This window comes from Vipera ursinii (genome assembly GCF_947247035.1).
Source record: "Vipera ursinii genome assembly, chromosome: Z".
In the NCBI taxonomy this organism is placed as follows: domain Eukaryota; kingdom Metazoa; phylum Chordata; class Lepidosauria; order Squamata; family Viperidae; genus Vipera; species Vipera ursinii.
This window is the reverse complement of record NC_139517.1, coordinates 18,710,313-18,834,470: the sequence shown is the minus strand read 5'-3', so window position 1 is coordinate 18,834,470 and position 124,158 is coordinate 18,710,313. Positions and strand designations below refer to the sequence as shown.

Sequence of the window (124,158 nt, the reverse complement as noted above, 5' to 3'; positions counted from 1 at the left end):
TCAGGTACTTTGGAGAATAGTCTGACCCCCTGCATCTTTGTGGCAGCCCCTCAAATACTGGAACAGTACTATCATGTCACCCCCTAGTCCTTGTTTTCATTAGACTAGACATAGCCAAATTCTGCAACTGTTCTTCATATATTATAGCCTCCAGTCTCCTAATTTTATTGCTCTTCTCTGCGTTCTTTCTAGAATCTCAACATCTTTTTTTATATGGTGGTGACCAAAACTGGATGCAATATTCCAAGTATGGTCCTACCAAGACATTATAATAATAATAATAATAATTTAATTTGTATACCGCCCTTCTCCCGAAGGACTCAGGGCGGTGAACAGGGCAATACACAATAAAAATAGAATACAAAAATTAAAAAGCCATTAAACATTATGCCCATAAAATTAATACATATTAAAATTAAAACTATTTATAAAAAACCCAATCCCATCCCGTCAGACCAGGCCAGCTTGTTCGAAAAAGAAAGTTTTGAGATCGCGCCGGAAGGAGCGAAGGTCAGGGGCCATCCGGAGCTCAACTGGTAAGCGGTTCCAAAGGTCTGGCGCGCCCACAGAGAACGCTCTCCCCCTGGGGGTCACCAATCGGCATTCTTTGATCGGCGGCACCCTGAGGAGGCCCTCTCTGTGGGAGCGCACTGGACGGAGGGAAGTTGACGCCGGCCGCAGGTGTTGCCGTAGGTAATTATGAATCACATTGGGACACTATTAATTCACAGATTTTCAGAGCGATAGAAGGATGGCGCCCGGATGTCTCTTAGCTCTCTCTTATAGAAACCTTTCTATTTTATTTTATTTTATTTTATTTTATTTATTTTATTTTATTTTATTTTATTATTTTATTTTATTTTATTTTATTTTATTTTATTTTATTATTTTATTTTATTTTATTTATTTTATTTTTTATTTATTTTATTTTATTTTATTTTATTTTTTATTTATTTTATTTTATTTTATTTATTATTTTATTTTATTTTATTTATTTTATTTTATTTTATTTATTTTATTTTATTATTTTATTTTATTTTATTTTATTTATTATTTTATTTTATTTTATTTTATTTTATTTTATTTTATTTATTATTTTATTTTATTTTATTTTATTTTATTTATTTTATTTTATTATTTTATTTTATTTTATTATTTTATTTTATTTATTTTATTTTATTTTATTTTATTTATTTTATTATTTTATTTTATTTTTTATTTTATTTTATTTTATTTTATTATTTTATTTTATTTTATTTTATTTTATTTTATTTTATTTTATTTTATTTTATTTTATTATTTTATTTTATTTTATTTTATTTTATTTATTTTATTTTATTTTATTTTATTATTTTATTTTATTTTATTTTATTTTATTTTATTTTATTTTATTTTATTTTATTTTATTTTAATCCCATTTATAGCCCGCCCTTCTCCGAAGACTCAGGGCGGCTTACAATTTAAGCACAAATCAATGTGCTTAGCAATAGCCTTCATTCTATGTATATGCCTGCTTATTAGGGCTTTCCCCACCACCACACGGCATTTTAGCAATTACAGATGTACATAACATAAACTATAGGGGAGAACCATTGACTAATATGTTCTTTGCATTCCCTTCTTGATTAGTTGGAAACCGATGTGGGTGTTTTGAAATCACCAGCAACAATTTGACTCCAAGCCATTTTTGAGGGACTGGAGAGCAGAAACATGACAGTATGAAAATGTTCCCAAGAAATTTAGCCATAAATTAGTTCTCTGGGATCAGAAAACCAGGATCTAAGAAAGTTAATACTACAGGTAGTCCTCAGCTTACAAATGGTCACCTACTGATTGAAATTACAACTGACCTCCCCAGAACTACTTACAACCCAGAGTCAAAGTTTCTATGGCGGCCCGCTCCCTGCAGGGGGCCACAGTCATGTGATCATATTTTGGCTGCTCTGCAACCAGCCTGCATTTATGGATGATTGCAATATCCCACAGTCACATGACTGTGCTTTGTGATTTATTAATCTTTTTTTTTTTTTGCTTCCAGTTTCTGGCAAAAATACCCATTAAGGAAAATGGGTACGCTTAATGACCATCACAAAAAAGGTCGTAAAATCAGGCACATGGTGACCAGCTTAACAAAAAGCACAATTTATGACTATAATTCCTGACTCAATTAGAGCTGTAAGTCGAGGATTATCTATACAGAAGAGAATGGGGCATGAACTTAACTGGCCTTAAGTTCAAGAAAGACTTGCAAAATGAAAAAGTGAGTCCTTCTTGAGTCGTTTTTGGTTAGCTGTTTCACTCTGCCTAACATAATCAGCAACTGCAGCCATCTCAATGCTGTTCTCATAGGCAAGCAGTTCACAATTCGTTGTCTCCAAAAGCCTTTCAGTGTTTCCTCAAGCCCTTCCTTAGTGGCCATAAATATTTTAAAGTGAGATTGAGATAAAATAATAAACACACTGGGGATCGTTGCAGTAACTTCATTTTAATGAAGTGTAGTTTTTGTTCTCACCTGAACAAAAGGTTTGCAACATCTGGGACAACAGGAAAAAAGAGGGTGGATTAGTAAAGCCTCTTCAATTGCTACAATATAAAAAAAATTTACAAAGTTAAATTAAGGAGACATCAGAGCTAAGAGCTACAATTTTATCAAACTTGGATGGATTTTATGGTTTATCTGAATGGCTAGATTGTAGTCTGGTGAGTGAGAGAGAGAACTTTACTATGTCCAGTTGTACCTGTCTCTTTATTCCTACTGCAGTAGATTTCCTTGGTATTTTTATATTTTTTTCTTTTTCTTTTCTTCTTTATGTATCTTGTAGTTACCTAATTTTGTTTTTTGTTGTTTTTTTTAAATTAAAACAGTCTTCTCTGACTCGTAAAATATTTTCTGCTGAGAAATTAATCTCTCTGTCTTGATGGCAAGAGAGATATTACCCCACCCACAGTGGCTCTACCTGTTTAAGGTCTTCAAGGAAAATCATTTTGTTTCTGAATCCTAAGGTTTTGCACACCACAAACATGGAACCCCCACAAGTGCTAGCCAAACATTAAGGCGATCCACTGACTGAGCTCACCCGATGAGCAATGAGATGCAGGGCTATCAAAGTACACGGATCATTAATCAGAGTAGCAAAGCAATTTTTGCTCAGGTGCTCTTAGCCAGTTGAAATATGAACCCCAATAATTACATAGAATAGAGGCGGTAAACCCCAGCAGTCCTAACCAGTCAGGATCTACAACCCACATTCCTGGGCCTTATGGGCGAGGCAATAACACTACTCCCCAGCCAGTGCAAATATACTTCTCCATCCCCAAGAAAAATAATCCGAGTACAGTCAGGACACACGGAAGGAATTCCTGCTGGAAACTGCAGAAGGACTGAACCGACGAAAGATGGGAGGCAGAATCTGGATCATACTTCTGCTGGCAATCGGGATTGAAGGGCAAATCCGGTGAGATAATGGAACTCTGGGTTGCAGAGGAGTACCTAGGAATTCTAGATCCTCATAGAAGATAGGAGAGCCTACTTTAGTTTCAGATACTCCAGGTAGGCTGGACCAGTACAGTAGTTCCCAACTTCCTAGCTACTGTGGCTGTGAATTCTGTGAGCAGTAGTCCTCATCTTCGTGGAGGTTATCAGTTTGAGGGAGATTTAGAAGCTTGTGGCTTGAGGGAGTGGGGATCCTTGATCGAGAAAGAAGAATATGATTGCAGAGAATTTGAACAATCAAGCTATAGGGGCACACAGCTAGCATTTCAAGAAAGAAGTGTGTGGAAGCCACCAACTGTGGACAGAGAATATGGGATCTAGGATAACCAGAAGTAATTTGAAAAAGAAAGTGGCCTAGTGATTAGAAAGGAGGTCTCTGAAGTTAATGTACTGATCTTCCCAATTAATTAATTAACCTCAATTAATCAGAATAGAGCTGGAAGGGACCTTGGAGGTCCTCTAGTCCAGCCCCCTGCTCAAGCAGGAGTCCCTATATCATTTCAGACAAGTGGCTGTCCAGTCTCATCTTTAAAACCTCGAGTGATGAAGCACCCACTACTCCTGAAGGCCAGCTGTTCCACTGGTTAATTGTCCTCATTGTTAGGAAGTTTCTCTTTAATTCCACGTTGCTTCTCTCCTTGATTAGTTTCCATCTGTTGTTCCTTGTCTTGTGTTCTGGTGGTAGTTCTACTTTTTCCTTTTCTTTGTGCTGGGATACAAAGGGGGATCCTGGCTGGAAATTCTGGAACTTGTAGTTTTGATAAATCTGGAGATCATCAAATTGTGGAAACTTAGATTAAAACAATAGTTGTCAGTCAAAAAGACTGATAATATTATGGTCAGGACTCTTCTCTCTCTTGAAGGGTGCTGATAGCTTAACGTGGGAATCTGTGGCTGTCCATATGTGGTTGGACTCTTAACTCCCAACAGCTTTAACCAGCATGTTGAGATATATCTTAGTGATATCTGGAGAAGCAGAAGTTCCGCCATGCCTCTGTTAATGGCTACATGACAGGCTGTATTTCCATTGCCTGTTGAACTTCTTGCTAGGCAGGCTTTTTAACAAACAAGAATGGACATTTCAGATGTGAGACAGGAAAAAAAGGGACCGTCCATCATATGCAAGAAAATGTCCTGAAAGGAGGTAGGAGAAATAAAAAGGCAGAGACTCCAGATAAAAGTAAAAAGTATACTTTGAATAACCAGTAGTTGATGGTAAAAGCACACCCTGCCTTAATAAAGATTTAAGAATTTGGGATATCTCAAATACTCGGAAAGAAATGGAATTAAACAGTTCAGAAGAGAAAGAGTTGAGTATAGAATTGGGGTTTTTAAAAATATAAATAAGTTCTTTACATTTCTGAAGTCTGTAAGAGGAACAAAAATTGTAAGAAACAGAATTCTTGGGTTCTTTAAAAGAACAGGAAAGGATTATATTGAATTTTAGGCTTCCAGTTGTTCAGAAAACAAATTGCTAGATTAGGGTGCTACTGTACCCCAACTGAAAGGATGAATTTGGGGTACATTTAGGCTTGCAGTTGTTCAGCAAACAAATTGCTAGATTAAGGTGCTAATATACCCCAACTTGAGAGTACCCTCTTAGTTGAAAATCCCTCCAGCATGTGTCCAGTTTCAAGATAAAACTATGGCCTTGAAATTACCCATCCATACTAAGCAGCTGGGTAGCCAAGCAGAACAATACACAGAAACATCTAGTTATTCTCTTCCAAATTCAACTGAGATGGATTATATTTTTTGCTTAAATTATTGTACAGACCAATTTGCAAGTCCAAATTTACACAAATATATATTTGTCCTCTTTCAGTTTTCTCCACCTCTTTTGATGATAGGTAAGAGGTTTCATTAGGCTTAATGTAGATTTCTCCCACTTTTAATAGAGGTATGAAATTGCAGAAGCCATAGGTAAAAATAGCCAAGAAGAACTGCGTATATTCTAGGGACCCATTCAGCAGTTCGAAATACTCACTGGGAGGGAACCCAAGTATTACAAGGTCATTTGGTGATTTTTCCCCCCAGCATTATTGACTTTAATGGCATGACAACACCATCCTAGCTGAACTCAAAAAGCTAAGCAGGGTTGGACCTGCTCAATACTTGGATGGGACTTCTCCAGAACATCCTATGGTTGTAATTTAGATGAAGAAGTTGAAAAGAATGCTTTGGAAGCATGGCCGGCCTCTTCTGTATTACTGACAAGAACATTACATTACTGCAGTGTTTCTCAATCTTGGCAGCTGTAAGTTGCGTGAACCATGGAGGCTGAGGATTTCTGGGAACTGAAGTCCATACAGTTTAAAATTGGCAAGGATGAGAAACACTGCAGTAGCGAGATTGCAAAATAAACAAGAGTTGATCTTGACTCAAAAGAGGTGTTGCAACTTTTAATAGCATGTAAATAAATGTGATCTTTACATTTTGTTGCTATTATAAGGTTGTTGAAAAGCCTCATTATCCCATTTAGGACAGGCATGGAGCCTCTTGGATATCAATAATAAAGTACTCTGCTGGAGATTGGGAATAAAAAGATAAATACTAGTAGGGTTTATTTTTAATTTTTTTTGGAATCTGGTGAAAATTGTGCACTTTTTAGACCAATTAAGAAAAAAAGCTCTGTGAGTAGTAACAATTAACAGAAATCCACTGTAGCATCAACTTGGGGGGGGGGGCAGAATGGTTAAATATATTTTGTTCTTTAGCCTAAATAAAAACAAAGAAACTGTCTAGAATGAAACAAATACATAGGATACCCAAAGACAAGTTGACAGATAAAGTGTTTCTGGTGGATAGAAGCTAGAATATCAGGATTAGCTGGAGATCTCTGCAATTTGCAAATGTTATGCAGAATTTTGATGTTGTTGTGAGCATGAAACCAATACATCCAGGAATAGCTCCCTTAAAATGAAAAAGAACCAAACCCAATCATTTCTCTATAAAATAATAATAATAATAATAAAAGAAACCCAGAAATTTCTGCCCCCCTAAGGATATTTAAAAAGGGACGCGGTGGCTCAGTGGTTTAGGACGCTGAGGTTGTCAATCAGAAGGTCGGCAGTTTGGTGGGTCGAATCCCGAGTGCCGTGTAACAGAGTGAGCGCCTGTTACTCGTCCCAGCTTCTGCCAACCTAGCAGTTCGAAAGCATGTAAAAATGCAAGTTGAAAAATAGGGACCACTACGGTGGGAAGGTAACAGCGTTCCGTGCACCTTTGGTGTCTAGTCATGCCGGCCACATGACCACGGAGACGTCCTCGGACAAGCGCTGGCTCTTCGGCTTTGAAACGGAGCACCGGCTCCTAGAGTCGGAAACGACTAGCACGCATGTGCGGGGGAAGCTTTACCTTTTTTTAAGGACATTTAAGGAATACCAGGAACAGAGCTTGGTTTTTACGATGATTACCCCAAGGCTAAGGATGTGCTTGTCCTCATTTGCAAGATAGAAATGCCTGCCATATCTGGTTCATACGTGGGACCTAATCAAAAACATTAGATCCAACCGGCAGTATTTGAAATCTACTCACCATTATACTAAAACAGAAGTTGAAAATGATTTTCCCTCCTAATGGCCACTGAGTTAGAGGAGGAAAACAAAGATGCACAGCTATTAACCAGTTCATGGTGTAATTATATTAGTTACTTGTAAGGTAGGTGTTATTTGTTGGAAAAACTGAAGGACCAAGTTGAGCACAGATTCTCCTATGTAGTCACTAAGATTGATACCAACTCCATGGCACATAATCAAATCAATCAAGTCACATGGTTAGGTGAGAGACAAGAGAAGAGGTTGCCAAGCATTCAACTTTTGATCCTATGTCTGTCTGTAAGGATGCTATGACAGTCAGAAGTGTGAGGACCAGGTGTAAGTCACTTTTTCCAGTGTCACTGTAACTTTGAATGGTCACTATGAAATTCAATGGTGAAAACAGTAAGGTTCTACATTTAGGCAGGAAAAGCCAAATGCACAGGTATAGTATAGGTCAGGGGTAGGCAACCTTGGCTCTTTTGTGACTCATGGACTTCAGCTCCCAGAATTCCTGAGCCAGCTATGCTGAGGAGAAAGGGAGAGGTTTCCAAACTGAGCCATGCTGGCTCAGGAATTCTGGGAGTTGAAGTCCATGAGTCATAAAAGAGCCAAGGTTGCCTACCCCTGGTGTAGGTGGTACCTTGCTCAGTACTAGTAACTGTGAGAAGGATCTTGGAGTCCTAGTGGACAATCACTTCAATATGAGCCAGCAGTGTGCTGCAGCTGCCAAAAAAGCCAACACAGTGCTACGCTGCATTAACAGAGGGATAGAATCAAGATCACATGAAGTGTTAATACCACTTTACAATGCCATGGTAAGGCCAGTGGTGGGATTCAGCCAGTTCGCACCAGTTCGGCAGAACCAGTAGCTAATTTTTTGTTGCCCAGGAACAGAATAGGCTTCCAGAAGTGGCATCTACATAGAGAACCAGTTGTTCACATATTTGAATCCCAACACTGGGTAAGGCCACACTTGGAATACTGCATCCAGTTTTGGTCACCACGATGTAAAAAAGATGTTGAGACTCTAGAAAGAGTACAGAGAAGAGCAATGTTGTGTAGCGGGTTCTTTGGCGCGGGAATGAAGACAAGGTAAATGAGTACAGAAAAACTCATAGTTTATTTCTTGCAGAATCTGTACTGAGGAAATGGCTGCAACTATCCGCCATATATAGTCTAGCCCCTAGGCGGCAGCCAATAGGTTTGAAGCAAACATTGCTGCCTAGGGATAGCCAATAGTAGCACTGGAGACTTGTACTCTGGGTTTCTGGAGAGCCATTAGCTGCTCCAGCAACCCACCTGGTATTAGTAATGAGCCCAGTACATAACACCTCTCCCCTCTTAGATTAGACAATATTAACACAAGTTAGTTTTAATGCAATTATCAAGACTCAATATCAAAACAACTTAAATAATAGTAATAGGAAAAAAAACCATATACCATAGGTTACAATGTTATTAAACAACGTCTGAATGAATAGGCTTCATTGACAGCACACTAGACAGTTACATCATAGCATCTGAATGAATATGCCTTCACTGACAGTACGGTAGATAGTTAACATCATAACGCAAGTTTCTGTAGTACAGTGGCAAGCTGCAATACAACAATATTATAGCTCTTTATTTTACAACATAATCAGCAAGATATGAAGGAGGCTTGTGTGCCCTAGTGGAACGTCTCGGAGTTCCAGTCACTTTGTGGTCTACCAGCTTACCCAGTGGGCTGGGTAGACCTGTGTCCCTGGGTGCTCCTGAGTCAAGGGGATTAGATGCTCTCTGGCTGGCCTCTCCAGGCTGGCCCACCCCAGAGTCAGACTGATCAGCAGAGTAGGCACAGCGGTTGCTGAAGTCCAGTTGGCTTGCTCCTTTAGGGGATCCAAGTTGCATTCCTGGACTCCCCACTTCTCCCTCTGGTTCCTCCTCAGTTATGAAGGAAAAGTCTTGAAAGTCCATGTGAGGGCTGGCTTGGCCGCAGGTTTGAGGACCTTGGGAGGGACTTATGATGCAGTCCTCACTTAGTGGCCATTCTGGAAACCGTTTTCTGAGTTGATCAATATGGCGTCTGACAACTCACCCTCCCTCCAACCCCACTTCATAAGACAGGGGCCCGGATGCTTTGGTAATTTGACCAGGAACCCACAGATTCCCATGACCATAGTTCCTGGTCCAAACCCAATCGCCCATTTGCAGCCCCCTAGGGGGTTTTGGTGAGAGGCTTCTGCTGCCACTGTATCTGGATGCAACCTGTCCAGTTTAGTGATCAAGCACCTCCCCCAACATAGTTCTGCAGGACTTTTGCCTGTAGCAGTGCAGGGCATAGAATGCTGGCATAGAAGAAAATCTGCCAATCTGTGATGCCAGTCACCTGTGACAATGCGCTTGAGTGATTCCTTCGTTGTCCTCACCATGAGTTCAGCTTGACCATTAGAAGACAGATGAAAAGGCGCAGATGTTGCATGTCTGATGAGATTAGCTCTAAGGAAGGCCTGAAATTCAGCAGCAGTGAATTGGGCCCCATTGTCTGAAACTAAGACATCTGGCAGCCCATGTGTGGCAAAGAGTTTTCTCAGCACCTGGATGGTCCTAGCAGTAGTCATGTTAGGAACTGGAATTCCAGCCATTTTGAGTGGCTATCCACTACTATAAGGAAGAGCTGTCCCTGAAAAGGCTCAGTGTAGTCTATGTAAATCCTAAACCAGGGAGTGTGTGTTTCCTCCCACCTGTGAACTGGAGCCTGTGGCATTTCAGGCCTCGATTGCTGGCATGTATAACAATCATGGACTTGTGCCTCAATGTCCTTATCAAGGCCAGGCCACCAAAGGTAGCTTCTAGCTAAAGCTTTCATTCTGACAATGCCTGGATGGCCTTCATGTAATGACTGTAAAACCCTGTCTCTTAGGGAGGATGGAATTATGACTGTTTCCCCATAAAATGCACCCCTTGTGGGCAGATCACTCATGCCTTCTGACAAAATAGTTCTGAAATTCAGAACCTGGGCTTTTATCCAACAGCCTGTGTATACCCATGACAATACTCTACTAAGTGTTCTATCTGTGGCAGTTTCAGCAGCAATGTCCCCCGCATGAAGGGGGAATTCAGGTAGGTCCTGTATGGACAGAATTCTAGCAGCTGGAGCTGGATCTGGTTCCATTAGTGGCAGTGGTAGTCTGCTGAGGCCATCAGCATGGCCCATTTCTTTAACCGGTTTGTGAATCAATTTAAAAATGTATGCAAATAGAAAAATAGACCATCTCAGCATTCTTGGTGACAGTATGTGGGGGGTTTGTTTGTCTGTTGTGAAAAGTCCCAACAGAGGTTTGTGGTCTGTAAAGACCATGAAGTCCCTGCCATATAAATAGTCATGGAATTTTTTTTATTCCAGCAACAATGGCTAGGGCCTCTTTGTCAATCTGAGCATAGTTGTGCTCAGCAGAGGACAATGTCCTTCAGCAAATGCTATAGGAACCTGTGTTCCATTCCTTTCTATGTGACTTAAAACTACCCCCACATGCAAGACATACTGGTTAGACTCTTTGTAGTGAGTTACAGTGGAATTTTCTGACAAAAGTGCTTTTAAGTCCTGGAAACTTTTTTCATGTAATTTAGTCCATTTCCATGGAGCTTTCTTATCTAAAAGCCTGTGGAGGGACTCTGCTAGTGCGGCCTTATGAGGTAGAAATGTGTGATAGAAGTTTAGAGGCCCAAGAATGCTTGTAGCTCTCCTTTGGATCTGGGACTAGGAGCCATTTTAACAGCCTTCACTTTAGAATCAGCAGGGTGAATGCCGTTAGCATCAATTCGGAAACCCAGGAATTCTGTTGAAGGAACCCCAATACTACACTTGCTCTTTTTTAATTTGAGGCCTGCTTCACGAAGCCTCTGCAAAACAGCTCTGAGCCTACTGGCTAGTACTTCTGGGGATTCCCCGGCAATAAGAACATCATCAAAATAAGGGCAGACGCCCTGAATACCCTTAAGTGTATGCTCCATGATTCCCTGGAAAATGCCAGGTGCAACACTGACTCCAAATTGTAAGTGTTTAACTTTGAAAGCCTCCCTGTGAGTCACGATCGTCTGAGCCGCTGCTGTGGCCTCATCAACCGGCAATTGTTGATAGGCCTGTGCTAAATCAAGTTTAGCAAAGATAGTACCCCCTTGCAAGGAGGCTAAAATGTGGTTGACCACAGGTACCATGTAAGCGTGTTGCTTGAGGGCTTTATTTAGAGTGCATTTATAGTCAGCGCAAATGCGAATTTCCCCGTTGGCTTTAAGTGGAGTGACTATAGGAGTTTTCCACTCCCCACCATCAACAGGCTGTAAAACACCCTGTTCTACAAGCTTATCAATTTCTGAATCAATTTTATGTTTTAAGGCAAAGGGGACCCTTCAAGGCTTAACCCTGATTGGAACTACATTGGGATCTACCTTAAATGAGATAGGTGGGCCTGTGTATGTTCCTAGGGCTGAATCAAAAACATCTGCATAATCCTCACATACTGATGCAAGGTCTACAGTTTGTGTCCGGTTGATACCAGTAATCTGAATACCTAAGGCATCAAACCAATCAAGTCCAATGAGACTCGTTCTCTGGCCCCCTACTACTATGACATCCAGGTGCCCATAAAACCCCTTAAATTTTACCGTCAAAGTGGCTCGTCCCTTAACTTTAAATTGAGCATTTTGAAAGTCAGTTAGGATTATGTCTGAGGGCCTTAGTTTGGCCCAATTGTTACTGTGCCTACACACGAAGTTAAAAGTGTCTTGAGAAATAATTGAAACTGCAGAGCCAGAGTCCAATTCCATCTTACATGGAACTCCTTATAGCTCTACCAAGAGTCTGAGTTTAGGTTTGAGGGGGCGTCGGGCCCCGGTGTGGCACACGCTTCTTCGGCTTCTGAAAAACCCCACACTAACCAGACCCTGGGCCCTAGTACCTCTCCTAGTTGGTCCTTCCAACTGGTGTTTGGGTGGCCGGTCTCTCTGGCGGGCTCTGCAAACCGCTGCGATGTGGCCTATCCTTCCGCAAGTGGCTGATCGGAATCTGCAATCGGCGTGAAAATGGTTGCCACCGCACCCTTTACATCTAGGAAAGAGAACTGCCTTGTAAGTGTTCTCTTGCTGCTGGCTGTTGCGCTGTTGCGTGTTGGGTTGCTTTTGGAGTCTGTTGATTCCAGGCTCTTCTTCCTCGGAAGATTCTTTGGTGCATTTGGTGTCCTTGTTGTGGACCGTTTCTTCATGCTTTGTCGTTTGGGCAGGCTGTACTGTTTGAACTGCGCTTCCAGCGGCTTCGTTGGCCATTACTTCATCTTGTGCTTCTGAAAACATTAAGTTCTGTCTGGCAAAGAGTCTCTGTTGAAGCATTCGGTTCTGTAGGCCTCAGACAAGCCAGTCTCAAAGTCTCTCCTCTAAGTTTGAGAATTTGCATAGGCGAGCGGCCTGCCTCAGGCCCGCGATGAATTCTGAAGCTGATTCACCAGGTTGCTGCACTCTCTGGTCAAACTCCAAGCCGTTTCAGACATCTTGGGCTGGAAATGTTCAGTTAGCTTCTTTCTGAGGTCTGCATAGGAGACCGATTCTATCGGTGTCGGAGCAAAAAAGTTCTTGGCCAAATCAAAGGTTGCTGGGCCGCATAAGCAGAGTAGCATTGCGGCCTTCAGTCCTTCTTCTGTGATCTGATTTGCCCAGAGGTAGTTTTCTACCTGGGACACATATGATGGCCATTCCTCTGGGTGCTTCACATCGAATTCTTGAATTCTCTCCCGACCTTCAGCATTCTGTCTTTGCTGGTTCCTGCATTTTCTTCCGAATCCTGCTTCCCAGGCTCTGGGAATGAGTCCACTGAGCACAAGGTCGCTAGTGTAGCTTGTTAGCCGACCTTGGGGGGGGGGGGAGAAATGCCTTTTTCCTCCGGCGTGCACTGCCTTCCCCTTTTTCCTCCGGCGTGCACTGCCTTCAGCTCTTTTTCAGGGAAGCAGGATCCCACCTTCGTCGCCAGTGTTATGTAGCGGGTTCTTTGGCACAGGAATGAAGACAAGGTAAATGAGTACAGGAAAACTCATAGCTTATTTCTTGCAGAATCTGTACTGAGGAAATGGCTGCAACTAGCCGCAATATATAGTCTAGCCCCTACGTGGCAGCCAATAGGTTTGAAGCAACCATTGCCGCCTAGGGATAGTGGCACTGGAGACTTGTAGTCTGGGTTGCTGGAGAGCCGTTAGCTGCTCCAGCAACCCACGTGGTATTACTAATGAGCCCAGTACATAACAAGCAACAAAGATGATCAAGGGACTGGAGGCTAAAACACATAAGGAACAGTTGCTGGAATTGGGTATGTCTACTTTAATCAAGAGAAGCACGAAGGGGAACATGATAGCAGTGTTCTGATATCTCAGGGGCTGCCACATAGAAGAGGGAGCCAAGCTATTTTCCAAAGCACCTGAAGGCAGGACAAGAAACAACGGATGGAAACTAACCAAAGAGAGAAGCAACCTAGAACTAAGGAGAAATTTCCTGACAGAACAATTAATCAGTGGAACAACCTGCCTCCAGAAGCTGTGAATACTCCAACACTGGAGGTTTTTAAGAAGAGACTGGACAGCCATTTGTCTCAAATGGTATACTATAGGGTTTCCTGCCTGAGCAGGGGGTTGGACTAGATGGCCTCCAAGGTGCCTTCCAACATTATTAATATTGTTGTTGTTGTTGTTGGCGTTATCGTTGTCATTGTCATTGTTGTTGTTGTTATATTTGTAAGTTGAAGATTACCTTTATTGCTATATGCTTAAACAATGATTAACTGAGTACCCATTAGAGTGGATTTACCTATCGACAAGGAATGGGAAATCCACTTTGCTCCATGGGGAAAAAAACCTAAGTAGGATCAGAACAAGTTAATATTTAGATGGGGGAGTCACTAAAAAAAAAATCTCTAAATAAGGCAATACCATTTTTGAACTGTTGTCAAGAAAAGTTCGCAGACAGGTCCATGAAGATGTGCTCAATTCAAGAAAGACTTTTTAAGTTTAATTTTAAATTTTAGGGTTTACAATATTTGTCCTGTGAATTTCCCACCCCAAAAAGCCAGTCACTGTAAAACAACTTTTTATTGTTGTAGTATTCAGATCAGGACCAGGAGCTGACTGTGGCTCAGACCATGAGCTTCTCCTTGCAAAGTTTAGTCTTAAACTGAAGAAAGTAGGGAAAAGCACTTGGCCACTCAGGTATGAATTAAATCATATCCCTGTTGAATATACAGTAGAGGTGACAAATAGATTTAAGGAATTAGATCTGATAGACAGAGTGCCTGAAGAACTATGGACAGAGGTTCGCGACATTGTACAACAGGTAGCAACCAAAACCATCCCAAAGAAAAAGAAATGCAAGAAAGCAAAATGGCTGTCTGAGGAAGCTTTGCAAATAGCTGAGGAAAGGAGGGAAGCGAAAGGCAAGGGAGAAAAACATAGATATGCCCAATTGAATGCAGAATTCCAGAGAATAGCTAGAAGAGATAAGAATGCCTTCTTAAATGAACAATGCAAAGAAATAGAAGAAAACAATAGAATAGGGAGGACCAGAGATCTTTTCAAGAAAATTGGAGAGATGAAGGGAACGTTTCATGCCAAAATGGGCATGATAAAGGACCAAAATGGCAGGGACCTAACAGAGGCAGAAGAGATTAAGAAGAGGTGGCAAAATTACACAGAAGAACTATACAAGAATGAGCTTAATGTCCCAGATAATCACAATGAGGTGGTCACTGACCTCGAGCCAGACATCCTAGAATGTGAGGTGAAGGGGGCCTTAGAAAAGCTGAGCAACAACAAAGCTAGTGGAGGTGACAGTATTCCAGCTGAGCTATTCAAAATCTTAAAAGACAGTGCAGTAAAAGTGCTACACTCAATTTGCCAGCAAATTTGGAAAACTCAACAGTGGCCACAGGATTGTAAAAGATCAGTTTACATTCCAATTCCAAAGAAAGGCAGTGCCAAAAAATGTTCAAACTATCGCACCATTGCACTCATTTCTCATGCTAGTAAAGTCATGCTTAAAATCCTACAAGCTAGACTTCAGCAGTATGTGGATCGAGAACTACCAGAAGTACAGGCAGGATTTCGAAGAGGCAGAGGAACTAGAGATCAAATTGCCAACATACGCTGGATCATGGAGAAAGCTAGGGAGTTCCAGAAAAACATCTACTTCTGCTTCATTGACTATGCTAAAGCCTTTGATTGTGTGGATCATAACAAACTGTGGCAAGTTCTTAAAGAGATGGGAGTACCAGACCATCTTATTTGTCTCTTGAGAAACCTATATGCGGGTCAAGAAGCAACAGTGAGAACTGGACACGGAACCACTGATTGGTTCAAAATTGGGAAAGGAGTCCGGCAAGGCTGTATACTGTCGCCCTGCCTATTTAACTTATATGCAGAGCACATCATGAGAAAGGCAGGGCTAGATGAATCAAAAGTTGGAATTAAGATTGCCGGAAGAAATATCAACAACCTAAGATACGCAGATGATACCACTCTAATGGCAGAAAGTGAAGAAGAACTAAAGAGCCTCTTGTTGCGGGTGAAGAAGGAGAGTGCAAAACTTGGGTTGAAACTTAACATTAAGAAAACCAAGATCATGGCATCTGGCCCTCTCAATTCTTGGCAAATAGATGGGGAAGAAATGGAGGTAGTGACAGATTTTATTTTCCTGGGCTCCAAGATCACTGCAGATGGGGACTGTAGCCAAGAAATTAAAAGACGCTTGCTCCTGGGGAGGAAAGCCATGGCAAATCTAGACAGCACACTAAAAAGCAGAGACATCACCCTGTCAACAAAAGTACGTATAGTCAAGGCTATGGTCTCCCCAGTTGCAATGTATGGCAGTGAAAGTTGGACCATAAGAAAGGCTGAGCGCCAAAGAATTGAGGCCTTTGAACTCTGGTGCTGGAGAAGACTCCTGCGAGTCCCTTGGACTGCAAGACGATCAAACCGGTCAGTCCTAGAGGAGATCAATCCTGACTGCTCTTTAGAAGGCCAGATCCTGAAGCTAAAACTCAAATACTTTGGCCACCTAATGAGAAGGAAGGACTCACTGGAGAAGAGCCTAATGCTGGGAAAGATCGAGAGCAATAGAAGAAGGGGACGACAGAGAATGAGGTGGCTGGATGGAGTCACTGAAGCAGTAGGTGTGAGCTTAAATGGACTCCAGAAGATGGTAGAAGACAGGAAGGCCTGGAGGAATGTTGTCCATAGGGTCGCGATGGGTCGGACACGACTTCGCAGCTAACAACAACAACATTCAGATCTTTGGAAGTTGCAATCAGATCTGGTAGTTTCATGTAGTGCTGGAGGCCTTAAGATACCTATAACTGCATAAATAGTAGTTTGTCTTATCCATGGTTTAGCCACTATGACAGAGTTCACACAACATACTAAACCAAAAAAGTCATCTTTTGGCTTAGTGCAGTGTGTGAAGCCAACCTACAGCTAACCCTGGAATGTGAGGAAGCTAAAGAAACGCACCTGCTCTTTCAGGGAACAGGAAAGTTATGCTGCTTGGATACAGCAACTAAACCAGAGGTCTTCAAACTTGGCCCTCTTATGACTTGTGGACTTCAACTCCCAGAATTCCTCAGCCAGCATGCCTGGCTGAGGAATTCTGGGAGTTGAAGTCCACAAGTCATAAAAGGGCCAAGTTGGAAGACCCCTGAACTGAACAATACAGGCAATCCTTGTTTAGTGATCTTTCAACAATGGCAATGAAGAAGTAACTTATGACATGGTTCTCCCACTTATGACCTTCACAGCATTCCCACGGTTGTGTGATCAAAATTTGGGTGTTTGACAACCTGGGTGTATTTAGGATGGTTTTAGCATCCTGGGCTCATGTGATCGCCATTTGCAACTTTCCCAATTGGTTTCTGACAAGCAAAGTCAAAGGGGGGGGGGGCGAAGCTCCACTCACATAACAACTGCAAGGCTCATTTAACAACTGCAGTGATTTGCTTAGTAACTGTGGCAAGAAAAGACTGTAAAATCCCATGTGACTCTTGTTTAATAACAGATATTCTGGGGCCAATTGTTGTCGTACATCAAGGACTTGTACTTGGAACTGGAATACTTTCAGTGCTCTACCTCTTTTTTTTGGGGGGGGTGAGCATTCTCTTTTGGAAAACAAGCACCATGAACTTGCCTGAGCTGGATGGCATTAAAGATGGGATGTATCTGACTCACTGATTCAAGATTCCCCCTCCTGCTTTAAAATACGAGGGCAATTCGGAAATAAACCTCCGTTTGGTTGTCAATGACAGACACTCACAGATACAGAACCTTTATTATACCCATTAGAAAACTACAACATTACATTACTTTTTGACATAATTGCCATTCAAATTGAGGCACTTGTCATAACATCTTACAAGGTTTGAAATTCCTTAATAGTAGTCGCTCAGTGCCAAATCTGGGCTATGGGGGTGTGTGATCAAAAACATCCCAACGGAACTGCTTCAAACATTCTTGGGTGCGTCTAGCGGTGTGCAGGCGAGCATTATTGTGAACCAACACCACACCGGAAGTCAGCATGCCCCGACGCTTGTTATATGGATGGCTCGTCTGTGTTTTCAGAACGTTTCACAGTAGGCATCTGAACTGATGGTCGAACCAGGCTCCATGAACTTCACTAGCAGTACTCCTTTGCCATCTTCACATTTGGTGGGATTTTCTATGGCACCACTTCCGGTGTGGTGTTGGTTCAAAATAATGCTTCCCAACCCCCATAGCCCAGATTTGGTGCCGAGCGACTATTACTAAGGAGTTTCAAACCTTGTAAGATGTTATGATGAGTGCCTCATTTTGAATGGTGATTCTGTCGCAAAGTAATGTAATGTTGTAGTTTTCTAATGTGTACAATAAAAGTTCTGCATCTGCGAGTGTCTGTCATCGATAACCAAATGGTGGTTTATTTCCGAATTGCCCTCGTAAGAAGAATCAATTATTTATGAGATCTGCAATTCCTGAGTGTTGTAGACATACGGGGAGGCAGCATTCTAGATCTGCCAACCAGTTCTTGGTAACACATATGAGCAGAGCGGAGGGTACCAGTTTAACACACTTTCCTGTGTGCTGAAGAGATAAGTACTATCCAGTTGATAACACAACCCCGTTGTTCCAGAATAGCCCCATTTGCACCCACTAGTTCTGTCTCACTTTCCTCCCTAAAATTCAAATATGTCTGATACAAAATAAGAGATTGGCTAGTGTTTGGTTCCTCCCATGAAGTTATGGAGAAGACACCACAGTGTCTTTCCTCAAAGGTGCCACCCCCAGTTTCAACCTGGTGTTAGCACATACCAGTCTATGACTAACTCAGCACTGATTAGGGGTGCTAGGTAGCTGCAATCACCTGCCAGGCCTTGTTGCTGCCTACAGGTGGGTGATGCCCAAGTATCAGTGTTAATTAAACAAATCTCTCACTACATGTGTAAGGATTTATTTCTCAACCTTAATGGGTAATATTCTCTTATGTGGGTAGGTGAGAGAGGATTGAGGAATGTTGGATGAAAAATGCCAAGCTAATCATACAGAGTTCTGAGCACAGTAATGCCAAATGGACAAGAAATCTATAACTGAAATTCAGTGATTTAAAATCCCAATCCAAGAAAACAATAAACTCTGCGGACTGATTTGTATTCTTGTATCTTTAACATCTGTCAGAACAGCATACACTACAACAAAGCATATCTTGCTTGAATTTACTTCATCCCAAACCAGAACGTTGTTTCATTTTTCATAGCTGTAAGAGTGTAAATCTGACTAATTATGGGTTTTTCAATAAATCCCACCCTGTAGGACCATTTGAATGAATAAAATAATTTCAGTTTGTAGATTGTATGCCCTCGACCAGGTCTGTACACTTTTCATCATCCAGAGGACTGAATTTGGGGGGGGGGAGAGAGAGAGACTGCAAATAATCTAATTTTAAGTGAGGAAGGGGTAAAGGGGGTGCCTTAAATCCCACCTCCATGTGGAAAAATACCCATAACTTTGGGTGTGCCTAATCTTGAGGGCTCTGGGAAGTCATCTGAACCTACTAGGATCTGTATTTTTGATTTCTGTCCTAGATTTCTGGCCCACTGACTCATTATAACGGTGGTGACTGATGGCAAGGATATTACACCCTCCATTACTTTTAACTCCGCTCCTATCTGCTTTCTCTTCCCTGGCAGGATCCCTCTGCAGAAATTCCCATCTGTCCGAAACCGGTTTGGCCAGTCAGGGCTTCCCATTGCCGAAGTATTAAGGCGAGGTGGATTAAGGTCTGGAAAGCCGCCAGCTACTGCTTCTGTCACCCGCCAGCGTCTCCACAACTACATGGATGTATGTTTTCTTAACAGAGGGCATAAGCTTATGGTTAAAGTTCAGAGTGTTGCAGTGGTAAATGAAGGGCCTCTGTACCCAAGTATGATAATGCCAAAATGCCGAAACCTGGGGGTCAAATCATTGAATAAGTTTGAGGAGATTCAAGTGCATCCTCAACTATGGAAAGTTAATCTCTTTCAGCCCAACCTACTCTATGGGGCTATTGTTGTGGGATAAATTTAAGAAAGACCCTATGGAAAGTACCATGAGCTTCTGGAGGAAAAGCAAAGTTACAAATCCACCAAATAAATAGATGGGTCTATGAGCGATGGAAACTTAGCTGCTGGATAGAGTCTCAAGGACTGTGCCTTTGTTCAAGCCATAGAGATAACCACAAAGTGATTTGTTTGATTTTGGTTAGGTGTGTTGTGTGAATTCAGTCGCTGTTGTTTAGTGAATCGCAGTTCATGGCTTAGCTTGTTCTTGCCCCTTATAATAATTCAGTAGACGACACTTCAACAAATAGTAATGTTGTGTGATGTACTGTATAAACCAGCTCGTTGACCAAATCTAAGTGTTGCTGGGTTAAACAAAGGCATCTTACAGGTAGAGCCAGTCATAAGTCATTGCACCCACGCGACCAGACCCATTTTTTTGACATCATCTGTGGTGGTCTTCAAGCAAATCACCACAGCTAAGTGAAGTGAAGTGAGCCCTGGCAAAAAAAAAGTGGCAAAAATGGTCATGTGACCATGGGGTGCTGCAGTTGGTTGCAAAGGTGAGTCATTTGCTAAGCACTCAAAATCCAGGACCACGATAGGGAGGAGATATTTTACAATGGCTGGAAGTGCTTTACTGCCCATTAGGTATCCATTCTGAACCCTCATTCTTAACCACTACATAGATAGATCTGCTAATGGTGTACCTAGTCGCGTTGTAATTTAGACTATCCTCCTTGTTCCTGGTCACCCTTTGTCTTTTTTCTTCCACTCCTCATGAAAGGCTCCTCATGAGAACTAGGTCTTTGCGTAATGTGTCCAAAATATAACTTGAGCCCCAATCATTTGTGCCTTGGGTGAAAAATTTGGATTCCTTGTTTTCTTCCTGTTTATGGTATTCTCAGATATCTTCTCCAATACCAAAGTTCCAAAGAATTAATAATATTTACATCCCACATCTTGCAAGTCCAACTTTAATTTCCATGCCATGTCACAGAGAAAATCCTTGCCAGCACCATTCTGATTAGGCAACCTTGGCTCTTTTATGACTCGTGGACTTCAACTCCCAGAATTCCTGAGCCAGCTCAGGAATTTTGGGAATTGAAGTCCACGAGTCATAAAAGAGCCAAGGTTGGCTACCCCTGCATACAGAATGAATATTTTTTCCAAGCCTTCATTGAGACCCTAACAAATGCTAGTCTGTGAAATATTTCTTGGCGGTTACTTTTCTATTGCTAACTCCATGGTGAAAAGCAGAAACCATTCACCATATCAATAGCAACATTGCCATTCGTACAACTGGCATTCATTAGCTTGACTGTTTTATATTTAGTTTAGTCCCATTTTTTCACTGCATTCCTTGACTTCTATTATTAGACCTTTTAGATCCTTTCCTCTTTTATCCAAGTGTACCCTTGTTAACACAGCACAGTTATTAATGTTTCTTCCTCTCATTTTAAATACAGGCAGTCCACGACTTACAACAGCTCATTAGCTTGAAATTATAATAGCACTGAAAAACGTGACGTAGGACCATTTTGCATACTTATGATTGTTCCAGCATCCCCAGGGTCACATGATCAAAATTCAGATGCTTAGCAACTGAGTCATATTTATGACGGTTGCTGTGTCCCACGATCACATGATCATCTTTTGTGACCTTCTGACAAGCAAAGTCAACGGGGAACCCAGAGTCACTTAACAACCGTGTTACCAACTGCAGTGATTCACTTAACAGCTGTGGCAAGAAAGTTTGCTAAACGGGGCAAAGCTCACGTAATAAATGTTTCACTTAGCAACAGAAATGTTGGGCTCAATATTGGTCATACGTCAAGGACTACCTGTAGGCACTCATGTTCTTCCAAGCCAGCTTCGCTCAATATATACTGCTCAAAAAAAAATAAAGGGAACACAAGATAAGACATCCTACTATTAAATACAGTACATTGTGTTGTTTAAGTGTTCCCTTTATTTTTTTGAGCAGTATATAATCACCGTAGGTCCAGTTCCTTTTGCTGTCTTCTCTGCAGACTGTGGCTTCCAGTCCTATATATAAATTTTGCTGGAGGGCAGTAAGTTGTTCTTGGATTTCTGGTTTTCTCAGGAAATACACAGCTGGACATGGTTGACCTAATCAAAAGGTCTTTTTATAATCAATTAAGCACATACTGACTTTTTTGTTTTGTTTTAATCCTTTGCCTTTCTCAGTTTTCTAGTGAGCATCACCAATAATCTTTCTTGGTCCTTGGATTTTTGTAAAGCTAGACTAATGTCCATGCAGGGCTCAAATCTGAATGATCTGGATGATCCTAAATATTATTTTGCTAACACGTGTAATCAAGGATACTGTACAATACTTTGCATGCCCTGTTAAGTCTCCTTTCTTTGTTATTGGTAATAGATGAATCTTTTCCAGTCTCTTTGCCATTGTGTCTTTCTCCAGATCTGTTGTGTTCGGATCGACGACACATAGCGAGGCAGTTGTAACAGTGATGTTTATTGATACACGTGGAGCGAACTGGCGTCCCCGGTCCGGGTAGCTAAATATATATGTCCAGCAGCCGCTGGACGCTAGCCAACCCCCGGCCCGGAATCTCCCGCCAAGGAAACAACACCCAACCCGGGGTCGTGGATTTCCCGCCGGTGGAAAACCACTCCCCTACTAATCTACATATACAACAAGATCGGCTGGCATCATTTGGTTAGAACCTTTACAGATTCTTCTCCTGTAGCTTGCCGCTTTTGTGTGGAGATTCTATCAACTCTTTTAGCCTTCCCGCTTGATAATATTCAAAGTGTTCATTTAACTTCATACTTTAGACCTAGAGAGTCTTGGAAATATCTTGAAGAATTTCTTCGTTGCCGAGGTCCCTAAATTCGTCCCTTCTTTGTTTGATCTTCTCTGAATCAATTGTTATATGTACATTGACATCCTTTACCATGTTAATTTAAACCTCCTTTGGAGTTTGGAAATATTTTGAAAGACTTTCCTTGGGTTTCTGTGTCAGTTTCTGTCTTCAGTGTCTTTGCAGATATAATGACAAATACTGTTTCTGGTCTCTTTAACAGTTCTCTGAAAATCTTGGTTAAGTTTCTTCCTCAGATATTTGTCTTTCTTTGCTTTGCTTCTCTTTGCTTCTTAAGGTAAATTGCACTCTTTGTTCTGAAATCTAGCTTGTTTTCTGCTGTTCCTTCATCTTTGGCCATCTCTTGTTCCATAATCCTTAATAACCTCTTTAAGTTTATTCCACTAGTTTCTCTAGCTACTTGATCAATGAGGTTCAGGATTTCAAATGTTCTCCTTAAAGGTAAGGGACGCAGTGGCTCAGTGGGTTAGGATGCTGAGCTTGTCGATCAGAAGGTTGGCAGTTTGGCAGGTCGAATCCCAAGTGCCACGTAGCAGAGTGAGCGCCTGTTACTCGTCCCAGCTTCTGCCCACCTAGCAGTTCGAAAGCACGTAAAAATGCAAGTTGAAAAATAGGGACCACTACGGTGGGAAGGTAACAGCGTTCCGTGCGCCTTTGGCGTCTAGTCATGCCGGCCACATGACCACGGAGACGTCCTCGGACAAGCGCTGGCTCTTCGGCTTTGAAACGGAGATGAGCACCGGCCCCTAGAGTCGGAAACGACTAGCACGTATGTGTGGGGGAACCTTTACCTTTCCCTTTTAATATGTTATTTATATGCAATTAATTTCATATCACTGTATTAAGCTTTTCCGTCTTCATGATTCTCGCATGCCGTGTTCCCACTGTCAGTTCTTCTTTGCAGCTTCAGATTTTCTTTTCCTGCATGACAACATCAGCAACTAAACATCTGGAAGGCCACTTCTAATCTAACCCCATTGTAAACATAATTACTGCTCAGAAACATCCTCACTAGTATGTCAGGTACAATTTGACCCGGGGTGTTCATCATCCAGGCATTATGTCATCAGTCACTTTATCTTATTTATCCATGTGTTTTTTTTCCCTATTAAAATGCAGAAGTGGCTGACCATTGCCTTCTCCAACACAGCTTAAAATGATACCTTTCCTGTTGTGGTTAAGGTGATCAGTCATCTCCAGCATCTTCCTGTATCATTGTTGCTGAATTTAGGTGTCTGCTCTCTTTAACTGCTGGGCAGTCAGAGTGACCTTAATAGAAAAATACACTTGGCATACATTCCCTCCAAGGAAAACCACTTCCCCTGCTATAATGAGGCTGGATTCAAGGATGTCTACTGTTAGAAGGAGGGTAAAGCCTTGGTTCCAGATAACCTACATAACCTTAATATTCCGCCCTCTCAATCAAGCAAACTCAGATAAAAACCTTTAATTCCCATTTTGGATGCCACCTGACAAACAAAAGACCAATATCTGAAAATCTGTCAATTAAATGTTGCAGTACGGGAGAATCGTCTCTGCTCTGTCCTCTTCAAGAATTCCGTATTTATTTCTTCTTCTCCTCCTCCTCCTCATGCTGATGGATTTTTTTTTCAGTTGACCTTGTCGTGTAATTACTGAGTGTGCTTGTTCCTCATTTGCTGTTCTCCTTTTCCTTTTCTTTAGGATTAATGTTTCTGAAGTATTTGAATTCTTTTGCAAATGTCAGTTTTTCTGTGTCTGGTGAGATCTCTCTTTTGCCTTTGGCGAGTGCCATGTTGTACACAAAAAGATTGGCACTCCGAATGAGTTGGTTATCGGTGTATTTATTTAATTTCCAATTACATTTTTATTTGTTTCCCCCCCCCACCCCTTTAGACCAGTGTTTCTCACCCTTGACAATTTTAAGATGTGTGGACTTCAACTCCCAGAATGCCTCAACTAGCACATATGGACTTCATCCAGTTAAAAGTCCACACATCTGAAAGTTGCCGAGATTGAGTGATGCTACATTAGACAATCAAGGTAGCCTCCATGGCAATGGTGGGGGAGGGAACAACCCTGTGAGATAGGTTGGGCTCGGAGAGAATGTCAACTCCAAAGTCACCAAACAAGGATCTGAACTTGGATCCCCCAATCGCGTTTTGACACCGTATGGATCATCTCTATTTTAAAAAATGATAAACAAATAGATAAAGACGTTGATTCAAGTCATTACAAAAGGCTGACCTTTTCTTCTTCTTCTTCTTTTCTTGCTATACCCCAGGCACAATACTATGGGCAAATCTGTCTTGGAACTCCTAAACAATGCTTCAACGTCGTCTTTGATACTGGCTCATCCAACCTGTGGGTGCCTTCTTCCAAATGTTGCCTGTTACATTTGGCATGCTGTAAGACATCAAACCCTCAACTGATTCTCGAGAATAGAGTGGAGATGCACGGGGAGGGGTTGGTCAAGAGAAACGTGCACGCTAATGCCTCCAAAATGTTAGGCAGGCTTCTCTTAACATCACAAGCCGACATGACAGTAGGATGAACCAGTAGAGAACATTAGAGAGATATAACCATTGTTACAGTAATCCATTCCTCTCTCGGAGAAGCAGAAGGGTTACTTGGTCAGACAAATTCTCCCCAGTTGCCAACTTAGTGGTAAGAGAGCAGTTTCATCATGGGAAACTTTGGCTTGGCTCACATGCAACATTGAACCAAAGAAGCCAAAGTAATGCATGAACCCAACACCAGACACAAGATTTGGAGTGGAACGCGTTTCTCTCCTGCAAAGATAGGTCAGCTTAAAATCAGAGCAGAACCGTCCATGATTTGATTTGATCATGGATGGGCCTGACCTTGTGTCCAAACTGAGACCCAGGGAAGAAAACTAGCATCACTGTGTGGGCTTCATTTCTCCCATCAGGTTTCTCCCTGGTTAGGTATGAATGGCCTGGTTGTGGCCCATAATGATTACAACCTTCATGAAGATCCCTATGAAAAAAATGTAATTGTACTGAATGTATAATTTTGGGAGCCCTCCGGTTGGTAGGAGTTAGCATACTATCCTCACTATGTAACTGCTTGCCCAGTTCAGTACTACAGGTAGCTGCGGTACGGTCACAAATTTTCCCCCCCTCAAAAAATAACCCAGTTAGGGGAAAGTTCTGTGCAAATAAAATCTTTTGCATCCAAGTTGACTGGGTTATTTTTTTGGGGGGAAAATGTGACCCTACCACAACTACCTGTAGTACTCTTAACATTTTGCCAGTATATTATACATTGTACGTTGGGAAACATCAGTGGCATGAGCCATAAAATAGGCTTAACAGGGAGGGAAAGGAAGCCTTGGCCCAATCTGTTCTCTGTATACAATTAACTGGTTTTTTTTCCATCAGGGGTACACAAACATTACTATTCCCTGTTTTCCCGCACCTACAAGGCCGATAAAAACAAATTTGAAATTCATTATGGAAGCGGTAGTCTTAAGGGATTCGTAAGCCAGGATGTTCTCAGGGTGAGTACAGAATCTGGTTCTCAGAAAGAAGTTAGTTTAATGTTGGAGGGGAGGGGTTGAGAAGAAAATACAAGGGCATTTTTGTTCTTTTCCTCAGGATAAAATTCAGTTTTCTTCTGAAGGAGATTTCTATACCATTTCTCTTATGTTCTCTTTCCCGCACCCCTACTCTCACATCTGTAATATGCGATTTAAGATAGAAAGAAGTGGTTTCTCTTCAATTCTTAGACAACCTTTAACTTTTACTGAAGGTGTATGAAGCTTGTGATCAGGACAAAGAAGCAGCTTTGAAATATTTGCAGGGTTTTTTTTCATTACGCTAAATAAAAATCATCCGGCTACAGATTCACGCATCCTTAAGATATCAGCTATTGCGAGACACTGGTGTTTGGCCAAAATGTGGACTCCAGCATCATTTTGGGGGACCATAAGAAGGTGTGGTCAAAAAATCAAGATGGCAGCCACAATAGCAGCACCTGTTTTTCAATCTCACATCATCACTGCCATCTTGACCTTTTGACTACCCCCTTTGGATATCCTAAGGGACGTGGTGGCTCAGTGGGTTAGGACGCTGAGCTTGTCGATCAGATGGTCGGCAGTTTGGCGGGTCGAATCCTGAGTGCCGCGTAACAGAGTGAGCGCCTGTTACTCGTCCCAGCTTCTGCCAACCTAGCAGTTCGAAAGCACGTAAAAATGCAAGTCGAAAAACAGGGACCACTACGGTGGGAAGGTAACAGCGTTCCGTGCGCCTTTGGCGTCTAGTCATGCCAGCCACATGACCCCAGAGATGTCCTCGGACAAGCGCTGGCTCTTCGGCTTTGAAACGGAGATGAGCACCGGCCCCTAGAGTTAGAAACAACTAGCACACATGTGCGGGGGAACCTTTACCTTTACCTTTTGGATATCCTTGCTCATTTTTTAAAGCACTGAAAACCATAACTCCTGATTAGTGAAGGATCAGATTGGTTATACAACTAATAATAAAATTATTTGTATGTAAAAAAAGGTTAGGATGTCTACCAGCTGTGATAAAAAAAAGTCAAGATGGTAGATATGAAGGCTTGATTGAGACTTTGCCCATTTTTATACTGTATGCATTGCAGGAAACTTTGATAAATCATATAGATGGATGAACTGATCACAGGATGCACATAAAAATCAGGCGGTTTTCATTGCACTTGTCCATACCTTAGAGACACCCATTGAAAGCTGAAACAGAAGACAAAATGCTGTGTATTTTCTTTCTCTTCAGATTGGCAACATCACCGTTAAGAACCAGACCTTTGCTGAGGCTACTGATTTGCCAGGCTTGGTTTTTGTGGCTGCCAAATTTGACGGTATCATGGGACTGGGTTATCCCTCCATCTCAGTCAACAACATCACCCCACCCTTTGATAACATGATGAAGGCGAAACTTCTGAAAGACAATGTCTTCTCATTCCATCTTTGCAAGTATGGACCTCTCTGCTATCGACATCACCTCCTCGCTGATATTGGCCAAAGCAGACGACTTCCCAAGCCCCATCCCCTGGGATTCATTTTTTTATGAAAGTTGGGGAGAGCGGGAGTGGTGGTGGTGGTCCCTTCCTTATCCTCAGCAATTGGCATCCAACTTATATAGTCTCGTGCTACAGGAAAGATTCTCCGCTCTTTCTGAACAATCTCAGCCTTAGTTCAGTAGGGTGTAAAATGACTGATTGAAAACGTAGATTTAAAGTCAAACTAGTAGCTCAGAAGTGGTTCTGTCTCCCTCTCCCCCTCTCATCTTCCTTCCTTTCTTCCTTCCTTCCTCCCTTCCCTTCCCTTCCCTTCCCTTCCCTTCCCTCCCACCCACCTTCCCCTCCTCTACCCTTCCCTCACATCTCCCTTCTCCCTCTCCCATCTTCCTTCTTTCCTTTTTCCTTCTTTCCTTTCTTTCTTTCCTTTCTTCCTTCCTCCCTCCCTTCCCTGCCACCTTACCCTCCTCTCCCCTTCCCCTTCCCCTCCTCTCCCTTCCCTCCCTCCCTCCCTCCCTCCTCCCTTCCTGCATAAAGATAAAGATCAAGCTTCTGACTTAGTGCCTTCCAGATGTGTGGGAATACACCACCTATTCCGACTACCAGGAGGACAGAGTTTGTTTTGTAATTGATTTAATAGCCCACTTCCAAATGACTCACCAAGAGCAATTCAAGATTTCAAAACATCTTACAGTACACAATTATCAGTTGTTGAATACAGTGTAAGCGTTATCATATTATTATATAGGTGGCAGATAACTTCTTTTACATACGTGTGGGATGTGGAGAATCTCCATTCATTCGTAACCCTCTCTCTTCACATGTTGGGTGATTCCTTTAGTCTCTCAGCCTCGCCTCATCATGTCTTCTGCCACCTGTTTGCAGGGGACTATCACAGTTATCAGATTGTTCCCCAGGCAAGGACCAGGCTGAATGTGAGTACAGGTAGTCCTCAACTTATGACAATAATGGAGGCTGCCCATTACAATTGTAAGTCATAATGGTTGTAAAACAGGCCCATTTTTAATGATCTTTTTTTTTAAGTGGTCACTAAGCAAATGTGGTGGTGGTAAAGTAAATGCTGTGGTCATAAAGCGAACATATTAGTTATAAAGTGAACCCATTGTTCATTATGGGCCATTTGTGCAGAAAACCAGAAGCCGGTTTTCAGCAAAAATGTCGTAAAATGCAGGATGTTGCAAGTGGCCATCAATGCTGGCCAGTTGCTGAGCACCTAACGTACAGCCATGTGACTTGGGGGGGCAGGTCTCAGCCATTGGAGCTTCAGAGCCAGGTTGTAAATACCTTTTTTTTGCGGGGGTGGAGGAAATCTCTCGTATAACTTTGGATAGTCGCTAAGCAACTGGTCATACATTAAGGACTATCTATAGTGGGAATTGTAGTCCAGGCAAGAAAATGTTGTTCCAGCAGACACTGTCTCAGCCATCTGTTCTGGAGGATGGCTCCTCATGTCTCTCGGCCTGAGTCCTCTCTCTCCCTCTCTCTCCACCTGACCCATCAGGTTGATATCCTCCCTGATCCACCTCCCTGGCGGCGGATCCCCAGCAGAGATGAACTCTGGTGCTTTCTTAGGGGCATCCAGGATCAGGGGTCAAAAACATCAAGATGGAGGCTGCCACTACGGTCAAAGCTCTCCCCATTTTATTACCTGTTGTTTGGGCAATGCAGTTTTGAGGTCATGGAGACCATCTTGACTTTTTTTTTTGACTCTTCTGGCAGAACAGAGAGTAATCTTTCTGATTACAGGTGGACTTTCAAGCATTCATTTAGCAACCTTTCCAAATTACAATAGCACTGAGAAAAGCGACTTACGGCCAGTCCTTCAATTTACAACCGTTGCAGCAACTGGCGTGTATTTATAACAGTTGCAGCATCCCGGGCTCATGTGATCACCCACTGCAGCTTTCCCAGCTGGATTTTGATGAGCAAAGACAATGGGGTCGCTGGATTCACTTAATGACTGCATGATCCACTTAACGACTGTAGTGATTCACTTAATCATGGCAAAAAAGGTCGTAAAATTCAGGTGCGATTCATTTAACAATTGCAATGGAAATTCTGGTCCCAATTGCGGTCATAAGTCAAGGACTACACATACTTGATTTTTTTCTTTTTCTTTCAATTGTTTTCCCACAAATTCAGGGCCCACTCATTTTCTGCTCAAGCAAGTATTGATCTGATTACTAATTACTCGATCTCTGATTCCTTTTTATTGACTCAGGTTGTTTCACTACCTAACCATTTCCTTTGCATTTTCTTTTGCCATCTCTTCCAGACTCCGTTTGTCCAGCCCAGGTTTTAGATTCACAGGCCAAGGTGCTCTCTTTGCACTCCCAACTCCACACTTTTTATAAGTTTTTCAAACTCTGCATTTCCATTTATTCCTGTGACTTTCCCCCCGTCCTGTTGGATTGTCCTTGCAGACTACACTTTGTTTGCTGAGAACCTCTTTTTCTCCTCTTGTGACCCGGTTGACTCCTCCCTTGTATGATTCCTGTACTGCTTTTCGCCCCCAGATATCACACTGAAATGAAGATAAGTGCTCTCACTCTTATCAGGATTCAGTAAGCCCCTTATTGGGAGCACTTAGTAACAGTGTTTCTAAATCTTGGCTGTTTTAAGATACCTGGACTTCAAGTCCCAGAATTCCCTGGCCAGCATGCTCGCTGGGGAATTCTGGGACTTGAAGTCGACACATCTTAAAGTAGCTAAAGGTTCAATGCTGGGAGTTGAAGTCCACACATTTCCAAGATTGAGAAACACTGCCCTAGAACTTGAAGTTTATGATGTGAAAAAAGGGTAGGGTAAAAAATGGACACAAAGAAAGAAAGCAAACTTCCTTTGTAGTACAACAAAACCAAGCTTTCTCAGAAAAAGGAAGAATGCCAGTTCAACAGGCACCTGTCTTGGCTTGTTATGCAGCCTGGTCCTTATTCTTCTTGTCATCACACATGATGGTATTGATCCAGGGCTGTGTGCAACATCTGGACTTAATCTTGAAATCTATCAAATAAGAATCAACAATGTTGTCCTGAATAGTGTGGGAATAATTTATAAATGCTACAATGCGTTAGAAATATTGCATAGGGAATATATGTTAACTTACTCAGTTCTCCACAAAGTAACTGATTTATTGCCTCCAAAACTCTTTAAACTTTGTTGTTGTTGTTGTTAGCTGCGAAGTTGTGTCCGACCCATCGCGACCCCATGGACAACGTTCCTCCAGGCCTTCCTGTCCTCTACCATCTTCTGGAGTCCCTTTAAGCTCACACCTACTGCTTCAGTGACTCCATCCAGCCACCTCATTCTCTGTCGTCCCCTTCTTCACTTGCCCTCAACCTTTCCCAGCATTAGGCTCTTCTCCAGTGAGTCCTTCCTTCTCATTAGGTGGCCAAAGTATTTGAGTTTACTGTCCATAGGATTTTCATGGCAAAGATACTGGAGTGGGTTGCCATTTCTTTCTCCAGTGGATCACGTTTTGTCAGAACTCTCTGCTATGACCTTTCCGTCTTGGGTGGCCCTGCATGGCATAGCTCATAGCTTCGTTGAATTATGCAAGCCCCTTCGCCACAACAAGGCAGTAATCCATGAAGGGGCCTTTAAACTTAGGCAAACATAAGAATTAAACACTTATTTCACACTGTAAACACATACAAGCGAACACACAAACTCTATTAACACAATGTAAACCTACAGTAATTATAATGCTCAAGTTCAAACGAAGAGACCCAATCCACATAATTTGATTTAGTCAACCCCTTCTCTGGGGGTCAGCACCCACAAATGCCCACGCCCCTCAAGAGTTACCCTAGAATCAGCACGCACACACTTCCACACCCAGGAAAAAGCTCCTTTATAAGACAACGTCTCTGCAGCTACCCCTAAAGGCAAACTTTTTGCTTTGGGGAATAAATATTTCTCCTTTCCTCACAGCTCTTTGGATTTCACTTTTATTTATTCTTGCGCAACCCCAGCCCCACTTGAAACCCCAAATTATTCTTCTGACAATAGCCACGGAGGATATTCCTCTGCCAAAATAACAGTAGTGTGTATATATGTTTTGTTTTTTGTTTTTTATGGAAAAAAGAGTGTTCAAGACAGGGACAAATCTTTGTGAACTCCTGTTACTTTTCTGATTTCTGGTGGCAAAATTAGGTTTTAGGTTTAGGTTTTATTTAATTTGTATACCGCCCTTCTCCCTGGTAGGGACTCAGGGCGGTTCACAGGGCATATATAAATAACAATACAAAAATTAAAAAAGATTAAACCAATGCCCAGTTAAAAACAATAATACAATTCTAAAACAACAATTTAAAACCCATAATCCCCCGTCAGGCCAGACCAGCTAATTCAAATAAGTGGGTCTTCAGGCCACGACGGAAAGTTCGGAGGTCTGATGCCATCCGGAGCTCCACCGGCAGTTGGTTCCATAATGCCGGAGCGCCCACAGAGAAGGCCCTCCCCCTGGGGGCCACCAGTCGGCATTCCCTGACTGGAGGCACCCTGAGGAGGCCCTCTCTGTGGGAACGCACAGGGCGGAGGGGAGTTGACGCCGGCAGCAGGTGGTCCCCGAGGTAACCCGGACCCATGCCATGTAAGGACTTAAAGATCATAACCAAATTAAAATTAAGCATGCTACCAACCTTTGCTAAAGGTTACCTTGATTAAATAATTTGATCAAATGGTTAGTACTTTTTTGCCTGTTTTTAAACTTTATTTTTTTAAGCTGGAAGGCAATTTCCTTTGGAACTGTCAAAGAATGCAGGGAGGGTAGGATTAATGCTTCCCTTCCCTCTCTTCAGCTAATGCAGGGGTAGGCAACCTTGGCTCTTTTATGACTCATGGACTTCAACTCCCAGAATTCCTGAGCCAGCTATGCTGGCTCAGGAATTCTGGGAGTTGAAGTCCATGAGTCATAAAAGAGCCAAGGTTGCCTACCCCTGAGCTAATGGGACAATTGACTTTATGGAGAAAGAAATGACACTCCCACTGGATTATTTTTTTTTTCTTCACTATGCTCAAGTAAAGAATTGCCTCTTTACCACCATCTAGTAGCAGTGTGAATTTGTGCAGCTCAGGCACAGTAGTTCTAACTAGAATATTGATGGAGAAGAGCAGTGTTTTTCAAACTGAAGTCACTTGATGTGCGGTCCCCAGAATTCCTCAGGCTTAAAATGCCCAACTTAGAAAAACATTGGAATAGAGGAATGGAATATTAGAGGTGGGGTGGGTGGCTGGATAGCCATAATAGAACTAGGACAGGCACGTAAAGCAGAGGTGTCCAGCTTTGCTGGCTTGTGGGCCGGATGTGTCATAGTGAAACTGTGCCCACCCTATTGCTGGCAAAGGAAAAAAAAGTCGTGATACATTGCAACACATCACGTGACGTTGCGAGTTTGACACCCCTGACGTAAAGCTTTAGTAAGGGTAAACTAAAAAAAAACAGGAAAGGAAATTGATGAATTGGGCTTTTAATTTTCCAAAATGTTTCAATATGGCCCTGATTTCTATTCCTATCCCCTAGGCACTAGACACACTTAAAATTGATCCTGGGTGCAGCTTATCATACAATCAGGAAAAGAGTTGAGATAAGTTAACAAGCTTCGTGTACCATAATTGCTCTTTTCTTTCTCAAGACCTTTGGCCATCTTGGAAAAGAGAACTTTCTTGCAGTAAATGACACTGGGGCTTAAGGCAGCTTTTTAAACTTTTGCCAACCTTTCTCTTAGCAACAACCAGACCTCACCACAAGAGAATGGAGGTGAAGTTATTTTCGGAGGCATCAACCACAATGCCTATGTGGGAAAGCTTCACTACATCCCAGTGTCCCGCAAAGCCTACTGGCAGATCAAGATGGACAAGTAAGTACATCTTTAGATTCCCCCTACTGCAGGGGTCTTCAAACTTGGCCCTTTTATGCTTGTGGACTTCAACTCCCAGAATTCCTCAGCCAGGACTACCTGTAAAGACATAATTATTGGTGCCAGCTGAGTTTAGCTGCTTGCAATGACACTCCTCAACGCTAGAGGGCAATGCTGTAGTACTTTAAAAAAAAGACATTCTGGTCTGCTATCCTTTTTATTATGCTCTTTTCTTCATTTTTTTTCCTTTTCTTTGTCCTACCTGATATTCCTGCAAGAAGCATCAGAAAGAAGCAATCAGTACCTCCAGCTGTGTTCTCTGATCACTAAGCACAGTTTTCTCCAACCTAGTGTTCTCACCCGATCTGGTGGACTGCATGGCCAATCTGGGGCGATGGGTATTGTAGTCCAAAAGCACCAGACTGATAATGGAAGCATAGAAAAAGGCAGACTAGGCAGAGCAGCTTTCCCCAGCCTAACCGCCCTCAAATGTACAGACTGAGTTCCATAAATCCTGTACTAGCATAGCCGCCGCTTAGAATTCTGGGTAACCTTTCACCTTCCTGAAGGACACCAAGGTTGGGTGAAAGTGTCAAGATGATGGATGAAAGAGAAAATTTTAGCCAGGATTCTACATCCTGCCTTCGCACAAGCCCTATTTCACCTGGAGCAGATATACAAGAGATTCATTAGGAACTCTGTGTAGAAACCATTATTTATTAGATTTGCATCCCACTTTTATTACTTTAAAAGTAACTCAAGGCAACAGACATGCAGAATGCTCTTTCCTCCTCCAATTTTTCCCCACAACAACAATCCTGTGAGGTCGGTTGGGCAGAGAGGGAGGGAGAGTCACTGGCACTGTCACTCAGCCAGTTTTCTTGCCTAAGATGAGGTTAGAACTCACAGTCTCCCAGTTTTTAACTTGGTGCCTTAACCACTGGATCAAACTGACTCTTTTATAGCCCAATATGTAGAAAAGTCAGGGTCTCTTTCACTTTCTCTGTTACGCCTCACCTGATATACTGTTTTCTTCTAAAATGCTTTGGTCACCCTTACTAACAGAGGCCAGGGTTGTCAATCATCTGACCAACACTGTGCAGAGTTATTTTTGTCTCCCCAACCACCAGTCCTGTCCTCTGTTCCTTCTCCCCAAATATTAATGATGTTAATGAAAGGAAGCCCCACATTTATGCTAATCGCTTAATTTGAACAATCCCATTTTAAATTTTAAAAAAAGGTCAGTTTGCAATGACCCAGCTCTATGCTCTAAAAGCTCTTTGATTCTATGAGCTCCAAATAATACGGCCAATTTCCATTTGGATTTAGCCGAGGGCTAATCCGATGTGATTCCAGGGCATGAAAATTTACCACATCAACAAGAAGATGAGGCTACATCCTCTTCCCTAACACAGTGATCTATGCAGGGTGAAAGTAACGCTTGGTTTTGGAATAAAACAGCAGACAGTCAGATAAAGGTTCCCAGCAGACTCTGAAAGTGACACAGTCCAGATACAGCAGACATGTCAAACACAAGGCCCGGGGGCCAGATCCGGCCCGTGAAGTGGTTTCATGTGGCCCGCAAAGCCATCCTGGAAACAGTGAGGGAACGGCCCCCACTGCCTTGGCCCTGGCCCAGAGACCCTCCTTCTGCCAGAGACCCTCAGATCTGTCCCACTCCTGCCCAGGCCCCCATAGGCACCCTTGATGCCAACGATGTAGAGTTGGCCACGCCCACCCAGTAGGCCATACACACTCTAGCCACGCCCGCCCAGTAGGCCACGCCCACCCTGGCCATACCCACCCGGCGCCCTGAGGGCAACCGCAATGCTGATGTGGCCCTCAATGAAATTGAGTTTGACACCCCTCAGATACAGAGCACTATGACCATTCATTTAACAACCGTTTAAGGTTATAATGATACTGGAAAAAGTGATGTGCAACTGGTCCTCACAATTACAACCATTGCATTGTCTCCAGACTTGCATGATCAAACTAAGGGCACTTTGCAACCCTCATGTATTTACAAAGATTGTAACATCCCGGAGTCATATGATTGCCATTTAGCCTAGCCTAGCCTAGCCTAGCCTAGCCTAGCCTAGCCTAGCCTAGCCTAGCCTAGCCTAGACTAGACTAGACTAGACTAGACTAGACTAGAATAGAATAGAATAGAATAGAATAGAATAGAATAGAATAGAATAGAATAGAATAGAATAGAATAGAATAGAATAGAATAGAATAGAATAGAATAGAATAGAATAGAATAGAATAGAATAGAATAGAATAACAGAGTTGGAAGGGACCTTGGAGGTCTTCTAGTCCAACCCCCTGCTCAGGCAGGAAACCCTATACCATTTCAGACAAATGGCTGTCCAGTCTCTTCTTAAAAACTTCCAGTGTTGGAGCATTCACAACTTCTGGAGGCAAGTTGTTCCACTGATTAATTGTTCTAACTGTCAGGAAATTTCTCCTTATTTCTAGGTTGCTTCTCTCTTTGGTTAGTCTCCATCCGTTGCTTCTTGTCCTGCCTTCAGGCGCTTTGGAGAACAGCTTGACTCCCTCTTCTTTGTGGCAGTCCCTGAGATATTGGAACACTGCTATCATGTCCCCCCTCGTCCTTCTCTTCATTAAATTAGACATACCCAATTCCAGCAACCGTTCCTTATGTGTTTTAGCCCCCAGTCCCGTAATCATCTTTGTTGCTCTTCTGTGTACTCTTTCTAGAGTCTCAACATCTTTTTTACATCGTGGTAACTAAAACTGGATGCAGTATTCCAAGTGTGGCCTTACCAAGGTGTTAAAAAAAGTGGTATTAACACTTCACATGATCTTGATTTTAGCCAGTGGTGGGATTCAGCCGGTTCACACCAGTTCAGCACAACCGGTAGCTAATTTTTGTTGTCCAGGCCCAGAATGGACTTCCAGAAGCGGCATCCACACAGAGAACCGGTTGTTCACATATTTGAATTCCACCACTGATTCTATCCCTCTGTTAATGCAGCCTAGAACTATGTTGGCTTTTTTTGGCAGCTGCAGCACACTGCTGGCTCATATACAGTATGTGACCTTTCCAAAGGGCTTCCAACAAACTCAGTATTGCTTAACAACCAGTGATTTGCTTAACGACTGTAGCAAAAAGGCTGTAAAATGAGGTACAATTCACATAACGACTAAAATCCCAATTGAGGCTGTAAGTCAAAGATTATCTGTACAGATTCGGTCCCCCCACTTCCTCTGCTATGGCAAGAGAACTGGACCTTGGTCTGTAAGAAATTGCTGACTGCAAACTCTCCAAATTGTGTACCCCCACCCCCCGGCTTCTAATGTTCTGACACTTTCTCTTGTCTCCCACTGAGGCTTGTCCTCCGATCTTAACCAAGTTTCAAATCCCTGTCCTTTCCCAAACACACTGTTTAGGATAACCATAGAGAAAAAGCCCAAGGAGAAATCATGTTGGCCATGGAACCTGCTTGAAAAAACCAATTCATCCACCATCTGCAAGGACGGTTGCCAAGGCATTGTGGACACTGGGACCTCTCTCATTACGGGGCCAAGCGCAGACATAAAGGCTCTGAACGAAGCTATTGGTGCTCAAGAAGCTTTTGGTGGACAGGTAAGAAAGAGATGCTCCTGGAACAACCAAATCTGGGCTGCAAAATCCCAGATGACCACTAGACAGCAGCAAGTGAGTGTCCCAATCACCAACACTTTGCTGTCGCCTGGTGGTCTTTCAAGTATTTGCAACCCAGATCTGATAACCTAGCCTTGATTTCATTATTTTACTACCATAGGGAGCTTTTGGGAACCAATAAGTACCTATGGACAATGTCTCAAAATAGTTGCTGCATCTTGTCTATTCCCTAAATGGCATATTGCAGAGAGCTCCACTCTGGCCACCCTTTTTTAGAGTTCCAAAGCTCTATTTCCCGGCTCATTTTGGAACAACATGCTGGCAAACGATGCCCCAACTATTGCCCAAAAGGTTTCTTGGAAATAATGATGATGTGTTCCTCAGCCTTGGCAACTATACGTTGTGTGGACTTCAGCTCCCAGAATTCCCCCGCCAGCCATGGTGGCTGGGGAATTCTGGGAGATGAAGTCCACACCTCTTAAAGTTGCCATGATTGAGAAACACGGTTCTAGAGGCAGGCGTTTTGCTTCACAGTATGTCTGCTCCTGATTTATATAATTTCATTAAAAGAATATTTTAAAAAATGAAAGTCGGATGGATGGAAAGCTCCCCCACTGAGGCCCAAGAGTAGCACATTTGCCCATCGCAGACTTGGCATTTTTGCTCTGCAGCTGACCTGCCAATGGCAGACTGACATTCCTCCTCATTCTAGAAAAGTCCAGAAGCATGACACAGAACAGAACAGAACAATCACAATCACAGGGGCTGAGGCCAAACTCAGCTTTTATTCAAACTTAATGGGTCTGCATATGCATCTGTGTAGTCTAATATTAATCAAATGCTACTCCTTAAAGTGGTGCTGTTAGGAATCCTGGAGGGGGGAATGTGGGGTGTGCGTGTTCACTGTCTCTTTCCTTCTACAGTGGTACCTTGGTACTCATCAGTAATTAGTTCTGGGAGTACCAAAAACAATAAGTATCAAATAAATTTATCCCATAAGGAATAATGCAGTGGGTCACAAGGCAGCTGTTACTGACAAGTTCTAGTTTGTGCATTGAGTACCAAACAAACAATGAGTACCAGGATAAAATACTTTGAGTACCATTTCAATTCAATTCAATTTAGAACAGTGCTGGAGACCCTATACCATTGCAGACAAATGGCTATCCGGTCTCTTCTTAAAAACCTCCACCCACAACTTTTGAAGGCAAGCTGTTCCACTGGTTAATTGTTCTCACTGTTAGGATGTTTCTCCTTAATTCCAGGTTGCTTCTCTCCTTGATTAGCTTCCATCCGTTGTTTCTTGTCTTGCCTTCTGGTGCTTTGGAAAATAAGTTGACCACCTCCTCTTTGTGGCAGCCCCTCAAATACTGGAATACTGCTATCATGTCCCCCTTAGTCCTTCTTTTCTCTAGACTGGCCATACCCAAATCCTACAACCGTTCTTCATATTTTTTTAATCTCCAGGCCTTCAATCATCTCAGTTGGTCTTCTCTGCACTTTTTCCAAAGTCTCAACATCTTTTTTGTAATGTGGTGACCAAAACTGGATGTAGTATTCCAGGTGTGGTGGTACTAATACTTCATGTGATTTTGATTCTATGCCTCTGTTTATACAACCAAGGATTGTATTAGGTTTTTTTTTTTGCTGCTGTCACACACTGCTGGCTCATAATTAAGCGATTCTCCAATTCGATTGTCCAAGTTGATGAGTTTCAAAGCAGTTGAGTACCAAGGTACACCTGTATGGGTCTTCCTTCCTCTCCTCCATGAAGCTCCAATACCATCAATATAGTATTGCTTGTCTCTATTTTCAGTACTCAAGCTTGAGTACAAGGTTTGCAAAGGTAAAACTTTGCACTCTTCAAGATGAAATGATGGAGGATGTTTGTGATTGCAGACATAGAAAAAAATATGGGGAAAAATGTTGAAATGGGATTTCATAGACTCTACACAGGTAGTCCTCGTCTTATGAATGGTTGTTTAGCGACCGTTCATAGTTACGACGGTACAAGATACTTTTGACCTGGATTCGAAATTTGGATGGCCACCCACCTCTCCCACAGTCATTTGATTGCATTTCGGGTGCCTGGCAACCAGCCTGCATTTGCAGCAGCCCAAGGACACGTGACTGCGATTTATGACTTTTTTTTTTTTTGCTGGAAACCGGCCGTGTACTTCCAATTTCCGACAAGCACGCTCCTTGTGGACAAGTCACCCTGCATGGAGGATTCCCTTTCCTAAGAATTTCTTTGAGGTCTGCAAGGGCCATTGAAATGGACTCAGTGGCCTGAAGGCATTGCTTTTTGATGTTCCTTCTCCTGCCGGCAGCAAAGTCGCTGCACGATGGCACATCGTGTCACATGCTGCATTTTGCCGGACTCGACAGGGAAGAAGACGTCTAAGAAACTAAGGTTGTCATGTTCAAAAGCAGCTCAGGCTGCACTGGGACAGTTTTCCCCCCACCCGTCTTAGGCAGCGCCTGTGGTGGGAATCAGCAGGCAATTGGCCCAGGAGAGACAGGAAGAAAAAAAGACACAACCCTAGCACTTTTGTGAGAGTGATATCAAACATTTTCTTTTTCTTCACGCCAATCTCCCTTTCCTTCTCCCAGTACATAATAGATTGCCATAAATTACCTCAGATGCCCAGCATCACCTTTCATCTTGATGGCAGACCTTACACCCTGACCCCCGAGGAATATACTCTTCAGGTGAGCTGAGCCAATGAGATGCACATGGGAAAATGGGGGTGGGGGTGGGTGGGTGTCTTAATAGAGACAGTCGGAAAACCACATTTTCTTGTGCTTGTTTTTCTTCTCCCAATGCGAGGTTTAATTCCATTTACCCTGAAAAGTTATTATTTATTTATTTAGCATATAGCATAGCATACATAGATTAGAAATATATATTAACATTACACCTAGATCAGGGGTAGGCAACCTTGACTACGCTGACTCAGGAGTTCTGGGAGTTGAAGTCCATGAGTCATAAAAGAGCTGAGGTTGGCTACCCCTGACCTAGATTAATAAATCACAATAAAATACAAATGTTAAAAGGTCTATGTTCAAATATCACTGTCTCCAGGCCATCTAACCATTGAAGTTCAGCACTGTTTATATTTTTTTTTAAAAAAAGTCAGATACTGGACCGGTATACAGGCAGTCCTTGACTTATGACCACTATTGAGCTCCAAAATTTAAGTTGTTAAATGAGACGTTTGTTGAGTTTTGCTCCATTTTACGACTTTTCTTGCCACAGTTGTTAAATGAATCACTGCGGTTGTCAAGTAAATCTGGTTTCCTCATTGACATTGCTTGTCAAAAGATCACCAAAGGTGATCCCATGGCTTTGGGACACAGTAACTATCATAAATAGGAACCAGTTTGTCAGGACCCACCTCAATCCACATCTTAGGAAATAAGAACTCTTGGATGCAAGTTTAGTCCAAAAGGAAAATGTTTACTAGGAAGGAATCGATTGTGGGAATACAAGACGGAATCTGACAAAGGTTACATTTCAATCCTATATAAACCATTCCCATTTCAGCCCCTCCCCTCATCCATTTGGTCAGGCTGTCGTCAGTTGCTAGGTGTCAGGTCCTTCCATGGGAAAGGGAACTCTCCTTGGTTTTATGGTTATTGCTTTCCTTTTCAGTTGTAAATGAAGATACAAACCAGATCTGTCTGTCCCCCTCCCTTCCCCCGTTAAAACATCCCCTGTTGTTTGAAAATCGCTTTAGTAACCATCCTCTCCCCCCCCCCTCGGAGAGATGGCAGAATCCCCAGTAATAGCATGTTGTTCTACCTATACAATTATGAAATGTGATATAAATGGATTCTGACACAGTTGCCAAATATCTGAATTTTGATCACATGATCATAGGGATGCTGCAAAGGTTGTAACTATGAAAAACAGTCATAAGTCACATTTTTTCAGTGCCGTTGTAACTTTGAACGTTCACTAGGCGAACTGTTGTAAGTCAAGGATTACCTGTATGCCCTCAACTTATAGCCAGTCACAATAGATAACCTTTATTGTCATTTTTTTACTGTGGGCACACTGGCACACATTACAAATGAAATTCTGTTGCCTGCTTTCAAAAGTGTACACATACATAACACAGATATAGACTATGTGTTTGTGTGTGTGTACATCCTTAGATATAAAATATTAATCAACGTGATGTACAGTTTGACGTGGTACCCCACAGTCCCACTGAGGGGAAGATACTGTGCCCCATTTATACAGAGAGTCCCAGCAGACCCCATGTGAGGTGAGAATCCTATTCAGGATTGTCCATTGCAGACATGCTAGTTCAAAGCCTGCCCCTTTTTTTGTGGGGTCATTTATATGCTTTCCTAGGTCTGGGCGTTCAGTGGCCCACTTAGCTTTCCATTGGGAATTGATGTTAAAGTTGTTGGGCAGATGTTGCACAAGTGCCAGTGGGGGCTTCCTGGATTTGAATTTTCTGGCTGGTAAATGAGAAAGGTCACCATGCACTATTGACAGGAATGAGTCGCTCATTATTTTGTCTGTATTCTCTCACTAGTGCATTTTGCCTTCGTAAAGCTGGTGGGGCTATATCACTTAGACCAGGATGCTAGCGATTTGATTTTAATACATCCACTTATAATCCTCGTGGTGGTGTTGAGTCTGGCATCTAATTTATTAGCATGGCAGCTGTTAGCAATAGCAATAGCACATAGACTTCGATACTGCTTCACAGCGCTTCACAGCCCTCTCTAAGTGGTTTACAGAGTCGGCATTTTGTCCCCAACAATCTGGGGCCTCATTGACCGACCTTGGAAGGATGGAAGGCCGAGTCAACCTTGAGTTGGTCAGAATCGAACTGCCGAACTGCAGGCAGCCAGCAGTCAGCAGAAGCAGCCTGCAGTACTTCATTCTAACCACTGCGCCACCAAGGCTCTTAAGTAGTATTAAGTGGCTGTTAAGTAGTATTCAGCTGCAGAGTATACCAACCTTAGTGCTGGATGTCCTGAGGGTGGCAGCTGAAACTCCCCATTTAGTTCCACATAATTTCTGGATTATGTTATTCCTCCTACTATTGATTTTTGCCACTGTATTCTCCAGGTGTATGTTATAGGAGAGAGTTTGGACCAACTTGGAGTAACATTGGATTATAGGATTATAGGGGATGGGGATTATGGGGGAGTAAATTGTTGTTTAAGTAGACCTTTGAGGCTTTGTATGCTACTTTGTTGTTAAGGTGAAAGTACATAGTTACCATTTTGTTGGTACTACCTAGGAGTGAGTCTCCAGACAGTGAAGAATTTTCCCAATATTTTAAGATTGAAATTGGGATGCAGTCCCCAGGATTAGAATGTCTTGATGATGGAACCAGATCATGACCAGGGCAGAAGATTAAGATCCTACTCAACTGGAGGTCCCCAAATACAACAGTCTTGGCTGAGCATATTTTGAAGCAAAGGTGTCCACAAAATATGAAGAAAAATGTCAAGATAGTGGCCCAACACACATAAAATCAATCCCACTGTCACAGACACCATCTTGATATTTTTTTTACTGCATTCCGTGGAAATCTGGAGCCAGTGGACTCCTGATCTCCTCATAATATCATGAATACTGAAAGGAAGTTTCTATAAGATCTAGGGCAGATAATTTGTTCCTCCAGAGACCATATTTCATTTTACAAATTAAAAATAAATAAATAAATGAAACCAGAAAATACAACATGATGTCATTAGGGATTCTCCCCACCCAACCTGGCCCTTTTAAAAAAAATATTGGGGAGGTTTAATATATAAAATATAAGACGAAGTGGAAAACCATTCCATCAAATTTTAGTGACAACATTTGAAGTTACTGTGAAGGCTTCATAACAGGGACACGTGCTCATAAGCCGTTCACATTTCCTGCAAATCCTTCCAATCCAAACTCTAAATTAAAATAATAAAATATCACTGGATCATCCTGGGGAAACTTTATTTATCTATTTTGGGGGGTGGGTAGGCAAGGGAGATTTTCAGTTGTATGCAGTTTTGTTGTTGTTCTCAAGCAACATATAAATGAACAGCTGGGAATCAAGACAAATACATGTTTCCAAGAAATAATTACCCCAGCATACCCCAGTCTGGCAGCCTCCAGTAGAATTGGACCCCAATCATATTTAAGGGTTCAAAGGTTGTCATTGGGGCCTCACTGGCCATCTCCCCAAAAAGTTGAACGTTCAGCTGATGATGAATTTGATGATGAATTGTGCAAGAAGTTGAGGAGAGGAAAAATCTATGAGTTCCTGTCAGACAGAATAACCCATATTATGGTAGGAGGGGGGGGGAATGGTTTTTCTCTTCTTCAGCTGTCATGGATCAGCAAAGGCCCTTGTTATGCTCAGGGGAAAGATCTGCAGTGATGAAAATGTGAAACCTTGAAGTTCACAAGCCCATCATCCAGGTGTCTCCTTTCTTCCACAGGTGACCCAAGCAAAAGTGACTGCTTGCATCAGTGGATTCATGATCCTCGACATCCCCAAACCCACAGGACCACTCTGGATCCTGGGAGATGTTTTCCTCCGACGATACTACTCAGTCTTTGACCGAGATCATGACCGAGTTGGCTTAGCTGTTTCTAATCAGTCTTCGTGTGGTGCTGGTTCTGATGGAAAAGATTAAACACCACAGCTGCAAGCAGAAAATTCCACTGCCCGCAGAGTGGTCAGACAATAGTAGCTATCATTTGTTTCATGGTATTAAGAATTTAAGAACCTCTTCAAGTATTTATTTTCCTACCAGTATAAGCATGGTGTCTGCATTCACCATACTTCGTGGAATAATTCCATTTATAAATACAAGAACAAATTTCCAGTCATGAAGGAGGAGGAGGAGGAAGAGAAGAAAGGAAGGAAGGAAGGAAGGAAGGAAGGAAGGAAGAAAGAAAGAAAGAAAGAAAGAAAGAAAGAAAGAAAGAAAGAAAGAAAGAAAGAAAGAAAGAAAGACTGTTTCCAGACTGCAACCTGAAAATTCTCCTAATAATTCCTAATGTATTCCTGAATCCAGAAATTAGCTGCCACTGACTTCACCTGTCATCTTCTCCTCAACTTCTTTCTTCCTGACCTCCTGCTTTTTGCTTCATGGACAACCTGATGTTACGCCTGACAGTTCAGAAGTCATTCTGCACAGTCTTAACTCCAACAAAGCGATCATAGGATTTCAGCCTAGCGAGTCCTTCTCCCTATAGCAAATACCAGACAATTCAAGCATGATAAAGAAAGAAAGAGGGATGGGGTTAGATAGGAGGGAGAGAAGAAGCCAGGGTTGCCTCATTTCTTGAAATCTAGATTTCTGGGTAACAGCCCTAATCTCAAAAAAGCCAGATAACTCACAGCTATGTATAAGATGCTACAGATAGTCCTCAACTTACAACCACAATTGAGACCAAAAGTTCAGTTGCTAGGCAAAACATTTGCTAAGTGGTTTGTGCCCCATCTTAAGACCTTTCAAAACCACAGTGGTTAAGTAAATCGCTGCAGCTATTAAGTTAACAATGCAGTTGTTAATTGAAACTGGCTTCCCCATTGACTTTGGTTGTCAGAGGGTTGCCAGATGGGAATCACATGACCCCGAGACACTGCAACCGTCATAAATATGAACCAGTTGCCAAGCATCTGGATTTTGATCACTTGACCGTGGGGATGCGGCAATGGCTGTTAAGTGTGGGAAACGGTCCTAAGTCAACTTTTTGAAGTGGTAACTCCGGATGCTTATTGAAAGTACTGTTGTAAGCCGAGGACGCCTGCCTTGGGCAGGGGTTTAAACTAAACTAGAAGCTCTCCCACGTCCCTTCCAGCCTTACGATTCTGTGTGTTTGAAATGATGCAACTCCTCTGAGCTATAAGTTTAGAGAAAACTTGTTTTGCATACGGGCGTGCATTTGTTTCAGTCCTAGCCCTCCCTTTAAGGAACGTTTCTTTAGAGGAACAGGAGGAAGTCCCTTTTTGCCCCTGAGAAAAGTCAATAATGAAGTAGATGGTTCATTAGGCAGCTGTGTTCATTAAGCTGGGAGCATAGCTCAGTGGAAGGGTTGTGATCTTGGCATGCAAAAGCTTCCAGGTACAACCTCCTCCTTATATCTTCAGAGCGGGTTGGAAGACCCAGGCCTGGACCTCAGAGACCCTCTCCCACTCTGCTGCTGAGCTACAAAACCAATATTTGAGGGCAGCTTCCTAAGATATTAAGATGATGATATTGTCAAGTCAACTTTCTTTAGCTTCCTTCCTATTTGGCCACCAGGACAGTAGCTAGAAACAGCCGCCCAGAGTCGCTTTGGATAGTGAGATGGGTGGCATATAAATTTAATAAATAAAACAATATAAACAGTGCTGTGAGGCAGGCTGGAAGAGTAATGAGAGAAGATCAACCAAAGTCAACTTTAGTAGCCTCATATGCTTGCGCCTAATACGTCTGATGTTTGCTTGAATGTCTTGAATGTGAATACTACGTCAATTTGATCAGCCGTCAGTTGTTATTCCAATGGTTCAGGGCCCATTGGCCAAACGATTAAAAGACAGAGTTCATTTGTTTCTGGGGAAGTAACTCAAGCTGAATTTCATCTTCATAATTTTACTTACATTTACTTAAGTTAAAAGACTTTGAGATATGTCTTTTTTAAAAAAAACAAAACAAAACAAGAACAACAATAAATCAATAACCAGCTGAGCATTTGAAGGAAAAGGCCAGATATTTTCACAACAGGGTCAATCCGCTTTCCTCTGTCATAGATTTTTCTCTATTCTGATTGACAATCAAAGATTTTTTTTCTTACTTGATGCTTTCCTATTGAAACAGAGTTTTCTGTTGATGACCCCTCCAGCAATGGGAATGGGTTTGATGGCCTTTCGGTCACACCTGACTCTCGTTCTATTTTACTTAAAGAGGCATATTTTCTACTACTACTGTACTAGTAATATACTGTTCTACATTCTGCATTGATTTATGCAAATAAATGTGCCTCTAATGCTTCGTTTTTTCCCCTGATTCCATTAGCTACATCAAAAGATAAGGAGTTAAATAAGCCCACAAGATCATTTTCCCCTTCCTAATTCTAATTTCTAATTCCATGCCAAATTTCTAATATTTCCTTGGGGAATCACATGTATGATTTGTTTTTGCACCCATGAGAGACAGAAATATGCTTGCTTTAAAATGAAATAACACGCAGTCACAGGAAACGGAATTACTCACCCAACCCAGGTGCATTTGAATGAAGTCCTTGGATATGTACTGTCCCGATATTCACTTTTATGTCTTCTGTCATGTGGAATAAAACACTTAATGCTTTTACTGGTGTCTTGTAGAGTTTGCAATCACAGAGTGTAATAAAACTGATCAGGGGTGTATAATCGATTTCTCGGTTCAATAACTTGAACAAATGGCGACTTCTGTTGCCTCTATGATTTGCTTACTATCTATTAATATTAATAGATATTAATATAGCTAATAAAGAAACTTGCAATGTTTAAAGCAGTGATTCTCAACTTTGGCAAGATGTACTTCAGCTCTCAGAATTCCTTAGCATATTGGCAAGAGAATTTTGGGAGTTGAAGTCCAGATCGCTTAAAGTTCCTTTGTTGTTGTTGTTAGTTGCGAAGTCGTGTCCGACCCATCGCGACCCTATGGACAATGTTCCTCCAGGCCTTCCTGTCCTCTACCATCTTCTGGAGTCCATTTAAGCTCACGCCTACTGCTTCAGTGACTCCATCCAGCCACCTCATTCTCTGTCGTCCCATTCTTCTCTTGCCCTCAATCTTTCCCAGCGTTAGGCTCTTCTCCAGTGAGTCCTTCCTTCTCAATAGGTGGCCAAAGTCTTTGAGTTTTAGCTTCAGGATCTGGCCTTCTAAAGAGCAGTCAGGGTTGATCTCCTCTAGGACTGACCGGTTTGATCGCCTTGCAGTCCAAGGGACTCGCAGGAGTCTTCTCCAGCACCAGAGTTCAAAGGCCTCAATTCCTTGGCGCTCAGCCTTTCTTATGGTCCAACTTCCACAGCCATACATTGCAACTGGGGAGACCATAGCCTTGACTATACGCACTTTTGTTGACAGGGTGATGTCTCTGCTTTTTAGTATGCAGACTAGATTTGCTATGGCTTTCCTCCCCAGGAGCGTCTTTTAATTTCTTGGCTGCAGTCCCCATCTGCAATGATCTTGGAGCCCTGGAAAATAAAATCTGTCACTAGCTCCATTTCTTCCGCATCTATTTGCCAGGAATTGAGAGGGCCAGATGCCATGATCTTAAAGTTCCTAAGGCTGCGAAACATTGATTTAAAGGATTCCTACCTTAGATGAATTCCACAACTCAGATTCCCACAGACCTTCACAATTGTCATTGGGACATGACAGAGCTGCTGTGTTGTTTGTATGGAGGTGAAATTGATGTGATGCTATTAGATGATATTGTTGCTATTTATTCAATACTTTATTTTGTTTTTTTGTTTTTTTAAAAAAACTAACTTTATTCATTTTCAAAGAAAATTAAAATACAAAAAAGAAAGAAGAAAGGGATCAAAGGGAAAAACTTCAAAAGTGACAAGAAGAAAAGAGGGGAAGAGATACAAAAAATTGACTTCTGGCTTCAATACAGATACAAATATATAACAAAATAACCTCTTACTCTAAATTCAAATAAAAACACTGTATAAACAATATACAAACCAAACAATTCCCAAAACACAAAAATTACATATATAAAAATAACTTACTCTGCTGATACATAAACCTTAAAAAATATACACATTTAGCAAGAGCCTTGGTGGAGCAGTGGGCTAATGCCTCCTTAAGTAACACCAGCTGCCTGCAATTAGTGCAGGTTTGAGTCCCACCAGGCTCAAGGATGACTCAGCCTTCCATCCTTCCAAGGTAGGTAAAATGAGGACCCAGATTGTTGGGGGCAATAAGCTGACTTTGTAATAATACCGCTTTGGGGGGGGAAGCCCTAATAAGCAGGCATATAGATAGAATGAAGGCTATTGCTAAGCACATTGATTTGTGCTTTAGATTGTAAGCCGCCCTGAGTCTTCAGAGAAGGGCGGGATATAAATGGGATTTAAAAATATATATATCTAGTCATAAAAATGCCCAATTAGTTATAACAAAATCTAGTCATCAAATTCTAAAACCAAATCTTCATTTTTATCTCACTCAAACAGGTTCAACATAGTCTCCCAGTAAAGATAAACCTAGAAAAACTGTTGTCTTTCATCCAAGTACTCAATTTTGCCATCTCTGCCAATTCCATTAGTTTCATGACCCACTCTTCAGTTGTGAGGATTTGTGTATCTTTCCAACACTGTGCATATAAAACTCTTGCTGCCATTGTCACATATAAAAACAAACTCTCATGTTTTCTTTTAGTTGGCTTACTCATGATACCCAGGTTTAAAAGAAAAAAAATGTCTGGTTTCAGTTTAAATGTTTTATTTTTGGTATCAAATATTCTAAATGAAAATTAGCTGAAGTCATAAGTCCAAGTTTTTATTCTTCAGAAAAAGGGCTTGTAGATTTCCAAAAATTTGATGGATGATAGAAATGTAGAACTTCTTTTTTTCCTTACTCCAGTAGTGTTATGCTAAAAAAACACACCAAAAAACAAAATAGTATCTGGTTGAATACAAACTTTGCAGTGGCTTCATCCCACTATTGTTTGCGGATGAGGGGAATGTTCCTTTACCTTTATCTGTGCATTTTTCTAATTATTTTATTTCTGATTATCTGCTGCAGGTTTATTGATGGCAATGTGGTAGATATATATTCTCTTCAGTAATTAATTTGGATACCAGTTTTAAACTATTATGCAGCGTGCACATTTGAGTGGAAATTACGCATGCCAAAATACACTGTGTTATTTCCAAATGATTTGGACATACACGTGTGTAGATTTCATTTCGGTTTAAAACTTGTAACGGTATGTGGGAATGATCTGGGGATGGGGGGAGAGATAGCTAGGAAATGATCAGATAAAGGAAATGGGAGCCCACACCTGCATAACAGGCAGAGGAATAAACTCAGAAAGGATCCTTCCTAACTTTCAAATGGTAAAGATTCCCCCGCACATGCGTGCTAGTCGTTTCTAACTCTAGGGGCTGGTGCTCATCTCCGTTTCAAAGCCGAAGAAGCCAGCGCTTGTCCGAGGACGTCTCCGTGGTCATGTGGCCGGCATGACTAGATGCTAAAAGCGCACGGAACGCTGTTACCTTCCCACCGTAGTGGTCCCTATTTTTCTACTTGCATTTTTACGTGCTTTCGAACTGCTAGGTTGGCAGAAGCTGGGACGAGTAACAGGCGCTCACTCTGTTACGCGGCACTCGGGATTCGACCCGCCAAACTGCCGACCTTCTGATCAACAAGCTCAGCGTCCTAACCCACTGAGCCACCGCGTCCCTTTCCTAACTTTACAGGACACAAAAAGAAATAGTAAGAGATAAGAGTGAGAGCCGAAGAGGCTTCTCAGATGAGAAGTGAAACATCTTCAAAGAAAAACAAGACAGTGCCGTTGCCTCCTGAAAAAGCATCTTTGGGATAAGAGATTTGTACCTTCAGACTTACAAGATTCTGTTAATGTAGCCTTGCAATAAAGTAGAATTAACTCAACTGGTCACCTTTCTTGTCTGGACTACTTGGGAAGGATGACAACACTGCTTTAGGTCATGAGTTCAATTCTGAAGGCTGCACTTTCTGTAAGGTTTACTTCCTTCAGCTGCATGCCCTTCAAATTTATTGGTGACTGAGGTAATTGGGGGGGTCCCCCAAACATTCAGATTGTGTTAGGTGAGGGGAGCATTGAAATGGGTATGGTCCATAGGGTCCTCCTGAGGGTGCAGAACTACCTTTCCCAGGATTCCTCACTGTTCTCTATGCTGTTGGATCTGCTAGGAATCATGGTTCAGCACTTGGAGGACCATCAGTTACACATTTTATGTTGGATTGGTACTTTCCTCCCACCCCCCCACCCCCGGACCTTTCCTGATGACTCATCCCTGAGTTCAGCTCCACACAGCTCAAACCATTCAGTTGCTTTCAGTAAGACGTCATCTCTGAATCAGAGGAACTGGATGCTGAAAGACAGAGTAGTTTGTATTCTCTGAAACTGGAAGCCTGTTGTCCTAACCACCGGATTTCCCCCCTGAACAACGGCCTGTGACCCTCACCCTTATCCTGGCCACAAAATCCAGACACATTTCCCTCAGAAAGCACGGTGCCGACACCGTAGCTCTCTCTGCCTGCCTCCGCAGCCATGAGAAATGTGGAGTAGATGCATCAGAGCAGAGCACTTTGGAGACAAACCCTCCTGAAGCCTTTTTGACATGGCAGGAACGGCAGGAAAGTTTAGCAGCTTCTTTTCAGCAAGGAGCAGACAAGCTTGTGGGTCCCTGAGTGATCAGCTGCAGTTCCCACCAGAGGGAGAAAGCTTTGGGTAACTTCTAAGCCAGGGGTAGGCAACCTTGGCTCTTTTATGACTCGTGGACTTCAACTCTGGCTGGCTCAGGAATTCTGGGAGTTGAAGTTCACGAGTCATAAAAGAGCCAAGGTTGCCTACCTCTGTTCTAAGCCTCTTACCTTGGTGTAAGCTTCTTGTATTGACAGCATTAGGGTGCTGGCTTTAAGCTTTGTTTTCTACACGTTGTTCATGCATTCTGTTCGGCTTTTCCACAATAAATATGTTGCTTATTTTACTTAAGATTCCTTTACGCCTTTATTGTTCTTAATAAATGTGCCCCCATCCTGTGCACCTATTGGGCTGTGAGATCACCTAAACATGATCCCTGTTCTGGTAGCTTTTTTTTATTCTTTAGATTTTTATCCTGCCTTTCTCCCCCACCCACCCCCCGTATACAATTCAAGGCAGCAAACATGCCTCATATTCTTCCTCCTCCTCCTCCTCTTTTCCCTGCAACGACCCTGTGAGGTAGATTGGGCTGAAAGGATGTGAATGGCCCAGAGTCATCCAGCTGATTTTCATGCCTAACACAGGGCTAGAATTCACAGCCTCCTGGTTTTGAGCCTTAACCACTAGTCCAATGTGCTTTGCAGGTACTCCTTGATTTACAACCGTTCATTTAACGATGGTTCGAAGTTAGAACAACACGGAAAAAAATGACCTCACATTTACCACCATTGCTGCATCCCCATGGTCACATGATCAAAATTTGGCCAGTTGGCAACCAGTGTGTATGTGTGAAGGTTGCAGTGTCCCAGGGTCACGTGATTATCATTTGCAACTTTCTCAAGACAGCTTTCCACAAGCAAAGTCCATCGGAGAAGCCAAATCCACCTAATGACCGAGTCACTTAACTGCACTGATTCACTTAACAAATCCTAAAGTCGGGCGTGACTTAAAAAACAAGCAGTTCATGTGATTGGAAGGGGGGGGAACAATGTCAGAACTTCAATATTGGGTCCTAAGTAGCTTTTTTGGGGGGGGGGGTTTCCATCATAACGTCAAACAGTTGCTAAGTGACCGTTGTAAGTCAAGGACTACCTGTATGCTACTCTATTTGCATATAGTCTGAAGGAAGATGAATACAGATATGTCAAAGTCATTCTGGCAATCTAAATAATAGTTGGAGGAGACATCTTTATTTTTATTCCCTTTAATGTCTCAGGATGTCTTCCTTACAATGCAATCCTTGCTTGGTAATAGTGGTTCAGGTGTTGGCCTAGAACAGGGGTAGGCAACCTTGGCTCTTTTATGACTCGTGGACTTCAACTCCCAGAATTCCTGAGCCATCATGGCTCAGCTTGGAAACCTCTCCCTTTTCCCTCAGCATGGCTGGCTCAGGAATTCTGGGAGCTGAAGTCCACGAGTCATGAAAGAGCCACGGTTGCCTACCCCTGGCCTAGAAACTAGGAGACTGTGAGTTCTAATCCCACCTTAGGCATGAAAACTGGTAAGGTGACCCCCTGGCCAGTTACTCTCTTTCAGCCCAACGCACCTCACAGGTTGGTTGCTGTGGGGAAAATAGGAGGAGGAAGAAATATTAGATATGTCTGTGGAGATTCTCAGTCATCTGGGTCATGGCTGTCCCAAAGGTGTGTTTTCAGGAGGCAACTGGACTTTCTTGTTTTTCTTTGAAGACATTTTGCTTCTCATTCAAGAAACCGCTTCAGTTCTTCAGAACTGAAATGTCACCAAGGAAAAACAAAGTCCAGTCATCTTTTGAAAAATCACCTTCAGGACGAGTATTAAATATGTTTACTGCCTTAAGTTGTATATGAAAAATATATATATATGTGGTGTGTGTGTGTGTGTGTGTGTGTGTGTGTGTGTGTGTGTGACAAAAAGAGCTTCATTCAAAAGGTGACAGGGAAAGAGGCAATGGAAAACTAGAAAGCCAAACTGGGTTGCTCAGATTTCCACGCACGACAATATTTCTGTAAGTACAGTAGCTTTGTTTGTTCCATGAATTCCTGTTTGATCATCAGAAAACATTTCTTTGCTGCTGTCTTGTAACCGTAGGTGGGTCTTTGCAACGGCTGTCAGCAGTACGTGACACGTTCTCCACAGAACTTCACCAAACCTTTTACCCACAATGCTCGGGGGCTATCAGTTTAAATTAGAGCAGTTGACACTTCTTTGAGAAACCAGCTAAATAATTGCTGAGTTCATGGGATTTCAAAGGAGACCGGCTGGTGGGGAAGGGGGAGAGGAGGACTGGTGGGTTCCTTGCCTATTTATTTATTTATTTATTTATTTATTTATTTATTTATTTATTTATTTATTTATTTATTTATTTATTTATGAAAAGTGATGATGGAAGGGCATAGTCAATGCCACTTGGAGAAATGCCTTGTAAGAACAAAACCAGAGCAGATGTTTTTCATCTGACCGCTGTTTTCTGAAGCATAAAGTGAAATGAAGCTGTCTGTTGCACAGAAGATTGGGGAGAGATTAAGGGCAGGACGTCTCCTAAAGGAAGTTGGATGCGTTACTGTGTGCCAAGCTTCAGCAGGGAGCACAAAAAAAAAAGGCAGGAGAAAGGGGAAAGAAAGGAAAGGGGGAAAAAGGGATGAGAAAGGAGGGGAGGGGAGGGGAGGGGAGGGGAGGGGAGAGGAGAGGAGAGGAGAGGAGAGGAGGGGAGGGAAGAGAAGAGAAGAGAAGAGAAGAGAAGAGAAGAGAAGAGAAGAGAAGAGAAGAGGATGAGATTGCACTCATGTTTCCATGTTTGTGTGGGCGTGAATGCTGACAGAAGGATAAAACTGGACAAAAATGGGCAGTGGCTCGGGGCGCATCAGCCACTAACATGAAGTCCTAAGGAAGAGAGATTTAAAGGGAACCACGCTGGGCAAAGTTTTTCTCCCCTTCCTCAGTTGTTCCTCTTCCATTTCACTTTAGACTGTAAGCACATGAGACGGAGACTTTTCCTCTGCAAAAACTATGGAGACTCATGGCTGCCTGCCTCATTGCCCTCCATCTTTCTGCAAATGTGAATACGCTATTTTAAATGTTCAAACAGCAGCGTTTTGTTTTGTTTTGTTTTTGTTTTAAAAAGTGCGCTATCTGGAAAGCAATAATAACTTCTGGCATTTTGGTTCCAATTGGCCACAGCCTGAGTAGATCCTAACATTGATTCTTACCTTTTTACCCCACGTTTCTTCCAATGCTTGGTTGTTGGTTATGTATTGCTCTGATCTACCAGCAGGTGGCAGCCCTTAGCCAATCTTGAAAGTTAAGCAGGACCTGATATTCCCAATATCCCAGGGGAATATCAGGAGTGAAGCCTACATACACTGGGGAAGTCCAAATCATCTTTTGGAAGAAGGCAATTGTTTTTAAATTGTTGCTATTAGAACCTCATGGTTGTTTTTTTTTTCATAAAGTCATCAGGAATCAAGGAGAGCTTTACCCTAATTACTGCCTTTCCTTCAAGGAACATAAGGAAACTCATCTTCCCTTTTTTTCTGCTGAGGTTGATTAGGCTAATAAATAGCAGTTGGCTAAAATTCACCCACTGAGAATCATAATTAAATGTGGATTTCAGCCTCCATCTCCTGGGGTTGGTCTAGTCCCCTAATCAATACCCCAATACCTCTCGTTGCCTTGAAGCTACTGTGTCATGTTCAGTTCTGGGAATAAGGAACCAATTTCAGCCTTGTGTCCAATAGTTTACCTGCTAAATTGCTGAAGTCCTGGGCTGGGAGAGCCTGTGACACACTGGGCAAAATTCCCACAACTGCTTGTTTTGCATGTTCAGCAGTTAGTGGCAATGGATTTTTAGAAGAGACTTTAGTTATGATGACAGAAATTGGATGTAAGCCTGAAGGGTGGCCTTCTAATGCCCCATAGATTAATACCATCTTTTCTCAACGACTCTGGATGATTGGAATTGATTTTTTTAAATATATATATATATATATATATCCTCTCAATATTGTCTGGACTGAGATGTGGGCAGAAGAAAAGAGAGCAATTGATCTTCGCACATCTGAGTGGAACCTAGCCCACCAGAGGGAAAGTTGAGTTTTCGGATCATATGTTATGCCTGGGATGTAAGACAAATGTCTCAGTTTCCAAAGAGCAACATCCCTCTTAGGAGTAGCAGGTAGGGAGGGAGTATTAATGTAGTCCCCTTCACATTAGCATCTTTTGTGTTTCCTGCAAGGGAGTGTACGCCTCAAATGAAAGGCAGCCTCTTCCTATAGCAAACCCTATCATATCCTGGTCTGTGGGTGTCCCCACAACCATCAGCTCAGCAGTTTGGGAACAATCTCCTCAACTCACCCCAGTATTTAAGCCCTCTTTCTCTTTAAGGTGGCTACCTTCACCATCTGTACCTTTACTCTCCCAGAAGATTCTAATGTTTTCTAGACTAGGTTACCTTCTAAGCACCGTACCTTTAGATATCCTGGTTCAGAAGAAGCCTGGATGGATAAGTGGACGGATGGGTGGGAATGAGGATTATGTGGCAGCTCCAGGGAACATAGCTCTTCAGGCCGTAGTCCCAAATTTATGCCCCGTCCTATAACCACTTGTTTATCTCTGGTGGCAGCCACAAGTGGAAGAACTGTGTCCGTGTGGGGGGGGGGGGAATGTTTGTTTCTTTTGCAATTCCCTGTGAGCAAAATTGTGTCGTGCTTCTCTGAACCTCAGCACTCCTCAATCACAGAAAACAAAACATTCCCCCACCTCCAAAGCCAAAACCAAGCCAAGCCAAAAAAAAAAAAGACAGCCTAGGAGATGCCCCAAAATTCCACCTTAAGAGGTAGTGATGTCATCACAGGGTCTGCAGTACCAGAAGGCGCAGCCCTGCATCCGGAGACTAGGGGTGGAGGGGGGTTGGTGTAGGAAGCAGAAACACACAAGGTGTGTGTGTGGGGGGAAGAGGCAGACAGAGTGACTCTATTCAGCAACATCCTGCGTCTCCTTCTCTCCCCCCCCCTTCCTCCACCTCACCATCAATTATCGACTCCATCCTTCTGCGCTGCTACAGAGATATCTCAGTCCCCAGAAGGGGGTGGTGGGGAAGCACTCCATAACCTCTCCCCTGCTCCCCTATTTTTATTCTTTTTATTATTATTTATTTATTTTGGCGGAGAGGCAGGGGCAATTCCCTCCATCACAAGGCTCTCCTTCTGTCTCTGTCTTCCTCTCTCAAAAATAACCCTGAGCCAAAAGGGTTGGCTTAGCAGGTAAGTATGGGCCTTTAGTGGCTCTATTGGTGTGTGTCAGTGTATGTTTGTTTTTTCTGTTGGATGGCAGAGGGAGGGGGTGAATATGGTCAAAAAGCTTGGGTGGGGGGGAAACAAAAATATGGGCTGGTTGTTTCCCCCCCCCCAAAAGGGAGCTCATAGAGAGCATATGGGGCCAGAGAGGGGGGGAGGGGGGAGTGAGAGTTTCAGCACCTGTGACTGGACAGCAGCATGTTAAAAATAGACAGACGGCAAGGATAGGTTGTGCTCTACTGATTTACCATCTTTTAATCTAGAGGATACAGGTCTGGTTTTCAGTTTGGTAGCTATTTGACTGCTCATATATTGTGTGTGTGTGTGTGTGTGTGTGTGTGTGTGTGTGAGAGAGAGAGAGAGAGAGAGAGAGAGAGAGAGAGAGAGAGAGAGAGAGAGAGAGAGAGAGAGAGAGAGATCTTGATTTGTGTACATCTGTGCATTGCAGTGTGAATGCATGGGCCATGGCTTCAAGGATACCTCAATGTCCCCCAACTTCAGGCTCTCCAGACATGCTGGACTACAAGTCCCATAAGCCTAGGGGAACCTTTGCTGTCTAGAAAGTGTGGTGCATGGAAGTCACAGTCATAGTCCATTAGGAAGGAAGGAAGGAAGGAAGGAAGGAAGGAAGGAAGGAAGGAAGGAAGGAAGGAAGGAAGGAAGGAAGGTTGGTTTAGAGGGATATGAAAGCAGAGGAGGAATCAACTCAAGTGTGTGCAGAAAGACAGCTATTAATATGATTGAGTGGTCAGTGTGTATGAAAGTGTGTCTCTGGGATTATGACTCCAAAGGGAAGTAAGTTATATTTGATTGGGATTGGCACATGAGGGAAACTACCATGCTAAAATATGGTCAGCAATTGAGAAATAATGTGTGCATGCCTAGCTGCACATGAAAAATAGGCAACAATTGGTGTGTCATTGCATTCCTGTATGGCGATTGCATTGGTGATGTCCTCGGCTTTTGTATGCTATCCATTGCTCTGCTGTAGTGAAAGGACAGAAAACGTGGGGAGAGAAAAGAAAAAGAGAGAGGGGAAGTTAGAGTGAGATTATTTCTCTAAGAAAAAGCCAAACACAGTCACATACTTCCTCACAGGAAAGCATAAAAAGAAAGTTGTAAGAACCAGATGGCCCCAGAAATATTAGGGCATGCAAGGCTTCAAAAATAACAGATTGGCTCCTGCCCTTGAAAACAGCCACGCACCATTGCTAGATACATGTGCTCTATTAATAATAGTATTATTTCAATGTATAGCCTATCTTTCTGCTTGGGAACACTCATTCCAAATTCACATGAGGTTGTTGGCAACTTCCTTGCATTTTGCCTTCACGTGTAATTACAAAAATTTAAATTGCATCCAGAAACATAATTTTTTTTTGCCTTTGAATACTGTATAGATACAGAAAAGTGATTCAGGATATTACTAATGTATTTATTAACTAGATTTTAAGATAATAATAAATACATTTTCAGCCAGTCCTTCCCCGTAAAGCTTATGATGAAGGCAAATTGTAAGAATTTGCCATGAAATAAATTGGCAATCTTATCTGGATGGACTCAGAAGGAATCCCAGCTAGATTCCTCAGGAATTGCCGTCTACATAAGGCTGAACAGGTTGCAGACCTCAATAATAAAATTCTGAAGGTGTTTCTGGGTGGAGGGGTTTAGAAGCTGGCTCCTCCCATTCCCACATCCTTCAAGCCAGCTTTATCCCAATGGAATACTTGCAACCCCTTGCAAAGCTCCAATGACCATGATGGTTGGAAATGATGAGCATAACTGGAAGGGCAATTACTCTAAATGTTTCACCTTTATGCCTTTCCTCTTTCTCTGTTATCCTTCCTAAAACATTTATATATTTTGTTTTTGGAAATATACTAGGGAGCAGATTATAGCTTTCCCTGTATTTGGAGTGGCAAATATATTTCAAACATATGCACACTGTGAAAAAAAATGCTAACTGTGAAATGGAAAGTGCAGGGTTTGGGATTTTAAAAGTCTAAATCCAAAGTCTAAAACTCAGACTCTTGGTGAGAATAGCTCATTAGGAATTTAGTTGGGCCAATTATCCTAAGTGACAGACTCAAAATTTGGATGGCCGTTTACTTTCCTGCATGTTGTTTGTATAGATCTGTTTCCACAACCGGTGCATTTTTATTCCCTGCACAACCTTATGTGGACATGTTAATTTAGGAACATATGTAACACTGAGGCTTGAGCCTTAATTCACACTCACAAGCCTACATTCCCTTTACAAATACCCAAGCTTCCTTTCAGGTACATGAGGATGCATTTGAGTGTACATGGATAATTATACACTCCACGAGTAAAGGAACAGCAATTAGTGAAACTCCAGGCTTCCCCCCCCCCTTTGGTATACTCACACAACCAATATTCCCCATCTGGTTCTTGAACAAAAATAATCTCAGCACAAACATTTTTGACAATGTACATCCACCCATTTAATTGCATGGCCATGCTTTCTCTTATTGTCACTGGTCAGGCTGGTTCTTCTGTAAGTGTAGGTCACTTGATAAGAGAGAAACTTGATGCTTAGCAGCTGAATGTGTGAACTGTTCATGGGGTGAAATTGCATTTCAAATATATAGAAACTTCATCTGTGGTGGTTATATTTGTTATGGCTTATTCACACATTGAGGTTACTGCCTTGCTGATGCTGAGACATCAAGCAATACATAAGCATACATTAAAATAAACCACTCCTAAAGGTAGCATGATCCTTTGGTTGCAAGCCTCTCTTAGAAAACCTTTTCCCTAATTCTCAAAACAACAGAGCTGCAACCTTATGAACTGATATGGAGCAACTCCATTAAACACAGTGGAATTTACTTCTGAGCAGATAAATGCAGGATCATGTCTGAGAGACATTTTACAAATGCCTAATTGCTGAGGTCTTGTAGATACAAGTTTAATACAGTCAGGTTAAGCATGCATTGGCTAAAATTCCTCATTTCCTCCCAACTGATCTTCAAAGACCCCAAAATCCAAACATTGGTCTTCAGGTGAATATGGACCTGATTTCTAGGCATTTTCCCTTCTAGGTAATGAGCAGGTCCAGATGTGCCCAGCTTCACTGCAGGGGTTGCATTATGTGCGTTTAGACCAGGGGTCTTCAAACTTGGCCCTTTTATGACTTGTGGACTTCAACTCCCAGAATTCCTCAGCTAGCGTGCCTGGCTGAGGAATTCTGGGAGTTGGAGTCCACAAGTCATAATAAGGCCAAGTTTGAAGACCCCTGCTTTAGACCAATGCTTTTCAACCTTGATAACTTTAAGATGCGTGGACTTCAACTCCCAGAATTCCCCCGCTAATATGTTGAGGTTGATAAGCACTACTTTAGACTCAGGATAGAGAATGATATAAAATAAAAGGAAAGGTTATATAAAGCTGGGGGAAAACAGAAGCCAATTTAGGCCAAGAGAAATTGTCCAAGAATATAGCTTACATTCAAAGTGATAAATCTCCCTTATACATTCATACAAACTTTCCGATGTTCTTCCTCCCTTTTCACCGCATCTTGTTATCCTGACTGTTTTAATCCAGTAAGTATAACAAATCCTCATTCCTAGCCAGGCCAACACTCTTCTGGTCCTGAGGGACCAGAAAATACAAAATACTCAAACAGATAAAGGAAGAAAAGTAGGGAGAAAATGTTTTTCCCAGCCGGGCAGTTCTGAGATGTGTTGGAATGCAAGGATGGCTGCACACTGAAGCTTGCAGGGCTGTGTCTTGAAGATTGTTGAGGTAGATATAGAAGGGAATCTTTGAAAAAAAAATAGCCAAAACCATTCTATACAAGAAAGGGAAGGAGAGAAGAACTAAAGATCAGAGGTTGAGGATCACTGAGGCAGCGGGATTTGAAATAGAAGCAGAGGTCATGAGAGAGGTCAAAGGAAGGGGTCAAGGGTAAGGATATATGAGTCCTGGATAAAATGAGGATCCAAGAAGAATTAGGGTGCCAGTTTGACCCATGGTGAGGAACAGAATGAGCCAGGATTCATCAATAAGAGCAAAGAGCTGTCAGACTTGTGTTGCGAAAGTACAGGTAGGAAAAAAAAACCCCTATCAAGAAAGACAAAAGAACAATTGCAGAAAGGCCACTGAAAGACGACTGAAAGGACTACGACATGTAGTTGGTGGCTGGGTTCATACAACCCACAGCTTGGTTACTGAATTAACCCATTTTTCTGGATTTGCACAATTCACCAGATCGTACTAACTGACATAACCTAACTAAACTAAAGCCGGGTTTTCATTGAAAAACCCAAGAACGATGTCTTGAATTAGGCTTAGCACATAAGTGCAGTCTTTAACTGCTCGGGCATGTTGGGTGTACCCAGCCAGTGAGGATTGTCTGGAAACCTCCACGCTAGGAGCTCCAAGGGAAGTCTGGTCAAGCACAGGAGAAACAAGGCAGTGGGAATGGGGGGGTCGGGGGGGTCGCAGGGGGACCTAGAACTTGGGCAGAGGTAGAGGAGCAGCTCTGCTGTGGGTGGCTGCACAGAAGCAAACTCCAGCATTTCCTTAAGGCAGCGCCAAGGGCCGCACGATCAGCAAAGAGTGTGTGAGCCAGGGCAGTGTTATTCCAGAGCCAACGAGAGAGCAATCCAGGGAAAGGGCATAGAAAAAAAATATGGACAACTCTTGGGAGGGAGGGGGAGCGGAGGAGAGAAGAACTGAAGAAGGAGCAGAAAAAGTGGCTCCAACAAAGGGAAAATGTTGGAGGGGGGTTAAGGGAGGAAAGAGGGAGGGAGGGAGGGAAGCTGAGAGATGAATGGGGAAACGGATGGACAAAGGCAGTGGAAGGGCAGTGCAGGCTGAGCGGCGGCGTATTCTAAAGAGATGGAGGGGGAAAAGAGAAAGAGGAAGAGGAGAGGGGAAGCCAAAGAAAGAGAGAAGGACAGAAAACGGAGACCAAAAAAAAAAAAAAACACGAGAGGAGCAGAAAGTTTGATGCCTGGAGGGCTGAGTGAAGCAGGGAACGGAATGGAAGGAAAGGTGGGGAAGAAGGGAAGATTTGCTCAGGCAAAAGACCTCTCTCCCCCTTTTTTTTTTCCTCCTCCTCCTCCTCCTCCACCACCACCACCTACCTGCCTGTTAGGAGGAAGACCCCAACGGTTTCTCTCTTCCCTGCAGGAAAGCATACCCTGAAGTGATTCCCAGCAGCCACAGGGAAGGAATGCAGGGCAGAGCCAGGAAAGGGGTGAAAGAAGAACAGAAAAGAGACAGGAGGCAGGGGGAAATGAGGGGGTGGGGGTGGTGGGGGGTGGGAAATCAAGGGTTAGCAGCCAGGGAGAGGAGAAACAGGCAAAGAGAGGAGGACACCGGTAGCAGTTTTGGAGGAAAAGGAGAAAAATCATTAGAAGATGGGGAGGGGGGCGGGGGGGGGGCGGGAAAGAGGCAGAAAATGGAAAAAATGAAAAAGCAAGAAGTAAAAGGAGGGAGGGAGGAGGAAGAAGTAAGGAAGAGAACAAATGAGTGAATGATAAAATGGATGGAAGGAAGGGAGGGAGGGAGGGAGGGAGGAAGGGAGGGAGGGAGGGAGGGAGGGAGGGAGGGAGGGAGGGATTGAATGGAAAAGAAGAAAGGAGGGAGGGAAGAAATGAATGGAAAAAAACCGAATGGAAAAGAGAGAAAGAAAGAAAGAGAGAGAGAGAGAGAGAGAGAGAGAAAGAAAGAAAGAAAGAAAGAAAGAAAGAAAGAAAGAAAGAAAGAAAGAAAGAAAGAAAGAAAGAAAGAAAGAAAGAAAGAAAGAAAGAAAGAAAGAAAGAGGGAGGAAATTAGCGGAAAGGCTGAACGGAAGGAAGGAAGAAGGGGACGGAGGGAAGAAAGGAAGGCAAAAGAGGTGACCGGAGGAGGAGGAGGAGGAAGGCGGCAAAAGTGTGTGAGAGAGGCGAGAGATGGAAAGGCCGAGGGAGGGCTCCAAAGCTGCGCCAGCCACGGAGCGTCAGGTTGGCAGGATAGCGCGCAAGCAGGCTGCCAGCCTCCCCGTCGAGGCCACCCGCTTTCGCCAGAGGGGATCCTGAGTAGCATAGGGACCGGGGCGGCGGCGGCGGGGGGGGGGGGAGGGAAGGACGCGAGGATTGAGACAAGGGTGCACAGCAGAGAGGAGGGGGCCGGGATGCTCCCCCCCTCCTCCTCCAAAAAAAAAAAAAGACGGGGCGGCGGTGGCCGAGGGGTGCAGGTGGTGCGCCGGGAGCGGGTGGATGGGAGGGGGACAGGCGGGATGAAGGGGGAGAAATCGGATGGTGGGTGGGTGGGTGGGTGGTTAGGGGTGGCGGAGCAGCGTCCGCACTCACCTTTCCCCGTCCCTTCCTTTTTTTCCCTCTTTTGCAGAGCCGCGGGGCTCCTTCCTCTCGCTCGCCCGCCCGCCCGCCCCGTCTAGAAAGAGCGGGAGCGGGAGGGAGGGAGGGAGGGAGGAGGAGGAGGAGGAAGAGGAAGAAGAGGAGGAGGGGGGGCCGCGATGACGCCTCGTCCCCTGATTTGACACCTGCCCGGCCTCGGGGGGGCGGCTCTCCACCCCCGCCCCCTCCCGGCCCCGGCCCTCGCCCCCCCGATGCTGAGCTCAGTGTGCGTCTCCTCTTTCCGCGGGCGCAAGTCTGGGAACAAGCCGCCGTCCAAGTCATGTTTGAAAGGGGAGATGGGCCGGAACGAAGACAACGACAAGATCGTCATCAACGTGGGCGGCATCCGGCATGAGACTTACCGCAGCACCCTCAAGACCCTGCCGGGCACCCGCTTGTCTTGGCTCACCGAGCCGGACGCCTGCAGCAACTTCGACTACGACCCCAAAGCCGACGAGTTCTTCTTCGACCGCCACCCGCAGGTTTTCGCCTACGTCCTCAACTACTACCGGACCGGCAAGCTCCACTGCCCCGCCGACGTCTGCGGACCTCTCTTCGAAGAGGAGCTGGCCTTCTGGGGCATCGACGAGACCGACGTGGAGGCCTGCTGCTGGATGAACTACCGGCAGCACCGCGACGCCGAGGAAGCCCTGGACAGCTTCGAGGCCCCCGAGAGCCAGGAAGATGAGGAGAGCGGCGACCTCAAGCGCCTCTGCCTGCAGGAGGACGGGCGCAAGCTGGGCTGGTGGTCCAGCTGGCAGCCCAAGGTCTGGGCCCTCTTCGAAGACCCCTACTCCTCCAAGATGGCCCGGGTGAGTCGGAGGGCGGCGGGGGGAGGGGGAGGGCGGCGGGGAGGGGCGGTAGGGTCCCCTCCAGAGACAGGTCGCCCTTAGAGAGGCTCCTCTCCTCCTAGTGTGCTTGCTTTTGGGAAGGGGGTGATATCAGTGTGTGTGTGTGTGTGTGTGTGTGTGATGGGGGTGGGGGTGGAAAGAGAGCTGCATTCCAGCACATCTGGAGAATGCCCTGCTAGGAGAAGGGCCCTCCTTCCACATGCCTGGTTTCTCCCCCCCCCCCATGGGTATTTCCCAGTGCTTTTTTTGTTAAAAGAAAAAGGTGCCGGAACCTCACACATGTATATACAACCTGCCTTGCCTACCCTACAAGGTTCCATCCAAAAAAGGTGCCGGAACTCCGTTCTGAGCGTTCTATGACAAAAAAAGCCCTGGTATTTCCTCAGATTCCCTCCCCCACCCCACCCCCATTTAAGGAGAAAATAAGACACAGAGTCAGGTTCTTGAGACTGTTGCTATCTCTTCTGTCTTCTGCCATTCTATCAGTTTGTTTGCAAAGTAAAGGAAGCAGGAGACCAACCCCTAGGATTCGGTTAATAAAGGTAGACCTTAGGCGAGACAAATTGGGTGCAAGAGAGGCGAGGAGGAGGAGGAGGAGGAGGAGGAGGAGGAGGAGGAGGAGGAGGAGGAGGAGGATGTGTTGGGGTTATCTTTGGTGTAGCACATTCTAGAAGGAAATGTAGCACATTCTAGAGGACTTAGTGTCACAAAGAGTTGTGTAAAGGGGAAATGGGAGGGGGGAAATCCTATTCCTTCCTCCAAATATAGTCTCAACTCGAATATAGTCCTAGGTCCACGTAGCCCCCAAAGGTCCATAGTTATAAGCTCTCTAGGACAGCTTTCCACCAACCTGGTAGGGCTCCGGATAAGACCCGCAGGTGCCAGAATTGCACTGATGTGTTGACACCGCAAAATCAACCCCAGAAGCGTTCTTAGGTTGCAGTCCTAACACAGTTGGAGGACACCAAGCTTGAGGAAGGTGCTGTAAGAGTTTACATGTAGGCAGGCATCAAACACAAGTGCTGTTTTGTCATTTGGCATTGCATGTAAAGGATACACTCTGCAACTAGGTTCAGGTTCCAAAGTGAGCTGAAGAAATGGCCCGTGAAAAAAAGCAACAACTGTTGTTTGATTTTTGTAATTGAATCTCGATTCTCTCCACAAGCGGGCCTTTCTGCTTGTGAATCCCGCCCCCTTCCCACAGCATCTTCTGTGCGTGTCCTTGAACCTTGAAACTGCACTCTTAGGAGAAGGTCTGTGTGTGTGTGGGGGGGTGTGATGTGTCAGGAGAGGTATGAAAAGACAGAGGGGAGGGCTACTTGGGATAAATGGACTTTAGCAGTAGGCATGCAGTGATTTGCTAACTTCTTTCAAATGCTGATTGAGCAGCAGCAGACAAAATATGCTCTTAAAAAGATATAATCTATACATGCAGCACTTGATATGGATGAAAGGATGTGCCAATTGGAGGTGTGAGTGGCACTGAATGTGTGTGTCTGTGGGGGGGGGAATAAAATCATTCTAGGAGGGGGAGGATGCACCAGCTGTGTCTCATGCACAAATTTGGAAATGCCCAGAAAGTAAGCAATGGATCAGGACAGGATGCTTAGGACGCTCTTTTTTTCCCCCCCAATCTGGAAGCCTTCAGAGAAGTTGGACGTACAATTCTCATGACTCCCACACAGCTTCGTGAACAAGCTGCCTGGGACAATGGGAACTGTAGTCTGAACACATCAGGGTTAGGGTAATATCTGATAGTGAGAACTGAGCAGATACGGTATCTACCCGGCCAAGGTAGATCAAGAAGAAATGGAGCAGCTAGCCAAATACTGTATATGGTGGGGAAGCGAAGACCCTTAAGTTGAATGCCACCGGACACAAATGTGTGAATGAAAAGTAGTAATGTGTAAGCGGCAGGAGGGCCCTAATACGCATGCTCCAGAGTTATGACTAGCCTCTCAAGTGTTCAAAGAGAGAATGCCTTGGTTCCCGACAGGAGGTGCTGCTAGCCCGTTTACAAGCTCTTTCCTCCTGGTTTCCCCCCACGCTCAGCTCTCCTATCCAGGTGTGCCTCCTACCCTTCTTCTTTCAAATCCCCCTGTCCCACACAAAAGTTTGGGCCCTTCGCTCTCACATACCCGTGCAAACCCCTTTCCCACAACCCGGGGGTGCGGGGGTGGAGGGGGGGGGAAGAGAAGCTTTAGCATTCCTCAGCATTGCAGTTCTGGATTCACTGCTCCCCCCACCCCCGCCGCCAAGCTGAAACAATGTTCCTCAGAGTGACCCCCTCCGTTTCCAAGCACTGCAGTTCAGAACTCCTTGGTCTGCCTGTCTGCCTGGCTTCATTGCTTCCTGCTCTCTATGCAGAGAAACCTTTTTTTTTGCTGGACAACTACTAGGGGAAGTTGCTACTGCTGACAAGGACCCTCTCCTTCCCCGTCCCCCCCCCTTTTTCCTATTATTTCTAGGATAGTATGAAAGCTTTGCTGCCTTCTGAATTGCAGAGACAGCAGGTTGAGTGTGTGTGTGGTGGGGGGGGGAGGGAGGGAGGGGGAAGGGGGCACCGCAGTGCAGTGTGGAAACCCCAGAGTTTGCAGTGCAAAGCAGGCATTTGGCAGCCTGTGGCAGCTTCCCTCCCTCTCCCCCCCCTCCACCCCCCCACCTACCTCCTTCCCTCCCTTTGAGGCAGTGGGTCTCAAAGCTGCAAGCCCTGTCAGATTTCCTGATCGATTTCCTCCCCCCCCCCTCTTCTTCCCCTACACAGTTGGAAGCAGAGCCAGGAAAAGTTGCAGTGGGAAGGAAGATGAAGAGAGAAACCAGGAATTTTTAGTACTGGAGGGAAGGTGTGTGTGTGTGGGGGGGGGGTGCGGATGTGGATGGTAGGAGCCGAGATGATGAGCTGGTGCTGCACTGGGCGGGCATCAAGTCCGGAGTGTCCATAAATGGAGAACAATTTGGAGGGATTATAGATCACCCTCCTTTGTACAACATTCTCTCTCTCCCCCTCCTCTCCCGTTGTATTTAAAAAAAGATTGGACTTGCAGTGTTGGTAGCCCCCCCCCCACTCACCCAGCCAAGAAGAAGAAGAATGGGAAGAAGATGTGCATGCCTACTGTGGAAGGAGACTTTTCATTTGCCTAGCCGCTGTCCCTGAAGGATATCTGCATGAAAAGCCTACAGAGGGGGGAAAAAAGCTGCAGAGATTGTTTGAGTGGCCCATTTTGAGCATTTCTTCAGTCTCCCCCCCCCCCACCCCTTCCCTGCACCAACTTTCTGTCATGGTAAAAAGAAACGATAGAGAGTGGACTAGAAAGAACAGGTAGACAACAAGCTAAAGGAGCAGATCAGAGGTTAGGCAGATAGACCAAACTCTTCTGTAAAAGGTCTACCCAGGGCCACATTTGCTAAGTTTCCATCTGTGAACCACGATGGATATTTTACGGCAATGCACGGGCAGGCTGGAACTTCAAAACTGTACATTTGATAACGCTTATCGGATAGCCGCATCTAACAGCTGGAATACGGAAAAGAAGTTGAGTGTGCACATGGAGAGGACTCCTAAGTAGCTCATAAAGACATGCATATCTGTAGATGGATCCTTCATCCCCACCAATTATCAGGTTTTTCACCTATTTATGTTTTCTTTCTTTCTTTCTTTCTTTCTTTCTTTCTTTCTTTCTTTCTTTCTTTCTTTCTTTCTTTCTTTCTTTCTCTTTCTTTCTTTCTTTCTTTCTTTCTTTCTTTCTTTCTTTCTTTCTTTCTTTCTTTCTTTTTTCTTCCTTCCTTCCTTCTTTCCATCCTACTTCCCTTCCACTCTTTTAGGGAGTGTTCAATTCTCAAACTTTTAAAATTCCTTTAAAGAATATAGACAAGTTGTTACTTTATATCACGCGTGTCCCAGAACTACCTCAGTAGTTCTTCCACTAGCGTAGGTAAGGGAAGAGATGATAGAGCACATTATGCCAGCTGAATGAATTCACAGGCTGTGTGCATTGCAAATATAAGCATGTTACGGGAACGTAAATCCCATCGTATTCAGAAGGATTTTCTTCCGAGTAGAAAATGGTTAGGGTTATCGTCAAAATTTTCTTCTTCAGAATAGAAATCTTTGTTTTTATAAGATGAAAGCATACACACAGAAAAAAAAAATCTCATGGCTCCAGAGATTGCATTTCTTCCACATTGTGGATGGACAACTCGGTGCAGGATTGCGTGGACCTCTCAAGTTTTCTTTTCTTGCAGATTCGTTTAGTTTACCTCCTTTCTGAGGTAAAAAACGTATTTAAAATGTAGCATAAGCTTAGTGTGCTCTTCAAAATAAACAGGAAATGTCAGGTGTATCCAAATAATAATAAAACAACTATGGCAAAAATAAAAAAATAAAAACAGATAGCCGCAATAGTAATAAGCACCTTGGATGCAATTTCAAAACATCTGGAGCACCACACGAACACCATCGACATTGACAAAATCACCATCAGTTGATCTTTAATATTATTAAACAACAACATCTGCCTGTCCCAGGTTCTTGGGAAGGGCTGACTAGGTGGACAAAAATACCTAATGCAGTCTAAGCATCTGGCTGGCGCTGCTACCAGCCATAATAAGGATATATTAGATTTGTATTCCACGCGATTTCAATAATTTACAGGATTGTATATTACTTCTAATCTATGGCAATCTTATACCCTTCCCCATGTCCATTAAGTATAGCTGCGGGGTCCTCCGACGTGGCTAACTGCTTTTCTACAGCAGAACCATGTTCTTAAGTTATGAATGATACATAATTTGAGAGTTCAGTTCACCATCAAAATATGAATAAGGTCATCTGTATCATTTCAACAACAAAAACTTTTTGGGGTACCCTGAAGACAGTAAAGAGAGAGAGTTGGTTAGCTGATGGCGGTAAAAAAAAAACAGAGGCTGGTCACAGCAGATAACTTGTGAATATGACGACAGTGAGAAAACAGTGAATGAAGGAAACAACACAAATTATATAGCCTTAAGGGCCATTTAGTAACTTCCACTAACTCGATTTATTGCGATCACCTTTAAGAGATTCTTTTGGGGTTTTTTAGGGTACGGTAGGCAGGGCTTTTTTGTCATAGAACGCTCAGAACAGAGTTCCAGCACCTTTTTTGGATGGAACCTTGTAGGGTAGGCAAGGCGGGTTGTATGACATGTGTGAGTTCCGGCACCTTTTTCTTTTACAAAAAAAGCACTGACGGTAGGAGCCATTTTTAAACCTTGTTAGGAATATATGCAAGAGAAAAGGGAAAAGGGGACAGAAATGGAGGACGAAAAGTCAGAACAAATCTCAGAACAAAATCTGTTTCCTGTCAGCGGAGGACTTGCTGCTAAAAAAAAAAAAAAGGTCGTTCAATATGCCAGGAAATTTGCATGATGGAAAATAAATGCGGACAATCATCTTTTACTAATATTACAACTGTTGAATAGCAGGTTCTTTTTTTTACAGTAGATCTGCACTTTTGACTAAAATAAGGAAGCCAGCACTAATTTTAGCATCATAAAAAAAACAACACCTCAGTTATTTTTCCCTCTGCGGTACCTACTTGACCTTGGCTGATCTAAAAGAAAATAAAGACTCAGTCACCTAGTTATAGTATTTGGGTGGGAGACCACTAAGAAATTCCAGAGCTGCAGTTTACAGTGGAAAGTTCAAAAACAAATCAAAAAGACAATGATGGCAAGCTATATCCCAAACGCTGCTAACCAACTTGGCTCAAGGCGGTCCTTCCCTTTAACATAGCCCTGCAGTTAGAACTCAGTTAATACCTCATATGTCCCTCCCGTATAATTAGTTCGGAAGTTGTACTTGGAACTAAGAGTAACTCAAAAGACTAGTGCCATCCCGCAGAATAGGATCTACCTGAGCTAAAATGATGTGTTGTTAACTACATTTACTTCTGCTTCTCTGTCTCATGTTCATTCACAATATCATATGTTCTTTTTTGAAATTCTCAACTCTGAAAGGAAAAGCAAATCTTTGGGGCCTATAGGGGTGCCCCGAATCCCATGGCAATTTTATCCGTTTCTCAAACCCTGAACAACCCCAACTGCATTCTCTTTTATATTAACTATTCTATTGTAATCTTCCTTGCATGGTTAAGCAGAGGTGCAGAATTCTTGGTTCAACTTCTTGGGGAATGTAAAGGAGGTAAGGATGTGAAAGGAGATAAATAAAGAGGGTTTTAAAAAGGCTTTTAATGACGCTTGTGAATAATGACTGCAGATACGGAATAGATTCCAAACATTGGCAAGAACCAGTTATTCTTATTTATTACAGTGAAGGATTCAAGAGGCATTTCGGTTCCCCCAGCACATTAGCTATACATTTCCTCACTCAGTGAACCCACAAGTCTTGACATCCAACAGCCTTTGTCTGAATTTAGCAGTCTCCATTTTACTTCCACGACTTTCTGAATTCAGCTCCTGACCACCATTCTGACCCGCAAGATTGGCATCCTTCCCAGTCCTCACTGCACGTTCTCCATATTTTAATGTCCTACTATTCAAAATCTTTCCAAAGGAATCTGTCGGAATTTTAACTCATCCCTCAGACCACTTTATATCCCACTTCCCCAATTTAAAAGCCAGCCATGTTAAGTCACTTCTCTTAGTCTTTTCTCCCCAAATCCCAATTCTGCCACACAGTATAGTGCCTGACAATGTGGTTCTTTCTCTTTGTTTTGATCCATGATCTTTCTTTGCTACTTCATTAAAGACTCAGAAAGAATTACCCTCCTCAAATTCAGAAACCTGCAACTCATTTCTTTCTGCTTTAAATCAACCAATATGCAGAAGAGTTTAGATTCCAGTAAAATGATGTATTCTATTACAGATATTTCCATCTGCTCTTGCTTGAGAACTCAAGATATCTCATTAGATTCTTCACTTTCTGGAAGACTAGGTGTAATCCCTCATTTCTAAAAGTTCAGAAGTCTTAATTTTGCATCCTTTCTTTCATGGCTTCCATCCCCAGTACAACCGGCTAGCTTTTCACAATATGCTAGATCAGGCCAAAAGTTTTAATTGTTGCACAAATCCAGCTTTTTCCTTAGCATGTTGTAGGAACCATTGCATAATGTTAAACCATGTTGAACTCTCTGATCTGGGTTTGGAGTCTGGTATGATATGTGATTCCAGCCATCCAGAAAGTTGCTTGACTTTAGATGGCGTTCACAGATGTTTCAAGAACTTTGCACCACTCCCCTCTTCGATTTTATTTGACTATCTTTTGTTCCAACTTCTCGATGAAGGACTTAGTAACTAGTGTCTGATCCCTTTACTCTTAAGGCTTTCTATACCAAGCAAGTATTTTCCTTTCCATCTCTCCCACGAGTGAATGTGGGAAAACGACCCTTTTTGTGGAGCTAAAATTGGGCTATTGCGGTTTTAATCCAGGCTTCATTGTGTTGCTCTCCGTGGTACTGAACTGCAGTATTGCATCCAGCAGTAGCAGCTGATGGAAAGAATACACGGGAGCAGGAGGAACACAAGCAGAAACGTTCTCCTACTTCCAGACTTTGCTGGCTGAGGCTACTCTATTGTGCTTTGCATTAAAAATAAGACAATATTCATGACTTCACATAAGGTGTCATATAGGGATGATAAATGCAATATCCCATTCAGCTATTACAGAGTAGAAGGGCAAAAAAGTAATAAGGCCAGTGAGGTTCTGTAAAGTGGTATTTGTGTGGTGTGTGTGTGTGTGTGTGTGTGTGTGTGTGTGTGTGTGTGTTGAAAAATGTGTGTGGGAATCCGGGGACATTGTAATTTCAGCATAATGACTTTTTTCCATAAGAGCTTGCAAATAAAAATAGGAGTTAAAGAAGAACAAAGATAGGACAATAGAGTCAAATCAAACTGGATGATGGCACGCGCACACACACACACACACACACACACACACACAAAAGGAGAATGACAAAAGAGGGCTGACTTCATTCTTATCCCACTTTTCTAGCTCCTGAGCTCTTTCTTTTGCTGTGGCAAAAGTAAGGATGTACAGGTAGTCCTCGATTTGTGACCACAACTTTATGTTGCTGGGTGAGAAATGTGCTTAAGTGAGCTTTGCCCCATTTTATGACTTTTCTTGCCACATTTGTTAAGTGAATCACTGCAGATGTTACGTTAGTAACATGGTTGTTAAGTGACTCTGGCTTCCCCGTTGACTTTGCTTGTCAAAAGGTGGCAAAAGGTAATCACATGACCCCCGAGACATAGCAACCGTCATAAATATGAACCCGGTTGCCAAGCAGCTGAACTTTGATCACAGCACCGTGGGGATGCTGCAGTGGTCATGTGTGACAAATGGTCATAAGACACTTTTTTCAATGGCACCGTAACTGAATGGTCACTAAACGAACTGTTGTAAGTCAAGGACTACCTGTACAGCAAATTTTGTGGAAAGAGGGGAGACTCCTAGAGCATTTGGAGAAGCAGCAAGAACAAAGTGGTCCCTTAATTTTTCTAGATCAGGATTGGGGAACAATGGCCCTTTTATATGACTTGTGGACATGCATGGCTGGCTCAGGAATTCTGGGAGTTGAAGTCCTCAAGTCACAAAAGGGCCATCGTTCCCCACCCCAGATCTATATGGAAACTATCCTTATTTCCAAAGCTTTGCTTGCTACCTTTCACTTCCTCTCCTTTCACAGCATTGATCTTCTTATCAAGCCATAGTAAATTAATTAGGTGCCACAAGGCTCTGGATGGCTTTTTTTACAGCCACAGACTATTCCTCTGGGGGAGGGGGTGAAACAGAGGCATTGCAAATAAATCACTGGAGATGGATTATAATTTAATTGCCATCAATATCCTTCATCTGCACTGCATTTGATGTTTACATATTTCACTATCTTCCCCCCCCCACTCTTTTACTCATCTACTTACTTCGTTTCCTACCTCCCCATTAAAATAGATCTTGAAGAATGGAAAGTACATGAAGATTTAAAGTCATAACACTACTTTGTTATATTATTTCCAGTCACAAACTATTATCCAAATTTACCTCAAAGTGGCTAGTGGGAGAGGCTGTCTTTCCAAGGAATGTTACCTGCTCATCTCTGACAGGTCTCTGCTTATTTGCCTGTTTCAGGGAATCTTACAAGCCTTCCAATATGATCTATCCATCTGTATACCCTGTATCGCCCTTTCTCTCTGCTTTAGAGGAACCATCAGCCCTAGGCTTTCCAAAGCTGTCTCGTTCAACCAACATTAGTTCAGGTACTCATACATCCAGGCATCCAAGCTTGATGACCCAAGTAAATTCTTCTCCAGCAGTCTGTGATACCTCCCAGGCCTCCATTAATCTCCAGGTAAACAGAGAGAAAGTTAAAATGATTGATAATTTAGAAAGAGTTTCTGATTCCCGATCATCTTAAATCTGAAACGGAAGGATGCTTGAGTTGAAAGTCTGATGATTCTGGGATAAAAACAAACTCTGCATTGAACTCGAGTTTAGAGGTTTCTTTGGTTAATCTGGAGGATTCTAGCAAAATGATTCCTGCAAAGGCCTGCTGCCTATCTTTTAAAGAGACAGGCCCCAGCCTTTTCCTGAATATTTGGGAATATTCATTTCCTATTTGCACTGTTTCAATATCCAGTTCCTCCAACCGACTCGTATTTTAATCCCAAGGAGAACAATCTAAGACCACGGGCTGCTCAAGACGTCTTAGGTACATTCATAGATTTCCAAACATGGTTAATTTATATGTAAGTGACACTAAGGCAAATATATCTTTTTGTCCTGGCCATTATTTTTTGGAACATGCAACTACTCCACATCACATTTAACAGCCCAGGGGGCCATTTAGCCTTATTCTTTCTCATTAGTTTCTCTTCCCTAGAAACCAAACAATTGCGCACGCGCACACACGCACACACGCACACACACACATATAAAAAGTATCTATTCCAAGCTCCACACTCCGAGTCCACTTGGCAAGAAATTGAAAGATGGAAAAGAGGTGTCTAAAGAGAGACTTTCCACTTTGGTTCTCCTATAAAAATAACTTGACTAAGTATTGCTTACAGCTTGCCTAATACACAAAGAATACCTCACCGTCTTCATTGGGTCTATGCTTAGGTTTTTCTTCCTCTCCCCTGCAGTTGCACAAGTTGTAGAATGGAAGCTCTGAACAGCTAAATTAAAGATAAGGTCATCTCAGGGAATAATGCTGGCTAAGTCAGGCTGTTTTTCAAGAGATTTCAGAATCAAGTCCTATTTTTTGACCTTGTGCCCTATACCAAATGCGCACACACGCACACGCACATATACGTTTTATTTTATTTTTGTTTCCTTCTTTCCACCCCTGCTGGATCTTCCATCTGCTACTGCAATATGTTTCTTCATTTATTTCCAAAAAAAAAAAAAGAGGACTATTCCTGCACTGACAGAAGGACAGTCGTAGCCCTGGGAAAAGATGGAAGGCGGGGGTTGGCTAGCCAAGGCAGCCGAGTCAATAACAGTCCCAAGTGTTATTGGAATCCCGAGTTCCCTAGTCAAAGTCCTAATGGGTCGGAGGGACTGCGTAAGACCAAAAATTGGGGAGTTCTCTGGAGGAAGAGAAGTTTAAAACACGAGTTGATCACGTCTGCCTGAGCACTTCACCCCTTTTGCTGTGTGACATTGTGCTGGTCTCCTTCCTGCCTCACAGACACCTTCCGGGAACAGTTACATGAGCGATATCTCTTCTCTTTCCCACGTATTCTGTCGCCAAACCGTGTCATGGGTTCCCAGGAGACGGAAGTCATTATTTCCATCCGAATGATCTGGGACTCCCAGCGCTGCCTGAAGAAAGTCCCATATAGGCTATTGCTCATTGCTTTTTGCAAGGGCAATGAAAGCAAACTGCAGTGGGTAGCATTAAGGGATGAGAGCACCATCGGCCTGCTTCTCCAAACCTCCAGCCTCTGGTTAAAGCTGTCTGTGATACACCCAGCTCTGGAAGTGGGTCAGAACCGCTCGATGGCTTCTCTGGGGAAAAGCGCTCCTTTGGGATTTCAAAAGATCCCTGTCCCTGTTTCCCTTCCCTACGTGGGGTATGCCATGCTTAAAAGCAAGGTTCTGCCCAAACAGTTTCTCTACAGTAGAAGCATCGCTCTAATCCTCATTTTTCTCATTCTCCTCCGCTCCCTCCCTTTCCTTCGGATTCCTTGGCTTTCCCCTTCATCTTTTCCTCCTCCTGCTCTCATCCCCCCCCCTCCAGTTCCTGGGCACCGCACTGCGCTTTCAAAAAGGATTCTAGGATTCGCTTGTAGAAAGTGCTGACGGGACGGGAATTCTATGCAGTGCAGAGAGCAAGCAGCAAGCTTTTGCCCTGCAGAGGGGAGATGAGAGGAGAGACTGAAAGAGAGTTTGGCGCACGAGTGTAAATATGAATGGGGAAATCGATGTATGTGCTTGTGCAAGCAAGGGCAATCATGCCTGCACTGTGTTATGACATGCATGCATCTGTGGTGTGTGTGTGTGTGTGTACCAAGCTCAAGTATGTGCGTAGCCTCGGACAGAATTTGCGCTGCCAAGGCAGGTTTTGTTCCGTGCATGTATAAAGGCATATTTGGTGCATAGCCTAGAGCTTTTCTGGGTGCATTGGAGCAAACAGCGTTACGGGGAATATACATTCATCTTTGCATGAGATGTACACACACATTAAGACATAAACGTGCACCCGGAAAAAGTTTTTAGCGTACAGCAAACATTTTATATAGAATGTGCTAGGAAAGGGAGTGTGTAGTTGTATTTAAGTGCAGATATATGCAAAACCTTGTTTGCACCTTAATCTGCAATTAAACCAACTTGAATTTAATCGAAATTGGTAAATACAATTCCATTCAGCACTGACCTTATTTGTACTGGAGGTAGATCGGCATGGGGGTGCGTGTGAAGAGCCGCAGAGAGAGATGGACATGCACCCACGTTCTGTAATTTTCAAAGTGAGTTGTGGAAGGAATGCATATATAAGTATACTCTCCCCGGAGCCCAAATTCATATAGGGCCTATAAAACTGCATACTGTACTGAGATGAATGTCTTAAATAGTGGTAGGCTGGCTATGGCTGGTGGAAAACTAATTCGGGGGGGGAGGAGGGGATTTGGGGGGGTGTATGCATGCAGATGAAGTTGAAGTGAGAAAGTGATTTGTGTACACTTGTACACATGAGCCTTAATTCAAAGCCTGGAGGAGAGTAAGTTGATGATTGCATGTAAATATTTGCTTATACTGTATGTGGTTGTACATGGGACATACCTCAGAGGACAGTGTGTCAGATCGCACCTGGCGACAAAGCATTTGGTAACGATGTAGCAGCTAAAACTCCTGGACACTCAGATCTTGTGTGAGTTGTGTGTATACCAATGGGGGGAATGTGAATGAATGCAAAGCGCTCAGTCTATGTGCAAGGCAGCACATGACTGTTTGCGTCATTGCTTGCTTTCACTGTTTTCTCAAGGGACTAAAATAGGAGAATGGTGTAACAGAAGGCGTGTGAAAGCTGAGCCTAAAATCTGAACAGAACCCTTTCTGTTCTGGGGCTTTTTGTTCATTCATCCAAATGACCTGATGTTAGGATAGTTAAAGCATTCAACATTTTGCTGAAAAAGAGCAGAAATTCAAGAGGGAGGAAGGAAACGTTTTACCATCTCAAAATTCCCTCGTAAGAGGGTTTTAAATCCCTAGCTTCTTCCCTAAATGGCACAATGGTTTATGGACAAGTTGCATGGTTTACAACCTAGGATTCCCAGTCTGAAGACAAACAAACAAACAAACAATGTAACAAAGTTGTCCTCAAAAGAGCTGTGACAGGATCACTGCAATTCTGCCCCAAAATAAACCAGAACACACACCAAGGGAAGATCTGCAACCTGCATTCACTATGCAGATTAAAGAACAAATATAGTCACAAGGGAGGGAAACTTCCTTGGAGGTTGGGTTTTTTTTCGTATTCAGGCTCAGAGTCTCAATTCAAAATGTTGACTTTTGTGTCACCTAAGCAAATTATGTGCCTGCATAATGCAACTGTCAGTGGGTGAATGCTAAAATAGGTGTTATATTGTAATAATAGACTCCTATTCCTCTAAGGATAGGGACGCGCTAGCTCAGTGGGTTAGGACGCTGAGCTTGTCGATCAGAAGGTCGGCAGTTTGGCGGGTTGAATCCCGAGTGCCGCGTAGCAGAGTGAGCGCCTGTTACTCGTCCCAGCTTCTGCCAACCTAGCAGTTCGAAAGCACATAAAAATGCAAGTAGAAAAATGGGGACCACTACGGTGGGAAGGTAACAGCGTTCCGTGCGCCTTTGGCGTCTACTCATGCCGGCCACATGACCACGGAGATGTCCTCGGACAAGCGCTGGCTCTTCAGCTTTGAAACAGAGATAAGCACCGGCCCCTAGAGTCGGAAACGACTGGCACGCATGTGCGGGGGAACCTTTACCTTTATTCCTCTAAGGAACAAAGCAGGTTCTTTTCATTCTCCCCTCTCAAGTCATTTACTGGGTCAGTTTTACAAGGCTAGATTGGACTGGGGGAAAAAAAGAATAATTGGCCCCAAATCATGGAACAAATTTCATAACTGACCAGCTAATGGAATAGTTTGTCTCAAGTCCACCATCAGCTGAGAATTAATGAAGAATGAGTGGCTAGCCCAGAAAGTGTCCAACCTTGGCAACTTTAAGACTTGTGGACTTCGACTCCGGAATTCTGGGCGTTGAAGTTCACAAGTCTTAAAATTGTCAAGGGTGGACACCTCTGGGTTAGAGCATTAGGCTCTGATGGGGATGCCTACTTATGAATCTTTTGTTTTGTTATAAAATTCCCTGGGTGATCTTGGACTTGTAATCTCAAAACTGTTGTACATAAAGCATAGAGGAATATGGACTCGGCTCAGTTTCTTTGGAGAAAAGATAAGACATTTTTTTTTAAAAAAAATAAGGATATTAGGGAATGGTCATACTATAGTTCCAAGAAAAGTTTCCTTCAAAAGGAAGACAGTGTTGTCCATCCTCTCTCATGACGCATGCCTAGAGACAGGCCTGGCTATCCCTATAAGATGTTGGGATTCCTCTAGTCTCTGATGGCTTTAAATCAAATTGGGCCCAGAATTGTTGGAATTCCAACCCAACGTAGCCGAAGGGTTCCTTCTTTCAGAAGGCTGCTTTAGAAAGTGACCAGACCAACCTTCAATTGATGGCTATTAAACATGATGGCCAGCTAATTATGAAGTCAAGGAGGAGGCATTGTTTAGACTCGCAGGGGTGTCAAACTCAATTTCATTGAGGGCCGCATCAGCATTGCGGTTGCCCTCAGGGGGCCGGGTGGGTATGGCCAGGGTGGGCGTGGCCTACTGGGTGGGCGTGGCTAGAGTGTGTATGGCCTACTGGGTGGGCGTGGCCAGCTCTACATCGTTCGCATCAAGGGTGCCTATGGGGGCCTGGGCAGGAGTGGGGCAGATCTGAGGGTCTCTGGCAAAAGGAGGGTCTCTGGGCCAGGGCCAAGGCAGTGGGGGCCGTTCCCTCACTGTTTCCAGGATGGCTTCGTGGGCCGCATGAAACCACTTCGCGGGCCGGATCCGGCCCCCGGGCCTTGTGTTTGACATGTCTGGTTTAGAGATTTGGAAAGAAATGGAAAGAAAATATTGGGAAATAGGTCCCAGCAAAAACCATGATCCAAAAAAAAGGGCAGACACTAACAAGCTAGAACTGGGGTTGGAAAACAATCTGGATTTATTGGTAGATCTTTGTAGACATGCAATAGATCAGTAAGATTATTTTTTTTACTTTAATGACAGCAACAAGAAAACATATGTATGCCACATACATACACAAACATGGTTAGCACCCCTGAACCATAATAAATCAGATGCAGATCAATCCATTGAATAGGTAATAGTGTGTAACAATTGGAGTGCAATAAGCAGATAAGCCACCATCTCAGGATGCTACTTAGAATAGATCTCTGTAACATAGGGGTTGAATATACAATAAAACAGAGAAATAATAGGGGAAAAATAATTATTTATTGCCACATCATTTTGTAGGGTTTTTTTTCTTCCAACAGTTATTAGACCTGTCTTAGATATGTTAAGGTGGTAGAAACGACTGCAGGGGATGGGATGCCATTTTTAAATGCAGATCCCTCCATTTGCTAAAAAATTTTTTTTGCATAAGAAGAAAGCTAGGCTAACACATCAATGTCCAATCTAATTGTCTAGGTCTGTGGTGGCGAACCTATGGCACGGGTGCCACAGGCGGCACGCAGAGCCCTCTCTGTGGGCACGCGCACCATCGCCCAAGTCCTAGGCCTTCAGCTAGGTTTTATAAAACCTTTTCGCTCTAGGCCTCCGCCGCCATACGCAAAAAAAAAAGGTTCAATCAATCAATCAATTTCAACTTCTCGTGGGAAAAATAAAGATCTCGCAATTGATTGATTGAACTTTTTAGTCCCACCCAGTCTGCCGTTACCACCACAGCCATGCCCACCCAATGGGCCTCGCCCCCACCGGCACCCGACAATACATAAGTGGGTTTTGGGTTGCAGTTTAAGCACTCTTGTCTCTAAAAGGTTCGCCATCACTGGTCTAGGTATAATGGTATGAAGATTTTTTTTAAGTGGGCCACATTTTTTTTAAAAAAAATGAAATATGTCCTTCCCTCTTACCCCATACCTGTTTTCCCTGACAAACATTGGGATGAAGAGGAAGAATAAGCAGGGTATTTGCTATCTCTTGGGATATTCTTGACAGCTGTTTATTGAGGAGGGGGCAGTAATTGGGGAGGGGCTGACTTTTGTAGGGTGTTTCTTCCTTTTCTGGAAGAGTTTGTTCTTTTACAATTATGAGTTAGCACTAATGTTTCCCTTCCCTGTCCTTTCCTGCTTGACATTCTCGTCTCCCTGCTGTTCCCCTCTGTCTGCTTCTTCCCTGTACACTTGTCCTTCTGCATCTCTCCAGTATGTGGCCTTTGCCTCCCTCTTCTTCATCCTCATCTCCATCACCACTTTCTGCTTAGAGACCCATGAGACTTTCAACCACTTCAAAAACAAGACAGAAATCATCAAGACGGGGAACAGCACCAGCATCAAGGTGGACTATGAAATGGAAACGGAACCCTTCCTCACCTACGTGGAAGGGATGTGCGTCATCTGGTTCACTTTTGAGTTCCTCATCCGGGTCATCTTTTGCCCAGACAAACTGGAATTCATCAAGAGCAGCCTCAACATCATCGACTTTGTGGCCATCCTGCCCTTCTACCTGGAAGTGGGCCTCAGTGGCCTCTCATCCAAAGCAGCCAAGGATGTGTTGGGCTTCTTGAGGGTGGTAAGATTTGTCCGGATCCTAAGGATCTTCAAGCTGACCCGGCATTTTGTAGGACTGAGAGTCCTAGGTCACACGCTAAGGGCCAGCACCAATGAGTTCTTGCTCCTCATCATCTTCTTGGCCCTAGGGGTCTTGATCTTTGCCACCATGATCTATTATGCTGAAAGGATCGGTGCTGCCCCAGACGACATAACAGGCAGCAAGCACACCGTCTTCAAGAACATCCCCATTGGGTTTTGGTGGGCTGTAGTGACCATGACGACTTTGGGCTACGGTGATATGTATCCTGAGACTTGGTCAGGCATGTTGGTGGGAGCACTGTGTGCCTTGGCTGGTGTGTTGACCATTGCCATGCCTGTGCCGGTCATCGTCAACAACTTTGGCATGTATTATTCACTGGCTATGGCCAAGCAGAAACTACCAAAGAAAAAGAACAAGCACATCCCACGAGCCCCCCAACCCGGCTCACCCAACTACTGCAAACCGGACATGCAGTCCCCTCATCGCAGCAACCAGGGTGACTCATGCCCCCTGGCTCAAGAGGAGATAATCGAGATTAATCGGGCAGGTAAGGGGGAGACAGGATGGGCAGAAATAGTTAAAAGCTACATCTATGTGAGTCAAATCTATATGCTGTTTGTGATTCTCAAACATTCTGGCGTCTAAAGATACTCTTCCTGCTAAAAAATCAATACTGTACTATAGTGAGGGAGGTACAAGTAGTCCTTGACTTACAACCACAATCGTGACCAGCATTTCTGTTGCTAAGCAAGGTGGTTATTGAGTTGTGACCAAATCTTACAACCTTCTTTGCCTGGGTTGAGCAAATCACTGCAATTGGTAAGTGAGTCACATGGTCGTTAAGCAAATTCAGGTCCCCCCCCGCCCCCTTTTATTTTGCTTGTCAGAAACTGGCTGGGAAGATCAGAGTTGGTGATCACGTGATCCCAAGATGTTGCAACCGTTGTAAATACATGCCAGTTGCCAAACTCTTGAATTCTGATCATGTGACTGCGGGGAATGCTACAACGGTCCTAATGGTGAGGATCTGTCGTAAGCCAATTTTGTCCGACTCGTAAGTTCAAACAGTCGCTAAATGGGTGGTTGTAAGTTGAGGAGTACCTGTGCACAGAGTCAGGTACTGTAGATTGAGGAGGATTCCTGAGAATCTTAACGAAGCATGTTTTATGGTTCACATGGGCTTTTACCTGTGTTGAGTCTCACTTTTGTACCTCTTAGAAACAGTGGAGCACACCCAAGACTTATTCCCGTTTCCCAGCCTTTCTCAAGCTGGCTGGAGGTGAAGAGGGTTGTAGCCCAACAGTGTCTGGGATACCAAGATTGCCCACAGGTGCATATGCTAGTTTGGGGCTATGTATTGCTAGAAAGATTAATAGGGGACTTTTTCAGGTTTGCTTACATTGATGCTTCTCATTGAAAACGTCTTGGTAAATGTGTGATAACATTTTAAGTCAAGAGGTCAACTACCAGATGCTCGTAGGGACCACAACTATCATCCTCAGAAAGTTATGTGTGAAATACCTCAAATTACATTAGTCTTTTTTTTTAAAAAAAATGGCTGAAAACTTGTAGGGTTGTAAACATCTGGCAAGATTTAAGTGCGGCTTCGCCAAAGAATGCTACGCTGATAAAATCATGTATCGAGAGTTCGTGCAAGAGTTTCCAGCTTTGTATCACTATTTCCAAAATAGCTGGATTTTTAAAATTATTATTCACTCTGCTCTGAAATGGAGTTATATAATGCCTTAGGTTGCTAACCATAAAAAAAGAAACAATAAGAGCAAAAAGGTAATGTCCTATGTATGTAAGCATATGTAAGTACATAGCGCTACAGTACAAGTTCCTGTTTGTGTCTCAAGTGCAAAAATTGGAAAGGCACGCTCTGCATAGAATTTCTTCTGTGAGAAACTCCGTTTAATTTTTTAAAGCAAATTTTTACCCCATATTCCCCTTTAAGTGAATCCCTGCCTCTCCATATATTGCTAAAATTCTTCACTCTATCTAGGCCAGGGCTTTGCAACCAGTGGTACGGATACCACCTGTGGTACATTGGCACCTGGCAGGTGGTATGCGACCATCCTAGAAAAGTGGTAGCAGGGGAAGGGAATGAGCTGAACCAGTGGCAGCACCGCACAAGCCTGAGCGAGAGATGGCTGGAGCTGCAGGGCTGTCAGGGCTCAGCGGAAGCACCAGGATCAGCGCCAGGCTCCAGCTGGAGCTCGGCGCTGATCCTGGTGCTTCTGAGCCCAGAAGAAGCGCCAATCAGCTGGAATGTTGCAACATCTCCAGGGTCTTGTGATTTGCATTTAGATGCTTGGCAACTGATTCATATTTATGACGGTCACAGTGTCTCAGGGTCATGTGAAGTGACCAAAACCTGCTGCAACCGCCCAGCAGACGGGGGGAATAAAAACCAAACACCCCCCCCCAACACACAAACTGCCAATCCTCAACAGAAATGCCCCCAACAATGAAAACCTCGGACAGGAGGAAGAGCACCGCCAAGCGAGCAGGCAGTTGTCTTGCTCGGCTGTGGCTTGGGGGGCACTTTTTCAATGCCATTGTAACTTCGAACAGTCACTAAGTGAACTGTTATAAGTCGAGGACTACCTGCGTACTTCATCACTTTTTCCCTTTTTTTTTTTTGGTCATCAAGTTTTTGACACCTTGCTAGGCGACTGGTGGTACTTGGATGTTGCCATATCCTAAAAGTGGTACAACGGGTGAAAAAGTTGAAAAGCCCTGATCTAGGCAATACTAATGGATGCTGGGCGGTGTTGTTTTAATTCAGAAACATCTGGAGACCATATCTATTTAAGATCATGAAGGCATAGGTGGAAAGATCTTGCCGAGGAAGAGAGACGGAATAAAAATTTCAGTGACCCAAAGATGATTTATTTATTTTTTTAGCTTCTTACATTGCATCTAAAGGTGGTTCCTTTGTCCTTCCTATGCTTGACAAGATTTTCAAACGGTCACATAAAAGTCCTTGGGATTCTCTTCCTCATTCTTCCCTTGCACATTTCTTTCTTTGCAGCAAAGAAAGTAACCGCCAGCCACTGAGCTGGTCTGAAGGATTGTAAATGATGGAGGGAAACCCTCCATCTGTATGATGTCATGTGACCTTGGGGAGGGACTCGGGGAAATATGAAAAATAGGGGGCAGGACAAGTTGGGAACTACCGTATTTTCCGGCGTATAAGACGACTGGGCGTATAAGACGACCCCCTACATTTCCTGTTAAATTATAGGGTTTGGGCTATACTCGCTGTATAAGACTACCCCTCTTCCAACGCACACCAAATAAAAATTAAAAACATCAGATTTGATTTTAATATGGTAATTTTAATTCAAATGCTTATGACATGCAGGTACTTAGGAAAACTGTCACTTATAAACATAAGGCTGTTTGTCATCAAACATGTAAACATAAAACAGTGCAAGTGGATTAAACTTTTCCTAATTCACTCTAAAGCTTTCCCTGCGCAGACCAAATGGGAGATCCGCTCCAGGTTTTCCAGCCAGCCCGCCCAGTTCCTGAGTCAAATGTGTCCTTAGAGCTAAGCAGCTGCTCTGGCTGCTGCATTCCCCACCTGCCTTTCAAAGTTGGGATAGACTGCAGCTGCTCTTCAACTTTAGAAGGAAAGACGCCCAGACCCCAGCCTGTAAAAAATCACAGACTGCAGCTTCTTCTCCAATTGGTCCCGCTTTCCCTGCACAGACCAAATGGGAGATCTGCTTCAGGTTTTCCAGCCAGCCCTATCCCTAAAGTTTCAGCACCTGGCATATAAGATGACCCCTGACTTTTGAGAAGATTTTCATGGGTTAAAAAGTCATCTTATATGCCAGAAAATACGGTACTGGCAATGGAAAGCTGCTTGGCCTATAGAGCTCTTCAAAACACTTCCCAACTAACCCTCCCAGGAATCTCTGGAGTATCTTCTGAGCTAAATGTTAATCATCTTGTGGGAGAAGATCTTCATGAGCCACAATATGATGCAAAGAAGGCCGACTGCAATATTGGATTGGTGCAGCCCTTACACAGATGACTCTGCCCTTCTCGAGGCATTAAAGAGGAAACGTTTGAAGCTTCTATTTTCCTGTTAATCGAAATTATTTTTACAGGAAATTAAAACAAGTATTCTTATTCAACAATAGGTAATATTCACTAAGTACAATAAATAATATGAGGCCCTGTCATCTGCATTAAATCTAGCCTGATTATTAATCACTGACATAGAAGTCAGTTGTAATACTGAATATTTTGCAACTGGCCCACAAAATGAAACTCTCTTACTCCTGCTTTGCAGGACACCATTTTAGGCATACTAGCCTGGCTGTGGCTCACTTGGAGGACACAGAAGAGGCAAGAGTGCGCCGAGGACAATTTTTGATCCTCTACCTCGAAATCCGAATGCCCAGCTTTAAAACTGGGACTCACCCATCACTTTCCCATGGTAGACTGGAGTTCTCCCAAATGCAAAATAATAGATTCCTTTACTCATTAGCTATGGGGCAAATGCTGGAAATATGAAGCATTTTGAAGTTTTGGAAACCAAAACTTAGGTAAAGGTAAAGGTTCCCCCGCACGTGCGTGCTAGTCGTTTCCGACTCTAGGGGCCGGTGCTCATCTCCGTTTCAAAGCCAAAGAGCCAGCGCTTGTCCGAGGACATCTCCGTGGTCATGTGGCCGGCATGACTAGACGCCAAAGGCGCACGGAACGCTGTTACCTTCCCACCGTAGTGGTCCCCATTTTTCTACTTGCATTTTTATGTGCTTTCGAACTGCTAGGTTGGCAGAAGCTGGAACGAGTAACAGGCGCTCACTCTGTTACGCGGCACTCGGGATTCGACCCGCCAAACTGCCGACCTTCTGATCGACAATCTCAGCGTCCTAACCCACTGAGCCACCGCGTCCCTCTCAAAACTTACTGAGCTCCAAAGCCCTCCGGATTGGATTACACAAAAGCTGGCTAATTTCCATACTGATCTGCTTAATGGCACTGAAATCTATTGTCTTGAGCAGCGTTTCTCAACCTTGGCGACTTTAAGATAGGTGGACTTCAACTCCCAGAATTCCCCAGTTGACATCCCCCTATTTTAAAGTTGCCATGGTTGACAGTGTTCTTGAGCCTCTTTTCTTACCTTTATTATTCATGGTCTGATAATAAAGTCCACAGATTACATCTTATCTCTTTAGTGAAAAAGAAAGGGATGTTTAAGACCAGGGGTAGGCAACCTCAGCTCTTTTATGACTCGTGGACTTCAACTCCCAGAATTCCTGAGCCAGCTATGCTATGCTGGCTCAGGAATTCTGGGAGTTGAAGTCCACGAGTCATAAAAGAGCCGAGGTTGCCTACCCCTGTTTAAGACCAACTTTGGATTAGAAACTTTCTAGACTTATGATGCAATCTGTGGAATGGATTATAAGATTATATCACCCCAGTGAAAAAGAAGGGATGACCAAGGCCATATTTGGATTAGAAATGTTTCTTAAACCAATTTAATTTATTTAATAGAACTTGGATTGGAAGTTAGCTGTATAAAGAATGTTGACCAAAGGCAGGGCTGACCTTTTACTTGATAGAATAAGGCAAACAGGGACAGACAGCACATACTGGGGGAAAGCAGTGGCACTTAAAAGTTACAGCTGTTTTCTTCTGTTGCAAGACAGATGCATTGGCTCAGGACCTTGGCCTGCATCCCAGCTGATAGGAGTGAACTAATGCTCAACCAGCAATTCACTCAGTTCCTGTAGGTGAAGTATCAGAATGGATTCCAAAGTATCTCGGGCCAGGCTTCTCCAAAAGCCCCAAGGCAGCTAAACAAAACTGTCTTCTGTAAAAAAAAAAAAAATCTTTGGGATGCAGTAAAGGTAAAGGTTCCCCCGCACATGCGTGCTAGTCGTTTCCAACTCTAGGGGCCGGTGCTCATCTCCGTTTCAAAGCTGAAGAGCCAGCGCTTGTCCGAGGACGTCTCCGTGGTCATGTGGCCGGCATGACTAGACACCAAAGGAAGGTGGTAAATGTCTATGGAGATTCTCAGTTATCCAGGTTATGGTTGTCCCATGACAACATGAAGAAGCTTCTTGGATGAGAAACGAAACGTCTTCCAAAAAAACAAAGAAAACCCAATTGCCTTTTGGAAAAGCACCTTTGGGACAACCGTGACCTGGATGACTTGAGAATCTCCACAGACCCTTTGGCAATTTTTTAAGACTGGGCTGAGTCTTCGTAATAGGTGGGTTTAAGTCATCTCACTTTGGCAGAGGACTGCATAAGGGAAGGTGCATTATGAACACCTTCTCAATTGATAGCCTCTGTCCATCGGTAGCGTGATAGCCAAGCCCAGTTCTTAAAACTGGTGTTGTATTCTTTAGACTCTTATCAATTAGCCTGGCAGGGTGTCAAATTCCAGCAGGCCTGATCGGCATTCTAGAAAATGTGAAAAAATTCCTTTCATCCATAACCTCAGCTAGTTTTTCTGTTAACTTCTCATCCAGCTTTTCATCCATTATCTCAGCTAATTGTTGCAATTGCTTTTCCATAATCTCTTGCATCACATTCTGCAAATCTTTAACTGTAAAGGCTGGTGCAGGTACGGGTGCAGGGGGCAATAAAGCTTGCAACGAAGACTGCTGCACCGGAGAAGCCCCGGCACTTCTAGAAACTTTAAAAGATGTAGCCGCCATTTTCACCCACTATTGTCTGCTACGCACTTTCACTTTCAAGCTCAGCAAAATCCATTGAGTTAAAGATCAAAAGTCCACTTTCACCTGAATCTCCTGTATCGCTCTGCCTGCATCCTAGTTCTCCAAAGTTCTTTCTTGCTAGCAGGGATGGTTGCAGACGCCCTGGTCTACTCCAAAAAGCCCGGAGCAGAAGCGCCTCGCAGTCCGGAGCATACCCAGGCTTCGGGGGGGGCTCAATCCTTCAGCCGCCAAAACGTTAAGTTCTGGCGGCCCCGGAGAGCTCTACCCCTACCTGGGCGCTCACCCCCTCCTCTTCTCCCGAGGAGGGGGCTTCTGAGCCACCGAAACAGCTGATCGGCGCTGTTTTCGGTGGCTCTATGGAGCCTTGGGGCTGACAGCCTAAGAATGGCTGCCTCCGGCGACGCCTTGCCATCCGGAAGTCGAAAATGTGAACAAATTCCTCAGAACGTACCTTTCTTTGCAGACCAATTGTCGGTTAATGGAAAATTCTCTGTGTGGTCAGTAATTTGAAAGTAGTAGCCAATGCTCATTTTCTCTCTCTCTGACACCCACACCCACAAACTCCTTCTCTCCAGCTATGTTCCCTCTTTATGCTTTGAACTGCTGACTCGTGGAGGTGGCATAATAATTACTGCTGCATAAAAAAGACCTATATGTTGTTCCAGAAAGCAGTTTAGGTTATCCCATCTTGGCTAGGGATTTGGAAGGATTTGTCCTTCCAAAATGACTCATACGTAAAGATCAAAGGGCCTGTTTTGGCAATTCAAGCCATTTTTGATTGAGAATTATTATTCTTTTTCTTCCGTGAAGAAAAGGGGATGATATTGGCAATCATGTTCAGAAATATGTGACTTAGATTCATGGGAATGTTTTAGCTACAGTGGAATCATTAGTGATAGAGGCTAAAATACACGAAGGACGGTTGCAGGAATTGGGTATGTCTAGTTTAATGAAAAGAAGGACTAGGGGGTGACATGATAACAGTGTTCCAATATCTAAGGGGCTGCTACAAAAAGAGCAACAAAGATGATCAGGGGACTGGAGGCTAAAAGATATAAAGAATGGTTGCTGGAATTGGGTGTGTCTAGTTTAATGAAAAGAAGGACTTAGGGGTGACATGATAGCAGTCTTCTGTTATCTCAGGAGCTGCACAAAAAAGAGGGGGGGGGTCAACCTATTCTCCAAAGCACCTAAAGGCAGGACAAGAAGCAATGGCTGAAAACTAATCAAGGAGGGAAGCAGCCTAGAACTAAGGAGAAATTTCTTGACAGTTAGAAGAATTAATCAGTGGAATGATTTGCCTTCAGAAGCTGTGGATGCTCCAACACTGGAGGTTTTTAAGAAGGAATTGGACAAACCATTTGTCTGAAATGGTACAGAGTTTTCACCCGAGCAGAGAGTTGGACTAGAAGACCTTGAAGATGTGTGGACTTCAACTCCCAGAATTCCACAGCATGCTGCAAATGAAGTCCACACATCTTTAAGCAGTCACGGTTGAGAAACACTGATAGGCTGTTTGGGTTCCATAATAATGGGAAAGGAAAAGATCAAGAGATAGCCAATTCACTTTATTTATTTCTTAGATTTATATCCTACCTTAAATAGGAGCTGCACAGTATTCCTCTCCTATTGTTCCCAAATGACAACAGCAATTCTGTTGTAGTTGGGTTGGCAGTGACTGACCTCAAGTCAACCAATGAGCTTCCATGATTGAGGATGGATTTGAACGTAGGTTTCCTCAGTGTCCAACCCTTAACCAGTATGCCACTGTTTTGCAACAATAGTTGACTTTGGAGAGAGGGTTAGTAGTTATGGTTGACTGGCAAGGCCTCTTGGATTAAAACAGGACTGCCTTAATAGAAAATAAAAATAAAGAGGGTTAATTTGTTCAAGCAGAACAGAGTTGGGTAGACAGGAAACTAATAGCTCTGGAACAATCCAGACGCAGAAGAAATTCAGCCTTGCGGTTGAGGAGCCCAACTGCCACCTGAAGCAAAGTGATCGCTACAAGCACTACAACCACCCTTACCCACACATCTCTTTGGGGTTCACTCAGTAAATGGATCCTCAAGACAGACCACAAGGCAGAAGTGGCAGGAAGAGAAGACTGTGTGATGACGGGCCTGCAGCGTCTGCAATCAGTTCCTAGCTTGCTTTCCATCTGCTCCAGGTCCTTTGGGCCAGGAAGCCCATTTGGAGCAAATACAGTGGAGGAGCAAGGATTCACTTAATTTAACAAGCTCTTGGCTATGCACTGCATAGCAGGGGACGCCAAAGGGGATGTGGTTGCTGGAGCTATTGATGTCAGGGCACGGCACAAACAGCATCTGACAACTGCAACCTCAGTCTTTATGCCCGGCTTAATTTTACCTTAGTCTCTTTTTACTTCACTAACAGCCTTACATTTTCCACTTGAGTTGCCTGATAACCCAATGCTTTTTGGTTCCCATGGCAACAAGTTGCCTGCAACTCCTTCAACTCAGTTTATGCGCTCATTTCAATATATGAAATGATTAATATCAGTGGCGGGATTGTCTCGGAAGGCCTTTCCTTCGAGCGTTATTTACTATTATTATACATGCTAATTTTTGTGGATCAAAATTGATCAAAGATGAAGTAATCTGAGCTTCTTGCCTCCTGTGGTATTCTGAGGGGCAGCCATGAAATGTAGCAGAGTGCTTATATGTGGGATTTTTTTTTCTTCCTTTGGCAACAGATTTTCCTTGACTAGCCCTAATTCTGCACGTCACCTGGTATTAAAAATACAAGCGCAGGGATAGTAGTAACCATAAACGTGGGCAATCTTGAGGTTGTGAATTAATGTAATCCATTTAATTATCTCTGAAACAAACCAAGACAAGATATTCACTCCAATTCTGTAAAGGAAAGTTCATTCTCAATAAATGCAGAACAGCCAGGATTTATTTTGGACAGATCGCTATTTGGAATGGTCATTAAAAAAATAATCTATATGAACATTTAGCAAATGAGTGCTTATTTGGAAGGATCTAAGAAGAAATGGGAATTAAAATGTAAAAAAAAAACTTGGAAAACAATAGTAAAAATGGTTCCAGAAGATATCAAAGATTTATTTAATGAGTTCCTTTGAGTCCATACTGCCTATGGCTACTAGACAATTACCAGAGAGCTTTCTATATCTCTCCACTACAGACTGGATTTGGCATCCCAGATTTGGTAGCCTTAATACAGCCTTATGTGGAACACAATAATCTGAATAGCAATGAAGATAGTAACTGAATATGCATGTGATTCTTTGAATGCAGTTAAAACAAAATACCTGTACAGTATAATTTATATAATTTTTTTACACTCTGCACATAAATTCCATAAATACTGTAAATGAACAAACAAATAAAATAATTGTAGAGATGGCTTATAAATGATTCTCAAATGGCAGCTATCTTTTCGAACTTCACCTTAGGCTTAGAATACCTTCATCAAAATATTTCACGAGGTTAGCCAATACTGAAGCCTCCTCCTCACTCCAGCCTCCCCCCTCCCCCCCAAAAAAAATAAGTTAGGGTCTTTTATAGTACAATCCAAGCCATTGTCTAAAGTTGCAAAGAAACCAAACCACTCTATTTTGCCATGTATCAAAATTGATGGCCTTGCCACTGTGGTACCATTAATTAAATCATTCTTCTATTCCAGATTGAATGGAATTGATTTCAAAGAGATACAAAGAGTAGAACATGAGCTGAATATCTTGCCACTTCCCACATCTTGTTAAAGAGAGATTAATGTACATCTTGTTACAGAGAAAGATAATGTATTTTATTTTGGCTTAGTTACCATTCAGTTGGGATAGCTTATTTAGCTTTGGGCACAAGAGCATAAGAAGGTTGTTGACAAGAAATTCTAAGAATAGTATACAAATGCTAAAAGGGTCAAGAAGACAAGTATATGAGAAAAAGCTGAAGGAACAGGATATCTTTAGGGCTCCTTGCAGTTTTCAAACTGTTCCAGGGCCTTTTCTCTGACATTAGGGAATTCCATGGAGACGTGCAACATTTACTCAGCTGACAATTCAATGCAGGCTGCAGAAAGATTTCTGGAGGGCAAGAAGTATGAAATTCATTAGTCTGGGTGGGGGGGAAGCCTGGAGGAGAAGCATAGATGAGACAATTGTTCATGTGAGGAAGAATAGAAAAATTTTTCATCCTATCTGCTAAAAGAGCAGGGAAAGAGGCAATAAGATTAAATTTAGGAATGACAGAGGTTTCATGTCAGTGTGAATGAACGTGCAGAATAGATACTCAAACGTGTATTTTGTCACTTGGGTAAATGGGAACTTTAGCTGGTGTTTCAGTTGCTATTTCAATTGTTGGGCAAAATGTGATTGCACAGGGGTCATAGGCTATACACCATTATGTCCATCAAAATCAAGATCGTACCACTTGAGCAAGGGGTCCCTCACCTAGCACTTAATTCTGTACAAAGCAATGCCCTTCCACTTCAACTGTCTCAACATTTCAACAAACTTTACCCCCTCCCCTAAGAAAAAATTGTTCTAACAGCCTTGGATCTTTCTAGAATAATTCCGTCACAAGATACAATATGACAAGTAACCTCTGATAGCCTCATCTGTTCAAATGTCAAGTGACATTATCAGGTTAAAAATAAAACCAGCAATAAATTCCTCCACAGGATTGCTTGATCATATCTATGGGCCGGCTTATATGTAGCTTATATTAAAGATCAGGACAAGATATGAGAATGCAGCTATGAAGGCCAAATTTTATTCAGAACATTGTCTCTAAATAAAATAAAATTTCTATTTCAGACTATGATCATTCCTGAGGAAACCCCAAATCTCTTATATATGTGCTCTGCTGCAAACTGCAGTGACTCTGTGTGTGTGGTGATGTCATCGCACAAATGTGACTTAGTTGAGTCACAATGTCTGATTCAAGTACATAAGCCACAGCATCCGTATGACATCATTATGCATGTTTTCTTTGCATCCTACCCATGGACACTTTATTTGTACATTTTTAAATAAGGTAGCCCTAACAATTTCAGGCAGGTTGTTTTGTCTCTTTTGAAACTGATTAGTGAATTACTGTATATCAAAAATACTTTTGGGGGCTTGCTTGTTTTCAGGGGACCTTCTCCAGTACAGATTTTAATTGATTGGACAGTTGGACAAAAGTCTATCTGTCATAATTTCCACTACAAGACCTAACACTAAACTGCAATTCCTGAGGCAGATTCCTTGGGGACCTAATCATTATTTTAAATAAATATTTAGAAGGCTTATTGGATCATTGCTTCAGCTATATTTTCTTATCAGATTCCTCAGTGCCTTCAACAATGGCAGAGCTTCTAATGTACTTGAAAAGGTCTTAAAAATTCAGGGAAATGTTCATGGATGTATCTGCCTTATAGGTAGCCCATGTTGAACTGTATAGCACAGTCAAACATCAGCACAGGAAATGTTTTATGACATTTTGTATTATGTCACAAACTGACTTGTGATAATGTTTATGTCATAAAACATTTTATAAAATTGGTCAAATTTCTATTCCACGGGAGTAAGGGACTGGTTTTGGGATGCATTCTATAAGTTAGTCCATTTGAGGTACTTTGATTGAAAAGGCTTTGCACCATTTCTCCCAGTTAAAAGTCACAGACACAAGAGTATTAGTAGTATATAGATAGGAACCCATTCTTAACACATAACTCTTACTGACAGAAATGATAAAATACCTTCACTTTTGTGTTCTTGAGTCACAGATTGGGGTACAGAATCATGGCTAAATTAGTATTTAATATACGTCAAGTGAATTGAGCACTGCCTAGGGAGAGGCCAAATTATAACGGCAAAGCAGTTAAAGACAGTACTCCCTCATTTTCTGAGAGGGGAAATATAGTCATCACTAATTTTTTGAACAGAAGTTATGTTTGAACAAAATCTTCTGAAACTTGACTCTTAATTGCTTGTCACTTGTAATTATAAGAAATCGTTTATATCTTGGATTTGCAAGAATTAAAACTAAATGCCTCACTTCCCAGGAACAGATACTACTTTAAAAAGGTGTAAAGTATTTGGACTAGGAGACTTAGAATCATCACAAAGCAATCTGAGAAACAGTTTAAATTTTCCCCTAGATTTTCAAAACATACATAATGTACTTTTAAAAATATAAGAAGAGCCAGATTACTCCTGGATTAGACCAAAAGCCTATTTAATCAGCATCCATTTCTGCAAAAGACTATCAGAAGCTTCTGAGACGTTTGAGCATCAAATGTTGTTTTAATTCCTTACTGGTTGATATTTATATTTAGAAGATATTTCAGTGATCTTCTTAGGTCTGCTGTACATTTTTTTCTTCCCCTTCCCCTTCCCCTTTACAGATTCCAAGCAGAATGGCGATGCAGCAAACGCGGCTCTGGCTAATGAAGACTGCCCCACAATTGATCAGGCCCTGTCACCTGAGGAGAAGTCACCTGTCACACCTGGCGGCCGAGAGCGCTATAATCGTGACCGAGCCTGCTTCCTCCTCTCCACAGGTGATTTTGGGCAGTCACCTGATGGAAACATCCGAAAAGGTATGTGTACACATATGTCACCATCATTTTCCCCTGCCTATTTCTGCAAAGCTTGCATTCCCTCCTCTAAGCTTGTACCCAAGTACGTTATCTTCCACCCTTGTCACTAATACCACCATAACCTTTGTCTTAGAGCTGACACTTTTCAGGGATAAAGGAGACAATTGCAGATATGTAACTGACTTAAGTAAAAGCCTAATCTTCAGATCAAGGTGGGCAGATAACGTCCTAGCAACCAGCGAGGTCTCCATTTGTTCGACTCTAGTGCCTTAATCGCAGAATGCATTGCTCAAGGGACAGCATTATCTCATGTATAACTTTTCCCAACCTGGTGCTTCCAGATCTGTTGGACCATAATCCAGAATACCCATTGGTCAAACTGACCGGGAATTCTGAGAACTGTAGTCCAGTCTATCGAGATCAGCCTTCCCCAGATTGGAAAAAAAACCTACCATAATACCTCTTTCCGGGAGACAGTCCATAATTTTGAGCAGTTGAGATTTTGGGGAGAATCTTGATTCTCCATCAGCATCGGCAGTCCATTCTTTTCAAAACTCTTGTTACCTAATTACGTGCACGGTTCCCCAGCTTCATTACCTCATCCCTTCCCTCAACAAAGTAATGTTTCCCTTACCAGCTTTTGCTTTTTCATCAGTTTCCCCCACCCCACCATCTTTTCTCCCCAGGGGTATCATTCTGTCTTCCAATATTAGCTTGCAGTTGCTCTTTGGGTGCTCATCAGGTTGTTCTTTTAAGGGAGAGAGCAGCAAATGACTAGTTCTTTTACCGGGATTTATTGGAAGAGCATGGAAGTGGCCATAAAGTGTTTGAAGTTATTTCCCAATCTCCAAATTTGTTATAAATAGGGGGGGGGGGGAGTAAAGCTTGAGCCTAACTGACTTGCTTCAAATTCCTGCAACATTTTTACCTGAAACATAGAAATAATAAGGTTCTAGGTCAGACATCTTGTAATGAGAGATTTTCCCCATTGTAAACCTTGGGCTGGTTTTAGACCGGTGTTTCTCAACCTTGGCCACATTAAGATGGACGGATTTCAACTCCCAGAATTCCTTAGCCACTTAATGCTGGCTAGGAAATTCCAGGAGTTGAAATCCACCCATCATAAAGTGCCCATGGTTGAGAAACACTGTTTTAGATTATCAGCTTAATTGAAGACCTACTAGCTTAACTAGTAGGACAAGAAGCAATGGATGGAAACTAGTCAAGGAGAGAAGCAACCTAGAACTAAGGAGAAACTTCCTGACAGTTAGAACAAATAACCAGTGGAACAACCTGCCTCCAGAAGTGGTGAATGCTCCAACACTGGAAGTTTTTAAGAAGAGACTGGACAGCCATTTGTCTGAAATGGTATAGGGTTTCCTGTCTTAGCAGGGGGTTGGACTAGATGACCTCCAAGGTCCCTTCCAACTTATTATTATTATTAACTGAAGAACCACTAGCCTGAGGTTCCCCAAAATGATCATTATCAACTTCCAGGGGTTGAGGGGACCATCCAAGGGGTCGATGTTGCTGATGTTGGGAAATACTGAAGGCCAAAGGAGAAGGGGATGGCAGAGGATGAGATGGTTAGACAGTGTCATCCAAGCAGTGAACATGAATTTGGGCAAACTCCAGGAAACAGTGTGGAGGACACAACTTAGCGACTGAACAACAACAACAATAAATATTTATTTATTTATTTATTTATTTATTTATTTATTTATTTATTTATTTTATTAAAGAGTTTTACAAAAACAAAATTTTACAATATATCCCCAAATCCCTCCCACCCCAACCCCCCCCACTTCCCAGAGCTAAATACAGGATTATAGTTACAATAATCATATTCTAAATAAAAATTATGCATAATATACAATTAACCAAATTCATAATGTGCTTTAACTCCCCTTTAACATAACTACAAACAACGTACCAATAACAATATCCCACTAAAATCTACTCATAAGCTAAATGGAACTTTTTAGTCCCATATTTGTTCTGAATATAATTTATCCATCTCCTCCAAACTGAAATATATCTTTCCTGTGAATGATCTTTCAAATAAGCAGAAATCGTAGACATTTCTGCAAGATTCGAAACTTTAAACACCCATTCTTCTATAGTGGGCAAACTATCCTTCTTCCAATATTGTCCCACCAGTAACCGTGCTGCTGTTATTTATATTTATATTTATTAAATCATTCCCATATAATAAATGTTTGGGGAGGATCAACGAAGAATCTGAAGCTTCATGAAGAGGTTGATAAGCTGAAGTGTTGGGTGACTCCTGTATTAGCCAAACACAGCTGAACTCTTTTGCAAAACAAATAAGTTGCCAGATAAAAAAGAATCATGTTCCTTCCACTCAGCTTGCTGGCAGGTAGTCCTCGATTTACAACTATTCGTTTAATGGATGTTCAGAATTAAAACAACCCTGAAAAAGGGACTTATGACCAGCTCTCACACTAATGACCATTGCAGCATCCCACGGTCACATGATCAGACTTCGGGTGCTTAGCATTCAGCATGTATTTACAATGGTTACAGTGTCCAGAGGTCCTGGGATTGTCATCTTCAACCTTCGTAGGGAGCTTCTGACAAGCAAAGTCAAGCTAGATTCGCCTAACGACTGCATGACTTACTTAGCAACCATAGCAAAAAAAGTTTGCAAAATGGGGCAAAATACAACTAACAAGTGCCTTGCTTAGCAGTGGAAATTTAGGGCTTAACTGTGGTTGTAAGTCGAGGACTACCTATATTCTGACCTCTCCTGCTCAAAAACCCTGCAGACTCCAACCGAGATGGGTCACAAATTCAGCACTGATGTAATTGGGTATGATACACATACAATGCTTCTTCCTCAGTTCCTCCCCCTCTGTTTCCTTCAAAGATCTCTCCTGTCAAATCCTTTAGACTCAAGTGAATCTCAAGAGAGTTGTGTCAGGAGATTCCAGGCTGCTAATTTATGGTCAGGAAGCTGCACACGGAGTGCTTGTCCAGGAACAATGCATCATGCTGGGCAAGCAATTGGGATCTTTACAACAGGAAGGCTGAAAACAGAGATCTCACAGCTTTTAGGGTTAGGGCTACAATATCTGGCTTGCAAAATCCTGGCTAGACATTACGTGGCAACATACTCGTGTGTTGCCATCTAGTCATCATCCAAACTTTTGCAGCTTAGATACAGTCTGTCTGCAGTACAGGTAGTCCACAATTGGGATCAGCATTTCTGTTGCTAAGCAAGGCGTTAGGTGAGACATGCCCGAGTTTGCAACCATTTTTTTTTTTGCCATGGTTGTGAAATGAATGATGCAGTTGTTGAATCCGGCTTCCCTCATTGATTTTGCTTGTCGAAACTGGTTGGGACGGTCAGAAATGGCAATCACATGAGCAAGGGACGCTGTAACTGTAATAAATACAGGCCAGTTTCCAAGCACCCAAATTTGGATCACATGACTGGGGAATATTGCAATGGTTGTCAATGCAAGGACCAGTTGTAAGTCACTTTTTTTTAAGTGCCATATTATAACTTTGAACAGTTGCTAAACCAATGGTCAAGGAGTACACACATTTCTGAATGACCTCCAAATCAGTGTTTATGGATAAATCAGCAACATTTACATAATCTTTACTAATTCTGTTATCCTATTCGAAAATTCCCAAATGGTCCATATTGCTTTTTTGGGGGGAAAAATCACTCATGCTAACTGCATGAACAAATAACTGGTTAGGAAAATCTTAAGGTTGTTGCGGTTGTTAACTCTGGATATAGGGATAACTGACTTTAGAGTCTTTAGACTGTCAATGATACATCTGAAATTAATATCGCCAGAAAAGTCATCAGTCATTTTTTATGGAACTTAGCACTGACTCTTTGCAGTCCTTCATTCTGCACTAGGTGAGAGTTGACTGTAATTGTGTTCCTCTCTCTGTGTGAAAAAGAATAAGAGACTGTGATCCTTCTAACCCAGGAGTGATCATCAGCATGTTTATGTGCTGTGTAAGTTCTGGTCTAGCATCTGTCAGAAACTGATCTTAGCAGCAGGCAAACTTTCATACAGAGACAAGGTTGCCCCTGTCACAGCAGGCAAACAGGAGGTGACAGCAAATGAAAGCTGACGATGAGTTTAATTCCACCAAGGAAGTGAGAACACCACAGACCTTTCGTGGTGGTGCACAGCAGAGAAGACCAACAAGCAGTGGGCAAAGAAGGACCACAGAAGTGGAACCATCGTCACAAAATCCAAATTCTGACAACAGCCTTTCTGTTCTAGAGACGTAGACATTCAACCTAGAATTAAGTAGTTTACCAAATATTTTCACCGGCCTTATTTCTTGTTGGCATAAGGGTAGGCAGGCTTTTAAGTTCATCAAGTGGAACGAAGTCAGTCCTCCCCGATAAAGGCAGCAGACAAGGTTAATCAAATCAGTTTCTTTGATTTTAGGTGGGATGTGCATATCCATTGCAACTGCACAGGATTCAGAAAGCCTGTTCTTCCTGAAGGAATGCAGTCTAATATTCAAACCAATATTCATGAGTAAATCCAACCACTGCATTCTGTGAGCCCAACATCCAGCTAAAAAGGAGTACTGGGGATACTTTAACATTTAAAGCAATAGGGCCACTCTATCTGCCTATCTATCTACTGTATTTATTTATCTCTCTCTCTGTCTGTACTGATCACTCTATATCTATGTTTCACTAATCTACTGTACTGATCTCTCTTTCTACCTCTCTATCTACTACAACTACAGCTTTCTATCTCTGTCTTTCTACCTCTATCTCTATCACCCACATTCTCTTTTAGTTGGAAGTTGGACTCACCTAATGCACCGGTTGGATGTACTCTTTAATATTGGTTTGCCCAAAGCAAATTTGCCACCCTGTTGAAAAGCATTCTGGATAAGCATGAAAAAAAGTGATGCAGTTATTGAAACACTGTTCAGTACCACAGGATAAGATCCTGAAGCTAAAACTCAAATACTTTGGCCACCTAATGAGAAGGAAGGACTCACTGGACAAGAGCCTAAGGCTGGGAAAGATTGAGGGCAATAGAAGAAGGGGACGACAGGGAATGAGGTGGCTGGATGGAGTCACTGAAGCAGTAGGCGTGAGCTTAAATGGACTCCAGAAGATGGTGGAGGACAGGAAGGCCTGGAGGAACGTTGTCCATAGGGTCGCAATGGGTCGGACACGACTTCGCAGCTAACAACAACAACAACCACAGGATAGACCTAAACTCACGACAAAGCAGCTTTAAGGCCATAGTCTATTCAGTATACACACCATGGACTGTTTGAATAGGTGGGCACTTTCTAAGCCCATATATTGCTAGGGAAGAAGAAACAAAAGGGTAGTGAAGAAAACATGGCACTGCTCACACACAATGGCTAATTCATTCAAAGGTATGCAGATTACACATTGTTAGGGGGACAGAGTATTGCTCAGGTGCTGGGTTGTATTAACTGAAGATTGGTACTATTCATGGCTATGAGGGGGTACGTAAGTTATTGCTTGTGGTATGCATTCCTGACGTTGACATTTTTCAGAGGCTGCCTTCTTACCTATAAGGGATATTTATGCACTGCACTAGTGGTAAATCTATATCATCGCCAGTGAACTTGAGTAGAAATAATTCTCTGTATGTGGCACTACGTAAACAAGGGGACCAGGTCAACCTGGGCACTTCGACTCACAGAATTCCCCAGCCAGTTGAGGAATTCTGGGAATTGAAGTCCCCACGTTGTAAAGTTGCCAAGTTTGAACACCCCTGATGTAAACAGTAAGGCACTGCAGATGGGGACTGCAGCCAAGAAATTAAAAGACCCTTGCTCCTGGGGATTAAAACTATGGCATATCTAGACAGCATACTAAAAAGCAGAGACATCACCCTGTCAACAAAAGTGCGTATAGTCAAGGCCATGATTTTCCCAGTTGCAATGTATGGATGTGAAAGTTGGACCATAAGAAAGGCTGAGTGCCAAAGAATTGAGGCCTTTGAACTATGGTGCTGGAGAAGACTCCTGCGAGTCCCTTGAACTGCAAGGCGATCAAACCGGTCAGTCCTAGAGGAGATCAACCCTGACTGCTCTTTAGAAGGCCAGATCCTGAAGTTGAAACTCAAAGACTTTGGCCACCTAATGAGAAGGAAGGACTCATTGGAGAAGAGCCTAATGCTAGGAAAGGTTGAGGGCAAGAGAAGAAAGGGATGACAGAGAATGAGGTGGTTGGATGGAGTCACTGAAGCAGTAGGTGTGAGCTTAGGACTCCAGAAGATGGTAGAGGACAGGAAGGCCTGGAGGAACGTTGTCCATAGGGTTGCGATGGGTCGGACATGACTTCGCAGCTAACAACAACAACAACAACAATCCAATGATGTCTCCTCAATTCGCGACCTTTTTGCACTCCAGACATCCACTGTTTGGAGCTTCCCTATAGATTTAAATCAGGTGGAGCAAAGTGCAGACAAATTTTGTGTGTGTGTGTGTGTGTGTGTGTGTGTGTGTGTGTGTATGAGAGAGAGAGAGAGAGAGAGAGAGAGAGAGAGAGAGAGAGAGAGAGAGAGAGAGAGAGAGAGAGAGAGAGAGAGAGAGAGAGAGAGAGAGAGAGAGGGACTTTTAGGGGACTTCCTGTCTCAAACTATGTCTCTTCTGCCTCTCAAGGTAGGACTCAGGAAGCAACAGTACTGTAACTTTTGCTAGAGATCCTATACCTACTCCAAGTAGAACATAAATACTGTTATAGCTTCTCCATAGACGTAGAGTCATTAGCAGAACGATTGAAGTAGCATCACACTTCTGCAGTTCCAGAGGAGCCCTTAACGCACGTGGCCACACACATACAATTCGAATGGAAGTCTAGACTGGTGAGCTGCTTCCAGGGAACAGTGTTTCTAAGGCCTGCAGTGGCAGGAACAGCAATCCTCAGTTTGCAACCATTCCTTTAGTGACTGTTCTAAGTTATAATAACGGCACTGAACAAAGGGGCTCACCGCGAGTGCTCACACTTAACAACCATGCCCATGTTCACATGTTCAAAATTTAGGCAGTTGGCAACCAGCATGTAGTTATGATGGTTGCCACGTTCCAGGGTCATATGATCATCATTTGCAACCTTTCCAGCCAGCTTCAGGCAAGCAAAGCCAATTGGGTGTGGGGGGTGGAAGCTGGATTCACTTCAGTGCAGGGATTCGAATAGAAGGGAATACTTTTAGCCAGTGCTTTTTTTGTAAAAGAAAAAGGTGCCGGAACTCACACATGTTATACTGTACAACCCACCTTGCCTACCCTACAAGGTTCCATCCAAAAAAGGTGCCGGAACTCCGTTCTGAGCGTTCAATGAGAAAAAAAGCCCTGCTTTTAGCTCGAGGTTAAACTGTAGGATTCTTAGTACTCTCTGAGCTGGTTGCACTGATGATGCTACCTACTTGGGTAATAAAACATCTGCAAGAGAAAAAAAAAACCCAACCTCAGAGAGCACTGAGGACCCTGTAGTGATTTGCTTAATAACTATGGCAGAAATGGCTGCAAAATTGGGCGCAACTCACGTAACGATCACCTTGCTTAGCAACAGAAATTCTGCTGTCAGTTGGGGAGGTAAGTCGAGGACAACCTGTACATTTTTTGAGGGTGGGTGGAGGGGAAGAAGGTTTATGCCACAGTTCTGATGTTTTCACTGAAGAGCTTCTGATCAGCTTCCGAGGAAATCAGCAAAGCTAGATACGTAGTCTGAGTGGCAGTGAGGAAGGCTGAAAAAATGTTTAGCAAGATAAAATAAAGTAGCGCAGTTAGTTAAGTGTAAGGGAACCAACAATATCTTTTATAGGCTCGCTTCTAAAGTTTCCAGTTTTTACTCTTAAATTTTAATCTACATGGAAATGTATTTTAAATCAGCCCCGGGCATCTGCCCATGCTCTTCAGAGCAAATAAAAGCATGTACAGCTGAGGGAAGAAATCATTATTAATTTTCCTATTTGTACGTGCGCATATTTTAAAACACGTTGGAAATAAGGCCAAGTGCCGTTTGGCAAAAGATAAAATCTTGTTTCAATTCAAGGAGTTGTTCCTGAAAAAAGTGACAAAAGTATAAGAAAAGGTCTCTGAGCGTAAGAGAGTGCACTTTAAATAGCAACGCAGAAACAGCTTGTACTACATTTTTTATGATTAACCAGCATGATTTCAAAAACAGGGGAATTCAGACTGACTTCAGTTGTAGCCCAACCCAGAAATTAAGTACTCTGTGGGTCTTAATCCAAAATAAAATGAGAAGTAGACCATTGTTGACTTGCATACGGTGATTAATCCACCTACGCGCAAATGAAAATTCCATATTGCTTAGCACCAAGGCTAAGATTACGCAGACAAAATTTAGATATAGCTTAAGGCCAGGGCTGATAGGTTAAATCTTATATTAGGGGATGGGAGACTATTTGGATTTTCATTCCTTTAAAAACGTTTAAAGGTTTGGGGTTTTATTTTTCGCCAGCCAGATTCACTGTTTAGAGCCGTGGTGGCGAACCTATGGCACGGGTGCCACAGGTGGCATGCAGAGCCCTCTGTGTGGGCACGCGCACTGTCGCCCCAGTCCAAGGCCTTCAGCTGGGTTTTATAAAACCTTTTCACTTTAGGCCTCCGCCGTCGTGTGCAAAAAAAAAAAGGTTCAATCAATCATTCAATTTCAACTTCTCGCGGGGAAAAAAAGATCTCGCAAAGTTGGAACTGATTGATTGAACTTTTTAGTCCCACCCAGTCTGCCATTACCATGCCCACCCAATGGGCCACGCCCAAGTGGCACCCGACGATACGTAAGTGGGTTTTGGGTTGCAGTTTGGGCACTCGTTCTCCAAAAGGTTCGCCATCACTGGTTTAGAGGAAACAACCCAAAGTCAGGGATGCAGCCTGTATTTTGCATTTATATATTATTTCTTGGCTTGCTTGCTTGCTTGCTTGCTTGCTTTTTTTAAATTTATCTATTTCACAGTATTTGTAACCTGTCCCAAGCTGAGGACTCTGTCTAGAGTGCCACAGAGTAAAAACATAGGAATAAAAATTAAAAGGGAGACCCCCTCCTCCTCTCCCCCAGATAGCTACCCAAAACATTAAAAAGCATTGTTTAAAACATTGTGGAATAGTTTTGTTTTAACGGCTTTATAAAACGCTGGGAGGGAAGGCAGAAATATCCCCAGTTTTTGGCCTGTCAAAACTACAGTTTACCCATCTTTGAAGGTGGCCAAGATAACATTAAAAAACTGCCCACGTTTTTTTATAATTTTTTTTTTACCAGCATCCTAAAGAATAGATTGGTTTAAACAGTAGCAACTGTGTCCAGATAGGCTCCATTACTCCAGGACGGTGTTTCTCAATTCCAGGGACATTTAAGATGTGTGGACTTCAATATCCAGAATTCTCTAGCAACTTTCATTAATAGAAAGTTTTCCAGCTCATTCAGATAAACGGAGATTCAGACTCAAGCAAATGAGGGTGAACTGCTGCCTCAGAGATTTAGCGTGGCATGATCTGGTACAAACATAAATTGCAAACAGCAATAAATAAAAGATACTGAGACCATTTTAGACTTCACTAAGAAATCTAAAGAAAGAGATTTACTGAACAAAATTAAGAAATTCAAGAACCATTAAGCAGTCCTAGTCCTATTAAAACCACAATATTGTTATATTTAAAAGGAATGCTTAGCATAATTTAAATTCAAACTCTCAGGAGTCTTCCTCCAAACCATGCCTGTTGGATATTCTCCAAAAGAAAGAAAATACTAATGATCATTTGATATTGGAACCCCTGAGAATCCAGAAGAAAAAGATTGGATTTCTGGACAGGAAAACAATGTTTTTATTTTAAATATTATATATTGTAGCTCCGCTTCTTCCATAGGCAGCAGGGGGGAAAAAATCCCGAGTTACTAATGGTGTTATCCTTATGACACCCAAATATTTCCCCAGTAGCTTTCAGGGCCAAGAATGGATTTGAATTCATATCAAATCAGAGCTAGCATTGAATCAAAGCTAGCATTCCTAACCTTGGCATCGTTCCATTTAAACAGGAGGGAAAGGGAGATTAAACATTAAAATCAACAGGGAAAATAATAACAGCTTTCCCCGACTTGCCACCGTCCAGATTTTCTGGGACAGCAACTCTCACATTTTCCAGCCAAGAGTTTTGCCAGAGACCTTGAAAATTACCATTCTGGAGGGCTGTCAGATTAAGAAGGATTGTTCTAATATGATAGAACAGGTGAGTCAAGCAACAGGCTGGGAGCAGAGCAGGTAAGCGGGGGAGGTGGTTTCCCACAGCCATGCCTCCCTTGACTTCATCACATGCTCATCTTCAGTGCCTCCTCCTCACACCACCTCTGTCTGTTTTTCCCACCCCCCCGACCCCCTTTTCATCTCCATCCATTGCTCCTATCCCTACCCCTCCCTTTATCCCACTGCCCACCAAATCTGGGCCGCACAGGCGCCCGCCGCCTGCCACCGACAGCATTTGACTCCTCTGCCACCTCCTGGTACCTGCATGACTACAATGCCAACGCAGCTCCTTGGAAGCATGAGTAGGAGGCCTGGAAAGCAGGGAATTGGTGAGTAAGCTTTTCCCCATTGCTCTCCGTCCCCTTGGCTCACACTTTCACTTTGGTCTACTTGCACTTTGCCACCCCCTCCAAAAGAACATTTGACAGCCACTTTGCAGTTTCCTCCTCCTCCTCCTCCTCCTCCTTCAGCTCAAGTTCTTGATTTTATTTGGGCAAAAAGGGGCCATTAAGAATTTGCACTGTCAGGAGGGAAGCCATTGGAGGAAACAAAAAAGGGACAGCTGACTGGGCTAGATGGTCCCGCACCAAACGCTGTGTTTCATTTCTTGGTGGGTTTTTTCTTTTTTTTTTTTCTTTTTTTTTTGGCAGAAAAAACTTGTTGACTTCCGAAAGCGTTACAGATGTAATCCCCTCTCTGCGCAGGTAGTCCTTGAGTTACGACCCCGGTTCAGTCTAAAATTCCGTTGCTAAGTGATTTGGAAAGTGAGTTCTGCCACTTTTTATGACCACTTTTGCCAGCGCTGTTAAGTGACTCAGTGCAGTTGTTAAGGGGATCGTGTAGCCATTAAGCAGATCTGGCCTCCTCCCCACTTTGATTGACGGAAGCTGACTGGGAAGGTTAGAAATGGTGATCACATGACCCCAGGACACTACGGCTGTTGTAAACTCATGCCCATTGCCAAGCATCCCAATTTTGATCACATGACCATAGAGATGCTACAACGGTAACCATTGTGTGAAATCCAGCCATAAATCACTTTTTCCAGTGCCGCTGTAACTTTGAATGGTCACTAAACAAATGGTTGTAAGTCAAAGACTACCTTTAGTCTAATATAATACTATCAGCTTTTCAACTCACTGGCATCCCATTCTGTTTCGTGTTTAAGCCAGCCTTCAGAGGTTCCCCCTGTGTGGAGTAAAATGGGACATAATTATATTCCCTTTTTTTAGCACAGCAGACCACACATAATATTAAATTTAGTGAAGGCATCTCATAGGTCATTAGTAAAACCTTCTACTCAGTACAAGAGAGTTTTGATTTCAGAGGGTTGCAGTCAGTTAATTTTAGAAATAATTTCTTAACAATGACTCCACGTATGACTGAAGCAGGGGCCTACAAGATCTGGATTGCAAAGCTCAACAGAGGATGGCAGCGAAGAGATACAGTACAAAAAAACTATTTTTTTGCTTCCCCCTCGTGATTGAATATGGGATTGAGTGACTGAGTGATTGATTGATTGATTGATTGATTTCAAGATTTCAAGAAGAACATAAGACCATAATTGAGCCCAAAATTTCTGTTGTTAAGTGAGACAGTTGCTAAGTGAGTTTTGCCCCATTTTACATCCTTTATTGCCACCATTGTTAAGTGAATCATTGCAGTTGATGTTACTAACCCAGTTGTTAAGTGAATCTGGCTCCCCCCGCTTGACTTGGCTTGTCAGAAGGTTGCAAAAGGTGATCACATGACCCCGGGACGCTGCAACGATCATAAGTATGAAACAGTTGCCAAGCATCTGAATTTTGGTCGCATGACCATGGGGATGCTGCAAAAGTTGTAACTTTGAAAAAATGGTCATAAGTCACTTTTTTTCATTGCTCTTGTAACTTTGAATGGTCACTAAAGGAACTGTTGTAAGTCGAGGACTACCTGTAGATTGGACCAATTATTTTTTTAATTATAGATGTATACTGCCCAATTACAAGACTAATTATTATTCTTGTATAATCCAATAGCCTTTTTCCCTCAAAGGCCATTTTCTTGATAATTGACCCGGCTGCTCCCTAGCAGAGCTAATTAGAAATATGCTGCTGCTGTATTGGACATGGAATTTCCAATCAGTTGTAATGGCCAAAGGCTATTAAAATGTTGCTTCCATGAGTAGGTTATTCCTTGTCCTCATTAAAGCCATTTAAATGGGAAGTGATCATCTTTTGTACCACTGATAGCTTAGTGTTATCTCTGTCAACCTATTTATGACTATAAAAATAGTTCTCCTGAATGAGAGGCCTTTCCAGTATTATAGGAAAGAGGAAAACCCTTTGTGTAATCATTGTACTGTACTCCATTCTCGTTTCATAATTTTTAATTTCAGATCAGATTCAGGTAAAGGACCCCAAGGTTGTTTTTTTCCCCTGGACTAACCATTTTTGTACATTTCAGAGAATCTGTAGCATAAATGTCCACTTAATGAGGTTTTTTTAAAGAAATTATTTGCTGTACTTCACTGAGCTTTAATATATTTTGGGCTGTGAAGGCCTGACTGCTTATGACAGACCCTTTTTATGACAAACCCTTATTATATGCCAAATATATCACAAACAAAGGTTAAATCTGTATTTGGAGAGCTGTCTGAGGAACAATCCACTGAAGGCGTTTTCTATTAATTAGCTGTGTTTCTCAGACTTGGCAACTTTCAGACAGGTGGACTCCAATTCCCAGAATTCCCTAGCGAAGACAAAATTGCCAAGCCTCGGAAACAATGAATTAGTCGCAGAGACTACCTTCTGTTGGAATATTAGCAGGGAATAGCATCGGGACAACCTTGTTTGAACTTGGAAGTCAAGCAGAGTCTAATATGGTTAGGACTAGAGAAAACTCAGAAGCTGAGTTTCCAAAACCTTTCACTGAAGAAAACTTACTGATCTAAGAAAGGTGTCTAACTGAGAAAGGTAAGGCAATAATAACTTTGCCCATCAGTAGTTAAGATGTAGTATACAGTACATAGCATAGCATAGCTGACAAACCCTTTTTCTCTTACAGTAAACAGGACCTGTGCAGTGCAGAATTGATAATTGGCATTCATTACTATGGAAGACAAGCTCATTGGTTTTTATTCAGGCACATCCCCATTTATCACTGTAAGGGATTGTTCTGGGGTGTCTACAGGGAAGTGGTAAAAAATAGGAATCAAAATACCGCAAAGTTTGAGAAACCTCACAGTACAATTAGTCCTCGACTTACAACGGTTCATTTAGTGACCGGTACTAAAAAAAATGACATGACTGTTTTTCACGCTTACAACCGTTGCAGTATCCCCATGATTATGTGATCACAATTCGGATGCTTAGCAACTGGTTCATATTTATGACAGTTGCAGTGTCCTGGGATCATGTGATCACCCTTTGCAACCTTCTGACAATCAAAGTCAATGGGGAAGCTAGATTCTCTTAACAGCTGGGTTACTAACTTAACAGCCGTTTCAAGAAAGATTGTAAAATGGGGGGGGGGAATCACTTAACAAATATCTCACTTAACAACAGAAATTTTGGGCTCAATTGTGGTCGTAAGTCAAAGACTACCTGTAGTGATTTCCACATCTGTATTTATAGAGAGAGAGCAGTGTTTCTAACCTCAACAAATTGAAAATGTGTGGAACAGACTGGGGAATTCTGGGAGCTGAACTCTAAAAGTTGCTGAACTTGAGAAACACTAATATAGAGCAGTATATGCAAATACCATGCAAAGCAGTAGATTTTTAAATCCTCTTTTTAAGCAATGCTTTTCTATTATCGAACTGATGCTATTTATATTGTCACTGTAAATATCTGTCAAGAGCTTAGATCCACAGAAACAGGCAATGTGTTAGTATCAGGCAGCTCAATGACTGCACCCCTATTTTATATAACTCTAGGACATGGGCACACATGTACCTACACACTCACAGGTTAGCAGAGGAATTTTCCCCCTCCAATTTCTGAATGACAAATCACACACAAAAAGGAGAGGTATCAAGCTACCTCTTCGCTCTGATCTTCTCCTATCTTCCGCAGTACAGCTAAAGTAACAATTAACTACAGTACTTCAGGTTGTTCACAAGCCATAACATACATGTCATGTTAATCCCTTGCCAGACCCTTCTTCATACTTTTAAATTGATTATAAGAATTTATTTGTGTTTGACCAAAAACCCACAAAAAGCCTCACACCCAAGGAGCTACAATCTAAATTATGTGTAGCAAGGGAAACAACAAAAGGAAAGGAAAGTAGCTAAGAATGAGCAGATGTGAACAAATATTAGTTTTAGGCATGCTGTTCATTACCATCTCAGACCTCAATAGTATACTACAGGGGTGTCAAACTCAATTTCATTGAGGGCCGCATCAGCATTGCGGTTACCCTTGAGGGGCCAGGTGGGCGTGGCCAGGGTGGGCGTGGCCTACTGATTGGGTGTGGGTGGAGTGGGTGTGGCCTACTGCATGGGCATGGCCAACTCTACATCATTTGCGTCAAGGGTGCCTATGGGGGCTGGGCAGGAGTGGGACAGATCTGAGGGTCTCTGGCAGAAGGAGATGGGACTGGGGCAAGTGCCGAGGCATGGTCCACTGGAGGAGCCTCACTGATCCTCTCAGGCCATGTGTATGTGGGAGGGGGGCTGGACAGTGGTGTGGAGGTTGAATGCCCAGCCCAGCCCTCAAGCACCCACAGCACTAAGCCCACCCCCACTTCCCCAAGAGGGTGCCCAGCTGCTGTGCTTGCTCTCCTTAGCCAGGTTGCTCATGATGGGTATGAGGGCAACGTCAAGAGGGAGGCCCACTTCCTCTCCATGTGAGGAGACCTGGCTTTGTATCCAAAGCTTCCTTAGCAAAAGGATGGGAGACCACCCAGGTTAGGCCAGGAGGAGGGGGCAAGGGGATGGTGAAAGGGCAGCAGGGAAGGACTAAGGCAGGACTTCCCTCAGACCCTCCCTCTCCTTCCTTCCTTCCTTCCTTCCTTCCTTCCTTCCTTCCTTCCTTCCTTCCTTCCTTCCTTCCTTCCTTCCAAGAACAGAGTGGTAGGAAAATATTTGAGATGAGGGAGAAAAACAGGCAAGAAACGCAGCTGGGGAAGTGTTATCCTTCATGAGGAATGAAGAAATGCACCATCGCCTGGAAGTGGCCAGCACATGGCCCTCTCCTCACAGCGCCAAGAGGCTGAGCCGGTGGCACAAAACTGAAGAGAAGCACAACGCTACCCAGCCCCTAGCCTGCCCAAAGTAGGCAGGGCCATGTGCTGCCCACTTCCAGGCGATGGTGCATTTTTTCATTCCTCACAAAGGGTGATACCTCCCCAGCGTGCACCCAGGGGGCAGGGCCGATGCGGCAGGGGCCGGTCCCTCACTGTTTCCAGATGACCTTGTGGAGCTAAGACTGAATGTATTTCAGCATAGATGATCACCACAAAATTGTACATTGGCTCCTGGCCGGCCTGGGCCGGAGCCAAGGCAGCGGGGGCCATTCCCTCACTGTTTCCAGGATGGCTTCGTGGGCCACATGAAACCACTTCGCGGGCCGGATCTGGGCCCCGGGCCTTGTGTTTGACATGTCTGGTATACTATATTCCATACATAGATTTCTCCAACCAGTGGTGCTCCAGATGTTTGGGGCCCTCCAGAGGCTGGGTCGGGAATTACATGAGTCACCACATGGAAAAGGCACCATGTTGGGTAAAAGCTTCTTTGGTAAGGCATTTTTTTACAATCAGGATTAAACTTCAAAAGAGACTGTGGCAAAACAAGGGCCAAGTCACTCAAGATTTTGCCTACTTGGGTAGGGTGCCAATATCTTCATTTCTATTCTTCTCACCTATCATATATATATAGATACAGCCTCATACATTCCCCATTAATTCCCCCTCCTCTCCCGCTCCCATGTCCTATGTGCTTTGGCTTTATTTCATTATTATCTGTTTTCATTTTCAGGGCAAATATTGTGCCTGTCCATGGAAGAGAACGATGGGGAGCCTCATAGCCCTAGAACTGAGAGTTGGGGTGTCAAGCAGTCCCTGCCCTTAAAACATAGAGAAAAGAGAAAAGGAGAATGCTTTTAAAAAGCAGTGTTTTTTCAAACCTGGCAACTTTTAAGATGTGTGCGCTTCAACTTCCAGAAATCCCTAGCTAGCATGCTGCCTGAGGGATTCTGGGAGCTGAAGCTCACACATCTTAAAATTGCCCCAAGTTTGAAAAACAACACTTTAAAGGGACATTGAGCATGGGCACCATTAGGGGAACAAAATGGTGGAGGATGGAGAATGGAGCTGAGGTGAAATTTGGAGGAGCTGAATTGCTGAAGGGGTAAAAAAAAGCAGAAAACACAATCCGTGGCTTGACTGGGCCACAGAGATAGGTGGCATCTCAACATCATCCATCAAGTGACACAGCCTCTTGTTCATGGCAGAGATGGGGCTTCCCTCGTGTTCTTCCCAGGGGTGGGCTGCATCAATATTTGATTCCAATTAATGCCCCATTTCATACGTCTTGTAGGGTCTACCCTGTATTCTCGTAACGCCCCGACTGCGTGAGCCAGGTACGTATCTTGTGCCATACACCTCAGCTTGCTTATTTATATGCCTGGGGGTGAATGGGGGGGGGCGGCACTTTCCATTTTTCACAGGCAGCTGGTTAGAGATGTCTGGATGAAGCTGGGGCTTCATGCCAGTCTCTCGTTCAGGGGTTGGGTGGAGAAAGACAAGAATCCAAAACATAATTCCATCAAGCAGCCTTTAGACTTCTTGTCATGCCCTAATTCCCTATGCCAATATTTGTGGCCTCAAAGGATTGAAAAAAAATTAAGTCATGAAGATTCTGTGCATTGGATGCAATTCTTAGAGGTCCTAGCACACTTTCGTTGCCCAGCAGTACCATGGTTCTCACTTTATGCTTTCCATTGGATTTGGTTCAGACAGTGTTGTCCATCCAAATCCTTGGTACAATTCTTGCCATTCAGACTTTTTAGTTCTCCTGCGTCTGCAAATCAGTGCTCTTCTCCTTTTTCCATGTGCCTATTGTTTTGCATATGTTTACCTAAGCATCAGAGGGACGCGGTGGCTCAGTGGGTTAGGACGCCGAGCTTGTCGATCAGAAGGTCGGCAGTTTGGCGGGTCGAATCCCGAGTGCCGCGTAACAGAGTGAGCGCCTGTTACTCGTCCCAGCTTCTGCCAACCTAGCAGTTTGAAAGCACGTAAAAATGCAAGTAGAAAAATAGGGACCACTGCGGTGGGAAGGTAACAGCGTTCTGTGCGCCTCTGGCGTCTAGTCATGCTGGCCACATGACCACGGAGACGTCCTCGGACAAGCGCTGGCTCTTCGGCTTTGAAACGGAGATGAGCACCGGCCCCTAGAGTCGGAAATGACTAGCACGCATGTGCGGGGGAACCTTTACCTTTACCTTTTTACCTAAGCATCTGTGTTATGTGCATATGCAAAACCCCAAATCACGGCCAAGGAAATAAAGGTGTGGTTTGCCCTGGTTGCAAAATTGAATTCTGGGTGTAGACAACAGTGTGTGCAAAAAAACAGGTAAGTGTCAAACGGTGCGGCTGGTAAAAGGTTTGGATATCGTTGCATGCCAAGGAAGCTCAGCTTCCCATTAGCACCACAAAACTGGTGCTAATGGGACAGAAACGATGAAATGCATCTGCATGCATACCTGGTTCGAGCTACAGGTGAACCTAAAGGTTGAGCGTGCAATCTACTGCTTAGTTGCATTTAATTTAAAGAGCTGCACGTGAAAAGAAACTGGATAGTCTCCTTGCTTCTTCTTAAGTTTCGCTTCATTCAAGTGATTCTGTACAATTTCACAGAACTGTACAGTAAAAAGTGAATGTTTCCTTGGTGTGAGCGAATCTTAGAATGTGCAAACTGTTCCTGCGTAGGTAAAAATGAACCGATGAGTACAGGAAATCTGCACTTTGCACGTGCTGTTATTCCTTTTGCTCCATGCTGCGTGTCAAAAGAAAGGGTGAGCACACGCTGATGATACGCAAAAGTCTCCTTCTTCTGCACACGGAAGGAGTGAACGTTTGCTTGCACAAGCTATCCTGCTTAGCATTTCCAGCCCGTGTGATCAGGTATCTGTGTCTTTCTTTGTTCTCAGCTCTGATTACCGCCTGAGACTGGCTGGGCATGTGAACTCCTGCGCCCCCTGGAGGAGGTCAGCCCTGCTCTGCTTTCACTCCAATCTCACTTGTTGCTTTTGGGGTGGGGTTGGGGGCTGCTGGCAAATAAGAGGCCTTAGGACCCTGTCCTCTGTCTATAGCCAGGGCCATTTTCTCTCTCCTGCTCAGGACTGAACTGGGACTTCACATAAGATCTATTTGGATGTGTTTGCATGACCCCTCTGCTTAACTTATTAAGTCAGTTATGGAATCATAAACTAACCAAATTTAGCTAGGTTAGCACATCATGGTTAGGCTAAATCACTGTGTCTTTGTTTCTGTTCATTGTGTCATGTGAACACACCATGCGTATAGTAGGGCCAAGCAGCAGGCATCTCTGATACAGAATAACTCTTTTGCATGGAAGTACAGATAGTCCTCAACTTACCACCTTTCGTTCATAGTTATGATGGACTCAAAAAAGATGTACTGACATGACCGTTGCACCACCCCCGCAGTAACATGATTGCAATTCAGTGACTTGGCAACTGGCTCCCATTTAAGACCAGTTGCAGCATCCTTTAGTCATGTGATTGTGATTTGCAAGCTCTTTTGCCAAATCCCAGCAAAAAACATCCTTTGAGGAAGCTGGATAACCTTAACAATTACATGATTCACTTAACAACTGTGTGATTAGTTTAATGACAGTGGTAATTTGCTTATTAAACAATGGCATAAAAATAGGCGTAAAATTGGGTCTGGCTTCGCATACAACTGCAACGACTTGTGATGGAAATTCCAGTCCTAATTCCGGTCATAAGTCAAGGACTATTTGTACTGAGTTATGAGAAAGAGAGAGAGAGATGGAGTTGGGCTTCCACAAGCTAAGAAATTGCACCAGATTTGCAATAGATTTAGTGCAATGTTCTGATCAGAAAGCTAATGCATCTCTGTTACACACTGTGAATATATGTAAAAGCATGATCAACTGATAAAAACAGCATGCTTTGTAGAGTGTCCCTGGGATGACATGTAATGACTTACTACCTGCATACAAACATACACAAGTATTACATACTGTATTACCATGCCATATAGGTCTGCAAAGTGCACATTGGTATATGGGGTGGTGTACTTTACATGTATATTGTACTAAACCTTCAATCATCCAGTTTCAATTCACAACAGTCTGCAGTATGTATACTGAAGTGGTGCAGATAGGCTACACAAGCACAACAGTGGATATCCTGGCATTCATTTGTATGCAACAGGGGCGAATTTCTGCAGCTTCATTTGTATTGGTCTAGATCAGAATTCTGCTATTTGGTGGTCTTCAGATGTATAACATTAAAACTTTCATAATTGCCAGACAGCATGATTAGTATATCTAGAGAATATCAGGTTAGAGATGGATAGGTGGATGGATAGAATGAACAGATCAATATCCAACAAACATACATATTATATCTTCATAATATACTGTATACACCTCAAGAGTAGTATTCATGGATTGTGTGTTTTCCGCTTCTTTCTTTTAAGGGGAAGGAGTATAGAAGTGTTTTCAATAAAACAAATACTAAAAAAAAATAAAACAAATACCATACATATTAACAGTAGCATATACATTATACCAGGGTTTTTCAAACTGACTTCTGTTTGAATTTGATGGGTTTCCATGAGAAACTAAGAACAAAAAACAACAACAACCCCTAACTAATTTGAAGATATAAAGTTGCATAAATAAATTTTATGCACAAACTTTGTTTTATTGGCAATGTTGATCCCTAGGGTTTTGCCTTTTGATCAGGGATTCCAATGTTTTGTAATAGGTTCTACAGCCTGAGAATATTTGACACCCCCCCTTCCCGCGCTCAGTTATATGACACATGTGTCAGCCAGGTTTAACCTGGAACATATATTTAAATTATGTTTCACATATTCCTTCATCAAATAGCATGTTAATTACATGCATTAAGTTAATATTATGAATATACTTACAATGGTTTGAGCTTCAAACATACAATCTGGAATAAACTAAATTACACTTCCATTTAATACAGATCATGCTACCAAGAGTCTGTTGTGAGCTATATAACCAATGAATCCTGTAACCGACTATGCACTTACCGGTACCTTTGGAAGAGCTCCAGAGCTTGAGCTGGGAAAGGAGACCAGGCCTCTCCAAACTTCAGCATCCTTAGGCCACGCGTCATTCCATCCTGGAAGTAAACACCATTTTCAGAGCAGCTACAATGAATTATGGCCCTTCCCCAATGTGATGAGCACAATGAAATATGATCCCTTCCATTGGGAGCAGGAGAAGGGGGGGGGGACAAAGGTGTAGGGAGGGCCCTGTAGGGCAGGATGTGGGGCCCAAGGCCTGTGGGGCCTAATGGGGCAGGAAGCAAAGCAGGAAGTGGGAGAGGCCTTGGGAGGCCCAGAGTAGGCCGCATGTGAGCTAGAAATAATAATAATAATAATAATAATAATAATAATAATAATAATAATAATAATAATTATTATTATTATTATTATTATTATTATTATTATTATTATTATTATTATTATTATTTTATTTATATACTGCCCTTCTCCCGAAGGACTCAGGGCGGTATAATGCAGTACCAGAAAGGTACTGCATTACAGGTCTAGGCTTGCGCTAGGCCTCCCAGGGCTTCCCCTGCCCCTGAGGCACCCCAGGCTCCATTTAATGACCCCATTGGGAATAGAGGAAGTGGGGGTTGTTAAATGGAACAGTCATGTGATTGCCTCGCTTAACAACCATAATGATTTGCGGTCATAATGGCAGGCTCTATAATGGGCAGGCTCTCAAGGGCTACCTGTAAGGGCCTAAAGACCTGGCTCTGTTAGTTGGCCTGGGACCCCAATAGGGGAACAGCGCAATGGAAGTGGTTCATCAAGTAACAACAGATCCCACCTCCCCCATTCTGCCCCTGCCCTCCCCACAGGTCCTTGATTTTTAATTCTTGTTTTTAATTTAGTGTGTGTGTGTGTGTGTGTGTGTGTGTGTGTGTGCACGTACATAAATAAAAGCAAGAATTAAAAATATTATATCTATTTATCTATTGACTGTAAGCCACCCAGAGTCACCTTATGGTAAGATGGGCAGCCAATAAATAAATATGTAGTGAACAAGTTGACTGCCAAAACAGGTTTTAGTGTCCTGGTTGCTACTTGCCTGTATGAGATACACAAAACACTTAAGTCATAACATGTTAAAGTCCCATGCATCTCCTCAACAGGTATATTGTCATATTATGCAAGTGTGGCCTGCATGGTTTTGTCTTTATCGCACAATCGGCTGTGAATTTTATAGGAAGCATGTAATGTAGATAGGGCTCACAACTTGGGAGTCCTCCTAGATTCACGGCTTACCTTAGAAGATCATATAGTAGCCGTGACTAGGGGGGCTTTCGCACAGGTTCGCCTGGTGCGTCAGTTGCGGCCCTATCTAGACCGGGATGCCCTGTGTACGGTCACTCATGCGCTCGTGACCTCTCGTCTTGACTATTGCAATGCTCTCTACATGGGGCTTCCCTTGAAGACCACTCGGAGGCTCCAACTGGTACAGAATGCGGCCGCGAGAGTTGTCTTGGGAGTTTCCCGGTACTCCCATGTTACACCTTTGCTCCGCGAGCTGCATTGGTTACCAGTTGTCTTCCAGGTGAGGTTCAAGGTCTTAGTGATGGTTTTTAAGTCCTTACATGGCATGGGTCCGGAATACCTCGGGGACCACCTGCTGCCGGCGTCGACTCCCCTCCGCCCTGTGCGCTCCCACAGAGAGGGCCTCCTCAGGGTGCCTCCAGTCAGAGAATGTCGGCTGGTGGCCCCCAGGGGGAGGGCCTTCTCTGTGGGCGCCCCGGCTCTGTGGAATCAACTGCCGGTTGAGCTCCGGATGGCACCGGATCTCCGCTCCTTCCGGCGCAGGTTAAAGACCCATTTATTTGAACAAGCTGGCCTGGCCTGATGGGGAGTTACCTAGGGTTTTAATATTTATATATATATTCTATTGTTTTTATTTTGGGCAATAATTTAATTCTCTTTTAACTTTTGTATTTTTGTAGTTTTATGATATGCCCTGTTCACCGCCCTGAGTCCTTCGGGAGAAGGGCGGTATAAAAATTTAATAAAACCTAAACCTAAACCTAAATGGTGACAGTGAGGATCTTTTACATAAATCAGTAAAATAAGGGGAAAAACAGGTTTTTAGGAGGGGGACCAAGTCATGGTGGGAATTGCTTTGGCAGCAAAAGGGTTTTTCAAATTAAATTCCCCCTCCTCTATACAATTTGTGATCCCTATAATTATCAGCCTTTCTTTCTTGAGGATAATAAGTGCATTTTTTTAAACCTGCAAACTTTTTTTCCCCTCTCTTATGCAGGATATGCCCCTTTTTTTCTCCCTGCTTTTTATATATTCTGGAATAATTGGGTTGGGAGTGAGTTTATACTATAGATACCAAGCAGGGTTATAAAGTTTAGCCACTATAAATCAGTTGAATTAGGAAAAATCTGTGTCAATAGCTTTTTTTCTGATATCCTACTTTTGGATGAAGATGGATCTTATTTGGGGGAACCATTCCCATCTGGAACAGTAACAACTCTATTCCAGAGGTGTCCAGAGGTGGGAAGAAAAAAAATCAAGATGGTAGCTAGAACTGTATGATTCAAGCCCCATCCCCTTTTTACATATGCTGTGACAAACTTAAAAGCGGTAGGCCTTCAGTTCACATGTTTGTAACCACCATGTTGACTTTTCGACACACACCCCGGGGATACCTATGATGGACCACAGATTAATAAAACAAAGGAGAGGGCCTTGCACTCCTTAGTTCTGCTTCCTCAGATTATCCTTTGTAAATAGGAAAAGCTAAGGGGGAATGATGATCTCTGCTGCTCATCCCTCTAACAATGCTGTGAGAGTCTGTAAGGCAGCCCATTTTAAGATGGGCGAACCTCAACTCCCAGAATTCCCCAACCAACAAGGAATTCTGGGAAATGAAGTCCACACATCTTAAAGCAGCCAAAATTGAGAAATGCTACTATAGGGTATAATTTCTGAAGTGCTAGACCACAGCCAGGAAAATCAGAGCTCAGACTGCTGCTGAGCTATGCTGGCTGGGGAATTCTGGGAGTTGAAGTCCACGCATCTTCAAGTTCCTAAGGTTGGGAAACGCTGGCTTAGAGAGTGATACCATTAAAACAAAAAAGGGCGAGTCCCATTTCAACCAACTATGGTTCCTTCAAGAAACCCATCAGGATTATTCCATCAAGGTGGAATAATCACATAACAAAAAAGGAGATAAAATAGACATGAACTGACAAAATGTTATTAGGCTAATTGATTAGACTGACATGGACTGAATAGACCATAATCCAAGGATTCATATCCTTTAAACAGATATCCTGATCAGAAGGCAATTGTCTGCTAATTGTTTTCAATTCAGGTGGAGGCCAAGGGGCAGTCCATTTCCAAATTTGCTGTCCCCTTGATTGTAATGATAGCAGCCAGGCAACCCAGGCCCAGTAGGATTCTCATACCTACACCACCTGCTTTGCTATCCTGTGTTCTGCAAGGTCTGGTGAAAGAAGAATTACATGTGCAATTGGAGGAGAGATTAATTTATGGTACTACTGGGAAGAAAGCAAGAATTCATTTGAAGCCCAGATGGAACAATACATACCAGCCGAACCACTGATCAATAGATAATTACAAATATTGTTTTGATTTAAATAATTATTACTTAAGGTTATTTTGGAATCAATTATTATACAGTACAGCTTCATTATAGAATATGGCACAGTTGGTGGTTTGAGATGCTGTTAAGGATGCAGGCTAAGGTCTAAAGTGAAGGAATAAGGTGTTTCCAGACAGTGTTTTCAGTGGACAATTATTCTGCCTTATTCATAGCATTTTAAAGATGCAGAAATCAGGACGACCCTGTTTTCTATTTGTAAATTACTTTTTTAAAAAAGCACTGAAAAAAGAATGAAAAGGAATGGTTACATTAATGCCTTTTGACTGGTTTTAGTAGGTCACCCCACTGGAAATATCTTCAATCAGATTTAGCAGTTTTATACAGCTAGTTAGCTGTTGTATCTAGTGACCTCTGCTGATCTAGGGACTGCCCTATAGCTGTCTAGACAGCAATATGGAAGGACTGAAACAGCACAAAATTTGGTTTTAGAAGGCCCCAGTCTGCACAGCCATTGTTGAGAAGTTCAGGAGTGGAAATCCACACATTTGTAGTGTGCCAAAGTTGGTAATAGACACTAGTATTCAGGGGTGATTTCATAAGCCATAAACCGGCCTTCCTCAACAACCACCTCCCAATGGTATTGCGAATGCAATTTCTAAAGCATGCCAAATTGTAGGAAGACTGCTCCAAACCTCCACAAAGTGTGACTTCATATTAGTGAAAAGCTGTTTCAATTAAAACAAACGAAAATCAGAGTGCCCCAATTTGGACCATATAGCCAGCATCGCTGCAGCTGATGAGGAATTGGGAAGGGAGGAGAAAAAGCTGCTGCTTCAGAAATCCTGATTATGAAACCGCACATTTTTAAATGCAGCCAACACTGGGGTAAATGGAGCAGATCTGAATCAGTGTAAAGTTATCAGTGAAGCATAGCAGAAAGTAGCTTCCTCTCCCCCACCCCACTATGCTATTGAGATTGCCTGACAGAGTGCCTTTAAGTCTTAACCAGACTTGTGTTTTTGTTCATTCACTCACTTCTCTCATCTCTCTCCTTCCTTCCTGACAGCACTCCCCACAGGCTATGAGAAGTCCCACAGCCTGAACAGCATTGCTGGTCTACCTCCATCTCCAGCACCTCCTTTCTTTGGCTCACCTGGTTCCGTCCGACGTCCTCGCTCGCCCATCCCTTCCATACTCTAGAGACACACCAGGAATGCTTGGGGTTAGCTTGTATGTTTGTTTCTTTAAAAAAAGAAGAAGAAGAAGAAGGAAAAGGAAAAAGAAAAGGTAATGCCAAAAAATGGGGGAGGGCAGAGTTAAAGGCAAAGAACACACTATCTGCCGAATGCATTGGAACACACGAAAAGCGGGAGACACCCATACAAGTGGTGTTGCACTAAATTTGCACTTTCTGGAGCATCCATGAGAATTCTGAGGCCTGAAGCCTTCGGTCCCTGTAGCTTTGAATCAGGAGTACAGCTTAAGCATCTACTGCGGGAGGAAGGGTGAGGGATGGTTTGCTCTGAAAATCCAAACGCTCTAAAAGCAGGAGAGGAGATATGTCAAGGACAGACATTGCGGGAAAGAGCCCAAGGCCCTCCTGTCTGGATTCTCTGCATCCTTCCCTTCATCCACCTTACCAGACCGCACAGTATTTCTCTGGCCCTGGCTTTTGCAGTTTCTCTCTCTGTTTAATGCTTTTTTTCCCTTTTCATCATCTTACTCAGGACTTTAATGAGCCATAGAGCCTTCCTTCCTTCCTTCCTTCCTTTCCTTCTGTTTTGTGTCTCTCGGCCTGCACCTTGTTTTCTATGTTTGGTTTCTCTGTCCTTCCTATCTCTGAACTTTTCCCACAGAAAAATCTATCTCTCTGCTAAATCTTTCCTCATGAATGTTTCCGGTCTCTCTCTCTCTCTCTCTCTTAACTTTCCTTATTTCCTTAATAAGTGGTTCTGGTTCTTTAAACACATGGACCCTCCACCGTTCCTCTGAAGAAGGCCACCCACTCATCTGCCTTGGGTCTTCTGTCTTTCCTTGGAATTGTTCTTCTGTTCTGTGCATGGATCTTCCATCAATCACAAGCAATAAGGTCAGACTCTCCTTTCTGCCTGGATGCATGATAACGACTTTCCTATGATGTAGATAAACCAAGAATAACCAAGTTCTCACAGATGAAAGAGCTGAGGGTGAGCACAGAGACCAGGATGGGGTCGGGGAGAAGGCAACTCCACCATCTGACTAGGTTTGAAGGAGAAGCTAGAGAACCATCCTCCTTTTGCCTCTCTCTCTCTCTCCTTTCTTCTCTTTTGTTTCTTTTTTCCACACACAGAAAAGGACAACGGAGCACTACTTGTTGAGGTGGGTGCTTTCACTGTGATTTTTTTTCCTGTTTCCATCCAAAGTTGGGATGGGATGCTGTTTTGATCTGATTGCAAAAAAAAAAAACAACAACCCAAGAAATGGGGAAAACAAAGAGATATGAGAACAACCACCAAGAGAATGCGGGAAAAAGAAATCTATTTTTCAATCGATAAAGAATACTTTATCCACAGAATCAGAGAATTTGTTGGCGACCGCACAGGGAAAGACACCTTCCCTATGTTTCTTCTGGAACAAGAAAATATAGGACATGTCACTGAGCACTTGAGTATGGGACACCTGGTTTTGTTTTGTTTTTTTTCTTCAAAGCAATGCTGCTGATACAGACAAAAAAAAATGTAAGGAATAGCACCACGGAGTTAAACTATTTAGAATCTGCATTTTCCAAGCCAGCATGTATTTGCATGTAATACTGTAAGCGACAATATTTAATGTTATATGCAAAAGCAAATGAAAAAAAAATGACAAAAATGAACTACAAAAAAGCAAAAAGAGGTATATTTTCCTTCAGGACTTGCAATCCCCTACAACAACAAACATCACCAAATTTAGCAAGTACCCCCTCCCCCTGACCTGTTTCCATCCTGCAAGGGGGTAAGAAGTGCTGCACATTGTAGGAGGTGGATGAATCCTAAAGGGCTTTCTCTTTCCCTGGGCATGTGTCACGGATGGCGATAAGATGCCGACAGAGCGAGCCCTTTGTCCTAGAGCAAAATCCAAGAGCCTCTTGTTTGTTAAGAAAATGTTCATATGATCTGAAATAATGCAAGGGGGAAGAGTAGCTTATACTCATTGCTAATTCAAGTAGTAAATTCCAGAGGAAAGGACGGTGTGTGTGGGGGGGGGGGCAGCAAGGCTGGCATTTTTATTATGTGGACATTGAGGAAGTAGCTTGGAGGGAATTATAAAAGGCAGGAATTTGAGCAAGCTGCGAATAAGACATTGAGAAATGCTGTACTACAATCCCTTGTACATAAAGGTGTTACCTTTAGCTGATATATATTTTAGCACAGGAATTCTGTTTCATCAAAGTGGTGTAATACTCAAAGCAGTGTGTTCCTTTTGTAGATGTTATCTTATTGGAGGCTACCAATCTTCAGTGCCTCAGCTTCCATTCAAAACCTGTTTTCCTAGCAATTAATTGTAGGAGAAAAATTAAGCACCTCAACCTGGTTCAAAAATATACACAACCAGTTTGGTTACTTTTTTTTTTAAACGAGAGATAAGATTTGCAGATTTGCACAGCTCAAGTTTTCCAATGAATGCACTTTTGAGGAATGCAAAATACCATGTTTTGCAAGACGCTCAGGACCGGAGAGGGAAGTGTTAGCAGCATGTTAGTTTCTTGAACTTTTTTTTTAAAAAAAGAATTTCTTAAGTCTACCCATTCTGTGGGAATTGGAGTTGACTGTACCAACAACATATGTCACAGGCAGGTTGATTACTTTGGCAGCAAAATATATCTGGCATGTTATCAGAGTATGAATTAAATGGGGAGATTTGTAACTGGAGCAACATGGCTCACTCCATAGGCAGTCTAAAAATGTAGCTTTCTAAGGCCAAATATCACAAGTAGCTGAAGCAATAGTTATCCCATTCTCATGCATTGTTCTGTTGCCTCCTGTTGGCAGGCTTTTCATGGACAGGCTACAGGCAACGAATGGCACAAACCAAGCTATTGTGAAATACAGTTAGTCAACAGTAATCGGACTATATTTTATGTTATTGGTCCATGTAGAATCTGTGAACATGACTGAATGCATCACACCATCTTTAGCATCCGAATGGCTTCTTAGCTATTTCCATTAAATAACCTTATGGTTAAAATAACCAGCACCAGTAGTTACATATCATTATGGTGGGTGCGTGTTCAGCTCTCAGAGAGTTAATAAATGATCTGACGGACCCTTTGGAAGCACTTCTAGCATAGGTTTTTGTTTGGTCATACAGATGCTCTAGAGGGATGCGGTGGCTCAGTGGGTTAGGACGCTGAGCTTGTCGATCAGAAGGTCGGCAGTTTGGCGGGTTGAATCCCGAGTGCCACGTAATTCTGCCACCCTAGCAGTTCGAAAGCGTGTAAAAATGCAAGTAGAAAAATAGGGACCACTACGGTGGGAAGGTAACAGCGTTCCGTGCGCCTTTGGCGTCTAGTCATGTGGGTCACATGACCACGGAGACGTCCTCGGACAAGCGCTGGCTTCTTCGGCTTTGAAACGGAGATGAGCCCCTAGAGTCGGAAACGACTAGCACGCATATGCGGGGGAACCTTTACCTTTACAGATGCTCTGCCTTTCCTTCTCTTCCACAGCATTTCCAAACACCCTACAAAGTGTTGGTACAATTTGTAATATCCAGTAGTAAAACATAAAGTGTTTTTCTTTTTCGTTAGTCGTATTAGGGAAAAAAAACATTGTTTAGCTTAGAGCAGTGGTTGGTTTTTTTTAAACTTGGTCATTTTAAGATGTTTGGACTCAAGAATTCCCCAGTCAGCTGATCTGGGAGTTGAAGTCCATATGAGGTAAAGTTGCCTAGTTTGAAAAACTCTGGCTTAGAAGACCATGGATATGTAAACTGGTTTTTCTCTCTAGCTAATGGCTACCGCATATTAATAGCTCAAAGGGAATAACACAGTGAACAGTTGAGATAAAACAATGTACACTTTTCTCTGACATGCCATCAGATCAAAAGAATTCATTATGTAGATTCTAGGTCTATGTTAATATGTTAATATTTCAACTGAAACTTGAAAAGGCCTTGTTTCCTTGAAATATTGACCTAATGCCCAATCTACATCAGCATTTGTAAAAAAAAAAAAAAGTGCTAGTCTTCACTATCAGAGTGGCAAACCTTTGAATAAAACAAAAAAATTAAAAAAATTAAAAGTGAAAGGAGGTGAGATTGAAATATTTATGGACAGAAAACAAATGGAGACAATAAAGTATTTGAATACTGTCTCTGCTTAACGAGATAACAAATATATAGACTTTTTTCTCCTTTTTTTATTGTTCCATAATACAAATTTGGAAGTCTTTAATAACACTCCTTCCTTCCTTCCTTCCTTCCTTCCTTCCTTCCCTCCCTCCCTCCCTCCTTCCTTCCTTCCTTCCTTCCTTCCTTCCTTCCTTCCTTCCTTCCTTTTCCCCTGAGCTAGGAACTTCTATGTCTCTTATGTCCCTATGGGGCAAAGGTTCTTAAATTAGCGTAAAGAGACAGAAATGACTAAAAGTATATTTTGGCTTATTAAACTATGTTTGTAGAGTGAAAAGAATAGCTAGCATTTTTTCTTAGTCTGTTTTTTAAATTGTTCCCATTCACAATATTTTTTGACTGGTCAAATTTATGGAAGGGTTTATAATGTAGTCAAGGTTGCTAAATTAGTTAGTGTATGTGTGTGTGTATGAATATAACTTATTTTTATAACAATAAAATTAGTCTCCAAAAGATATGAAGAATATCTCAAATTGATTTTGCAATGAAAAAAAAACCAATAGATATGAGATGCAGTGACAATTGGATGAATATCCATTAAACTCAAATATAATAAAAACTGTTTGACCTTGCTTTGCAAATTTATACTTGCAAAATCTTCAGGCTTGTTCACTGATTTCCTTTCCTCTGCCTGCACATGAGGACCTCTTTAACCTACTTTTTGAAACTTATCATGGTTCCCCATTACATCTCAACTTGGAAATCACAGTTGTTCTAGATGGATTTTGTTAAAAGCCATCAGATGAATTTAGATGTGATAGGAAATTGTGGTTTGTTCAAAAAGAAGGGATCAGAGCTTCCAGAATTTACAAGATAGAATGAGGAGAGAAAAGATGCAAATGTCATTGTACACAATATATTTTGTCATTCCAATTGAACCAGGCAGGATATTGAAATAAAGCATATTTAGGTGTATTTTCGTAGCTTAGATAAATAAGCCTGTAATTTCGAAGTAAGAGAATACTAAATATGATCAAGTTTCTTCTGTTTGTTCTTCATCCATAAAGTTATTGTTCCTTGATATATGTCAATTATGTAGCATAATAATTAAATTACGTTTTTTGTTGAAATAGTTATTACTGTATTTTTAAACTCCCAGCATAATTTCTATCTCAGCATAATTAAAATCAGTAGATAATAAAGAAATCAAATTAAATTAATTGTCCTTCCTAGCATATTAAAATACCTGTTAAGAAAAAGCTATATAGCCAATTGAATCAAAATTGACTTGAAAGCCAAAAAAGATGAAAAGCATTTTAGTACGTTGACTCATTTGTGTCCTGCACACCCCTTAAATGACATATGATTTCATAGGAAAATATATCACTGAATTAATCCAAAATAATTAATAATTTAATCAAAATTTGATTTAATCAATCATAACTTAGTTCCCAAGTTCTCCATATAATCAAAGGCTGCAAGTGATATTATATGCCACCAAAATATCATGCCAATAGCAAGCACATTTTAATTTAAAAGTTTTGATTCTAATATAACCAATGAAAGAATCCATTTCCTTGTTTGTAAAGAACTTCAGAGATGATCAAACAATTCAATGATAATGCGATTGGAACTTGTGGTTAGCATAATTTATGGGCTACCACAGACTAGTTTACATAGCTTTGGAGACTAAAACTTTGTAGAACCATATTTGTAACATACTCACTTTAGATTCTTTGGACTTCAACAATAGTGGAAATTTTGTTTCAGAACAGTAGGACTGTTTTTTCCAAGAAAATGCTGGTGCAGAAATAGAATTTTATTTTGTGATATTGGAATGCAGGTAAATGAAAGCTGTTTTCAGATGATGGGAGAAAAAAGTATCATCTGTACTTGATGTCTTCCAGTATGGCTAAATATGTCACAAAAATTGTTTGGGCATTGAAAATTGGCTTCAAATCCATGGAGACTTTCCCATGAGATTAAATACCAGCAATGACATATCAATCCTACTATACTATGGCTATAAATTTTGTCAGTAGCATTCCACTTTAGACACTTTAGGAATGTAGTAAAGAAAAAGAAAAGAACAAAGAAGGTTTAGCACCCAAAAAACTAAAGCAGAAGGATTCCTAGCCAACTATTTGTCTGCACATCTTAATTTTTTTATTTGCAGGGACTTGTTTGAAAAGTGTGTTCCTGTAAA

The 124,158-nt window shown here is 42.8% G+C and overlaps 2 protein-coding genes across 2 annotated transcripts; both read left to right on the top strand.

Moving 5' to 3' along the window:
* Positions 1–3,396: 3,396 nt before the first annotated feature.
* Positions 3,397–43,632, top strand: LOC310648647 (cathepsin D-like; the record flags this gene model as incomplete). Its single annotated transcript, XM_083376609.1, has 9 exons — positions 3,397–3,455; positions 19,253–19,403; positions 24,734–24,857; positions 25,854–25,972; positions 27,225–27,424; positions 33,219–33,350; positions 36,768–36,963; positions 39,595–39,693; positions 43,435–43,632. 9 exons carry the CDS (start codon positions 3,397–3,399, stop codon positions 43,630–43,632), a joined length of 1,278 nt encoding a protein of 425 aa, XP_083232735.1.
* An 18,618-nt stretch (positions 43,633–62,250) lies between these two features.
* Positions 62,251–117,991, top strand: LOC310648579 (voltage-gated potassium channel KCNC1-like; the record flags this gene model as incomplete). Its single annotated transcript, XM_083376482.1, is given in 7 exon segments — positions 62,251–62,850; positions 78,859–79,792; positions 92,334–92,525; positions 92,528–92,588; positions 92,590–92,602; positions 102,999–103,119; positions 117,712–117,991. Coding segments are annotated over 7 exon segments (2,055 nt in total). The 3' UTR covers positions 117,846–117,991.
* Between the last annotated feature and the right edge of the window lie 6,167 nt (positions 117,992–124,158).